Source organism: Poromitra crassiceps (assembly GCF_964638095.1).
Source record: "Poromitra crassiceps genome assembly, chromosome: 17".
In the NCBI taxonomy this organism is placed as follows: domain Eukaryota; kingdom Metazoa; phylum Chordata; class Actinopteri; order Beryciformes; family Melamphaidae; genus Poromitra; species Poromitra crassiceps.
This window is the reverse complement of record NC_139635.1, coordinates 3253561-3374678: the sequence shown is the minus strand read 5'-3', so window position 1 is coordinate 3374678 and position 121118 is coordinate 3253561. Positions and strand designations below refer to the sequence as shown.

At 44.3% G+C, this 121118-nt stretch overlaps 2 protein-coding genes across 3 annotated transcripts in view; one reads left to right on the top strand and one right to left on the bottom strand.

Moving 5' to 3' along the window:
* Positions 1–17176: 17176 nt before the first annotated feature.
* Positions 17177–90527, top strand: xkr4 (XK related 4; the record flags this gene model as incomplete). Of its 2 annotated transcripts, none has more annotated exons than XM_083653504.1 (5): positions 17177–17667; positions 18630–18707; positions 73584–73783; positions 80261–80615; positions 89927–90527. In XM_083653504.1, the coding sequence occupies 5 exons, from the start codon at positions 17177–17179 to the stop codon at positions 90525–90527; spliced, it is 1725 nt and encodes a 574-aa protein (XP_083509630.1). The 2 variants fall into 2 exon arrangements, with proteins under 2 accessions (XP_083509630.1, XP_083509629.1); XM_083653503.1 differs by having other exon boundaries at positions 17177–17718; positions 18579–18707.
* A 13870-nt stretch (positions 90528–104397) lies between these two features.
* Positions 104398–121118, bottom strand: part of tmem68 (transmembrane protein 68) — a 32648-nt gene continuing 15927 nt past the window's right edge. Inside the window, exons 4-9 of the mRNA XM_083653408.1 lie at positions 120442–120541; positions 119349–119516; positions 118205–118398; positions 117225–117285; positions 109333–109472; positions 104398–106911 (exon numbers count right to left, since the gene is read on the bottom strand). Of these exons, the coding sequence (XP_083509534.1) occupies positions 106765–106911; positions 109333–109472; positions 117225–117285; positions 118205–118398; positions 119349–119516; positions 120442–120541 (810 nt within the window). The 3' untranslated portion in view covers positions 104398–106764. The remainder of the gene's footprint in view (positions 106912–109332; positions 109473–117224; positions 117286–118204; positions 118399–119348; positions 119517–120441; positions 120542–121118) is intronic.

Sequence of the window (121118 nt, the reverse complement as noted above, 5' to 3'; positions counted from 1 at the left end):
CCCGGAGAAAACCCACACGAATTATGGTGAGAACATGCAAACTCCACACAGAAAGGACCTGGGGCGCACTGGGGTTCGAACCTGGGACCTTCTTGCTGTGAGGCAACAGTACTAACCACTGACCCACTGTGCCGTCTTTTTATTATTATTTTTTACATCCAAGACCCTTTAGTTTTTCACATCAAAAGTCAACAATGGGGCATCCGGGTAGTGTAGCAGTTCAATCAGGAGAGACTAGACCAGTGAATGAATAAAATAGTATTTATTACAATAGCTAATGATGAATGATGCATTACAGAAAATCTGATGAGAATTAGGTATGGTTAATAGTCTCTGGCACTTAGACACCACAAGGAGATAATGAGATAGAGCTGCATCAGAATGAGCAGCAGCCATGTCCCCCTGTAGACTCTAGATCATTGGTTCTCAAATGGGGGTCCGGGACCCCCAGGGGTCCGTGGCACTTTGCAAGGGGGTCCGCGGAAGGTTTTCAGGAAAATAAAAATATTAACTTTTTGTGTGTGCAAAAGCTTCATAGTTCAACGAAAATATGTCATGCTTTAAATTTAAAATGGTTCATGGATTACATTCTAATCTAACAAACCTATCAATTTAAAAGTCAAGCACGTTACCGTGGAAACAATTAAGCTTAGCCCAAATTCACAAATCAGAATGAGGGGGTCCCCGGTATATTTTCTATCTTGTAAGGGGTCCTTGGCTGAAAAACATTTGAGAAGAGAGATGGTGAAGCCTCTCACTCTTCAGACTGAAGAATCTGATGGGTCTGCGAAAACTGGGTGGAGAAGGGGAGGTGGAGAGTGCGAGCATATTTAAGGACAACAGCCATGTGATTGGCTTACAATGGGGGGTGAAATGTGATAGGCTTACAATGGACATGTGTGGGGTGAGATGTGATGTGACGCTATGCTATTGGATAAAAGAGACCAGGCGGCAAACAGCTGATCAGTCAATGAAGCCCGGAAGTTGACAGTGTTATTTTGAGCGTGTGAGCAGATTTGAATTCATGGAGTGAACTGAGGAAGCGTGCGTAAAGTGCAGATTATAGTCTTCCTGACTGAACCTCCATTAAAACTTCATTAGATTGCCTGCCTACCAACACGAGGATCGCAGGTTCGCGATTGGGCGTCCATAAAGGCACGATTGGCTGTGTCTGCGGGTGTGAAGCCGGATTAGGGGTATGTTTCCTGGTCGCTACACTAGCGCCTCCTCTGGTCGGGGCGGAAGGGAACTGGTGGGAATAGCGTGATCCTCCCACATGCTACGTTCTGCCAGTGAAGCTCCCCGCTGTCACGTGATGAGAAGCGGCTGGCAACTGCGCATGTCGGAGGAAGCTTGGTGAAGACCAGCCTAACCACCCACTCCACCACATCCTCCCTCCTAGTGAGAACGAAAGGACTGGCCGTGTTCTGCGCAAAGGCAATCATGGCTTTGCCAAAAACCAGAATAAATAGACTGAGAAACTCCACCATCTCTTGATTGTATGTGGATGTTAGGGTTTGTTTTAATAATGCACAATCATGTATAATGTGTATTTTTTATTGTCTTATTTCAAGTGTACATTCTGCATAATTCAATCTTGTATTGCAAGTCAGAATGATTAAACTCCAACTCAACTCAAATGGTGCTAGTCTACGGCTCTCCCCAGATCGGCAGAGGGTGGAGCAGCAACCGGGGCAGCAGGGGGAAATTGGCCAAGTACAATTGGGGAGAAAATTAGGGGGAACTCAGGAAAAAAGTCAACCATGCTGAGTTCATTCATAACAATATCTAAAGTATGCTGACGTCAGGTAGTACTATCTAATCTCTACCCCATTTCAACCAGTAATGACAGCTGTCAATCAATCTTCATGGCTAGGATAAATTTGAGCAGGCAACATGGCTGCCTACATGTGCAGAATTTTCTAACCCATAAATGTTGATATACTTGGCCAATATGTATGTAACATACAAAATCAAATTAACGGTACACCCTTCATGTAGAATGCAAAAGAACATGTAACTGGCTCGTTAACTCGCATTCCAGGAATATTGTTATAGCAGGCAGCCACCACTCTCCCTCAAGCTGTGTTCACACCGAGATATTTATTTTTCGCTCTGTCGCTCGATTCAACCCTTTGGAATCGCTCTGTCGCTGTGTTTAAATCGCTCATCAACAGACACACGAATTGACGGACATCTGGGGGCTATAACGTTACGCAATGTCATGATGTTTGTCCACTACGAGCCACCGTAGTTGTTTACAAGCTAAGCCTATCAGCGTGCTCCTAACGCGAGCTCTATACCGGACCGGTAGTACAGACTTCACTTCATGTCAGCTGTCAGCCTGTCAATCAGCTGTCAATGCGGTTTTTTGCCACACAATAAACCGGCAGTTTGTTCCAAGCCAGTGTGATCCTTGACTCACTCTCACACGGCAGCCAATCAGCGTTGAACAGCGAGCGACTGATGCCAGCGACATTTAGCTCGAGTTGGGATATTTCGTCTCGGGCAACGAGCGTATTTTCGCCCTATCGCTCTGTCTCTGTCTCTGTCGCCAAGCGATTTTTCTCCCGGGCGAATATACGCTCAATCGCTCGTTTGCATTGACTTTGTATGTAAACTCGATGCCAGTGAAAAACTTGAATAGGACGGTGTGAACGCAGCTTCAGGGAGAAGGAGGCTGTCCGCCCAGAGGCAGCCAACCGCCCAGTCCTCTGGTCTGGAGCTTGCGTAATGAGGCAGCCAGCGCACTCCACAGGGCTGTATTTACATTATACTGTGTTTGTACATGAATTGTTATTGACAGTGTTGGGCAAGTTACTTTCAAAATGTAATATACTACATATTACTAGTTACTTTCATTTGAATGTAATACGTTCCTTTACAATATTACTGTCTGTAGAGTAACTTGTTGCTTATTACTACTTTTGCATTACTTTCACCAAAATAACAGCAGCAGCATAATGACATCGGAATATCCCGTGTAAACCATCCAAAATTCAAAATGTTATAATTCTCCTTTGTTATTGTCATCTATTAATAGTGGTTATTTGCATAAAAACACACAATTTGATTAGGAAATTATTGTACCTTTATTTAAATATGTGCTTTGATAAAAACAAAATGTAACTCGATTTGTAACTTTTGTTACTTGACAAAAGTAACTGGTATAATATTACTGAAATCCTATTGGTAATAAGTTATATTACTGAGTTACTGCTAAAAGTATATATATATATATTACAGTTACCCCAACACTGGTTATTGAAACGTGACCAGTAGGTTTCAGATTTGTCAATTAAAATACATTATTTTGCGGTGCGGACTGCTCTCTCGCACTGCTCCGATCGAGGCACAGATCACTCGCCTGCAGCATGGGCGCCGGAAGCAGGGGGACATGGGGACATTTTGTCCCCCTAAAAATGTGGTCCCCCGACAACATTTTTTTTTTAATTAAATACAATTTTTTTCCCCTAAAAAATTGGAGGGGGCAATGGGCATGATGCTTAGAGCCCACTTTACACTGTTTACACAGCCTGTGATGCTTGTTAAAGCCGTGATCGTTGTGGGATTATTACACCTGAGAGACAGACAGACCCGGACTCTGTACTGCACTCACTAATGCACTTTAGGATGGCTTGAATGTGTTGTCATTGGCTGCTGCTATAATGGTATAGTATACGGTTAGTTTTATTTTATTTTTGTGTTGAGATGACAAGTTTTGCACTGTGTTTCGAAGTGATAATAATAATAATAATAATAAGTTCAGTGTTTCTGCCTGTGTTGCTGTCTGTTGTAGTGTAATTGTAAAACGACCTAAAGGGAGAGCAGGTCACCAAGTGAGTGAGAAAAGGAGAAAATACTGAATAATGACATCACTACAGTATAATCCTTATGTTAATTTAAAATTAGATATTCCTCTAAATATGGTTAAAAATCATCCAAACGTCCAAAAAAACGTCAATTTTTTCTTCCTGCTTTTGTCCCCCTAATTGCAAACTCGTTTCGGCGCCACTGGGCTGCAGTGCTCACATTCAGTCATTGTGATGTGATGTGAAGTTATACTTACTGCCACTAGGGGCACTGCGTGAGCAGCACTGCTGTTACGCTACAGTTAAGAGATGGTACACACAGAAGAAGACTGTTCTGAGTTGTTTGAGCTAATGCCAGAAGCAGCACGTTTATATCTGTGTGACTACTCAGCCTTAATAAAGAGTCAAGTTAATATCATGATCCATTTGGAGTTCATGACAGTCATTCAGTCAACTCTACTATGTATCCCACTGGCCTTGGGGGCAGAACAGTCTGCATGGGCACCTGCCTGACAAATCCTGGCACTTGAATGCTGTGTAGGGTGTGTTCTGCCCCCAAGACAGTGGGATCCATAATCACGCGTCAATGCCAGTCCATAGTCCCAGACACGCCCACTTTCCAACGGTCAAATCAAACATCGCTACCCTGTTTCAGTCGGAATACGACACGATAAAGAATCACAGACCCTGAGATCCCATTTCAGCACACCTTTACAAATAGTGTTAGTTGCCTAACATTAACCAAGTAGTGTTAGTTGCATAACCTTAACCAAGTAGCGTTAGTTGCCTAACCTTAACCAAGTAGTGTTAGTTGCCTAACCTTAACCAAGTAGTGTTAGTTGCCTAATCTTAACCAAGTAGCGTTAGTTGCCTAACCTTAACCAAGTAGTGTTAGTTGCCTAACCTTAACCAAGTAGTGCTAGTTGCCTAACCTTAACCAAGTAGTGTTAGTTGCCTAACCTTAACCAAGTAGCGTTAGTTGCCTAACATTAACCAAGTAGTGTGATTTGCCTAACCTTAACCAAGTAGTGTTAGTTGCATAACCTTAACCAAGTAGTGTTATTTGCCTAACCTTAACCAAGTAGTGCTAGTTGCCTAACCTTAACCAAGTAGTGTTAGTTGCCTAACATTAACCAAGTAGTGTTAGTTGCATAACCTTAACCAAGTAGTGTTAGTTGCCTAACATTAACCAAGTAGTGTTAGTTGCCTAACAATAACCAAGTAGTGTTAGTTGCCTAACAATAACCAAGTAGTGTTAGCTGCCTAACATTAACCAAGTAGTGTTAGTTGCCTAACATTAACCAAGTAGTGTTAGTTGCCTAACATTAACCAAGTAGTGTTAGTTGCCTAACAATAACCAAGTAGTGTTAGTTGCCTAACAATAACCAAGTAGTGTTAGTTGCCTAACATTAACCAAGTAGTGTTAGTTGCCTAACCTTAACCAAGTAGTGTTAGTTGCATAACCTTAAGCAATAGTGTTAGTTGCCTAACATTAACCAAGTAGTGTTAGTTGCCTAACCTTAACCAAGTAGTGTTAGTTGCATAACCTTAAGCAATAGTGTTAGTTGCCTAACATTAACCAAGTAGTGTTAGTTGCCTAACCTTAACCAAGTAGTGTTAGTTGCCTAACATTAACCAAGTAGTGTGATTTGCCTAACCTTAACCAAGTAGTGTTAGTTGCATAACCTTAACCAAGTAGTGTTATTTGCCTAACCTTAACCAAGTAGTGCTAGTTGCCTAACCTTAACCAAGTAGTGTTAGTTGCATAACCTTAACCAAGTAGTGTTAGTTGCCTAACATTAACCAAGTAGTGTTAGTTGCCTAACAATAACCAAGTAGTGTTAGTTGCCTAACAATAACCAAGTAGTGTTAGCTGCCTAACATTAACCAAGTAGTGTTAGTTGCCTAACATTAACCAAGTAGTGTTAGTTGCCTAACATTAACCAAGTAGTGTTAGTTGCCTAACAATAACCAAGTAGTGTTAGTTGCCTAACAATAACCAAGTAGTGTTAGTTGCCTAACATTAACCAAGTAGTGTTAGTTGCCTAACCTTAAGCAATAGTGTTAGTTGCCTAACATTAACCAAGTAGTGTTAGTTGCCTAACCTTAACCAAGTAGTGTTAGTTGCATAACCTTAAGCAATAGTGTTAGTTGCCTAACATTAACCAAGTAGTGTTAGTTGCCTAACCTTAACCAAGTAGTGTTAGTTGCATAACCTTAAGCAATAGTGTTAGTTGCCTAACCTTAACCAAGTAGTGTTAGTTGCCTAACCTTAACCAAGTAGTGTTAGTTGCATAACCTTAAGGTTATGCAACTAACACTACTTAAGTAGTGTTAGTTGCATAACCTTAAGCAATAGTGTTAGTTGCCTAACATTAACCAAGTAGTGTTAGTTGCCTAACCTTAACCAAGTAGTGTTAGTTGCATAACCTTAAGCAATAGTGTTAGTTGCCTAACATTAACCAAGTAGTGTTAGTTGCCTAACCTTAACCAAGTAGTGTTAGTTGCATAACCTTAAGCAATAGTGTTAGTTGCCTAACCTTAACCAAGTAGTGTTAGTTGCCTAACCTTAACCAAGTTGTTTATTTTATTTGCACGACATTTCAAATTAACCAACATTTGTTTTCTAATTTACGTTGAGATTCAACAACTTTAGAGGAACTACAACGTTTTGCGATGTGGACCAACATGGCTATCACAATTGTTTTGGAGATGGCGTTGCTCTGTCTGTCTGCCTGTCTGTGTCTCTGACAGCAACGGCATGTCCGTTCTCACCAGTCTATTTCTGTTTTTTTTATCTCACAATGTGGAGGGTGTGTGTGCGCGTAGTGTGTGTGTGTGTGTGTGTGTGTGTGTGTGTGTGTGTGTGTGTGTTGCTGATACCAGTCTCTCTCCATTAACATTCCACTGTGTTGAAGTGATTGCCCATGACGCTCTACACACACACACACACACACACACACACACACACACACACACACACACACACACACACACACACACACACACACACACACACACACACACACACACACACACACACACACACCTCCCTCCTCCTCCTGGCTACTGAATGCTGAATAAGGAAGAGTAAAGAAAGCTCAGAAAAAAGGAAAAGATGTACAGTTGCTTGACCCCACGGTATAACTGCATCAACAGCATGCACTGCTGTCTCAACGGGCTAAAAGACAGGCTGATCGCTGTGCTTCTACTCTCAACATGTAAAGTTTTACAATCCTAAACTCCATCACATCCAGTACACTCAATTAAAGTACAAAAATGTTCTGAATACATTATAACATGCATCTGCTGACATTGCCCATCCAGGCGACTGGTTCGCCACGGTTGATCTAAAACAGGGGTTCCCAAACTGTTCCGTCCAACCAAACCAAATTTCCCAGGGACCACTTCTACTGCGTATACCCCCCCCCCCCCCAAAAAAAAGAATTAGCTGGTTCAACCATGTAATAGCAGCAGAAAGGCTAAATGACAATAAGGCTATAATAGCTGGTTCAAAAACGGACACACACATACATTAGGCTGTGACAAAGAGGACTTAAAAAGGAACTTATTGTTAGGCAATAAGTTGTGTTATTTAGCTATCTTCCTGACAAGCTAGCATGACATGGTTGGTACAAATCGTTTCCTTAGGTCTTCTACTTTCATATGATACCAGAAACTCCACTCTTAAAACTGAGCCTGCTGCAGCCTCTGAAAGACAATGTTCAAAATTGTGATATTTACCAAATATCACGATATTTGGGCACAGTAAAAAAAAAACCTGCCTACCGCTGACCCGGGAGCATACCGTCATGTTTTTACGCCCCCAAATGCGCTTTACGCTGAAGAGGCGTGGCGCAATGCCAGAATAGGCCAATATGGGCGTTTCAGCCTTAAATACCAGCCTAAAGCGATCTTCCCAACGGGCGTTAACACTTTTCAAAACCAGGCCTTATTCAGTGCGCCGGGGTCGGGGATGCAACCACGGCGTTATCCTATTTTGCGGACATGCCTTTCCAAAGCAACTCTCATTTGTGTCTGCATGCTTGTCTGATACAGACTTCTCCCCCTCTCTCTCTCTCTCTCTCTCTCTCTCTCTCTCTCTCTCTCTCTCTCTCTCTCTCTCTCTCTCTCTCTCACACTCACTCACTCACTCACTCACTCTCACTCACTCACTCACTCTCTCTCTCTCTCTCTCCCTCACTCACTCTCTCCCTCTCACTCTCAATCACTCTATCAAAATAATAAGTCGTTATCATGATAAAACAGTCATAAAAATAATAAATAAACATGTGTCCGTTCTCGGCTTCCGTACCCCAACCCCCGTGTGTGTGTGTGTGTGTGTGTGTGTGTGTGTGTGTGTGTGTGTGTGTGTGTGTGTGTGTGTGTGTGTGTGTGTGTGTGTGTGTGTGTGTGTGTGTGTGTGTGTGTGTGTGTGTGTGTGTGTGTGTGTGTGTGTGTGTGTGTAGAGCTGTCGTCCTCGAATCAGAAGGTTCAGAGTTCAACCCCAGCAGTGTGTTGAAGGTGTCCTTGAGAAAGACACTGAACCCCCAACCGCTCCAGTGGAGCCGCTCCAGCACAGCAGATCAGACTGTGGTTGTACTGGTCAGCTTCCTTGTGTGAATGTGTGTGTGGATGTGAACAGGGCTCTCAGTGAGACTCCCCCTGGTTAAATAAAGGTTTAAAAGGGACAATGTTGTACTTGGGGTGCCTTCACGTGTCATTACATGACTTTTTTCTGAGCTGTGCTGCTTTTTACATATTTACTGTGTAGTTTTCAGGTTGTATATTTAGCAAATGACAAAGTGTGATGACGTTTAACAGGACATGCAAGTTGTGCATTTATTGCATGATGGAGGGGGACACAGCTTTTGATGTTTTGACTTTTAACACACTTTTTTTTTCATTTATTTTAACATTACATGAACAAGACAGATGAACAGGCTCAGACACAAGACAAGAAAAGAAAAAAAACATACATACGTTATCAGCATTGAACATTATAACCTGATGCTACCAGCCCTCTAATAGGTGTCTATGTGCTTGTAAGAGACATTGTGCATGGAATCCCAAGCAAGGGGTCCATAGGAAACCAGCCGGGCGAGTCACCCGCCACCCCCAACATCAGTCATCATTCTTAACCACATCAAAATAGGCCAAAAACAGGTCCCATATAATCGAGAATCTTTCAAGCAAGTTGGCTCTCAGGAACCTGAGTCTCTCCATCTGTATAACAGAGATCATGTCCATCAGCCATACCCGAAACGAAGGTGAACAGGAGGACCTCCATTCCTTCAGAATGAGTCTTTTGGCGACAGTTGCCCCTTGTGTTAGGGATTGTTGCACAGCTGTAGGAAAGTTCAGAGAGGACTCCGAACATCCGAAGATGGCGAGTTCCGCCTCCGGTTGCAATGTTATCTTGTAGGCCTTAGAGCAGGGATACTCAACTTGCTTTGCCCGGGGGCCATTTTGCAAAATGACAGCAGGCCAGGGACCAGTTAATAAACAAATATTTAAAAAGATTCTGTAGCGTTTTGTAGGTTTTTAGGGTGCCAACCGGAGTTTAGTCTCACAATTGTGTGCAGACTTAGTTAGGTTAAGTTACTTAAAGGAGGACTTACCCCCTAGATATGTATCAGAACAGTGATTTGAAAATACCTATGGAAAAAACCAAGAAATGACATATGCTCTTGTCTATATTATACTCAACAATACATTATATTCAAGTCAGGATTTTTTTTCGGAAATCGACGCCATTACAGTTTGCCCACCGCCTCGAAAATAATTTATTTGAAAGCTGCAATATCTTTATAAATATCAACAACTAGCCAATGCTGGTGGCCTGTATGGAAACAGCGTTGCTTAAAATGGTTGAAAGTTATATCAATTTGGTAATTCAGTGGCGAACTAGAAATTTAATTATTTTTCTCCATGTGTGTGTATGTGGCGTCTGTATCTATCGCTAAGAGCAAAGTGAGGCGAGGCTCGTTACCGCAGCACACCGCACAATAGGACAAACCCCCCGCTCTGGGGTAACACAATGCGAGATTTCTCCACGTCATTCCCTCGTCCAACTTGCCATGAAGTCCCTTTTTAATTTTCGTTTATGGGCTTTTAGTGATTCTTGTTAAAAGTTACTGCAGCGCAGGGCAGTGTCAGACCTCCATTGTGAAGAGCTCCGCCCGCGCGTCCCCGCTGCCCGCTCTAAAAGGCAGGGTGCCTACGAGCTGCTGCCTGGCCGGCAGAAAGTGCTCCAGACTCGGTGTGATAATCCTGTAACAGCATTTGAGCTTATTCAGGTAAGATATTAATAATGTAATGACACATTCAGCAATAAACTGTCTACAATGAAGACATATGTCAAATATGACAACGTGGTGTTCAGTGTTTTAAGAGCACAGGGTTTTTCTAGCCTACCTACTTGCCTGATCACAAGGCAGTGAGTCCACGTGGAGGAGGAGCACACACACACAGACAGAGAGAGTGTGCTGTGCTGCTCACCCCCCCCCCCCCCCCCCAGTCCCCAGTCGCTCTGCTGACTTCATTTCCTGAAAAGTTGGCGTTGCTTGTACACAGTGACGATATTATAGTAGCCGATTTGTTTAGAGCAGCTTTGTCACGTTGTCACGTCGTAGTATAGCGTTATATTTTACATGTGCGCTAAACTGCGATGAGATTTGTTTGCGGAAGGATGAAAGTGAGGCTCTCACTTTGGTGCTGGGCTCTCGGAGCTGATTGCTGCAAACACACAATTATACCCCTCCCTCCATCCGGGCAGAGCGTCAGTGCAGCAGCTCTGTGTCCCCAGCGAAAAGGGGCACAGAAGACCACCAGTCGTCCTTGAGAGGATTCCAGCATCCGTTGTCTCTCAACCTAATTATATGGAATTCTGGACAAAATCATATCTAGGCTATAAAAAATAAAAAATAAGATTTACATGAGACAAAATCTCATCATAGGGCCCCTTAGTATGAAAAAGGTTGGGAATGATTTACTTGCTATGCCATGTCCTTCCTTTTATGATTATAGTGGCGTTTATTGATAGTATTGTGTTACATAGGAGTTGGTAGGAAAATAACAGGCGATTGTAATAAATTAACAGGTCAAGTGACATCATGGGAATAGGCTTGGAGTTGTGAGGAGCCGAAAGGGTACAGGGGGGGTAGGGGAGTAACTATCTTGAAATCCCATAGTCTTTGGGGACAACTTGACGTCAGGTTGTACCAAATCTCCCATTCATTTGCGGGCAAAAAAAAAAGCAGTGTTCCACCCTTAGAGGGCGCTTATGCCAGTTATGCTCCTGAAAAATGATACAAATGGCAGAATGGCAACAGTTTGGTCACAAATGTGGAAATTTTGACCAGCATTCTTCACACATCACCCCCAAAGTCATATATATTGGTTAAAAGCTGAAAAAAAGCGTTTTGGAGGTAAGTTCTCCTTTACAGTAAGTACATATACTGTAACTGCCTGGGCGGTGCTGCAGTATGTCTGACGAGGAATCAGCGGCGAGCAGACGGCCATATTTGACAATTTATCTGGAGCTTAGTCAAACTTTATTTATCATTAGTTTTCCATTGTGAATTAGAAAATGGTCGGGGGGCCACTCTGCACTCTATCGCGGGCTGCAAGTTGAGTATCACTGCCATAGGCTGTGACTTAATAGAGAGGCACAGGAATGAGTATACTTCCGGACTGGAAGTATACTTCCGGGTTCGTCAGGCAAAAAGTGAATGTGGTTTAGAATGGGGATTTCACTTAAATGCATAAAATAAGGTCTGTGGTGAACAAAAGATTATGGGAATGTGAATTTGGGTTCAGCATGATAATCTTCACAAACGTGAATAACTCTTATGACTTTTGGAACGTAAATTAAAAAAAATAGCGTGATTTTTATAAAACGTTTCAAAAGGCTTTTTTTTTTTTACATGTGCAGGGGGAGGGCAGAGAGAAAATAATCTAAATGTCAGGGAGGGCAGTTGATTTTTTTTAATATGACATATTATAAATATTGGACAGTCTCTTACAGCTGGACTGTCTCATTTGCCTTCCTTCCCTTTGAAAAACAGCTCGCTCGAGACAGCTCCCAGGGTGTGTTCAACTCAAACCACTGTTTTTCAGTTACATTATGTACGTGTTGTGTAGCAAATAATTTCATATTAATAGAGTTGATTTATCCCAACTCTATTTTTTGGAGGAAATAATAATTACATTTATTTATTGAAATTAAATTCTATTTGAATGTCCTTCCCCCCAACAACGATTGAAAAAAGCGAAAAGTAGCACATCCGTCAATTAATTAGATCTTTTTGGTTGATCCGATTAATCACACGCACATGCACACACACACACACACACACACACACACACACACACACACACACACACACACACACACACACACACACACACACACACACACACACACACACACACACACACACACGCACGCACACACACACACAGTAGGTTATTATACTTGGATATTCGGGGGGATGTGTCCTTTAGCAGCTCATCCTGTTATGTTATATCTTTGCTTTTGTCATGACACTATAGAAAAGGTAACACAAATTACATGGAATAACAATTGCCACGATTTTGCATCACGTCTCCTTCCATGGCTGTACCGCATCTAGCCACAACCCAGGTATGCTTGCCCCACTTTGTAACTTGTTTTGAGCTACTTAATTAATTATCTTCTATTTTATAAACAAGTTTCCCTTTGATCAAATTGGACATGCACGCACACACCTTTATACTGAAGTGACATTTTCAAACATTATGTATTACTGTATCAGTATCTGTATTACAAGTTAATGTTATGAAGTAAATGTCATGAAATGCAATTACATGCTTTGACCAATAGGGGGACTCATAAGCTCATAGGCAACCTTGTCCTGACAGTCAGAGAGAGAGAGAGAGAGAGAGAGAGAGAGAGAGAGAGAGAGAGAGTCAGTCAGTCAGTCAGTCAGTAGCCAACATGACAGTAGCTGTTTCTCAATGTTACGCTTCCTTCCTCAGCAGGATGGGTACAGAGGGCATGCAGGCAAGAGTTCTTCCTTGCTGACTAGACTAGGAAGGACACCCATCCTGCCGAGGAAGGAACCCCATTGAGAAACCGCGACTGTCCCTCATGTTGTGCAGTTAATAAACTGAAGACTGTGTCTGTGGCATACATCAGCAAATATGTGAAGATATGACAGTTGAACATACAAATATAATACAAAAAAAAAGTATTATTAAAGAGTAGGCCAATCAAATACTTAAAGTTGACAGAAACATAAATACTCAAGTAAAGTGCATATAGCCAGAAAAAAAATACTTAAGTATTATTACTTTGTTACATTGCCACAGTGCACAAGAGTCCAACACAATGTCAAATGAAAGCTGATAATCCACAGATTCCAATGGTATTGTTAGTCTGATCACTCTATGACCAAAACTCACTGAACTAGCAGCCAAAGAAAAGCACTTACACTTACTGCCGTGGCGGCAATAGTGCCCCTGGAAACAGGCAACATCTATGTCTTTGGCAGATCTGGGCAGTTTGCTGTCTTGGACCATAGGTGTGTCAGCAGCACCGGTTCTGGTTCTGTGTCCTGAAGCAGCTGACTGACATTGGAGGTGTGGAGTCCTCTCACATGATATTGGCTGCGTCTTTCATTGGCTTGAGTGCATCCCACGGACCTGCAGTTGGAAGGTATGTTTTTATCGGGTACAGGGCACAATGTGCAATGTTGTTATTATTATTATTATTATTATTATTATTATTATTATTATTATTATTAATAATAATAATCATTAATAATAATAATAATATTATTATTACGTTTTAGCTGCGACAAATTTTTGTTGCCTGTTTGAACCATCGACATAAATAAAGATGGACGCCACTTGAGGTCCCGTTTAGTGAAGCCGCTGCATGTCAGATCGCCGCCATGGTGGCTGAATCCAGTATAGGTCACAAGGCCCGCCTCCCCATGTTAGTGGATGGGAAAATGACAACCGAAATATTCACAGTAAACGTCAGATACTTTTTTTCCAAAGGTGATTTGTATCATTTTAGATAGTCATTATCATGCTAATGCCTGTGCAAGTGGACATTTTTCTGATGTAGTTATTTGACATATAAAAATGGATAAAAATGGATGATTGACAGCTGTGGCAGCCAGTCTCAAGCCGTCATTGGCTGGACAGGCTCTTCACATTATAGATCTATTGTAGGGTGACCAGACGTCCCCGATTTTCGGGGACAGTCCCCGATTTTGGTGCTCTGTCCCCGGCTGGAGCTGTCCCCGAAAATATCCCCGATTTTGGCCACAAAGTAAAATAATAATACTGGCAAGAAACTCAATAACAGAGCATTTGCGGCACCACAAAAGCCTGTCGTTAACTTGTGCACGTTGTCACGTTGTGCAAAGTGCTGCCTGTGTGTGACAGAGTAGATCACAGAGTAGATGTTTTCCCTCTGCCCGTGGTTTTCCCAGGACCCAGCCGCCCGCAACTGAAGCCCCAGAGGTGGCGAACGAGAGGCTGCTTGCTGCTTTTGCTACCGTCCTTGTTTACTGGACCCCATTCAGCGGGTTATCCATCCCAGTTGTTTTGAATAATTAAAAGTACAGTAAAACTACCTGGTAAGTAAGTGCAGTAACTAACTCAAAAAGTTTTTGCAGAGAAGTCAGTAACGTTTGTATGTACACCAAACTCGATTGAAAAAAATGTCAATTTTTAACATGATCATTGTTATCTAGTCATTACTGTTCCCTAAATTGGCCTTCAGCCATCAAAACTTTGAGAACCCCTGGTTTAAATTAACACAATTATGGTCATATTTATCTCTAGATTACAATTTTAATCATTAAAATTGCCTTTTAGTATTAACATGATTTTTTTTAATTATTTTGTCAGCATTTGTAGGCTATGGTCATGTGGCCATTGAATACTTGAAACTGGTGAGTGACACCCTAAACTCAAGGAAAGTGTTTACTGAGGTAATAAATCAAGTGAGAATTAGGGTCAATTTCTCATAGACCAAACCCTAACCCTAACCCTCTGTACTGTACAATCAAACCCTAACCCTAACCCTCTGTACTGTACAATCAAACCCTAACCCTAACCCTCTGTACTGTACAATCAAACCCTAACCCTAACCCTCTGTACTGTACAATCAGACTTATTTTTGGAGCCAGTGAAGTTGCCCCCAGCTGGGGATTAGAAAGAAAGCAGCATTAAAAGCACTTGTACATTGTCTTCACTTCTCAGACCTGGAGGTTGCCCCTTGGTTGAGGGTCAGATAGTTGAAGCTTTGCCACTACTCTAATGTTTTTGTTTTGTGGAAATAAATGATCCACCAGTTGGTGAGGTCAAAGAGAGAAGTTGTCCCTCTCTATGTTCCTGCCACTCTACACATTACACCAGTATTTCACATTAATTACCTAAGCCACCATAGTCTAATTTGTGGTCAAATGTGCCAGATAACTAGTAACCATTGTAAACTGTTGGGCTTCGGGTACTCACAACACGATGAAATATGAATCCAAAATGCACATAATTGGTCTTTTTGGAAGGAAAGAGGTAGCCGGCACTACTTTCCAAACATGGCCACCGACCTCTTTTAATTCCAAAAAGACAGATTATGTGCATTTTGGATTAACATTTCATCGTGTGGTGAGTACCCAAAGCACAACATGTATTTTGGTGCCGTGAGATGTGTGTTTTGGCAGATTTTTAACAGCTTAGCCTCCATTCTATGGCGATACTTACTAACTTCACGACTGTAGCTCACTGTAAACTGAGAGGACAGTGCCGGTAAGGCATGGTGTATCTTGGTTATGTGGGGGGGATGTGGCAAATGAGCTAAACTTCCAAAACAGTGGTGTATCCCTTTAAGATAATTCTGCATGAATGGGGGTGAATTAATGAAGTGAATGAAAATGTAAGGTTATTTTAAGGAATTACTGTTTTGTAGAGCTGTGTTCATTGCACTTTTTTAATATGCTCTTGAAATTGTTCATCAAGATTCAAGATTCATTTTAACAGCCAGCAATCATATTACAAACGAGGAATTTGTCTTTGTGCAGCGCAGTGGTCACAATAGACCCTTCTCACGGTGGCCATTTTGTGTCGAAAAGGCAGGGTAAACACAGGTGCAAGCAAAACACTAATGAGGGTTTCCAACTTCCATGATTGGAATTTGGAAACCCTCATTAGTGTTTTGCTTGCACCTGTGTTTACCCTGCCTTTTCGACACAACATGGCCCCCGTGAAAAGGGTCTATAGCAGAAGATGGAGCAAACAGGAAAAAAAATATGAATCACAAAGTGCAAATTAAAAGTGACATATAATGGGGGGGGGGGGGGGGGTAATGTTGAGTACATGTATCTGTTTCTTGGCGGACATTGTTCATGTTTTGGTACAGTATGAAGTGTTAGAAAGCTGTTCAGATCAGTCCAGAAGCTGAGCAGAGGAACTGTCCAAGGTGCTGAAACACTCACTCACCAGCCACACATGAAGCCGGGCTACAGGACTTTAGCTCGGGTTATTTCTAGCCCGAATTAGGCTACAGGAAAGACTGCACGGTGACAGGGCTATTTTGAGGTCAATCCTTTGTTTTGTTTTTATTATGAAGGGTAGTTTTGACTCTGGACTGTAACATGGCTCAGTAATAGACGTGTGTGTGTGTGTGTGTGTGTGTGTGTGTGTGTGTGTGTGTGTGTGTGTGTGTGTGTGTGTGTGAGAGAGAGAGAGAGAGAGAGAGAGAGAGAGAGAGAGAGAGAGAGAGAGAGAGAGCGAGAGAGAGAGAGATGATGTCATGCTTTTCAGTTGTCTGTGCCATGGGAGAGGCAGATGGCTGCAGCCTGCCTCCTTTTCTTTCTCGCCTTATTTCCATCCACGTTTGCAGCCTCGGGCTTCACCCAAGCGGGATCCAGAGCACAGCGGCTCCGGCAGGGCTGCACTCGGGCAGGTGGAAGACACAAACCGGCGCCCCGCGGTAGAGGAGAGAGCAGAAACAGCTTCCTGTCGGCTGGATGTAGCCAGGCCAGCGGAGCATCAACCGAGCGAGCTGCCTCATCACAGACAAGAGTTCCGGACCAAAACACAGCGCAGCCAGCAGCGCTTTAACCTGCCTGCTGCTCTGCCTTCATGTTGTGTTATGAGCAGGCGGCGCTACAGAGGAGCTAGCCCTGCCCAGAGAGGAGGAGGAGGAGAGAGGCGCAGAGGGGTGTCGACGCTTGGAGAGAGGAGGCAGGGGTAGCGGGGAGGCGAGGAGAGAGGAGAAAGGAGAGAAGAGGAGAGGAGAGGGGAAAGGAGGAGAGGAGGGAGGCTAGAGGAGGAATAACACATTGATATTACAGCTGACAACAATGGCGGCTAAGTCGGACGGGGTGCTGAAGATGAAGAAGAGCGACGTGGCCTTCACGCCGCTGCAGAACTCGGAGCTGGGTGGCTCGGTGCAGGGGCTTGGGGCCGCGCAGGGCGCCGGGGAGGCCGGGGACTTGGCCAACGGGGGTTCGGTGCGCTGCTGCGGCTCCGGCGCTCTGCCGTGCCGCCTGGGCAGAGACAGGGAGCAGCAGAGCTACACGCTGTGGGACGGCCTGTGGATAGTGGCCGCGGTGGCCGTGTACGTAGCAGACGTGGGCACCGACGTGTGGCTGTCGGCGGACTACTACCTCCGCCGGGAATACTGGTGGTTCGGCCTGACGCTGTTCTTTGTGGTGCTGGGCTCCTTCTCCGTGCAGCTCTTCAGCTTCCGCTGGTTCGTCCATGACTTCAGCCTGAGCAGCGAGCCTGACGGCCCGGGCCCGGCCGACACATGCTGCAGCACGGACGGCAACACGCTGCTGAGCGGCGAGGGGCCGCCGGCCACCCCGCAGAGACACACCGCCAGCAGGGACAGCACCAACCAGTATGTCCTCCTCCTGTCTATTAGTATTATATCTTAAGAAACGAGCCTTGATGTTGTCCATCTAGGTCTTATCTGCCTGTGTGTGTGTGTGTGTGTGTGTGTGTGTGTGTGTGTGTGTGTGTGTGTGTGTGTGTGTGTATGACTGTGTGTGTGTGAGACTGTGTGTGAGACTGTGTGTGTGTCTGTGTCTGTGTATGTGTATGTGTATGTATATGCATGTATGTATGTATGTATGTATGTATGTATGTATGCATGTTTGTATGTATGTATGTATGTATGTAGAGCACGTACGAGCATGTATGTAGAGTATGTATGTAAAGCACCTTGAATTGCCTTTGTGTATGAAAGGTGCTATATAAATAAAATTTGACTTGACTTGACTTGACTTGATGTATCTATGTATGTATGTATGTATGTATGTATGTATGTATGTATGTATGTATGTATGTGTGTGTATATGCATGCATGCATGTATGTATGTACTATGTATGTATGTGCATGCATGTATATGTATGTACAGTATGTAGGCTATGTATGAATGAATGGTGTGTGTGTGTGTGTGTGTGTGTGCGCGTGTGCGTGTGTGTGTGCGCGTGCGTGCGTGCGTGTGTGTGTGTGTGTGTGTATGTGTGTCTGTGTGAGATATGTGATATTTTTTTTGCATTTTCTCTGTTGTCTGCTATAGTATTTTATAGACGTTTAACTAATCCATTTTAGGTTGCCTTTTGCCTTTTGACAACAGCTGTAAATTAGCCATGTAGGCTAAAGCTGCCCCCTTTACTGTTACTGTCACAGTGACAGTTTATGAATGGGGGGACTGTGTCCACGACATTATAAACTAATACATTCTAATTCAACAGCACCACCGAGTCAGGAGCCGGGCCCAGCCAGGCCGGGCCGGGCCGGGCCAGGAGGTCGGCCTCTTACTCGCTCTGCCTCTGCTTCAGCCAGGCCCTCATACACATCCTGCAGCTGGGACAGATATGGAGGTAGGATACTGGGGCAACCAGGGTGTGTGTGTGCGTGTGTGTGTGTGTGTGTGTGTGCGTGCGTGTGTGTGTGTGTGTGTGTGTGTGTGTGTGTGTGTAAACAAATGAACAGAGGAGTGCTCTGGGAGCAGTAGGCACCGTTGGCACTGTGTTGGACTCTGATGGGTGCCAGCTCGTACAGCATGGCCACCAGCTGCCATCTTTTAGCCTGCCTCGCCCCACAGGGCCAGACACACATGATAGGCTACCCCCCCCCCCCCCCCCCCCCACCTTCCAGAGGTGGTTTGTGGGGACAGGGGCGATGCTTTCCGTCTTGTGTCGTCAGCATTAGCAGGGCAGTCACTCCTGGTCACTACTTACGGACAAAATGGTGCTGTGCAGAATGGTGCTGGTGGTGAGATTGACCCTGTTTTTGCAATGGGAAGGAGCTTTAAAGATACATTGAATAGCTCAGAGCAGGGCTTTTCAGGGTTTTCAAAGTTTGGGAGACTGAGCCTCCCTACAGAGAACATATGGAGAGCTGCGCCTCCCCTGCACTTGGCTCACGCCCCCCAGGGGAGGCGCGCCTCACAATTTGAAAACCGCTGGCTCAGAGGTTTTGAAAGTGGGAGGCGGGGCTCCAAGCGGTTTCAGGAGAGGCTCGGTGAATGGAAGTGAAAAAAAAATTGTTATCAAAAGGAGACCACATAGAATGCCTTCAGACAGACCTTTTTTCTGCATTTGGTGTAGGCTGAAGTATGTTTGGTGTAGGCTGAAGTATGTTTGGTGTAGACTGAAGTATGTTTGGTGTAGGCTGAAGTATGTTTGGTGTAGACTGAAGTATGTTTGGTGTAGGCTGAAGTATGTTTGGTGTAGGCTGAAGTATGTTTGGTGTAGGCTGAAGTATGTTTGGTGTGGGCTGAAGTATGTTTGGTGTAGGCTGAAGTATGTTTGGTGTAGGCTGAAGTATGTTTGGTGTAGGCTGAAGTATGTTTGGTGTGGGCTGAAGTATGTTTGGTGTAGGTTGAAGTATGTTTGGTGTAGGCTGAAGTATGTTTGGTGTGGGCTGAAGTATGTTTGGTGTAGGCTGAAGTATGTTTGGTGTAGGCTGAAGTATGTTTGGTGTAGGCTGAAGTATGTTTGGTGTAGGCTGAAGTATGTTTGGTGTAGGCTGAAGTATGTTTGGTGTAGGCTGAAGTATGTTTGGTGTGGGCTGAAGTATGTTTGGTGTAGGTTGAAGTAGGGCTGTGCGATTAATCGATTTTGAATCGTAATCGAATTAATTAGTTAGGACGATGTTAAAAAAATGAAAATCGTAAAATCGATTTACACTTTAACTAGGGTAATTACGTTATGCGGGGCGGCTCTCTCTCATGTACGCATGCTGCTACTTGTCCATTCTCCCCGCTGTAAAGTCTCTCTAGAGGCTGTGATACTGGTTACTAAAGACAGCAGTGCAATGGACTTATTTCCACACCTCCGACCAAAAAGCACAGAGTGAGCACTGAGCGCAGCTTGTTTCACTGCGGGCTGTAGCCTACAAGATAACGATTGCCACAACACACTCACGCGTGCACACGAACACAGACGTTATCACCGGACGATGAAACGTTGCCTTTACAGTTCACATAATAACAAAACAACACGTGAGGGCACCGAGTACTGATAGATTGGCTGTATTCATGGCTGCAACTTAGCAGCCTCAGCTGACTCACCTGTCCCTGTGTGTCTGAATTTCCCCCTAAACGCTATCGCAGTTCCCCGCATACCTGTTGTGACTTTGTGTTATTCTAGTACAGATATAACTCCGAGCACGGGTGGTCGCTTAGACACTGCTAATATAATTATGTCACGGAGGAACACGCAAATCCACCAGTGTCAAGTTAGCAAGCAACAGCCAGGAAGTTAGGGATAGCAGCGGCACGCTAAAACAGGAAGTTGGGTTGTTCTGCATTCAGAGTAAAAGCGTAAATTGTCAATTATGGAAAAAAGGGGGAAAAGGGCTCTGCAGGGCAACAAATGTTTAGAGAAGTATAATAGTAGGCCTATAAGAAATTGAAATCGAAAATCGAGTTTTGAGAGAAAAAATCGTCAATTTTAGTTTTAGGCAAAATCGCACAGCCCTAGGCTGAAGTATGTTTGGTGTAGGCTGAAGTATGTTTGGTGTAGGCTGAAGTATGTTTGGTGTAGTCTGAAGTATGTTTGGTGTGGACTGAAGTATGTTTGGTGTGGGCTGAAGTATGTTTGGTGTAGGCTGTAGTATGTTTGGTGTAGGCTGAAGTATGTTTGGTGTAGGCTGAAGTATGTTTGGTGTAGGCTGAAGTATGTCAAACAGCAATATCAGGCTGTCTTGGCTCAATTGTTGAGTCTCTATGGGGTCAAATAACATAATCATTAATCATAGTATGGCTGCAACTAACGATTATTTTCATTATCGATTAATCTGTAGATTATTTTCTCGATTAATCGATTACTTGTTTGGTCTATAAAATGTCAGTGAAAAATTTTCGATCAGTGTTTCCCAAAGCCCAAGATGACGTCCTCTAATGTCTTGTTTCGTCCACAACCCAAAGATATTCAGTTTACTGTCATACAGGAGTAAAGAAACCAGAAAATATTCACATTTAAGAAGCTGGAATCAGAGAATTTTGAACTTTTTTTCTTAAAAAATTACCCAAATCGATTAATCGATTATCAAAATAGTTGTCGATTATTTTTCTGTCGATCGACTACTCGATTAATCGATTAATCGTTGTAGCTCTAAATCATAGGCATCCAGGAATTGAGCGAGGGGGGCTAATTTTTCCAAGCTTTGTCTGCGGGAGGCACACAGTCTCAGACTTTGAAAAGCCCTGGCAATAGCTTCATGGGTGGGGTCAGGAATTTCAACCATAGACGAGGTATAATACATTAGATTAGATTAAATTAGATTAGGCTGGTTTTATACGGTGAAACTTTGACGCAACTTCAGTTGGTTGAAACGTAGGTGATAGGTGGAATGATATTAAGGTTTGAATGTGCAATACAGAGTACAGACACAAATTTAACAGTTTCAACTTCTTATTCTCTTCTGATTGGATCTCTTCCCAATTCGTCCCTCCCTATCATTTTCATTTAGTTTTTATTTGTTGATGAAAATGACAATTTCTTCATAGTTTTTTGTCATCACAACTTTGTTTTTATTTAGTTAGCATCTAGCTTTCATCAGTGAAAATAGGCAGTCGATGAATGTTTTTAGTCGTAGTTTTTGTCACTACTAGGACTCCTATTTGATCATGATATCTTCAGGCATTGTTGTGGATTGGCTGGATGGATTGTTTGGAGTAAGCGATACAGAGATCACTTTCTGCAGTGTGATGCCACTACTCAACCTTTTCACACGCGGGTGTAAGTGAGAAGTTTGGAGTTTCCAGGCTTATGAAAACACTATAGAGCATTGCTGTCATTGTTGTTGTGGATAATGTGAAAATCAATTGCTGCCTTCAGAAAAATATCACCATTTAGGTCATTGCTGCTGCATTAGGACTGTCTGCCATAGTAGTGTCTTCCTGTCTGTCTGTCTGTCTGTCTGTCTGTCTGTCTGTCTGTCTGTCTGTCTGTCTGTCTGTCTGTCTGTCTGTCTGTGTGTCTGTCTGTGTGTCTGTCTGTCTGTCTGTCTGTCTGTCTGTCTGTCTGTCTGTCTGTCTGTCTGTCAGTGCTGCTGTATTATGACTGCCATAGTAGTGTCTTTCTGTGTCTGTCTGTCTGTGTGTCTGTCTGTCTGTCTGTCTGTCTGTCAGTGCTGCTGTATTAGGAGTGCCATAGTACTTCATACAATCCATTAATAAACAAATGGTATCTAGGGATGTGCTGGTATGAGTTTTTGATGTTATGATAACCTTGTACAAAATTAACACGGTTTCACGGTATTGCAGACTAGTGTTGTCATGATAGCAAACATTTTTACTTTGATACTGTTTACTATCACGATACTTCATACTGATACAATACTCAATACTGATTCAATACTCAATACCTAATAAATCAGAAACACAATAAAAAAAAATACATGAAATATATTAAAAATAAAGAAATAAAACAATTTGAAATACATTTTTCTTTAAAAAAAACTTTGACGGAATTTCATCAAATTTGCCTCAAACATCGACTTAGACTCAAGGATGATCTGATTAGATTTTGGTGGTCAAAGGTCAAAGATCAAGGTCACTGTGACCTCTCGAACGGCATTTTCAAGCTTAACGCGATATCTCAGGAACGCCTTGATGGAATTTCATCAAATTTGCCTCAAATATCGACTTGGACTCAAGCATGAACTGATTCGATTTTGGTGGTCAAAGGCCAAGGTCACTGTGACCTCTCGAACGCCATTTTCAAGCTTATTGCCAAGCAACAAACAAAAATATGTTTGCGAATAATTACAGTATATTCTTTGCTAGCTCTCTCGGGCCACATAAAATGGGGTGTCGGGTAGGGCTGCACAATTAATCGTATTTTCATCGTCATCGACATGCGCAATAAACACATCGCAAAGACTGCCTGAAACGCAATGAATAACAAAAGTGGTTTTATTTACATGCGTCATGCATTCCCACTCAGCATCTGATCATTTTGTCTTGTGTTGTAAATCCAGCGTACACCTTTCCCTTACAACAGTGCGCATCACCCCTCTGCCAAAGCTCAAACACGCTGTGTGTAGTTTCAGCTAGAGTCAGTGTGTATTTCATTTCTTTATTCAGGGGGGCATAGGCTATGTTTGGGGTCTATGTTAGTATTATTAAAGCAGAAAGACATAGGAACTGTATAGCTAATATGCATACTTTAATATTTGTTTATTTATCGCAAGTCGTATCATCATCACTATATTGAACAATGTTATCGCACATCGCAGGTTTTCCTCATATCGTGCAGGCCTAGTGTCGGGCCGGATTTGGCCCCCGGGCCTTGAGTTTGACACATGTGCTCTGAAGAATCCGCTTGTCTCTTCATGCCAAGTGTAACATTATGCACTCAGTAGGGGTGTCACAATATATCGTCCCACGAAATTTCGCGATAGTAAAACGTCACGATATGTATCGTTGAGATGAAATCTCATATCGAGAGAATTTTTTTTTTTTTTTTTTCCAAAAATAGACTAAGAAACGTCTTTGTTTGTTGAAGTTCAATGTGTGGAAAGTAGTTCAGTTGAACAAGTCTCTGAAGAGACACATGAGAAGTTATACAGGAGAGAAACCATTCAATTGAGTTTCTGGCAAAACTGTTTACTTGACAGGAAAAACTGAAGATGCATAAAAAATAGATTAAGAAAAGTCTTGTTGTTTGAGTTTGAAGAAAAACTGAAGATGCATAATGAGAATTTATACTGCTGAGAAACCTTTTAGTTCAAAGTAAATCTAAGTGACGGTGTAACTCATTCTATTTCAAGATAAGCCTTATCTCCAATCTCATGTTTTTTCTAGTTGTTATTGTAATAACAATTTCCCACAACAGCATGTTTTGTATTTGTGCATTTCAAATAAAATACTACTTTTCCAGTCATATATTGTCATTATTCAAGTTTAAAAAAATATTGTTAAAATCGTATCGTATCGTATCGTTATCGTGAACCCAGTATCGTGATACGTATCGTATCGTGAACTGAGTGTATCGTGACACCCCTAGCACTCAGTCCAAAAAAACAACAGCTAGTTTACAATGTCCGGGTACGTGACGTAACTCTGCAAGCTCTATTCACCAATATGTTCCAACACAGGGGTCAGCCAGTTACTTCCTATTGTGTTTACACTTCCTGTGACAGACAGTACAGTACTAGAACAGTACTAGAACAGGAAGTCATAACACAACTGGGTCAAGTGGGCGGGGCTACATAAGGTTAATAGTGTTGCCAGATGATGACTCACCAAGCCCCCAGGAATAGCGCTGGGCTGTGAAGCCATTTGAACATGGTGGCGAAGCTCTGTATTGCAAGTCACGTGACGCCATGCAGCCCAGAAAGGAAAATTCCCATCCACTTGCATGGGGACCCCGGCAGCTGTTAAACCCAGGGGAATTTTTTCCGGGTGTCACTCAAAGTATAAAACGACTCTTTTAATTATCAACAAATTTTTTATGGGGCATTTTTTCTTCAGAAGCCACTAATACGGGTGTATTTTCTTCTTTTAATACACTCCATGGGTGGGAGGGGTGGGAGACATCATGGAACATGTCATGGCACACATCGCGCACTTCGCCTTGGGCCGCATGGTCAGGAAGTAATCAGGAAGTAAAACCAGGAAGAAAACCCCCCCATGATGGCTTCATGCGCCAGTGAGCAACCTCCGTCCGAATGCATGGGTGGGCGTGGCACGTCCCCTATGCAGTTCTTTTAATACATCCATGTGACTCACTAGGAACTGTCCTATGACTGGTGCTGGGCATTGAAGCAGTTTTACCTGGCGTTAATCCAGCAGCAAGTGGTGTTGTCCAGAGGCAAAGCGTAATGTATGGGGCTATTGAATTTCTAATAAAACTATCAATACATTATTAATGGCATTGAACCTCAGCAGTCATCTTTCTCTTCATTAGCTAATGTGCAGTAGTTTAATGAGCTATTAATGGACATGCAGGTCTTCCCCTCGTAGAGATGTCAGGATGGGGATGGACATTTGAATACATTTCCATAAGCAAAATTCGGGAAAATGCCTATCATAGTATGGAAGCCCTGTGGAAGAGAGCCTATAGGATGAGTCTGGGGGCGGGTTATTATGGTTCAGTATTTCCTACAGACAGAGGGAGTTGACAAGTTGCTACGCTAATAAATAGTTGATCAGTTCACAGTAGGGATGTTCGATATTGGCTTTTTTACCGATATCCGATATCCGATAATGTCCAACTCTTAATTTCCGATACCGATATCAACCGATATCAACCGATACCGATATAAGCGGGCTTTTTTTCCACCAAAATTTCACGTAACAAGTTCCATAATGTAGCTTAATGTAGCTGAAGAGTTTAATATATAATATGCATGTTGTGTTAAAGTTGTAAGTGTTAGAGAAGCGAGCTTGTGACCAGAAGGTCGTCGGTTCAATCCCCGGGACCGGCAGGATAAATCTGGGTGGGGAAAGTGAAAAGGCAGCGCTTGCCCCTCCCTCATTACCACCACTGAGGTGCCCTTGAGCAAGGCCCTTGACCCCAACCGCTCCAGTGGAGCTGCTCAGTGGCCAACAGATCAGACTGTGGTTGTACTGGTCAGCTTCCAGGTATGAATGTGTGTGTGAATGTGAACAGGGCACTCCTGAAAAAGAGAGCATTGCTCTCAGTGAGACTCCCCCTGTATAAAAAAAAAAAAAAAAAAAAAAAAAAAAAAAATCGGCATGAAAACCGATACCGATATTTTCCGATATCGATTTTTTTATGCTAATATCGGCCGATAATATCGGTAGGCCGATAATATCGGACATCCCTAGTTCACAGTTTATCTCACGCTGCTTCTTTGAATATACGACAACAATTTTAGATGTTGAACACGTTATCATTGACAAACCCACTTTTATTACAGAACGTTAGATGTGGAACAGGCAGGTGGCTACTTGTAGCTCAGCTGAGAGGAGTCAGACACACAGGCGTTTCACGAACACAAACAACTAGGGGTGCACCGATCACGTTTTTTGCCACCGATCACCGATTGCCGATCGCCTATGAGAAATATCTGCCCAACCGATCACTGATCCGATCACCGATCACCGATTAAATACACACACACGGAATAGTGAATTAACACATTTATTAACAGGCTGGAAAAAAGCAATTGGCTGTTTACTCATGGGCTAAACGTTATTAAAATAACCTTATACAGCCTGGGAACATTAGCTCTAGTTGCATTATTGCAATGCAAAGAAATGTAAAAAGAAAATTATAAATAAGTTCAAAATTCAAATAAAAGACAATATGCCTTGGAACATTGGCTTGCAGAGATGTTGCATAGCAATTATGCAAAGTAACTACTGTTTAAAGAAATACAAATTAAATAGGTTAACCAATCTATATGGTGTATTCAAATAAAGCCAAACTCAAACCCTTCCAAATAAAATAAAATATAAGGCAATATATGCCTCAGATTTTGAGCTTGCAGAATTATTTCAAATAGCCTAACAATAATATCCGCCCTGCTGTTCAGGATATAGGCTAAACAATGACTTCTAAACAGAAAAACATGGCACTTGCAATATAGCCTATTCATAGCTTTCAAGGGGCGTTACCTGCTGCCGGGAACGCCCACCTGACGGTCAAAAAAAAAACTTGTTCATTCTGCTGCCCGCCGAGTCGACTAGTTTCTCACGCTGTTTGTTTTAGAGCTGCACGCTTTGCATATTAAGGACACGTCAATTGACACGCAGCCGCCCCGTTAAGTACTGTTTGAGCGGACGACAGCCCAGGCATCACTTTTTAGCAATAGTCTCACTAATCCCACAGTGGTTTACCTGCTTTTGAGATCTGCAAAAAATAGTTTGCTTCTGTCTCACCCGTTCTCCCTCTCTCTTCACACGCGACGAGGGCTGGGCTCCACAACATTATAAAAACGAGTCCGCACTCCGCACGCAGTCTCTTGTTGTGAAACAATTTCTCCGAACTGCCATGTGTTGGACAGTAACGTTAACGATAGTTCGGTTTGTTTGAAGTGCCCAAAACGTGTAGTTTGTTTAGATATCGTTCTTTTTCAACGCTTGATAGATGGTCTAAATATTCCTGACTGGAAACTGGTGGAAAAAAGACCGCTTTTTGCTGCAGCTGCGTCTGGAGTGTTCAGCGCCATTGATGTTTTGAGTTTTGACCGCCAGAAGGGGCGTTCCTTGTACTTACATAACGCCCCTTGAAAGCTATGAATAGTCTACTCTACATTATGCCTACTTGCTTGTTCAGCATGGTCGGGAGGTTTTTTTTCACAAAGAGCAGCATCTCTGCATTTATAGACAAGAGTCTGTTTCTGTGCTCATTCACGATGTTTGATGCAGCGCTGAACAAGCGCTCACCCTCCACGCTTGTGCAGGGTGCCGACAGGTACGCTCTTGCGACTTTGGCGAGGGCAGGAAAGCGATCCTGGTTGGTCTTCCAATATGCCAGGGGCTGTGCTGTCATGGAGATGGTTGGCTCAAGAGAGGTACAGAGCGAGCTGTGCCTGCGCCGCCGCCGCGTTATCATCACGATGGGCTTGAGGCTCTGGGCTTGCTTCTTCCATGATCTCACCAAGCATCGACGAGATGGAACCGGCTCGTGGCACCTTCTCGGCTGGCTCATCTGTGTCTGACTCGGCTGAAGCTGTGGGTGCTTGGTCGGGGTCGGGGTCTGGTTCCGCCAGCAGATCCAACAGCTGTCCCTTGACTTCTGCCTTCACTTGGCTGGAATATAATCTGTCCTTGTATCTTTTATTTGAAGCAAAGAAAACATCACATTAATTTAGCAGCCTATGTTGTTATTTTAAACCAGCATAGAATAGGCAAAGGAGACTATTTTATACTATAGCCTAATCTTAAATAGGCCTAAACTGATAGCCTATCTTTTATTTGAAGCAAAGAAAACATCAAATTAATTTAGTAGCCTATGTGGTGATTTAGACCTCCATAGAATAGGCAGAGGAGACTATTTTATACTATAGCCTAATCTTAAATAGGCCTAAACTGATAGCCTATCTTTTATTTGAAGCAAAGAAAACATCAAATTAATTTAGTAGCCTATGTGGTGATTTAGACCTCCATAGAATAGGCAAAGAAGACTATTTATGTAGCCTAATCTTAAATAGGCCTAAACGGAATAGTAGCCTAATCTACTAATCCAATACATTAATTTAGTAGCCTATGGCGTTCATTTAGACGTTTATTTATTATATTTGGCTGATTTATTCTATACATATCTTTGCTGATTATTCTACAAATGTTTTTCTCACCTTGGGTCCATTATAGTTGCCAAACTGTAGAGAGGATCTTTTTCTATGTCGGCAAATCTGCGGGTGACAGCTTCCAGCAGTGTGGCTTTTGATGTCTTCACGCCATGATCCGAGGGGACGTCTTTGCCCAGGACACGTTTCAAAGCCATCACAGAAGGGATGGCATCAGCGGCAGTTGTGGAGACTTTGCTTATTTTCTGTGTGAGTTCTTCAAACGGTTCCAGTATGGATATTATGTTTTCCATCAGTCCCCACTGGTTTGCAGTGAAGGAGGCAGGTAGCTCAAAGTCGGCTGCATAAGCACTCAACGCCCGTTTTTGTTCGAGCAGGCTTTGCAGCATGTAATAGCTGCTGTTCCACCTGGTGGCGACGTCTTGCTGCAACCTTTTGGGAGTCTGTTGGAGATCTTTCTGCACATTTTGAAGTCTGGAATATGCCAGGGGAGAGTGTTTAAAGTGGCCCACGATGCGTCTCCCTATAGCTAGGATGTCACCTATGCTGCGCTGTGACAGCACTCCTTCATTTACAGCAAGCTGCAGCGTGTGGGCCATGCATCCCAAACTTTTCCAGCCTGCATCTTGCATGGCTGTTTCGGGCATTATCTCGGAGTATGACATGCACCTTTTCTTTCGGGATATTCCATGTCTGGAACATGTTCTCAAATGCCGTTACCAGCGCTGCAGCAGTGTGAGAGCCAGAGAACTCTTGTGAATGGAGGATCACATTACGCAGTTGGAAGTCTGCATCAATCCACTGGGCTGTCAAACTCAGCATTGACATGGGGCTGACATCGGAGCTCCAGATGTCACTTGTAAAGCTGAATGAGGAAACGTTTTCCTTCAGAATGTCATCAATGTGTTTGTACACTGCCTGGTAGAGCTCGGGGAGGGTAACATCGGTAAAATACCTGCGACTTGGGAGGGTGTAGCGTGGCTCAATATGGGCGAGCAGCCGTCTGAATCCGATGTCTTCAACCACGCTAAATGGCTGGTCATCCAGCCCTATGAATTCCATAATTCTTCTTGTGATGGCCTTGGCCTTCCCACTATCACGGCTATATGCGTTGGTGCTCTCTAAAGTGGGTTGTGTCAGCAGCCGCTGTGGTGTTTTTTCTGCTTTCTTTTTCTCATTCTCTGCGGTCTGTTTAACAAACTCGCCATGCTGCGCTGCGTGACGGGTCTTCAGGTGGCGTATTAAATTTGTCGTGTTGAAACTTTTCACCTGGCTTCCTCCACGAGGTATTTTTTCCTTGCACACATCACATACAGCAAGTGAGGCATCAGTCTCACACACTGTGTAGAATTGCCACACCGCAGACATGTTTTGAGGCGAGTAAACTCCGCTGAGAGAAAGGGCTGAGCTCCACGTGTTTTACTTGCTGAGAACTGGGGTGTGCAGCTGTGCGCATGTGTAGCTACTTGCTGAGAAGGGGTGCGCGCATGTGTTTTTTTTGCACCAATTGACTCTGCGGATCGGCTATGCGATCGGCAACATTAAAGGAATATCGGAAACAGCAGATCACATATTTGAGGTCCAAATCGGCCGATACAGATTGCGTTCCGATCGATCGGTGCACCCCTACAAACAACGTTATGATCGCCGCATGGTGAAACGTGTTTGGAACATGTTATCACAACAAAACAGCATGTGGGACCAATGAACAGCTTCTCGCTGTGTAATTACTAGGGCTGCCACTTTTCATTCAAAATTCGAATTTAACTTCGAATGTGGGGGAGGAGGGGCATATTTGCCATTTTCGATTTTTTATTTTTTTTATTTTTTTATTATTATTATTATTATTATTTTTTTTATTAACCAAAATTAACCAACTGCTGCTTGCTGGTAATGTTAATCCCATGTCAGAAAAAGTCTCCAGATTTGTCGCGTTAGTCTCTTCTGAGAAAGATTGTCTCCAGGGTCTGAAAAGTTGTCTCGAGTTGGATGCAGCCAAGTTTGTGAGGCAGTGTTGTGATTGTGAGCGTCCAAGCTAACACAGCAGCGGAGAGGAGCTGACTGACTGGACCATGACAGCTGAGGATTTTTTTTTACATTCTTTTAATATTTTATATTATATATATTTATACGATGTAACCGGCAGGCGCGGACTGCATAATCGGGCACGTCGGGCCGATGCCCTGTGGCCTCGCCTGCAAATCTTTTTTTTTTTATTATTAACACATTGAGTGCCAGCCATGTTTTCATTCCTGTAGGTAAGTTGTGCCAGGGGTGTTTTTGACGATTCTGGCTCATTTTAGAACAGCCGAGGATTCTTTTCTGTTAAGAATTCATGAACACCAATCATCTAAAAATAACTAATAGAATGTGTGCTTTCTCTGTCTAAAAGAGTTAGTTTGCAGAGTTAGTAGTTATGTAGATATTAGCCGTTGAGTACAGCATGGTTTCAGCGTCTGGAAATTTATTCAGAGATAAATGGCTTTTTGTGAAACAGTCACTTTAACCATTCATTTTTGGCATCAGTAAGACCGTCAGACATTCTAAACAATAGTTTTGAACAGTAATTTCCTCCATAACAACAGGAAACACCCCTCTCATTCAAACTCCTCCCTCCGTGTGTCTTCTCCTCCTTCCTCCTGGCTCTAACAGCGGGCGTGTCAGAAGCGCGTTGCTGCTGCCTGCCTGCCTGTCTGCGTGCCTGCCTGCCTGCTTGCCTGCGTGCGGGGACGAGTCTGAAATGGATTACTGTAAAATCGCCTCGCCATTTCCTTGAATGGCTTGCTCCCGCGGTGTGTGTGTGTGTGTGTGTGTGTGTGTGTGTGTGTGTGTGTGTTCGCGCGTTGCTCCGCGGCTCTGGGGGGAGGGGATCTCTGTCCGTTCTGTGTGTGTGTCTCCGGGCTTCTGACTGTAAAATCGCCAAGCCATTTCCGCGGGAGGCGGCTGCTTTTGGTCCACGGGTCCCGTGGCTGTGGCTTCTCTCTGTCTCTGTCGCCACTTAGTGGTCGGTAAAATAGATTACACACATGCTCTTGCTCCAATAGTTATCTCGAAGATGTAAAAGGGGTTGATTGATGTCCCACCGTCAAAAAAAAAAAATGTTTATGTAAGACGAGTAAACTCGGCTCTGGCACTCAAGCGTTGGATTATGTAAGACGAGTAAACTCGGCTCTGGCACTTAACGTGTTAACACGTTCACTGCCAATGACGTGTTTTTACGTCAAACAAAATCCAACCGTTCACTGCCAATGACGTGTTTTTACGTAAAAAAAAATCGATTTTGTTTTTTTGACGGTGGGATGTGCATCTAACCCTTTTACATCTCTTATATAAGTATTGGACGTGTACAACGTGTACAACCCATTCCACCGACCCACTAAGTGGCGACAGTGCTTTCCTGACTAGAGGAAGGCAAGTAAAAAAGCAGTGTGACGAAGCCATTCTCATGAAAATGGATTGGCGAAAACGCTTTCGTTTTCGCGCTGATTGCTGGCAGTGCGGGATTGCAAATTTGCATAATAGATTACGGGTGGAACACACTTTGAAACACGCAGCATAAATATGACCAGAATCGCAAAAGCTTCATCAAAGCTCTCAACCAAAACTCCAAGAAGCGAGCGAGTCCATCCAGACTTCCTCAAAGAGCGGCCGCGCAGACAGGCACAGCAGCAGCAAAGCAGTGAGACTGGTGACAAGCTTGTGACACGGCCGCTGCAGCCAAGAAGAACGCCCACGGAGGGAGGAGTTGGAAGCAGAGGGGGGTTTCCTGCTGTTATGGAGGAAATTACTGTTCAAAACTATTGTTTAGATGTCTGACGTCTTACTGATGCCAAAAGTGAATGGTTAAAGTGACTGTTCTATCGAATTTCACAAAAAGCCGTTTATCTCAGAATCATTTTTCTGACGCTGAAACCATGCTGTATTCAACTGCTAATGCTTACATAACTACTAACTCTACAAACTAACTCTTTTAGACAGAGAAAGCACACATTCTATTAGTTCTTTTGAGATATTGTGTGTTCACAAAATCTTAGCAGAAAAGAATCCTCGGGTCTTGAAAGATGAGCCAGAATCCTCAAAAAAACCCTCTGGCAGAACCTACCTACAGTAAAAAAAAAATGGCTGGCAGTGAATGTGTTAACCAAAAAAACTTTGAATATATTCAAACATTTTGTGGGCAAATCGAAGTTCATTCAAACTTTATTTTGGGAAAAAGTGACAGCCCTAGTAAGTACGTCAGCAGCCTTGCTCTGTCTGAGTTACCCGTGTCTGTCTGTGTGTTGTTAGGCCAGCGTTAGGTAGGAATGGGACAGTAGGATTATTGTCGGTTTTGCTGGTTAACGTTAAATCAAACCGGTTTAAGCTTGTACACCGGACCGGACCGGCAAAACCGGAACTCGACCCATGCCTAGCGGCCACTGCCACGGCTGAGCCCTGGCCATCACTCGTTCACTGGAGTGAGTCGGCATTGATGCCGCCGCATTCTTGCGCCAACGCGTGAGCATCGGAGTGGGGGACCCACGGCGGGAGGGGTTCGGAGGTGTGGGTTCGGGCCACGTAACCATTTCGACACCTGCCCCCCAAAATGCCTGTGCACGCCACTGCATGCAAACAGGAAGTCATGCGTAATTCTTAAACAGTCGATGCAAGCGCTACCAAATGTCACCAACATATTTGGGATGGATCCTAAAGTGTGACAGACCACATTTAATCGTCCATCAGGCCAACCATTGAATAACCACTATTTTACAACCATATTTACGCAGCATTTTTCAGTTATTACATCATCTTTGTATCACAGAAATGTTATACTTGTAGCTGTTGTCACAAGGCGTGATACACAAAAGAAATTGACGGCAAGTCACACAAAAAGGAAGGGAGACATATTTCATAAAAGCTTGACACTAGTGTTTTTGGGGGGCTTAACAAGCCTTGAAATATGATTTTAAAAACATGACAATAGCTAGAGCCATATGAAATCTGTTTTATTTTCCCCCAAATTCCATTACATTTTTTCCCAAATTCAGTTTTTTCCGTTTTAATTGATCTGAATTTTCTGTGTTTTGCTTTTTATGCTCATTTTACCATCAGAAATGGTGTCTAACATGTGGGGATGAATAAATGTCCACAATTGAATAAGATATAACAATCAATTTACACAACAATGCACTATTTGTAACAAGTGATTCAAGTGAGAAATACAGTAGATCACTGTAGAAAACATTCTATATAATTTTTATGTTTGTAAAGTCCTTTTAAGCTTCTCATTGTGTGCTTCAAGAAAGAAAAAACAACTGTGAACAAAACATTCACTTCAAACATCAGAAAATGCTTCAAATACTATTTTATTTTGAAAGTCATAACAGGAAGTGGTGGTGTTTAGCTTTGCTAACTTGACATGGGTCAATGTGAGTCTACTAGAGAAAGAAGAAATTGTGTCACAATTCAGCCACAAATGAAACTTTTCCAGATTCATCATGTGCAAAAGTCGATATTTCGTCTTTCATTCCCTGTTGCCATCTATACTACGGTCGGAAGGCTTTGACTAGGAAAGCAAATAACATCAACAACAATGATAACTGCGTCTACAAAGTATTTAAACAGTCAAGTGAGTGATCGAGACCGTCTGCAAGTAGTTAACCTTATGCTAACGTTTTAAACGAACAACATAACAGAATTAAATAGAATAGTGAGGTCTAATGAGGCAGAATCATTCACAGCTGACATCTAACGCTAACGTTATAGGCTACTTCACGCACACTTCAGACAGGGTTATTGACATGTCCATATTATTGTCTCTGCACGTTGTCACCGTTTGCTGGAATGCTTGGAATGCGCTTGTTAATGCGCTCGTTAACTATAGTTACGTTACTGCAGAGTCCACTGTATAAGCGCAGGCAGCTGCGTGTGTGGAAGAGAGGGAGAGAGTGTGTGTGACGTCACCTTATTAATATTATATATTGAGTTTCAGCCCAATTATGGCAAATTCTGCAGTAATCCACGTTTTACAGTAGATTACATTTTTATTGGTCAATTCCGTGATTCCGTCCGCGATTCTGTTAACGTGGATTTCATATGGCTCTACAATAGCTCAAGGTATCAATACAGTATAATTCGGTAAAACATTGAATCTCCATGAAGCCAGCTGATTGGGAATGATAAGGAAAAAATACAATATTTTCCAATACAAGAATGAATGACAGAATAAATATTGAGCAGGTTGCTTTGTAAACGTTCTTTTGAAGCAAAAATAGTTCTTTCCCTCTGTTTCTCTTCAGGTTTCTCTCATTGTCCGTTTTACTTTTACCCGAGAAAAATGATAAAGTGGTCAGAAAATCGATAGTGTGGAGAGAGAGGATTTATAATAAAAGTCTTAATCTAGAGTAGTTTTCTAGGCCACGGTGTGTATATGTCTACGTATGTGTTTCTGTGTGAGTGCGTGTCACTGTGCTCTACTTTGCTGCTGCCTTGTCACATTAATCTTCTGTTCTGCTGGTGGCCTATTTGTTTAGATTTACAGCTCCAGATCAGGGCTTCAGCCTTAGAGATGTTCCACTACTGAAGATCAGGGCTTCACCCTTAGAGATGTTCCACTACTGAAGATCAGGGCTTCAGCCTTAGAGATGTTCCACTACTGAAGATCAGGGCTTCAGCCTTAGAGATGGTCCACTACTGAAGATCAGGGCTTCAGCCTTAGAGATGTTCCACTACTGAAGATCAGGGCTTCAGCCTTAGAGATGGTCCACTACTGAAGATCAGAGCTTCAGCCTTAGAGATGTTCCACTACTGAAGATCAGGGCTTCAGCATTAGAGATGGTCCACTACTGAAGATCAGAGCTTCAACCTTAGAGATGTTCCACTACTGAAGATCAGGACTTCAGCCTTAGAGATGTTCCACTACTGAAGATCAGGGCTTCAGCATTAGAGATGGTCCACTACTGAAGATCAGGGCTTCAGCCTTAGAGATGGTCCACTACTGAAGATCAGGGCTTCAGGCTTAGAGATGGTCCACTACTGAAGATCAGGGCTTCAGCATTAGAGATGGTCCACTACTGAAGATCAGGGCTTCAGCCTTAGAGATGTTCCACGACTGAAGATCAGGGCTTCAGCCTTAGAGATGGTCCACTACTGAAGATCAGAGCTTCAGCCTTAGAGATGGTCCACTACTGAAGATCAGGGCTTCAGCCTTAGAGATGTTCCACTACTGAAGATCAGAGCTTCAGCCTTAGAGATGGTCCACTACTGAAGATCAGAGCTTCAGCCTTAGAGATGGTCCACTACTGAAGATCAGAGCTTCAGCCTTAGAGATGTTCCACTACTGAAGATCAGGGCTTCAGCCTTAGAGATGGTCCACTACTGAAGATCAGAGCTTCAGCCTTAGAGATGGTCCACTACTGAAGATCAGGGGCCCTATCTTCCGACAGGCGATATCCCCTATTATCGCTTGTGCACTTTTTTGCCTGTGCCTTAAAGCAGGGAAGATTGCAGTCCGCTGTCCAGGTGTTATGCCGAGTTTTTGCACCCCAGCGCCGGCAGAATCCCCACCTCACGGGAGCATAATTGTAATGATTTATACAGAAATGTAACTGTTTAAAAGTGATATACTTGTCTGGTAGATGTGACCTCCCTGATTTCTAAGTTAAAACAGCCCCGAAATATGTTGGGGATGCAATTCTCGGTGGGGATGGGGAAACGATCACGGCATGTGTCGCAGCCGCAAATTTGAGCCGTGCCAAAATCATCTGCGCCCCAAAATGCCTGCGCAAACGGGATTTGAGCGGTCTTAAGTACCAGAATTATTCACGGGTGTGGCCAGGCAATGCTGGGCATTATGTCAATCAAAACCAATCAGATTCCCGTCTCGCAATGGCTGTTTGCGCGAGGAATGCAATATGCTGTAATTCTCTCCATGCATAATAGAGTGTACTCACTCGTGCGAGGACAGAGAGAGCTTATTGACAGATCGTCTGTGGTGCCAACGACCCTCCAGGTTATGAAGGTAAATAGCTTATGTCCATTGTCCAACAAGTTTTCTCAATTAATTTCCCTCTTTGCGATGTGATAAAAGTTTCTCAGTGAGTTATAGTTGATTGCTTGCCTCACTGAATTATCTGCTAATACCCAATTTTAGCAGCGAAATTTGATGTCCTGGCGTGGCAACTGGCAAGGCTGAGCGTAATGACATATCCAAAAGGAATTTTACTTTGCACTGCGCTGCGCTGCACGGAGATTACGGTGCGCTCCCGGCGCAGCGAGGTATTTGCGAGGTCCTTTTCAAAGCTCTTAGCGCAAAGTAATTGCGCGCTGCTGACGATAGGATAATGCCATCTATCCCCACATTTTAGCGCTGAAACGCCTGCTTTGGCATGTGGCACGCCTATGCCCAGTACAATTATAACAGGCATGCACTTGTGCCCGCCCCCAATTTGCATTGCGCACGGCGTTAAACGAGCGCAAATGCTAAATTAGCGCTTTTGGGAAGATAGGGCCCCAGGGCTTCAGCCTTAGAGATAAACACGATTAAACACGATTTCAGACGGAAGCCCGTCTTTATTGTCACACAAACACTACAATACATGCATGCGGCCACAACACACACTCATGCTGACGGTGGCCGGTGAAATATGTCCTCTGCATTTGACCCATCCAGGCTTGTCCTTTCCTCCAGGGGGCAGGCCAGGAGCAGTGGTCGATTTTTCTTTCCAGCGCCCGGGGACCAACTTCAGATGTTGTCGTCACTGGTCGGATGACAATCTTCTGCATGTTTTTAGTGGGGGGTTATGTACGGAGGAACCCCCTGGGGGGTACGGGGAGAACATGCAAACTCCACACAGAAAGGCCCTTTCAACGAGATAGCCCACCAGGGCAGTAGGCACTGAAGATATGGGCGGGTCACAACTCCAGCGCCCACAGCGTCCCAGGCGAGAATCGAACTCAGGACCTTCTAGCTGTGAGGCGACAGCGCTACTGACTGCGCCACCGTACCCCCAAAGACGTGGAGATGCCGGGGATTGAACCCGGGGCCTCATACGCCTGCTTTGGCATGTGGCACGCCTATGCCCAGTACAATTATAACAGGCATGCACTTGTGCCCGCCCCCAATTTGCATTGCGCACGGCGTTAAATGAGCGCAAATGCTAAATTAGCGCTTTTGGGAAGATAGGGCCCCAGGGCTTCAGCCTTAGAGATAAACACGATTAAACACGATTTCAGACGATTTCACTACTGAAGATAAGAGCTTCAACCTTGCAGATGTTCCAATACTGAAGATCAGAGCTTCAGCCTTACAGATGTTCCAATACTGAAGATCTGTGCCCGGTTGCATAAACTACCTTAAGTTTCAAACTTCAAAGCACATCCCTTAGGCCAGTGTTTCCCCTACCACTCTACAGGCCTGGCGGGCCCGCCAGGCCAACAGCGCCCCCGCCAGGCCAGAAAAAAGCAAAAAACAAACAAAAAATAAATAAATATATATATATATATATATATATATTCCACCCCCCCCTGCTCTCCCCAAAATTTCAATAAACCTTTATGGCATGTTATTACAATACAACAATACTGGTGTTGACAGTGGACAGTAATAGAAGATGCCAAATCATTCAAAAAGATTTAAGCATTAAGCATTAACATTTAAGCATTTTGCTTTTAGGAGCATTGTGCCAGCGTGCAGCGCTATTCCAAAACGTGTCAACGTGTGTCGTTGCCTGGGAAACGCACATCCCATAATACAACTGTTCGCATCGCATCCCATAATAGTATGATGATACTTAGGATGCCATTGCCAACATAGATGTGAACAGGTTAGCTAAAAGTTTAGCGTCGCCAGCGAGGGCCCCCACCGTTGCGGTCGGGGTACGTTTTGAAATCCCTCCAGGCCTGAACATTTTTCTAGGGGAAACACTGCTTAGGCAATATATTTCCCTAAGGTGAGGGATTCACTTAGGAGCGTTGCATAAAGCCGCTTAGGTTTTCTCCTTGCCTAAGTGTTTAGATTAAGGCTTTTATAGTTACTGTCAGAATACGGCACAGAGCACTTCAGTTGCCACGGTTACACTTCACTCTTCCGACTGCTCGTGCTCAACACAACACACAAACACATGTTAGAGGAGTCTCTTGCCCTTCAGCCCCTCCACAGAGGGAGATCGCTGCTCTCAGGACAAAATGAACGCTAGTTGGGAAGATAGCTTTAGGCTGGTATTTAAGGCCGAAACGCCCATTCTGGCCTATCCTGGCACTGCGCCACGCCTCTTCAGCGTAAAGCGCATTTCGGGGGGGAAAAACATGACGCTATCTTCTAGGGGTGGGAATCGCTGAGTAGCTCACGATACGATATCGTCACGATACTTGGCCCTCGATAACGATATATCACGATACTGCGATACTGCGATACTGCGATATATTGGAAGACGATACATCACGATACCTGTGTAACAAGTGAAAAAAATACCTCTGAAGGCAAAAAATCATGTATTATGCATTTATTAGCAGAATTGACATGAACTCTCTGAGTTCACTCACTCACTCATACCATTTTCGATACCACGGAGGAAAAGTTACACATTAAGTCTTTTTATTATTACTATTAAAACAAGAAAACCTATATAACCTACCTACCTACCTATATAATTTCTAAAAGTAGATATTAATGATCAAACATTTCCATTCATGTAGCCTACAGTAGTTATGTTTTTGTTTAAACTACAAACATAAATAAAGTCAACTTGAAACTATGTTTCAACTACCACACACAGCATAATATTTTAGCCTGTTTATTAAAAAATAAATAAAAATAATAATAATTAATAAACATATCGATACTTGGCGCCAGTGTATCGATAACGTATCGCGGGTGGAAATATCGCGATAACGTGGGTATCGATATTTTGTCCCACCCCTACTATCTTCCCGAGTCACAGGTAGGCAGGCGCAAAGCGTGTTTTTTTGCGTTTAATGCCAGTTTAGCGCCTAAGGCCAGAGGGAAGATAGAGCCCCTAATATCTGTCGCCAAAGATGTCATATCCGTCGCTAAAGATGTCATATCTGTCGCTAAAGACGTCATATCCGTCGCTAAAGACGTCATATCCGTCGCTAAAGACATCATATCCGTCGCTAAAGACGTCATATCCGTCGCTAAAGACGTCATATCCGTCGCTAAAGACGTCATATCCGTCGCTAAAGACGTCATATCTGTCGCTAAAGACGTCATATCTGTCGCTAAAGACGTCATATCTGTCGCTAAAGACGTCATATCTGTCGCTAAAGACGTCATATCCGTCGATAAAGATGTCATATCTGTCGCTAAAGACATCATATCTGTCACTAAAGACATCATATCTGTCGATAAAGATGTCATATCTGTCGCTAAAGACATCATATCCGTCGCTAAAGACATCATATCTGTCACTAAAGACGTCATATCTGCCACTAAAGTAAAGACATCATATCTGTCACTAAAGACGTCATATCCGCCACTAAAGACGTCATATCTGTCGATAAAGATGTCATATCTGTCGATAAAGATGTCATATCTGTCGCTAAAGACGTCATATCTGTCACTAAAGACATCATATCCGTCGGTAAAGACGTCATATCTGTCACTAAAGACGTCATATCCGTCGCTAAAGACGTCATATCCGTTGCTAAAGATGTCTGTCAAGAGACGGTTTCAAAAGTGTCAAGAGACCAAACATAAATTGGGCTTCAGTAGCCACTAGGGATGCACCGATATCAAAATTCTGGGCCGATACCGATACCGATATTTGAAATAAACAATCTGTCCGATACCGATATATACCGATATCGATTGTTTGACAGGGAAGCCAAGAAATCTTCATTATATTAAATGAGAAATAAGTAACTCAACTGTTTTGAAGTCTTTCAGTCCAGTTTCACACAATATCTTTGACTTTGAACACAAAATCAATCATACAAATGTAATTATGAAACAACCAATCTTTAATATAACCTTGCTGTCACATGAGTTTTTTTTACATTAACCTTAAAGATGTTAACATCTTACAGTGCAACATCTAACAGTACTGTGTAGTACTTTAAGCCCAACAAAAAATATTTTGCTGCCTTAAACATTTGATTTTTCCACACAGAACGTGACCTTGGTGGTATTACCTTTTTCTTTTGTCAAAACTTGACTAGTGCCATGAAGTTCATGAACCTATTCAATGGGTGATTGATTGTTGACACTTATTTTTTGAAAAATAAAAAAAATAAAAAATAAAAAGATTTCTGACTGAGTCTTCAATTCAAAACAATACTTATCTCCATTTGACTCAATAGATGCTGAACTGAACATGGGAATAATATTTAACAAAAGACAGAGAGACAGACACAGACAGACAGACAGACAGACAGACAGACAGACAGACAGACAGACAGACACACAGACAGGCAGACAGACAGGCAGACAGAGAGACAGACAGACAGACAGACAGACAGACAGACAGAGAGACAGACAGACAGACAGACAGACAGACACAGACAGACAGACAGACAGACAGACAGACAGACAGACAGAGATACATCAATACCTCAACTTTATACATTATGATCGGAACAATCAAGATGTAATTTGCTACAACAGTAATTAATTTACTTTCTGTCCATACTCCAGAGCGAGACTGCCCTCTTGTGGAACAAGCTGGACTTGAATGGGGCATCTTGCGTAAACACATTGAGGCTTTTAGTAGGAAAACCACCCTGCGGGCCTCCTCTTCTCAATATCAAAGATGAAATAAATTGAAAAATAAATAAAATCACATCTGTTCACAGGCCTGTTCTTCTTTATAAAACAAACAAATGCCTCTTACTAAGAAAACTAGAAAAGCCTTAGTGGACCTCATATATAGTGCAAATGGATTACATAGTAGGCCTTCTTAATAAAATAAATTTGAAAACAAAATAAAAACCTTCCCTGCATATAGTATGGCTGAATATTAAAATTAAATAAATAAGAAAATCAAGTCTCACAGGCCTCTTCTTTATGAAACAAAAACACTTCCTTTACTATGAAAACTCAAAAGCCTTCCTGGTATATAGCTTATAGTGGGCGGAATAGCACTGCAGCATAAATAATAAAATAAATCTAATCACACAGGCCTCTTCTTATGAAACAAAAAGTTTCCCTCTTTTAGGAAAAGCCTTCTAGCTTATAGTAGGCCTAATAGCAGCATAAATAATACAATAAAATAAATATAATCACAAAGAAGAGGCCTGTGTGATTAATTATTTTTCATGAAACAAAAAGTGTCCTTTTACTATAGCCTAAAATTAAACCACGGATATGGCCGGGTAGGCCTACCTCATTAGGCTACTTCTTAGTGAGATGCATGTTCTTCTTGACAAACATGAGCATCTCCACCTTGTCACAGTTCAGTCTATTTCTCTTCTCATCCAAGATGTGAGAGGCACAGCTGAACAGCCGCTCACTGTCGGTGGAGGCGCACGGAGCACACAGGTATTTGCGTGCCATTTGTGCCAGTGCGGGAAAACGCAGGTGATTCTCTCTCCAATATCCGAGTGCATTCTCTTTTCTGGGAATGGGGGCCTCTACAAAGAAAACGTCCAGTTGCTGTGATGCTGCCCTGCGTCTTGGCGTTTCTGTTTCTGGTCGCTCTTCCTCCAGAATCTCATCAAACATGTCATGCAGAGTGGACTGTTCCCCATCAGCTCGTGCCCTCTTGCTCTGTCGATCATCACCATCTCTCTCTCCGACACCCGCTCTCTCTCCACCGTGCGTCCTGGGCACATCTCCAGCGTCAGGCGTCTCCAGGAGCGCGTCAAGTGTGGCTCGTACGCGCTGCTTGTCATCAAAGTAGCGGTCCTTGTATCTGGGATCGAGTGACGTTGCGATGCAGTACAGGGGCTCATACTCGATTCGGCTGAAGCGTGTATCTATAGCCTCTAATAAGGTGGTTTTGGTAGTTTTAACACCATGATCTGTGTCAACCTCCTTGCTTAATAGACGTCTCAGGGCTCTCACCGAGGGGATAACGTCAGCCGCCGATGCCTCTGCACTGCTGATTTCTCTTGTCAGTACTTCAAACGGGGAGAGAAGTGTGACAACGTTTTCCATTAATCCCCACTGATGGACAGTGAGAGTTGCAGGGAGCTCGTATTCTGCGGCATATTGTGCAATTGCGCGCTTTTGCTCCAAAAGGCTCTCCAGCATATAAAATGTGCTGTTCCAGCGAGTGGAAACATCTTGCTGCAGCCGTTTGTGTTTCATCTGAAGCTGGCTCTGCGCATCCTGCAGGCGTGAGTAGGCAAGGGGTGAATGTTTAAAGTGTCCAACTATTTTTCGGCCAATCTTCACCACATCCGCGATGCTCCGCTGGCTCAGGACGCCGTCATGCACAGCCAGCTGCAGCGTGTGTGCCATGCAGCCAAAGCTGGCCAGCCTACTGTCTCGCATAGCTTTATCCATGTTTCTGGCGTTGTCTCTTACGACAACATGCACTTTGGATTTGTCGATATTCCACGTTTCAAACATGCTGTCAAACGCACTCGAGATAGCAGGTGCGTTATGGGACCCGGAGAATTCTTGGGAGTGTAACACGGCTTTCACCAAGTTAAAGTCCTTGTCAATCCACTGTGCCGTGAGGCTAAGCATGCTCACAGGGCTAGCATCCGAACTCCATATATCAGTCGTAAAACTGATTGCAGGTATGTCACCAGCCAGCAGCTCATGAATGTGTTTTGCAACAACGTTGTAGAGTTCAGGGAGACACACGTCTGCGAAATGGCGCCGACTGGGCAGTGTGTAACGAGGCTCCAGGTGGTCCATTAAGCTTCGGAAACCCACGTCTGCCACAACGGAGAAAGGTTGATCATCTAACGCGATGAACTCCATCACTTTCTTAGTGATCCCCTTTGCTTTGGTGCTGTCCGCGGGGTATTGTTTCCCCTTCTCAAAAGCTGCGGCTATTGTCTGTGTCGACCCAGCATTGCTGCCGCTGGTGCTGGTGGCTTGTTTCCTTGCGTCGAGTTCAGCTCTCCTTTTTCTGTCAGCTGCGAGGTATGCATTATACTCGTCAACATGTCTATTTTTTAAATGTCCGCTGAGATTTGTTGTGTTGAAATTCTTGACACTAGTCCCTCCTCTGGAAATGTCAAGGCCACAGGTCCTACAAACTGCAAAACGCGGGTCTTTATCTGAGATCTGGAAAAACTGCCAGACGCAGGACATTTTGTTTCTCTTTGAAAACCACACACTGGGGCAAATGGCACCGCCTACTTCTTCAAGTGAACCAGAGTGTTTGATATGTGGGTTGTGTCAATCAGTGGCTGCTGTAGGGTAGCCAGGCAGAAATTAGGTGGCGCAACCTGACAAAACTGATGTTCTAAACATCGGCCACTGCAATCGGTGAACATGGGCCTTTTTCACCGATGGCCGATTGCAGTCAACAAGGCCCATATCGGCCAATGCCGATGTGCGACCGATACATCGGTGCATCCCTAGTAGCCACTAACACAGAAACTTCTTGTGCTTCTTGCCCTAAAACTCTCTGCATCTTACGCACACACACACACGCGCACACGCGCACACACGCACGCGCACACGCACACGCACACGCACACGCACACGCACACGCACACACACACACACACACACACATACACACACGTTAATGCCCCCACCCCAGATTTAATTTTCAAATCCTTTATTGACAATGGAACTTCATTTCACAGCCCATTAGCCTGCTGCTAAATTAGCCTGCTGCTAAATGACTGCGAAGCACTGGGGATATTTCAGAGAGAGAGAGAAAGAGAGAATCAAAATGAATGAGAGAGACTGATGGAGAGAGAGTTTGAAATGTAGGCCACAGAGTGAAAAGTAAGAATAAATTCACTTTATTAAATCCATTCTTGCTTCAGGTCTGTGAGAAATGCTGTTTGTCTGAGTTGGATTACCAGGGGCTGCTTGTCTTTGTGCTATGAGGGGAGGTTGTCCGTGTTAAGGCATTATCTGATGGAATGTAGAAATTAGGGATGGGGCCGATTCGATCCAATATCGGTATCGGGTGCCGATTTGGCACTAATTCACGGATTGGATCGGATCGGAATTGATTTTTTTTTTTTTTTTTTTTTTGCAATTCCAGCGCGGGCCGCACAGGGGGCCTGGCCGTAATTTGCCCATGTATAATAGTATCGTTCTTTGCCTTGTATATTTTCTTAATTTTGTCTGCTTTTTGCAAGGTATTCACCTTATGTATGTTAGGATGACGTCATCATTCCTACTTTGACGTCGTCATTCCTACTATGATGTCATCGATCACTGATGATGTCATGATTCATAAGTGTCTTTCATGCCTTTCGCTGGTGATGTCATAACACAGGTGATGTCATATTCGGATCTATAAGGGCCTGTTCCTGCAGGTCCGCTCTAGTGATTCATAAGCTAAACTTAGGTCACGTCAATCTCTGCAACCGTTCCCCAACCTCGAACAAGTGCAGACTCAGCTATCAAGTTCCACAACACCCCAGCTTCTCAAGACTTCACTTACCAAGTTTGCCTTGGCCATCAACTACCCGCGAATAGATCCACATGTCTAACACCGCTCCTGACAGTATGAATCACTCAGAAATGGATTTAGCGGGCAAATTTCTCCCCCCGATCAATGGGGAGGACCATGAGGCGCAAGATCTGCAAGATCTGCAACAGGGGGTCCAACAAGGGTTTGGAGCAATACTTAAGCTGATTGCCGACCAGGAAAAAGCAATCCAGACTCTGGCTTCCAAGGCCGATGATCGGTACACCCTCCTGGTTAGCACAATCCAGAATGTGGCTTCCATTGCCGATGATCGGCACGCCCTCCTGGTTAGCACAACCCAGGCTCTGGCTTCCCTTGCCGAGGATCGGTACGCCCATCTGGTTAGCCGGCTAGATCGTCTCGACGGACTAAACCCTCCTGAGGGTGTCATTCTGCAGCCTTCCGCTCCTCCTGCCCCAGCTTCCGAGGGCACTGTCGTCCCGGAGGTTTCCAGACCTGCTACCCCCCCAGCCACTGCGGCCGTTGCTTCTAGCCCTGCCTCTCGGTCGCCTCCAGCTGCTAAGCGCATATTCTGGGCGGGAATTCGCGTCATCCCAGAGCAGGGGCAGCCACATTTGAGCCCCAGCAGCCATCTGTACCGTGATCTGACCGGCAGGGTTCGCATCACACCAGAGGAGAGGCAGCGCCGTTTGGACACCCGGAGCTGCCTGTACTGTGGTCGAGCCGGGCATTACCTCTCCTCCTGCTCCCGGCGTCCAGTAAGTGGTCCCACCGCTCGCCGGCCCGTGGTACTCTCAGTGGATCAAGACTCTACGTGTCCAGCCCCGAAATCTGTACGGTTGGGCAGCGTTCCCTGCAGGACCCAGGAGTGGCAGTGTGTCTCCAAGAGGGTTAAGGAGTTGGAGAGGACTGTCGATCGTCTCATTGGGAAGTTCAATCACTGCCTGCAGATCAGCTCCGTCCCCCCGCAGGGGGCCCCCGAGTCTGCTGGCCCTGAGGCACAACCTGTGGACCTTCCCCTCGCCGAGTCTGAACCCGTACCTCAGCAGCAGCCAATTCCAGTTCTTGACCCACACGTAGGTTCCAGCTTGATGCTGGGAGGTCCCCGTAGTGTCGTCAGCCCTCGGTCAAGAGCAAGAGCAAAGAAGAGGCGTTTAAAGGAGGAGACGGTGGGTGTCCTCCCCAAACTACAGGTCGGGAGGGCAGGCCTCGCTGAGTCAGATCCCCCTGTGGCTCTGCCTTCGGAGACGGCGGCATTTGACCCTTTTGATGGTCTCCAGCCTCCCATGTTTGGATCGTGCCCCGGGGGATGGCCGGCTCCAGAGGATCCACCGGAGCCGGTAGAAGTTCTGTCTACATATCGGTCTATCTATGGCTTCGATATCCAGTATTAGGGAGGAGCACCTCCACTGTCCTACACCCCCTTTGGGGTCTGACCACCTGCATCTAACCACCTGCTGAAGAGCACCTCACTCTCCTACACCCCCTTTGGGGTCTAACCACCTGCGTCTAACCACCTGCTGAAGAGCACCTCCACCAGAACCTGCGGATTTTCTGTCTCCCAGATGCCATCCTTGATGGCCTCATTGGACGCCAGGTGGCGTCCGTTGAGGGGAGGGTACTGTTAGGATGACGTCATCATTCCTACTTTGACGTCGTCATTCCTACTATGATGTCATCGATCACTGATGATGTCATGATTCATAAGTGTCTTTCATGCCTTTCGCTGGTGATGTCATAACACAGGTGATGTCATATTCGGATCTATAAGGGCCTGTTCCTGCAGGTCCGCTCTAGTGATTCATAAGCTAAACTTAGGTCACGTCAATCTCTGCAACCGTTCCCCAACCTCGAACAAGTGCAGACTCAGCTATCAAGTTCCACAACACCCCAGCTTCTCAAGACTTCACTTACCAAGTTTGCCTTGGCCATCAACTACCCGCGAATAGATCCACATGTCTAACACCGCTCCTGACAGTGTAGCCACGCCCATTTGACCCGGTTGTGTGGCCGTATCAAAACTTCCGGCTAAAAATAATAATAAAATTAAATAAAGAATGGCTGCGCTGCTCCAATATCATCTAACTCTGAATTAACTAATAATTTAGCCAATTGTATGTAACATACCAAATAAAAGCAAACGGCAATGTCTAAGAATGCAACGGCATGTAACTGGCTCGTTAAGTCTCGCATTCCAGGGAATTACGTTAACGTCTGCGTCAATAAGACCTATTGACGTTAGTGGCTCGTGCTGCCTCGGAGGAGAGACAACTATCTGAAGCTTTCTTTGTTGGAGTCCAGGTATGTTTTACAAGAAAGTGCTCGTCATTGTCGACGATAACGTTATCTGACCTGGCTAACAGTGGATACTCGCTTGCTTGCTGTGTACCGGCTCAAAGTAGTAGGCTACGTTCCTTATTTTACCCCTTCACTGTCCGCTCCAAAAACAACTCTCTTATTTTGCGCAGTGACCGCCGGAAGTGTTAAAAGGACCCAGAAGAATTTGGCCCATTGTAAGGTCTGAACATAAGGTGAATATTATAAAAAAAATCTTTAATTGGTCAAATCTTTGCCTATACTGTATATTCAAGAAAAATATTGGTATCGGCATAATATTGGTATCGGCAGATATCCAAATTCATATTTTTACATATATAAATATTATAAATATAATAATATCCTCATATCCTCTCAATCAAATTTGCTGTTCTACGATACTCAAATATGAACCGATAACACTTGAGTGAGTTCTTTTGCAAAATATCCACTAACTCAAAGTTCACTTTGACCTCTCTGAGGTCCTGCAGCAGCTGCCTTCTGTCTGCCTCATATTTCTGACAGTGTAGCATTACATGTTCACGTTTTTCTTCTTGCCCACACTCACATCTACCTGTATTGTTTTCCTATAATGACTAGGGGTGCCGCAAAATAATCGATTAATCGATTAGTCGTCGACACACTCACTAGTCGGAGTGAAAATTACTAATCGACAATTATTTTACTATTTTATTTTTATTTTTTGCGTCTTTCACCGTCAGTCATCCATGCGCTAGTAGAATTCCCAGGGTCACTGAAGGCAACTGCCCCTCCGCCCCCCTCCCCGCACACAGAGGACAGGAGTTGAGAAGTACACAAAGGAGGAGCAACAATGGCCACGCGACAGAAAACTAGCAAAGTTTGGCAATACTTTGATGAAGAAAGAGACAACAAGGTTGTGTGTCGGCTATGTTCTCTCAAGCTTGCATATAACCACTCTACCACTGCAATGAGGACCCACCTTCAGAACAAGCATCTCGACGTAAACTTGCGTGGAGGAGATGATGCAGGCAGACCAGTATCACAGCTTTTACTGCAGAACCCCGCAGACGATGTGACCCTCGCCGGTCCGAAACGATCACACAACTCCTCGCTGAGATGACTGCCCGCGATATGCTACCACTGTGCTTTGTCGAGGGCGAAGGCTTTCGCAAGTTGATGAACTTTGTCGAGCCCGCATACACCGTGCCGGGGCGCACCTTGATAACATCCAGAGTGGAGGTGAGCCATGGCAAAATGACTGAGTACATTAAACAGCAGTTAGAGGAGGCACAGTGTGTGGCAATAACGTCAGACATCTGGACGTCCATTGCAACAGAAGCATACGTGACAATAACCTGTCATTTCATCAACGAACGTGGACAGCTCTGTAGCTGTGTTCTACAAACCCGCCCCATGGAGGACAGGCATAGCGGTGAAAATCTGGCAGCACACCTGCGAGAAGCAGTCAGTGACTGGAAACTGGAAGAGAAAGTCGTTGCCTGTGTGCACGATAATGCAAATAAATACATGTAATAATTGCATGTTGAATGTTTTGACATAGATTAAATTATGGTCAATTTAGATGGCGTCCTGATTATTATTATTATTAATTTTTTTTATTATTAATTTAATTTTTTTTTAAATTAATTTTTAATTTTTTTTTTTTTTTTTTTTTTTTTTTTTTGCTTATAGACTAATCGACTAATCGTCTTCAGAATTTAAGGGTAATCGACAGGAAAACTAATCGATAAAGGCATCCCTAATAATGACTAGTGAACTGTTTCAGCACTTTTTACTGCATTGATTCTGTGTTGTTGGTTACTGACATTCATAGACCATTTTTTTGTTTGTAAACAACGATTACGTTTTATGCTTATATTAACCCAGTGGCACTCATATTCTGGTTTATTTCAAGAAAAACATTTTGGCTATTGGAAATTCCAATTGGCTGGTAACTTTAAAATCTAGCAGCCATATTGGCTGGTGATCAAAAAAGTGAATTTCAAGCCCTGCAGGGAGAACAGGGGGTGACATGGGAGTGAGTGAGAAAAGGAGCAAATATATGATTATTAACTCATTGGCTGCCAGCCATTTCTGGAAAACGGATGCTCCCAGGGCCAGCCCTTTCAGAGCGTTTTCAGTGATTTCTCAAGACCCACAGAATATTGTGTGATATTACTATGTAAACACCGAACACGCCCAAAGAACGATGAGACTCTCTTGTATCATCAGCAAAAAAAAGTTTATTTATATCATTTTCCGTTCTTTAGTTATCAGCAGTAGAAGATAGGTTGGTTTCACCAAAAACAGATGTTTCAAACTAGAACCTGAGATAATGAGCCTTTTGTGAAATGAAGCATTTCAAGCACATCACTGACTCTGAAGCTAATATTGTCTGATGTAGTGACACCTCAAATATCTGAAGAGTAATTTCCTTCAATAAAACAGCAAAAACAAAGGAATTTTTTATGGCAAAATAATATTTTTTAGCTGCAACCAGCAGCGCTGGCCCCTGCGTGCGCAGACCCTACACCTTCTTGCTGGTCTTGATTTACTGCTGGTGGGCATCAGGTATTCTAGCTTGTGTTTGCCAATCTGTCCATCGAGCCTGCTGTCTGGGTCGGTGTTGTATGGTGCCCTGCGTGCCCCACCCCCCTCAACTGCAAACATTACATTACATTACATTACGTCATTTGGCAGACGCTTTTATCCAAAGCGACTTACAATAACACATTTTTCTGTCTGCAATAGAACAATCAACTATGGAGCACAGTCTATGACAACTACAGCTTCTGAAGGAACAGTGGTACAAGTTTAGGTTAGTGGTACAAGGTTGGTTAGGGTTTTTTTTTTTTTTTTTTTTTTTTTTTTTTTATATAAGGAAAGAGAGAGACGAGGTTAGATCAAGAAGGGCCCAGATGGAGCCTGAAAAGGTGTGTCTTTAGTCTTTTCCGAAAGATCGGCAGTGATTCAGCAGTCCTGACCGAAGGTGGAAGCTCGTTCCACCATTGAGGTGCCAGGGACGAGAAGAGTCGAGATCGGGATGAGCGACTTTTGAGCCCCCGTAGCGAAGGAGGGGCCAGGGCGACCTGCACTGGTGGAGGAGCGAAGGGAGCGGTGAGAGGTTTGGAACCTGACCATGGATTGCAGGTACCGGGGAGCTGTCTGGTGAACTGCCCTGTAGGCCAGTACCAGTGTCTTGAATTTGATGCGGGCCGAGATGGGAAGCCAGTGGAGCTCCTGGAAGAGGGGAGTGACGTGAGAGAATTTGGGTTGGTTGAATATCAGACGGGCTGCAGCGTTCTGAATGAGCTGGAGCGGTCGGATGTCGGTGGCAGGTAGGCCGGCCAGAAGCACGTTGCAGTAGTCCAGGCGGGAGGAGACAAGAGACTGGACCAGGAGTTGAGTCGCTTCTCTTGTGAGAAAGGGACGGATTTTGCGGATGTTGTAGAGAGAGAACCTACAGGAGCGTGCTGTAGCAGCTATGTTGGCAGAGCAAGACAGCTGGTTGTCAAGGATCACCCCGAGGTTCTTGGCTGTTTGGGAGGGGAGTACAGTGGTGTTGTCAATGGAGATGGAGAGATCTGCAAGAGGGCAGTCTTTTCCTGGGAGGAAGAGTAGCTCGGTCTTACCAAGGTTGAGCTTGAGGTGGTGGGCAGACATCCAGTCGCCAATGTCTTTGAGGCATGCAGAGATGCGAGCCTCGATTTGAGTGTCAGAGGGGGGGAAAGAAAGGAAAAGCTGGGTGTCATCAGCATAGCAGTGATAAGAAAAGCCATGAGAAGAGATCACATAGGCAAGAGATCTGATATAGAGAAGGAAAAGTAAGGGGCCCAGGACTGAGCCCTGGGGGACACCGGTGGTAAGAGGACAGGATCTGGAGAGGGACCCTCTCCATGAGACCTGGTATGAGCGGTTAGAGAGGTAAGAAGCAAACTCCTCCTCCGTGGGAGTGTCTCTGGTGGTTCTCTGCTGCACGAATTTTCTGCTGCACGTTTCGAAGTGCGCTGCACCCAGCGTATATTTTCACAGCGCTCCGCCGTTTTTGTGCGTCGGCTCCCAGCGCTTCCAGCTGAGAATAATTTAACTTTTCAGAAAGACGCTGGTGTCGGGTGCTCCTTTTCTGGCAACTAATCATATGGAGAAACTATCGCAACAGAGACAGAAAGGCTCAATTGTGGGAGCAGATTGGCTGCTGTTCACAGCTAACGTTACAGCATGCATCGGTTTCCGTTTCCCCACGGCTTCTTCTACTCTTTTTTCTCATCTTTCTCTAATCCGGAGAGCACTGTCGCCACCTAATGGGTCCGTAAAATAGCTTATACACCTTCAAAATCCCCCATACTTTTACAGGAGATGCATCAGGCTTTGATCCACGTCCCACCGTCAAAAAACGCAATTGACGTCTTTAGACGTCAATGGCACTCTACGTTACTATTTGAATTGACGTCTTTAGACGTCAATGGCACTCAATGAGTTAAGACTGAAAAATGACATCACAACAGTCTAATCCAAATGTTAATTTAAAATGAGATATTCCTATGATCTGGCTTCAAACGTCCAAAATCTTTAGCCGGTGACCGAATAAATCCCCCCCAAAGTGTATAAATCCCCCCAAAATCTATAAATCCCCCCTATCTGAAGAACATAAGGGGGGAATTCCCCCCTAGTTTGCAAAGTGAATTTCAGGCCCTGGTAACATCCGAAATAAAACGTAATTAAAAGTAATGTCTTAATTTAATGTAGAATGCAAAGGACATGTAACTGGCTCCTTAAACTCGCATTCCAGGAATTATCGTATTTACCGCGCCTCTTTACCGTGGCTAGCACTCTTGGAAACGGTAGTCCGCACGGAGGTAGCCATCTGCCCGCTTCTATGTGGATCCCACTCATGTAGAGGCAGAACCAGTGGGGCAACAGAATTAGGGAATGTATGAGGCCAGTCCTGAAATTCCATCAATTCGAAAGTCCGCAGGGGGGCGCACGTCAGGTCCGGAAGTGACGACACGTACATTGGCTCCAATGTAAAAATGAGCCGACTTCTCTCTCGTTCTGTGTCTTAAATAAACATTTTCCGAATGAGCTTATGGTCTGAATAAACAATTTCAAGTCTTTTTCATGCTCTCCTGGGCTCCGTTTTCTAAATTATGGTCCCATTTCGAGTAAAAGAGCCGATAAAAATTGTAACTTTGGGGGCGGGATTTTCCTTGATTGACACCAGCCACAGGAAACCAGATGATCCCAACCAGTTGCCAAAGCAGGCTAGCTAGCTAGCTAGCAACGTAGCCAGTAAAATACCAATAACAGCGTTACCTTTATGATCTTTTAATGATTTTAGTAGACACACGTACAGAAACAGTATAGATCCCCGTTATGAGGTATGTTGATCAAAAGAACACCTAAACGCTATATCGAAATCGGGTTTTAGTGGACGGGCAGCGACCATACAGCCGGCTTAATAATGGCAGCGACCATACAAATTGGGGCTTCAGAGCTGATCTGCGGCTAACTAGCTAGCAACGTAGCCAGAGATTAAAAGTAAAGGTCTGTTGATCAAAAGAACACCTAACGCTATATCGTTATGTAATGTGACTTGTGACATTAACACATTTCAATAAATATAACGTTTTTTCACATTTGAATGCTGCTGGTCGTTTGTTTAATGCTGTATATATTGGACATTTAAAGCTGATACACAATTGTGTTGAGGTAATTCCGCAAAGCTCAGTTAAAAATATAACGTGTAACACCAATGGAAGGATGGGTAGCATTAGCTAACGTCATCCAGGCTATAAACGTAAGGCTATTATAGTTATGAAACGCTGATTCACACGTTACAATAATATGACATAATATGAGCCAGTTACCCTAGCTAGAGAGAGTAATTTCAGACCACCAGATATCACCATATTTCATTTCAATAAATATAAAGCATTCGTTGATTGAAGCAGACTCAGACTGCTGGTCGGTTAAGTTTCTCCGTCGTCCTGTCCTCTGGTCCAATCTTCGGTTCATAGTTTGTGTTCACTCGACATCAACAATCTTATACATGATAATATACAACAAGGCTATCCAGGGCTCGACGTTAACTTTTAAAAGTGGTTGCCGGAGGGGCAACCTGGCAAGAGCTTTTGGTTGCCCGAATAAAAATATGGTTGCCCAAATAAAAATATGGTTGCCATTTTTAGTCGCCTTATATTTTGAGTAATTAAGATACTATGCAGTCATAAGCCGGCTTAATAATGACGATGTGACAGAAAAGTAAGTATAATAGTCTATAGTATATAGTATAATAGGCCTATTCAGTGCGCGCAGCGGGTGTAGTAGTAGTAATAATGATAATAATAATAATAATAATAATACATTTGTGTAATTTCATTCACAAATTCAAGGTTTAGTAACACCCTTAACAGTCACTGTGGGATTGAAGGACACCTTTTGAAATGTGTCTCTCTGGTGTTAGAAGACCACCATATTGACTGAATGTTTCTGTATTAGAAGAATAACTAACTGAATGTTTCTGTGTTAGAAGAATAATGCCATATTAACTGAATGTCTCTCTGTTAGAACAACACCATAATGTAGGCCAGTGGTTCCCAAATGGTGTGCCTACTAGGCACACTGGTGGCTTAGGACAAGTCCAGGTGTGCCTTGGGATTTTGCATTATTGCAATTGCAAATTGTAAAACTATACAAAAAGTGGGTGTGTTGCTGCTTTGATGTAGTAATTTTGCAAAGTTTCAAATGAATTCCTAGAGTAATATATTTTGTCAAATTTTATTTGACATTAGTAAATAAAAATCATTTAGAGTGATAAGAGTAATAGAGGCTATTTTGCAAAGATAGACTTAGGCTATATATAGTAGGTGTGCCTTGAGATTCTGTAGTGCCATTTGGTGTGCCTTGGACACGAAAAGTTTGGAAACCACTGATGTAGGCTATCTCTATGTATCTCTTAATACAATATTTCTCTTTACACTCTTTACAAATTATATGTACATTGCAATCTTCACTACATCCTGTGATATCAGTCATTGTTTGTGACAGGTTATTTATTTTGTTGTGAAACATTACAGTCACTCAAAGGCCACACGCGCGTGGTTTACCGACGGCTCCTGAAGGCATCATGTGCAGGACTGGAGAGGATGCAGCTGCAAGTGTTTGTCTGCTCTCAACTCCCTGGATCTCGCTTTAATCTTCATAACAGCGGCTCATTACCCGCTGTACACAACATGCACTAGTTCTGCAGAAGCACTCGCGGGTCTCTCCTCCTTTTACAGACTCTCTCACTAATCTCACCGCTGTTTACATGCTTTTCAGACTAGAACTAGCTAACACGCTAGTTATACTTAGCTTAGCTGTTAGCTATAGCTCTCTCCCTCTCAGTAAGATGTTCATGTTCATGTATATTTGCTGGAGGGGGAGAAATCTCCCGCTAGTGTTGATGTCCAGTGTGATGGCAGAGACACTGGGAAATGTGCGTTTGTTGCGTCGCGTGTAACGTTAATTAGACAAGGAATCCCGTGGCAGAGACACTGGGAAATGTGCGTTTGTTGCGTCGCGTGTAACGTTAATTAGACGAGGAATCCTGTGGCAGAGACACTGGGAAATGTGCGTTTGTTGCGTCGCATGTAACGTTAATTAGACAAGGAATCCCGTTAATCACCTGTCCGAGTCAGTACTCGTTAAACACACCGCACGTGCAGCATGCATCAAGTAGGTTCCGACTGGTAATTAGTAACATCGGTCCGATTGTAACAGCAATAAAATATCACATATATGTCACTCACAACAAGTATTAAAACATATTTATTTGGTGTATATTTTGCTGTTTGTTGCTGTACATATTTTTTTGCATGTTAAAACGTGGTTGCCCCTGGGGCAACCAAAGGCCAAGAAATGGTTGCCCAATTTTTTTTTGGGTTGCCCGGGGCAACCGGGCAGCCGTTAACACATTGAGTGCCACAGCGCTTCAGTAAAATTGTCTGGAGCCTGTGCCAGATTCACTTCCATTCAGTTGAAAACAGCTATAGAATTTTTTCTATTAGGGCTATATTGACAGGGCTGGACTCTAATGAAACATTGAACACTCCTGTTTCTTCCAAAGAAGAAATTTTGTTTCTAGACAGTTCCATTATGAAATGACAGCCTCTGAAAGAAGTGCACTTTCAAGGGTTTTCTGCTGTTTTTTTTTACTTTTCAAGATATAGTCACTTTTATGAATACTTTTTGCACTCTAATTTCGAGCACATTCACTGACTCTGGCTGGTGTTTTCTGATGTAGTGACATGGTGTGGTTCTGTGCAGCCTGCGTGCCCCACCCCCCTCCCCCCCCCCCCCCCCCCCCCCACCTCTGAGCTGCGGGCTCCTCCCCACACGCACACAGTCTGTTTTCTCACAGACTCCGTTTTTGCCCCGGACGGATCCCAGCGCAACAAGGAAATGCCAAACGCGACTGAACGAAAAGGTTTGGCCGTTCGGCTTCGGGTGCTGGCTTTCTGGCAGGGAATCGTGTGGAGAAACTATATGCAGATAGATAGAAGCAGAAGAGCTCAGTTGTGGGCGCGGATGCAGCCGAGCCAACTGTCCGCTGCAGACAGAGCAATCTATATGGCTCTGGCTGCAGCATGCATCGGTTTCCCCTTTGATCACGTCTTTCCCTGCTTTCTCCTGCACAAAGTAAAGGATCTGAGGTGGGTGGCGCAACTCCTGTGTCGATGTTTAAGGTGGCGCCGTGTGATCCCTTGAAGGGATTCATGCTCACTGGCTAGGTACGACCTTAAACAGCAGAATTATGGAATAATATGAATTATGATTTTAGGACGTCCACAGACGTCCTTGGCACTCCTCGTTACTTTTTTTTATGACGTCCACAGACGTCCTTGGCACTCAATGTGTTAATGTCGAGCCCTGCTATCTTTGTTGACAATTTTTATTGACAAAAGCATTAAAACAAGCAAATATAACAATATTCTCCGGTCACTGGCAGATACTAGCTACAATTGTTCAAAGCAAATCTCTCATGTCAGCATTTGGCTTGTGTGTCATTGCAATTTCCTATGTTGAAACAACTGATCAGCAGTAACGTGTAGTTTAGCGTTAATCTCAGGAGAACAGAATATTATAGCTTTTAGGGTTGTCCCGATCCGATCACGTGATCGGAAATCGGGGCCGATCACGTGATTTTCAACTGATCCGGAATCGGGGGGAAGAGATCGGATTTTTATGTATAAAAACAATGATAACAACGTCACAAAACAAATATGGCAATTCTCACATTTCAGTCATCCAAATAAACAATCTGTCATTTATTTTATCATTGCAATTTGTCATATTCATCGTAAACACGAGCCCTCTTGCGCAGCAACACAAGCAGTTTTAACTTTAGTAGTGAGCATTGATAAGAAGCGACAACTAATCTATTGCAACAGCGCACAAGAGATCGGCCATTTTGGGGCGCAACAAACCTCTGTGCTATTGTCCTGTTGTCTGCGGCGCCAAAATGGCCACGGTTCTATTGTCAATTGTCGCTTCTTTCCTTCCATACTCTTTGTTTAGTGTTCGACTAGCGACACATCAGAACGCGATAAAACATTCAAAAACACATGTCCAACCATAATAACTAGATGGTCGCACAGTGGCTAAAACAGAAACAAGACGTAACGTTAGTTAGGGATCATGATTAAACTCACCTAGGAGTCGGACTAGGAAGAAAAGCCAGAAGTGTTCTGCACTGCCTGCCTGCATCAGTAAAGTTGCCATAATGAACATGTCTTTTTGTTGTCTGCATTCCGTCTGTCTTGTGAATAAAATCTGTCGTTCCTCCATGTTGTCAGATGAAGTGGCCGGACTGCACTCGTCTCACAGATAAAGTTTCAATCATTTTAATCCACGCAGACTGTCCTCAGTGACTCTCCATGTTGTGTCACTTGTAAACAGAGCTGCACCCCGCCCCCATCTAGCAAGCATGCTTAATTCTATTGATGTGGCTCATTGGCCAAAACTCGAAACAATAGCAGACAGCCAGTGAAACGCCGCATGCAAATTAATACCAGCCCAGAGATAGCCAGAGAAGTCAGTGGGTCCCAAACATTTCTGGCTTCAGTACCCCCTTTCCCTGATTTCTGAATCAAAGTACCCCCTTTACCATAAGCTGTAAAGATATTTTATTTTGTTTACTTGGTTTAAAACCAATGCTGCACTAACTGAGTTGTGGTTGTGATAAAAGAGCCGTACAAAGATGTCATATTGGTTGGTTAAAATAAAAACACTTAAACACTTAGAAGAAAGGGGGGAAAAAGCATCCAAGTTGTCCCAACTTGTTGTCCCAACTATTTCTGCAATGCATTGCAGAAATATCGGATCGGGACTCGGTATCGGCAGATACTCAAAATCATATGACTCGGACTCGGACTTGGGGGCAAAAAAAGGTGATCGGGACATCCCTAATAGCTTTGATCTTCACAAATCATGATCCTCTGTTGTGTGTCCCATCAAGTCAAGTCAAGTCAAGTCAAGTTTATTTATATAGCCCTAATTCACAAGCATGTCTCAGAGGGCTTCACAGAAAGTATGTCTAGCTGATTCTAGCTAACACACAGTAACAAGAATATACAGAATAAAGATAACATTTGAACATTTGAAGAAAGCAGGAGAGTGGAGGAGGGAGGGAGAGGGAGGAGGGAGGAGAGGGGGGAGGTGGGGAGAAAATAGGAAATGTGGAGGAGGAGAGAACAGAGGAGGAGAGATGAGGGTGCAGGGGAGGGAGAGCCAGGGTAGGGGTATGGTCTAGGGTTGGGGGAGGGGAGGGAGTAGGATACGGGCCCGGATTAGGGCGAGGGTGGGGAGAAATGGGAAATGTGGAGGAGGAGAGAACAGAGAAGGAGAGGTGGGAGGGTGCAGGGGAGGGAGAGCAGGGGGAATGTGAGAGGGAGGAGAGGGCAGAGAGGAGGAGAGAACAGAGAAGGAGAGGTGGGAGGGCGCAGGGGAAGGAGAGCAGCGGGAATGTGAGAGAGGGGAGAGGACAGAGAGGAGGAGAGAACAGAGAAGGAGAGGTGGAAGGGTACAGGGGAGGTAGGGGGAGGAGAGGGAGTAGGATACGGGCCCGGATTAGGGCGAGGGGGAGGAGAAAATGGGAAATGTGGAGGAGGAGAGAACAGAGAAGGAGAGGTGGGAGGGTGCAGGGGAAGGAGAGCAGGGGGAATGTGAGAGAGGGGGGAGGACAGAGAGGAGGAGGGAGGCAGAGAAGGAGAGGTGGGAGGGTGCAGGGGAAGGAGAGCAGGGGGAATGTGAGAGAAGGGAGAGCAGGAAGTGGCAAGGATTCAGGAAAATAGGGGAGAAGAGGAGAAGGAGCAGAGGGGGGGAGAAGGAGGAGAGAGCAGGAGAAGGGAGGGGGGGGCGGTGGGATGTGGGGGAGGAAAGAGCATGGAAAGAGAGGAGAACAAGAAGGGGGAAGAAGGGAAGAAGCGGGGGAAGGGGGAAAGAGAGAGGGGGGGGGGGGGGAGAAGATCAGACAACTGACTACTCTAAGCATTAACCAGAGCTAACTGGGACATAGTATCTAGCTAATCTACAGCCTAATCTGGCCTATCCTACCCTGCTCTAGTCTGATTTTAGCCTGAACACTAACAGGTCAGCCTTAGGCTGTAGCTAATCTATCGCCTACCTAAGCTGTTCTAAACCAACCGGCAGCCCTCGACCAGTGATGAAGAGCACCGATGCCCCCCGACCCGGCCCCCGCCCACATAAGGCGTGGGAGGGAAGGCCAGGCCGGGACACAGCGGCACCCCCTCACCCCCAGTGAACGCAAGAAAACCTTTCCACCATATGGTGGCAATCCACACATGGATCGCCACATGGATTGCCCCAGTGACTTGGCTGAGGAGGAACCTTGTGAGGTCGTTGTGCTAGGGGCCCACCGCTGCGGCCCGGGCGGACCCAGCCCCCACGCGACCCGCCCCCCCAGCCCCCAGCCACCAGCATAGTGACTGAGAGCGTGAGAGCAGGCCACGCGGGGGACGGGCCCACCCAGGCCACAGCAGCGGACCCCCATCTGGGGACTCCCCTCCGAGACAGGCCGAAAGATGCCGGGCTAAACCATGCACAGAGTTTCCGATAATGAAACTCTGTGAATGGTTTATTATGGAAATAAAATTTACAAGAGAACAGAAAATTGAAAATGTAAAAAAGAGTCCAACAGAAGGGATATAAAAATGTAATTTTTAAATTATCCTAAGATCAGGGAAGGGAGTTGAAAATCTAAAAAGTAGAGTCCAAAAAGAAATAGAAAATGCAGTCTTTAAGTGTTCGTAGGTTTAGAGAATACTAGTTAATTAGCTAGGTGAAAAAAGGGGTAACAAGATTGGGAGTTCCATGAGGATGATCTGAGGAATCCATGAGTCCGCGTTGGTGACATGGATTAAGAGGAGGGGAGGATAGGAGTCGGAGGTGATGATTAAGAGGAGGGGAGGATAGGAGTTGGAGGTGATGATGAGGCGGCGGGGGGGGGGGGGGGGGGGGGCTGGGGGGGTGCCCCCCCCCTTCCCTTAGGCAAGCAGGTGACCAGGATGATGAGGATAGGGGTCGGTGATGGTGATGAGCCCGGGGTGTCAGACAGTAGAAGGAGTAGTGGGTAGATGGCCTAGAGTGACGACAGGTGGCTAGGGCGATGACGGCCGGACCTAGGGCTGCAGCGGTGGGGTGTACGTCAGGCCAATGAAGGACACCTGAGGGGGAGAGAGAGAAGAGAGCGGGGGAATCTGCGCAGAGGTGGAACTAACTCTATAGACAACAATAAAATTAGGTCAAATCAAAATTTATTAGGATTATTTAGGATGACTAATATTATACTGCTAATTCAGGTCTAGGTAGTCTAGGTCTAAGTTTAGACTGATACAGCTGGCTTGTGATAGCCCGCTCAGCAGTTCAGGACTAGGTTTATTCACCAGCTAAAATCTATCTGAGCTACTGGATCGGCTGATGCCATATTATTAAATTAGGTCAAGTCTAAGTTTATACTGATACTGCTGGCTTGAGATAGCCCGCTCAGCAGTTCAGGACTAAGTTTATTCACCAGCTATTTGATTTTATATCTGAGCTACTGGGTCGGCTGATGCCATATTATTAAATTAGGTCAAGTCTAAGTTTATACTGATACTGCTGGCTTGAGATAGCCCGCTCAGCAGTTCAGGACTAAGTTTATTCATCAGCTATTTGATTTTATATCCGAGCTACTGGATCGGCTGATGCCATATTATTATATTAGGTCAAATCTAAGTTTATATTGATCACTGGTACTGGACGGCGGCTACCCCTGGAAGAAACGAATTAGACCCTGTTAATCACTGTATAACGTTAACGTTTGCTTACCCAACTGTACGTGCGATTGGTAAATACTGTAAATGCAGAGGTGGATAAACTATCCAGAGGAGTTGAACCCCCTTGTTCCCCCTCATCTAACGTTAGCTAGATAGGCTATATAACGCTATAGCTGGTAGATCATATGAGTATGCTTTGAGTCTGCCTCATCTCAAAGAGGTAACCTAGGTAAACAGAACTGCGTTTGTTTTCTGTGTACGTCCGAATCTGTGCAGCATGCAATACTAACGTTGTATAAGGTTAACTTATGCTACTCTAGTCTAACGTCCTCCTGTAATGACAAATGGACATGTAGCTAGCGTTAATGTCATGCTATGCAATTAGCGTTACGTTAGAAAATAAGATTACCTCGATTTTGTGGAAGATGCAAGCGGCAGGCTGGTGACGCCGCGCGAGGTCTGGAGGAAATAATACTCTGGTTTTTCTTCGGGCTATTGTATTCACTGTGAGAGCAATGGAGCAAGGCTAGCAATAGCAACTAACGTTAGCAACATTTGTTAGCCAAGCTAACGGCTAGCAGGGAAAATAACATGAACAAGATGGATGCCGTGGCAGAGGAAACCCTCCCCCGAGTCCCGTCCACGGTCACTCCCTTTCCTGTTTTCCCGGCTCCAGGTTTGAACAGATTTCCCACAATGCAACAGGAAAATCCATTCATCCAATCAAACGAAATCAAACAATATCGGGAAGTGAGCTTCATTTTGCCGTGTCAAAACATATAGCTAAGGTGGTCCATATATTGTACTGTCCATGGGCAGAACACACGGAATCCCACTCCATTTGAGGGCAGAACAATACAAGCGCCAGGATCCAGAACGGTCAAATCAAATCATCCACACGCTATGTCCCGCTTCTCTGCACTGTTTCAGTGAGAGCAATGTTTGTTTCCACTCTGATACCCGTTTCATGTCGTCTTTAACCACCCACCACCATACGCTAACTCTGTCAACCATACACCATACACCAGCACACCTTAACTCTGTTAACTACAGCAATTCACTCATCATTCTGACCTACAGCTCAGGAGAATATTTCTAATATCTGTACCCAGAAAACATTACTGATGTATGGCCAAGTTATTGGACCAAATAGCGGAGAAAATAAATTATAATTATTTCCAGCAATATAATAAATAATAATGGTGACATTAATTTTGCTGGGTCCCCACTGGAAATCCTGTGTAGGTCCCCAGGCCACACTTTTGCACCTCCTTCAGTAATGTCCTTGTTTTTGTGTTATTTTCTGACTGACATTTTGTTGACATTTTAAAATGTGGAGACTGAAGAGGACAATCTAAGCACAGCAGACTGAGAGGCTCGAGGCTTTTTGAGGAGCATGAGGAAAAGCCTGGCTGTTGTCTCCTGGAATAACCTCACCATCTGCAACCAAACTCCCGACCAAGTCAACCTTCTTGCCCAATGTCATGTCAGAGAGGGCGTGCATCAGTAGATCTTCAACTGTCGGCTTCTGATATATTGTATATGATGCTGACCTTTGCGCAAGGGCACGTCCGCAAATGCATAGATATTTTGGGCCTGTGAAGTCCGGTAACTGGAATAACTTTAGGCTTTTTCTAGCCTTGTTATATAGTGTATATTGTTATAGTTAGTTTCTTTTTTTTATTGTTTTAGCCTATATGTGTAAATAAATAAATAAATATAGAAACAAACCTTGTCATGTATTGGCGGCGGCTGTAGCTCAGGAGGTAGAGCAGGTCGTCCACTAATCGCTTTGGATGAAAGAGGTCGATGGTTCAATTCCTGCCTCCTCCGTTCTGCATGTCGAAGTGTCCTTGGGCAAGATACTGAACCCCAAATTGCTCCCGATGGTGTGCCAGCACCCTGCGGGGTAGCCTGCCACCATCGGTGTGTGAATGTCTGTGTGAATGGGTGAGTGTTCCTACTGATTGTAAAGCGCTTTGGATAAAGGCACTATATAAATGCGGGGCATTTACCATTTACCATATATATTGAGACATCATTTGCATATAGCCAGGTCTTCAATGTCCCTCCATGATGATCTGTGGTTGACAGGTCTTCAATGTCCCTCCATGATGATCTGTGGTTGACACCTCTGTAACATTTACTATTTGTTTTGGAAAAGGCCATTTACATTTCTCATTTGATTGGTGGACTGGATTTTTATTATAAATGCAGTGCAACCGCTTCTATAAACGACTTTGTGTGTAGGAGCACGATATGTTACTTCTTCTTCTTCTAATGGCTTTCCGGCAGACTGGATGCCTTGTGGCACATTGCTGCCTCTCACAGTTGGGGAGATTCTTCTTCTCCTCACTCAGGTCCAATAGTCTGAGTTTGCGCAAACGCATCCCTCAGTATTTTACCTATTTCTGTTCCAGATACATCCACCTCATCCAGGAACCTCTTAGCAGCGCCAAGCACAATCTCAATCCTCTCCGTCTTCCCACTCAAACCAGCAGCACAGTTCATATCCACGGCAATGAAGGTCAGGAATTGCTTCTTGTCCATGCAGATCATGTTACTCTGACTAGTTCCGTCCTTTTTCCTCTCGGGTTCCTTACATACTTCCACCCTTTCTTCGTTCCTTTCCCTTCCCCACCTCTTAGCAGCCTCAGCATATATGACCCCCGTTCTTCTCTGATCTTGTTCACTTCCCTTTCCTTCTTTCTTTGTGCTGAGCAGACCCCGCATCATTTTTTTTACCTTTATTTATACAGGGGGAGTCTCACTGAGAGCAATGCTCTCTTTTTCAGGAGTGCCCTGTTCACATTCACACACACATTCATACCTGGAAGCTGACCAGTACAACCACAGTCTGATCTGCTGGCCACTGATCAGCTCCACTGGGACAGGTTACAGTAGCTCGCTCACAGAACACAACATAGCATAAAATAAACAGTAGTAAAATGCGATAGTAAGCAAAAATACGCAAAATAAGTAGAATACGTCTAAAGTAAGCAAAATAAGTAGAGTAAGTATACATTACGCGACAATTACCGTTATTGCACACTGGACTTATATTAAGTCGGCTTGCCCTATACGTTACACGTGGCTCAGCCAGGCACAGTTAACCTATCGGCTGGCTCAGTCTCAGGGAGACTGAGCGTCTCCGAGGTGCTCTTTTAAGAGAGGCATTAAATAGACCAATGGCCACAGGCAGGAATGATTTCCTGTGCCTCTCTGTATTGCATCTAGGTGGAATCAGTCAGAGTGTGCGGGGGGCGTGTGCGGGGGGCAGGCGAGGAGTGGGGTGCCGTGCGGTGTGGAGGAGGAGAGCATGAGAGGCAGGAATTGGCAATGCCCAAAACGCGCGCACAGCTCTCCACTCTCCATACGCCCAACACTGTTCTCCACTCTCCATACGCCCAACACTGTTCTCCACTCTCCATATGCCCAACACTGTTCTCCACTCTCCATACGCCCAACACTGTTCTCCACTCTCCATATGCCCAACACTGTTCTCCACTCTCCATACGCCCAACACTGTTCTCCACTACTTCATAACGCACATGTGTCACTACAAAGTTCCCCATGCATTCTGACGCATTCAGGCGATAATGTGGGGTGGCAATGTGCCAAAACATGAGCGCTTGCCTTGTTACATCGCCCGAAAGCCTCAAAATAGTGGTCGCACCAACGTTAAACCATGGATGATTACAAGTGGCATTCAAGTCATATCTGACTAGTTTTCAATGTATTAATCCTCACAAACTTTAGGCTATATGTCTCGAATATATACATGTAATGAAACACTATCACACCCTCTTGCAATTTCACATAGCCTACAAGACAGACAGGTCGGGAAGAAAAGAAACCATTCAAGCAATAAGGAGATTAACAGCGACACACACACACACACACACACACACACACACACACACACACACACACACACACACACACACACACACACACACACACACCAAGCACTGTTAAGCACACGCACTCATTTCAGCACCTTATAGGACATGATGCAGCCACAGACACATTGAGATCAAAGATCAAACGTTTAACCAACATACACTACAGCTCATAATCAGCAGCAGCGTTGCTCAATGCTCTTTCTCAAGCCACAAACGCAGAGGAAGCATTAATTTACGCGCCGCAATTGATGCCAGTCAATTTCTGCTCCTATAGCGCACTGACAGGCATCAGATACTAAATAGCTATAGGCTACCAACAGCACAGAAGCATCAGTATTTTGGGGAAAAGGTCACTTACACCAGGGGTGTCAGACTCATATTAGGTAGAGGGCCGGATTTGTTCAACTGAGACCTCATGGGGGCCGGATTTTTTTTTTTACTAAAATCAATTCGACTCATTTACCCATTTACTTCACAAAATAAATACTGCTCTTTCCATTTCTCTTGAAACTGCCTGCATTCCGTGTCAACCTTTCTCTTTTTCGACAGCATCTTGTTCAGGGGCGGACTGGGATCATAATTCAGGCCGGGTATTAGATACCAAGCAGGCCAGGCCGATACGGGCCGACGCGCGTGCCGGCGTCCGAAAAATTTGGGCCGTTTAAAGCTCAATTTGGGCCGTTTGAAGCCAGATTTGGGCCGTTTGAAGCCCAATTTGGGTCGTTTAAAGCCAGATTTGGGCCGTTTGAAGCCCGATTTGGGCCGTTTAAAGCCCAATTTGGGCCGTTTGAAGCCCAATTTGGGCCATGTCCAATTTTACAATGAGATGCACCCACTTTAACCCTGAATAAAGTAATAAAACCACTAGTAAACCAGTAGGCGGCGCCTGGCCTGCTGTTCAGTGAGTGGCCTGACTGCGGGCACATTTTTTTTTTTTTTTTGCAGGCCAGGCCAGGCCCGACGTGCCCGATTATGCAGTCCGCGCCTGATCTTGTTGATTCTTTTGTTTTTTGGTAGGTAGCTGAATGCGCGATTCAATTCCAGCGTGGCATCATGACGGCTTTGTTTACACCTGATGACCTACTGACATACTTCCTTGTAGTGCAGGTTAATTAACTTATGAATGAACTCTTAGCTTGCTTATTAGCCACACGTAGTTCATGATAATGGGGTGCGAATTTAATAATAATATATATATATATATATATATATATATATATATATATATATATATATTATATTCCAAAACATCTCGCGGGCCGGATGAAACCTGGGGCCGTATCTCTGACATCCCTGACTTACACACTTTATATGTAGGCAGGCACAATGACTGATGAATAAAAAGTTGTTAGTAGTGTTGAGCCCCTGTCAGTCGAGGCTCTAAGCATCCTACAGTACCTGTCTGTCCTGCAGAGTGGAGGGAATAAAGCAGCACTGCGCGGAGGATGAGAAAATTAAGCATTCCCGTCTGTCTAAACTTTTGCTGATCTAATCTCATCATGGCATGCAGGGAAATATATTTTGTAGCCGACAAGAAGAGCATTCTCACTTTGTTCACAGCTTTGCTATAGTGTAGCATTATATTTTACATGCTTGCTATATTTAAACTGCTGTGAGATTTGTTTGTGGAGCATAGAGACAGACACAGGGATAAAGGGAAAAAGTGGCTGCAGAGAGAGAGAGGGGATCATGGTTGTATGGCTGAGAGAGCTAAGAGCGTGTCTAGTGCCTCTATAGTGTTCGGCCGTTTAAAACAACAGGTGGACTTCAAAACACCAGCATCAGTGCGTTTGGCAACTGCGCTGACATCTTGACAGGCATAGGCGCCGGAAGCGGGGGGGGCAAGGGGACATTTTGCCCCCCTAAATATGAGAGATAGTGGGGGAAAAAGAGAAGAATCCGCAGCCAGCGAGCGAGCAACCCAATCCCCCCCGCCCGCACCCGCCCGACTCGCTGCTCGGCTTTCTTCAGCAGCCTACTACTAATACTTCTTCTGGGGATGAAGTTACAGAGAGCCCACTTTACACTGTTTACACAGCCTGTGATGCTTGTTAAAGCCGTGATGGTTGTGGGATTATTACACCTGAGAGACAGACAGACCCGGAGAGAACTCGACTTACTATTGCCGTGGAGCTGTCTCTCCCTCCCTGCTCTCTCACCGACATCTCCACGTAGTAGAGAGAGCAGCAGAGGCGAGCCGGTTAGCAGCAGAGACAGAGACAGTCATCTCATCTCCACCGGTCACCCCGGGGGGGTTTACTGCAGTAGGAACATTGGAGATAACTTGCTCTGATAACTGAGAGCTAAACCAAATGGGTGTTTTGTCTGTCTGGGATACACTTCCTCAGTACTTATTTAAGTTCCGTTTGATTTATTTTTCTTTACGATGCCACACCCTTACTGCACTCAGTAATGCACTTTAGGATGGCTTTAGGATGACAAAGAGTATTGAAGGCAAGATACGAAGCTTATCTTGTTGTTTTTTTACAACAGCGCTCCCGCCTTGATGTTGCAGTGGAACCACTGAGGGGAACAACTCAGTCGTCAGTTCTTATCGATTTAAGTTATTTGGTGCAGAATTGTCGAAGTTGCGATTTATAACTGAATCCTGGACATGCAGAGTTGGTGTTTGGGCTGTCTTGGGCTACACTCTGAGCATACTGGGGGCAGCAGCTCAGCTTGAGGGAGGCTTTGGAGGGAATTATTGTAGCCTACATGAAACATGAAAGCTGGAACATCCCCACCCCCCACTAACTACTTAAGACAACTTAAAAATACATTGTGAATATTTGCCATTGTTCTCTTGTTTTAATAATAATTTAAAAAAGACTCTTAATGAGTAACTTTTCCTCCGTGGTATCGAAAATGGTATGAGTGAGTGAGTGAACTCTGAGTGAGTTCATGTCAATTCTGCTAATAAATACATAATACCTGCTTCTTGTCTTTTAGGGGTATTTTTTTCTCTTCAGTTACACAGATATCGTGATGTATCGTAGGTTAAATGTCTTCCAATATATCGATTATCGCAGAATCGCTGTATCGTGATAATATCGTTATCGAGGGCCAAGTATCGTGACCATATCGTATCGTGAGTTACTCCCCGATTCCCACCCCTATAGTGATAATAATAATAATAATAAGTTCAGTGTTTCTGCCTGTGTTGCTGTCTGTTGTAGTGTAATTGTAAAACGACCTAAAGGGAGAGCAGGTCACCAAGTGAGTGAGAAAAGGAGAAAATACTGAATAATGACATCACTACAGTATAATCCTAATGTTAATTTTAAATTAGATATTCCTCTAAATATGGTTAAAAATCATCCAAACGTAAAAAAAAGACTTGCTTCCTGCTTTTGCCCCCCTAATTGCAAACTCATTCCGGCGCCACTGTTGACAGGACCTACAGTACATGCAGTAAGCAGTAGGCATATCAATTCTCTCTCTCTCGCTCCCCCCATTTCCACGTGGGCGCCGGAGCACCTACAGATTCAGCGCCTATTAGGCCTGCATGATATGAGGAAAATCTGCGATGTGCGATAACATTGTTCAATATAGCGATGACGATACGACTTGCGATAAATAAACAAATATTGAAGTATGCATATTAGCTATACAGTTCCTATGTCTTTCTGCTTTTTATAATGCTAACATATTCCCCAAACATAGCCTATACCCACTGAATAAATAAATGAAATACACACTGTCTCTAGCTGAATCTACACACAGCGTGTTTGAGCTTTGGCAGAGGGGCGGAGCGCTCTGTTGCAAGGGAAAGGTGTACGCTGGATTTACAACACAAGACAAAATGATCAGATGCTGAGTGGGAATGCATGATGCATGTAAATAAAACCACTTTTGTTATTCATTGCGTTTCAGGCAGTCTTTGCGATGTGTTTATTGTGCATGTTCATACATTATTGCGATGACGATGAAAATACGATTAATTGTGCAGCCCTAGCGCCTATGCCCCTCACAGTGTAGGCACTTTGCTTGCTCCTTCTTTACATTGCACATTTCTACCTTACCGTCAGTCCACTTAACTACTAGGGGTGGGAATCACCAGATGCCCACGATACGATACTAAAACGATAGTATTGCGATATCGCCGATATTTCGATATATTGCGATTTCTTACTTTTTCAACTGCAAATGATGTCCCCAAAGGAAAACTTTGTCAACATCTGGTTTATATAAGAACAATTTTCCAGTCTGTACATCTGACTTCAACCATTTTATTGCAGCAACATTGTCAAGTAGACAGACCAACAACTTTCATAAAGTCATGTCATAGTTGCATGCACCTGACAAACTGAACTGTTTGTTACAGTCTACTTACAGTCCACCTTAACTGGATGTGTGTGTGGACTAACTGTACTTAGGTAGTTTTTGAACAATGCACAACTTCACTTCACTTGCACAAAACATCTTGTGCAGCCCATTCAGTAACTGGGGAATTTGTAAATGACTGTTATGACAAAACTGTTACGTTTAAAACAAAATGAAAATATGCTACCGTTTGTTTACTGCTGGCCTTGGAACTAAAATTTATAGTAGCCCGGTGGCCTCGCATGGCCTGCAATTTTTTTTTTTTTTTTTTGCAATATCGTTACTTGCGTCCAAATATCGATACAATATCGTCAGGCAAAATATCGCGATACTATGGTGTATCGATTCCCCCCCCCACCCCTATTAACTACCTCACAGTCAGTCTTCCCACATCTCCTACATAATGTTGCTTGTAGTAACACAGCAGCCACATGCCCAAACTCCTGACAGCAGAAGCACCTCAGAGGAGCGCTCTCAAAGGGCCTCACTCTGTGGGGGAGATTTGGAGGTCAGTGTCTGGTACGTTGAATGGCGAAGATTTTGTGATGTCACTTGGGCAATTGTGTGTGTGTGTGTGTGTGTGTGTGTGTGTGTGTATGTGTGTGTGTGTGTGTTGAATGCATTTGCCCAATTGTGATGTCACTCAAGCAACTGGGATCTGTGAGTGAAAATGAATTGAAGGATTGTAAATGAATTGATTGCTGATCATTATTGTCTGTGTTCAGTGTTACTGAGTGGCCCTTTTCACGTGAAAGCTCTCTCTGATGATCTATTTGGGTGAGTCAGCGTGAGTGTTCTTGTGAGGAAGGTAGCTGATAGCATTGTGGCTGTAGCTCAGGAGGTAGAGCGTTTTGTCCACTAATCGCTTTGGATAAAAGAGGTCGGTGGTTCAATTCCCGTCTCCTCCAGTCTGCATATCGAAGTGTCCTTGGGCAAGATACTGAACCCCAAATTGCTCCTGATGGTGTGCCAGCACTAGGGCTGTGGCGATTCACTTATCTCCCGATTCGATACTATCACGATTCTTGGGTGCCGATTCGATTTATATTGCGATTCTTAAGTATTGCGATTCTACGATTATTGTGATTCGATATTACGATTTATTGCGATTTTTGTTTCTTTTTTTGTTTTATTTTTTTCAGTTTGTTTGCTTTTTTACTCTAGAACATGGGAAAAGTTGAATCATACACTTCTAGAGACTGTATATTATATCATGAGTAGGGCTGGGTGATATAGTTAAAAACAGGGGCGGACTGGGATCATAATTCAGGCCGGGCATTAGATACCAAGCAGGCCAGGAGGATGGGCCGACGCGCGTGAAATTTGTCCGTTTGAAGCCCTGGCCTGCTGTTCAGTGAGTGGCCTGACTGCGGGCACAATTTTTTTTTTTTTTTTTTTTTTTGCGATTATCGATTCTGGAATAAAAGATCGATTCAAAAAATCGTGACATTAAAAATCGCGATACTTAAGTGAATCGATTTTTTCCCCCACCCCTAGCCAGCACCCTGCGTGGCAGCCTACCGCCATCGGTGTATGAGTGGGTGAATGTACCTACTGATTGTGAAGCGCTTTGGATAAAAGCGCTATATAAATGCAGGCCATTTACCATTTACCATTGTGTCTATTGTACTGTGGGAAGTAAGCAAGGTCATCCTGACAGCTGGAGAGCAACAGGTTGGGAGGAGGAACGGCTCTCTTCAAAAACTCAGAGATAGATGTGTTGCTCACTCCTTCGAACAGTAGTGTGACTCTGTATACAGATGAACCACTTGTTTGAATAAATCCTCCTATGTTCATTTTCAATGAGCGACTGATTTATTGATCTAACAAAGCACCGTATTATTGCTTCGACAGACTTTATCATCATCATCATCATCATCATCATCATCATACATAAAATTGCCAAAGTGGGCTCTATCTGTCTGTCTAGGATTTCGGTCATGTTTTTGGTCCCACATTGAGAGATCGTTGATGATTTTGGTCAGTACTGATGTCACTGATGATGTCACAATGTCACCTGAGCACTCGATGATGTCATCAGTGATGGTCAATCGCGCAATTGTGATGTCACTGATGATGTCACAATGTCTATGACATCATCAGTGATGTCACTCGAGCAATTGTGATGTCATCATATCTATGACATCATCAGTGATGTTACTCGAGCACTCAACAAATCTACAAATAAACTGGAAGTAGGGATGTCGACATTTAACCGTTTAACCGCCGAGAACATCTTCGATCGGTTAAGCATGTCGGCTAAACGGACAATGTGCATGTTAATTTGCATACAACAGTGTTGCCAATCTGGCAATTTTCTTCCTACTTTGTGGGAAGCAATGTTAACTCATTGAGTGCCAATGACGACGCCTGTCGTCAAAGTAATTAGTAACGTAGAGTGCCAAAGACGATAGCTGTCGTCAATTGCCTTTTTTGACGGTGGGACGTGGATCAAAGCCTTATGTATGTCCTGTACAAATATTGTAGCTATTGAAGCTGTATAACCTATTTTACGGACTCATCAGGTGGCGACAGTGCTCTCCAGATTAGAGAAATGTCCGGAATACAGCCTGAAAAAGCCCTGTGATCACAGAGAAAACCGCTCATGCTGCAGCCCAGAGCCATGTAGATTGCTCTGGCTGCAGCTGACGGTGCCTGCGAAACAGCAGTCAATCCGCGCACACAACTGAGCTCCTCTGCCTCTGTCTGTCTGTCTGCATAGTTTCTTCACACGATTAGTCGCCAGAAAGGCAGCACCCGACGCCGAAGTGCCAAACCTTTCCCTGCAGTCCAGGTTGACATTTCCTTGTCGCGCTGCCTGGGAGGCGGCGCACAAAAAGCACTCCGAAAATAGACGCTGGGTGCGTGAGGCTGTGTGTTACTAGTGTGGGGAGGAGTTTGCAGCTGAGGGGAGAGGGGGGTGGGGCACGCAGGGCAGCACACAACTACACCACGTCACTACATCAGAAAATATTAGCTAGAGTCAGTGAATGTGCTTGAAATGCTTCATTTCACAAAAGGCTGATTATCTCAGCTTCTAGATGGAAATGCCTGTTTTTGCTGTTTTTGACCTATCTTCTCCGGCTGATAACTACAGAACGGAAAATGGTATCAATAAACTTTTTTTTGCTGATGATACAATAGAGTCTCCTTGTTCTTTTTGCGTGTTTGGTGTTTACATAGTAATATCACACAATATTCTGTGGGCCTCGAGAAATCACTGAAAACGCTCTGAAACTCTGGCACTGGTCCGTTCTCCAAAAGTGGCTGGCACTCAATGAGTTAACATAAGTATAAATAAATAAATAAATAAAGCTTGATTTGGCAATAAATATATGGTTGATGTAGATTTTCTTTCATACCTACTTGTTGTCTGATGTCTGATCGAAAGCAGCCGCGTCAGCGCACACACAGCGCTCCACACATGCAGCTTGTACACCACACACCCCCGCCCCCCTCTGCTCCTCTCTGCTTTGACCGAGACAAGTGAATGGGACGGGAGAAACAAAAGAAAGGAACATGTCGTTGTTGGACTATTTCATCCAGAAAGGCGACAAAGTACGATGCAAATTGTGCGATGCTGCTTTGAGTGCCAGGCAGTGGAAAACATTTCTCCCCTGATGCCCCGTGCAGACTACAGCGACATGGGATACCTGGCGACGCGAACGCGATCCAATACAAATTAATGGCAGCAGCGACAAACGTCGCTGCAGTCTGCAGGCAGGCAGTGGGAAACTGCATTTCTTCAGTCCATACTTTCAACCTCACCTCCTCCCCACTGACCATCAGCATAGGAGTGCCCCAGCGGTGCGCCTCCAGCCCCTTCTGGTATGACCTCTACACCCACGACTGCGTGGCGACTGAAGTTTGCAGACGACACAGCAGTCGTGGGGCTGATCTCTAGGAGCGACGAGATGGCCTACAGAGAGGAGGTGGGGGCCCTGGAACAATGGTGCCAGGACAACCACCTCTCTCTGAACGTCTCCAAGACCAAGGAGATCATTGTAGACTACAGGAGGGGGGGGGGGAGCGCACCCCCCCCCCAATCACCATCAACGGCACAGTGGTGGAAAGGGTGGACAGCTTCAAGTACCTGGGAGTCAACATCCACCAGGACCTGACATGGGCCGGCCACACCGCCACTGTTGTCAAAAAGGCCCAACAGCGACTACACGGACTCAGGCGCCTGAAGAAATTCGGGCTAAGGCCAAAAATCCTTATTCTACAAAGGCACCATTGGAAGCCTGCTGACTGGCTGCTTCACCACCTGGTACGGGAACTGTACCACCATGGACCGCAGGGCGCTAAGAAGAGTGAGGCGCGCGGCCCAGCACGTAACAGGAGATGAGTTGCCAGAACTGCAGGAACTATATAACCAGCGGTGCCTCAGGAGGTCCCTGAAGATCATCAAAGACACAAACCACCCCCACAACAGCCTGTTCTCCCTGTTACCCTCAGGGAGGAGATACAGGGTCCCAAAAGCACGCACAAATCGCTGACTGACATGGCATATTTGGTCGCAGCTATTGAAAATTCACGCTTATTTCTTTCTTTCTCCTGCAGGTGTTTTGTCACTGTGTATTCTGCCTTTGGAAGACCTAAGCACAAATAACACATTAGCAATTAGCATTAGCAAATCATGTTCATTTGGACATTATCGTTGCTTTTCCCAGGTATTTCCACACCATCTACCTGGGCGTTCGGAGTCGTGGGAGCAGCGAGACGGAGCGCTGGCGCTACTACTGGAGGATGGTGTACGAGTTCGCTGACGTCAGCATGCTGCACCTGCTGGCCACCTTCCTGGAGAGTGCCCCCCAGCTAGTGCTGCAACTCTGCATCATCATCCAGACACACAAGCTACAGGCCGTGCAAGGTAATACACACACACACACACATACACACACACACACACACACACACACCACACACACACACACACACCACACACACACACACACACACACACACACCCCTCACACACACGCACACACACACACACACACACACACACACACACACACCCCTCACACACGCACACGCACACACACACACACACACACCCCTCACACACACACACACACACACACACACACACACACACACACACACCCCTCACACACACACACACACACACACACCCCTCACACACGCACACACGCACACACACACCACACACACACACACACACACACACACACCCCTCACACACACACACACACACACACACACACACACACACACCCCTCACACACGCACACACACACACACACACACACACACACACACACACACCCCTCACACACGCACACACACACACACACACACCCCTCACACACACACACACACACACACACCCACACACACAGAGCGCCCCCCTGCAACTCTGCATCATCATCCAGACACACAAGTACTTGATCAAGATGGCGTACGGCATCGTCGAGTAAGACGGAGGAATGGAGTTACACTGTTTGTCCACCTCTGACTCGTTCCTGTGCCAAGTCCCACACATTGTATTGTCTCTTAGTTATTTTAGTGTCGGCGTGAGACTTTTCTTTTTTCAAGAGCGGTGAATTCTCTGGTTCAGAGCACTGCAATCTCTTCCTCTTCCACGTTAACGTTAGCCTGGACTGCTAGCTGTAGCCCCTTAGCTCAGTAGCTAGGAGCTGCTAGCAGGGAGCTGTCAGCAAACAGCTTCATTCATAATCCTACGTCTACAGCAGCGTTTCTCAACTGGTGGGTCGCGACCCAAAGGTGGGTCGCGGGGCCGTTTTGATTGGGTCGCGGACATTGGCCAATTTTTTTTTTTTTTTTTTTCCATATTTCATTTGAGTTAAATTCAGATTATTGAAACTGGATTACTTGTTTAACAAGCTGAAGCATATGCTCTGCCTGTAATTCAAGAGAAGTCTGCCTTTTCATTTCATATTTAATTTTAGTTCAATTCAGATGATTGAAACTGGATTAGCATGGCCCCAGTTTAATTAAAAGTTATGACCAGTTTAACTAAAAAGCATATGTGATTCCTTTTTATTTCATATTAGTTAAATTCAGACTACTGAAACTGGATTAGCATGACCAGGTTAACTTGTTTTATTATTATTATTATTATTATTATTATTATTATTATTATTATTATTATTATTATTATTATTATTAACTTGTTTAAAAACATATAGGCATGTAATTCAAGATAAGTCTGCCTTTTATTTCATATTTCATACAGTTCAAATAAGACTTTCTGAGCATGACCAGTTTGACTTGTTTAAATTTAAAAACATATAGGCCTGTAATTCAAGTCTGCCTTATTTCAATTGGTTTTTAGCCCTAGTTGCACTTCTGTTGCACTTTTTTGTTCATTTGAGGTTTATAACAGTGCATGAAGGCATTGTGTATTAAATTAATGCGCTATTTTTTGTGCAATAAATTTGAGTGGTTTAAAAAAAAATCTGAAATTTGGGTCGCGACTTCATGACAAGTAAAATAGTGGGTCCTGAGGCTAAATCAGTTGAGAACCACTGGTCTACAGGATACATCTCTTCTTTTAAGAGCTCTGCACCCTCTATGATATTGACCTGGCTCTCCGGAGTTGACCACTGCTTGGACTAGAGAGAGGGGAGAGAGACTGAGGGGGAGAGAGAGAGGGAGACATTGCGCGCACGCCAATAGGGCAGGCGGGGCCACGCAGCAGCCGAGCTGCGGGCGAGCTGCATATGCGAGCTGCAGGCCCAGCTCAGCGAGCTGCACGGCAGGCGACCCTAGGAATTTAGCGCGTGAGATGCCTAGTTTTTCTAAAAAAGAGAAGATCCAGGGTGATTCATAACACGTTTGGGGCTCTAGCACCCAATGCCCATACCAGGCCTAACCACGCCCAGGCATAGACGCTACACTACCCAGACACTGGTATTCTCCTCTGCCTCGTACGTACGCACGCACACACACACACACACACACACACACACACACACACACGCGCGCGCGTGCGCATGTCCGTCCGTACGCACACACACACACACACACACACACGCGCGCGCGCGCGTGCGCATGTCCGTCCGTAGGCGCACACACACACACACACACACACACACACACACACACACACACACACACACACACACACACACAGAGACAGACAGACAGACACACACACACACACACACACACACACACACACACACACACACACACACACACACACCCTATCTCCTCTGCCTCCCTTCATTACACAGAGCAGCACAGTGCCTATAGCAGCCCTGCAAGCACTGCCATGGCCTACATACAGACACTCACTGTCTCTCACACACACACACACACACACACACACACACACACACACACAGACACACACACACACACACACACACACACACACAGACACACACACACAGACAGACACAGACACACACACACGCACAGACACCCACACCACACACACACACACACACACACACACACACACACACACACACACACACACACACACACACACACACACACACACACACGCAGACTAGGGCTGTCACTTCTTCCCAAAATAAAGTTCGAACGAACTTCGAATTGCCCGCAAAATGTTCGAATATATTCAAAGTTTTTTTTTTTTTGCAGGGCACCGGGCATCGGCACGACGTGCCCGATTATGCAGTCCGCGCCTGCCGGTTACATCGTATAAATATATATAATATAAAATATTAAAAGAATATAAAAACAAAATCCTCAGCTGTCCTCATGGTCCAGTCAGTCAGCTCCTCTCCGCTGCTGTGTTAGCTTGGACGCTCACAATCACAACACTGCCTCACAAACTTGGCTGCATCCAACTCGAGACAACTTTTCAGACCCTGGAGACAATCTTTCTCAGAAGAGACTAAAGCGACAAATCTGGAGACTTTTTCTGACATGGGATTAACATTACCAGCAAGCAGCAGTTGGTTAATTTTGGTTAATTAAAAAAAATAATAATAATAATAATAATAATAAAATAATAATAATAATACGAAGTTCGCACATGGCAAATTACATTCGAATATGCCCCTCCTCCCCCACATTCGAAGTTAAATTCGAATTTAGAATAAAAATTGACAGCCCTAACGCAGACACACACAGAGAAGCAGACACACACACACACACACACACACACACACACACACACACACACACACACAGACACATACACGCAGACACACACAGCGAAGCAGACACACACACACACACGCACAGACACACACAGATGCACACACGTATTGAGGTATTATTGGAGCGAAATAACTGCACACCTGTGACAGTGACTTTGTAGTTGTAGAAAATAGTCACACACATGTAGCAGTAAATTTGGTCCCAGAGAAAAATACTTTAGGACTTGCAGACTTCTCTCTCCCACAAACCCAACACAACAGTTACACCTTCTCAAATTTTTCATTGCAGGTGCACAAATTCTATTCTTCTAATCACAAATCAAGAAACACATACGCTTGCATTTTTGCACCAGTTGCTGCATTGAATACGTTGCAAAACACATTCACACTTCGAGAAGATTAAAATGAAGATTAAAATGCGCTATTTGACTGTCTGTGCCACATTAAACCATTACCACAACAAATGCTTGATTTTTTTTCATTAGAAAGCGTTTATTTTTACATCTACAAGCAGAAAAAAATACATTAACAAAACGAGAAGACAAGTTGAATCCTCCAGCCATCTAAACAAAAACATTCCTCCGATAGGCTATACTGCAGGGGTGCCCAAACTTTTTTGACCCAAGATCTACTTTTCAAGTAGCCAGCCTCCCGAGATCTACCAGTCCAGTTTCAACATCGCAAACGCACACACATCGATGCATCTTAAATCGATGCCTCACTTTTTCCCCCAATACATGATTTATTTTTTCTCACTTTACAATACAATTGCATTGTATTATGATCCATAATTAAAATAAACAACTGCATGTACTTCCATTATATTTTATTTTATTATAAAAAAAAAAAAAAAATCCCCCCCCCCCCTCAATGCCATGCGATCTACCACACTACCTTCGCGATCGACCCGGTGTCTTGCAGGGCTCCACAACATTATAAAAACGAGTCCGCACTCCGCACGCAGTCTCTTGTTGTGAAACAATTTATCCGAACTGCCATGTGTTGGACAGTATAGACTAACGTTAATTGATACTTTTCAATCGTCAATTCGACCGCTTCATGTCTGCAGTTAGTTTTGTAACACGGTAAAAACTACTGTTTCATCATTGAGTGCGAGCGTATGCATGCGTGTGCATGATGAACATGCACTGCAGAGAGGGAGGGAGAGAGTTAGACCGAATGAGACAGTGAAGGAAAAGTAGGCTAATGACAGCACACACGGAGTTAACAAAACTATAGAACATGTATGAGCTGATTGTTTCGCTGGGTGTGTTAATCATTCTGAAATGGTCACAGAGCACATCTGAGCTGTGTGCTCAGACAGGAGCAGCAGAGGGGCGGGGCAGTCAGTGCGCTCACTTCACTGTGGCTGCAGCAGGTGTTCAGCTGTGTGTGTGCTTCGCTGCGGAATGCGTTTGATCAGACATCAGGTAGATAAAATCAACATTAACCATGTGTTTATTTCCAAATCTAGCTTGATTAACACTTGCCCCATCGTTTAATATACTTATGTTACATTGCTGACCACGAAGGGGTGGGGGGGGATCGCCACATTGGCAACACTGTTATATGCAAATTAACATGGAAATTGACCGTTTAACCGACATGCTTAACCGACCAAAGACGTTCTCGACGGTTAACCGGTTAACGGTTAACCGTCGACATCCCTAGTTACATGAACCCTTTTGACCAATCAAAGGAGTTCGTTTTGGCACCTGTCCCTTGGCGCTGATTCTCAAATGTTTTCTTTATGTAGGCATTACAGGTGGTATTTATGTACAATATGGAGTGACAGCTTGGAATAGATATAACATTTCTAAAGTTTCTACATTTCACTGTGGGTGTGTCGGGCAGGCAGAGCAAGTCGGACAACTTTTCTAACCATCATGCAACGGGCTAAGCAAGTCGCAAAATCTGCACAGAATTTGCGACGTAACTAGATAGATAGGTAGATAGGTAGATAGATTAGATAGATAGATAGATAGATAGATAGATAGATAGATAGATGAGTACTTTATTTATCCCCGAAGGGAAATTCTTGCATAACAGCAGCAGTAAACAATGACAGTAACATAACATACTTATATCAAAAACACATAAAGAAAAACACACAGGCAGGTGTCAGTGAAACAATTATAGATATATAGTATATACATACTATATAATACAGTACTGTCCACTTGTATTATATAATATAATATAATATAATACTATTATTACTATCATTACAAGTACACATGTGGTAACTAATGTTACCGTGCTTATTTTCATAGTGCAGTGTGCAAAACAAAAATCTGAATTTACTCATTTACTCAGTGTACATTTAAAAGTACTCCAGTAGAATATAACTTAAATTATAGCTGCTGCGCATCAATGGGTCGTGGCCGGGCAAGTCTCAAGGCTTTGAGCTATGACATCACAATTGCTCGAGTGACATCAGTGATGGCATCACAATTGTTTGAGTGACTGATGACATCACAAATACAACCTAATTGCCCTAGGTAATTAAGGCAATTAGGCTATACACGGGGGCAGAATTAAACGTTTTGATGCACTGTGGGCTAAATTTTTGACCAATCAAAATCTGTTTGATACTTTTGTGTAGGACAGTCTAACGATGTAGATGCTGAAGTTTGGTGTCGTTTGAAGAAAACATGTGGGAGGAGTAGGGTTTAATTAGTTTTACAGTTTTTGCAGTTGTACGGTCTTTAGACTTCATAATTGGCCATAGGTTGCATTATACAAAGTTTCCCCTCATTTAGGCGCACATTTCGGTGAAAGTTGCAAAGCCGTAGCACGTATGCCTGATTTGTTATGAATTTTCAAAGTTTGAAACTTTAGACGGTCGCTGTAGTGCCACCGTTAGGACTATTGGCCCCAAATTTGCATCAAAGACGTTTGGCATGGGACTGGACCTTTGTGCAAAGTTTGGTTAGTTTTCATGCATGGGAAGTCAAACTTCCTGGGAGAAGAATAATAATACAGGCAAATACAATAAGTGGCCCTGCCGCTTCGCTGGCCCGGCCACTAAGACAGTATAGCATTATAAATAATTTAAAAGTACAAATCCTCGAAAAACTACTCAAGTACTTGTTCTTGAGTACTTGACTTGTACTTGAGTACTTTCTGCTGCATACAGTCGCAACAAGATGTCTCAAAGTCTTCATGATGTGGCATTGAAATCAAACATGGCTCTGGTATTGTCTTTGTGTGTCTGTCTGTAGGCATGACAGCAGCAGCCTCCCTTGTATCTCTGGCCTGGGCTTTGGCCTCCTACCAGAAAGCCTTGCGAGACTCTCGGGACGACAAGAAGCCCATCAGCTACTTGGCCGTGATCCTCCAGTTCTGCTGGCACTTCTTCACCATCGCGGCCAGGGTCATCACCTTCGCCCTGTTCGCCTCCGTGTTCCAGCTCTACTTTGGCATCTTCATCGTGCTGCACTGGTGCGTCATGACCTTCTGGATCGTCCACTGCCAGACCGACTTCTGCATCAGCAAGTGGGAGGAGATTGTGTTTGACATGGTGGTGGGTATCATCTACATCTTCTCCTGGTTCAACGTCAAGGAGGGTCGCACAAGGTGAGGAGGGTGCTCAACTCAGTTCACTTCAATTCTGTTCTGTTCCACTCTATTTTATTCTGTAGGCTACATTACATATTTTATTGTATCTTCATTACATTACCCTTTTTGTGTTTGTTTGTGTCTGTTTTAGTGATTCGTTGTTTCAAAATTTTCAAAGATTTCCAGATTCTTAAATTCTTGAAGGATTCTTGAATTGAATGTCTTTGTGATCCTTAATATTTGTATTAATATATTTATATTTAGACAGTTGGGCCCATGTATACTTTCAACAATGCCTTGGGCATTAATCAGAAAATATGTTTTTCTTAAAGCTACGGGGAACTTTTAACGGTTTCTGAAACAGTCTAATGGGGCTTTTTCACTTACACCTTTAACTCATTGAGTGCCAGCAACTTTTGGAGAACGGACGCTCCCAGTGCCAGAGTTTTCAGAGCGTTTTCAGTGATTTCTCGAGGCCCACAGAATATTGTGTGATATTACTATGTAAACACCGAACATGCACAAAGAACGAGCTGGCTCTATTGTATCATCAGCAAAAAAAAGTTTATTGATACCATTTTCCGTTCTTTAGTTATGAGCCGGAGAAGATAGGTCGTTTTGAGCAAATACAGGCGTTTCAAATTATTAGCTGAGATATTCCGCCTTTTGTGAAATGAAGCATTTCAAGCACATTCACTGAGTCTGAAGATAATATTTTCTGATGTAGTGACGTGGTGTAGTTGTGTGATGCCCTGCGTGCCCCACCCCGCTCTCCCCCCCTCCCCCCCTCAGCTGCAAACTCCTCCCCACACGAACACACAGCCAACACGCACCCACTCTATTTTCGGAGGGCTCCGTTTTTGTTCCCAGCGCGATACGGAAATGCCAAGCCGGACTGCAGGGAAAGGTTTGGCCCTTCGGCGTCGGGTGCTGCCTTTCTGGCGGCTAATCTTGTGGATAAACTATGCAGACAGACAGACAGAGGCAGAGGAGCTCAGTTGTGTGCGCAGATTGACTGCTGTGCGCAGCCAACGTCAGTTGCAGACAGAGCAATCTATATGGCTCTGGCTGCAGCATGCATCGGTTTCTCTTTGATCACGGCTTTTTCCAGCTGTTTTCCGGACCTCTCTCTAATCTGGAGAGCACTGTCGCCACCTAATGAGTCCGTAAAATAGGTTATACACCTTCAATAGCTCCCATATTTGTACAGGAGATGCCTGAGGCTTTCATCCACGTCCCACCGTCAAAAAACGCATTTGACGTCGATCGACGTCCTTGGCACTCTACGTCACTATTTACTTTGACGTCGATCGACGTCCTTGGCACTCAATGAGTTAACCTCGCCAAGCCATGCCATACCGCCTCGATTTCGGTTTCCATTAAAAAAAACTATATGCCGAGCCGCGCTCAAGACGGACCTACTCTGGAGTTTGGCCAAAGCGTGCCGGACCCACCTCCAGGCGAGCTGCCCTACCACTAGTATTCTGGCAGCAACATTTTGTACAAGCTAGGGCTGAAACTAACAATTACATTCATTATGGATTAATCTGTTGATTATTTTCTCAATGAATCGATTAGTTGTTTGGTCTATAAAATGTCACAAAATGGTGAAAATGTCGATCACTTTTTCCTCAAAGCCCAAAATGACGTCCTCAAATGTCTTAATTTGTCCTGACTGAGCAACAGTCCACGACCCAAAGATAATCAGTTTACTGTCATAGAAGACTAAGGACCCTATCGTCGTACGGCGCTATTGTTTGCGCTGCGTTTGCGCGCCTCTTATTGCTATCTTCCCAGCGTCTTAAACTATCGTCTGCGCTGGGATGACACAGGTGTAGGCTTGGCCCAGGCGTGTCGGTGGGCCTCTAGCCTATCATGTGTCTCGCGCAAGTGTCATTTAGCCATGTGGGGAAGATACCGTCGGTATGTGCCGAGTGCAAAGAGAGGTTTGGGCGTTGCCCGTTCCAAAATAGGCGTTCCAGCGCAATGTGTTAGAAAAATGGGCCTTGGGTGCTCTCAGCAAATAGCTGGTCTTAGCGCAAACAACCCCACTACGCCAGGCATACGCCTGAGCGCACACAGTATTCTCCGTGCAGTGCAGGAAATCCTTGCTTGGATACATTTACTCTCCTCGCGCCTGCACACACTCTTCTCTCCTCAGAATGCCATGTTGATTTTCAACTATAGCCTACATTGCAGAAAAAACACACCTTGATTTAAAAATGAGAATTTGTTGGTCATGGTTTTATTAGGCTACATAATTCCCGAACATACAGGTTTGTGGTGTGAGGTAACAGTAGATTGCTTTTAAGAAATTTGTGACGGTGTTGTGCCAAGCTGCCTCTCCCCACCCTGGCCGGCCCAAAACACCCAGGGCACCGACCGGTAGTGTCCGGCCAGTACAGTAACCTCTTTCCCTGCAATTGCACGCATGCAAGACCAGCTTCTCCACAGCGCGGATGGCGTGACCACAGTCAATGCCTTAACCAGAGTGGACAATTCTGACACAGGCTATTGAAATAGGCTAGAAGTAAAATCTCACACATTCCTACCCTATTAAAGAAACAAATATTTTTAGATGTTATAACCTATATGAACGAAACGTCTAATTACAGTAAGCGCACGCTTTGGAACATCACTGCGTAATTGCGCGGCGGCCCTCTCTCTCTTCCCTCTCTTGTTCTCTCCCCCCCTCTCTCTCTCTCGCTCTGTCTCTCTCTCTCACCCTCTCTTTTCTCTCTGTTTCTCTGCTTGCTCTCAGCAAGAAAGAAGCTGGTGACGTGATGGCGGTGATGCTGTGGCTTTTAAGGGGAGTGATCTCACCTTGTGAATCCTTTATGGGCATAAACACGCCTATGGAGGTTTGCGCCGAGATGACGTGAAGCAGCAGCCCGACACGCCCACAATTAGGGCTTTGCGCTATTCCAGCGCAAAACGGGCGCTAACGCAAAATTACCGCCGTTGCGAAGATAGGGCCCTTAGGGCTCTATCTTCCCTCCCAACCCACCCTCCAAAACCTCCATAGGTGTGTTTATGCCCATAACAAGATTCACAAGGTGAGATCACTCCCCTTAAAAGCCACAGCATCACCGCCATCACGTCTGTGACAGCAGCTTCTTTGTTGCTCAGTGCAAGCAGAGTGAGAGAGTGAGAGAGAGAGAGAGAGAGAGAGAGAGAGAGAGAGGGAAAACAGAGAGGGAGATAGTCAGAGAGAGAGAGAGAGAGGTGAGAGAGCGAGAGAATTGGAGGATGAACCAGTTCGGATTCGTAACGAAAATTGATGCTTTTGTAATTAGTAATTAGTAATTAGTAATTAATCGTTTCGCTCATATAGGCTATAACATACACATTTAAACGTTTCTTTAATAGGGTATGGATGTGTGAGATTTTAATTCTAGCCTATTTCAATAGCCTATACCAGAATTGTCCACTCGGGTTAAGCTATTGTTGCATGGTGCAATTGCAGGGAGAGAGGTTACTGTATAGCCTACTGGCCGGTGTTGTGTCAAAAAGTGATTTGCTGCCAGAAACTGATTTCGATCTGCGGGACCGCGCACAGCGCTGCCTCAGTGCCTCTACTGACCCACCCGGCCTGCCTACCCGGCCCAGCTCACACCTTCTCCGGGGAGACGCCCCTCCAGGACACGGCACACTAGCCGAACACTTAAAAGCACCTCTCCCCACGCTACACACAGACTCCCGGCCCGCCAGACCCTCGTTCCCCCGGTAATCCAATTCAAAACGCAAATCACTTGTGTTCACAGTCACATCACATCACAGTGTTTTTTTTCTGCAGTGTAGGTTAGTTGAAAATCAACGTGGCATTCTGAGGAGGGAAGTGTGTTCGCGCGCGAGCCGTGCGTAATGGGCCTATCCAAGCGAGGATTTCCTGCACTGCGCGGAGAATACTGTCTGCGCTCAGGCGTATGCCTGGCGGCTGGCGTAGAGTTTTTTTTTGCGCTAAGACCTGCTATTTGGTGGTGTTAAAATTGAGAGCACCCAAGGCCCTTTTTTTCTAACACATTGCGCTGCAACGCCTATTTTGGCACGGGGAACGCCCAAACCTCTGTTTACGCTCAGAACATCGCGACGGTATCTTCGCCAGAGCGCAAAATGACACTTGCGGGAGGGAGATGATAGGCTAGACCCCCACAGACACGCCTGGGCCACGCCTACACCTGTCTCTGCGCTTAGATCCCAGCACAAAACTGGATGGTGGAGGCAGACGATAGCTTAAGACGCAGGGAAGATAGCAATGAGAGGCCCGCAAACGGCAGCGCAAAGAATAGCGCCGTACGAAGAAAGGGGCCGTGTCATCAGGAAGCGTTTTCTTCAGGTCAGAGTGCTTCGGAAATCATGTCCATCATGTTGCTGTGATGATGAGCAGCGCTCCTCTCCAAAAGTTGAGCTTTTCTCTGCTTGAGGCGCCCAGAGCGCTGCGCCCCAAAACACTAGCCGTCGAGAGCACTTAAAGGCCAGGTGCATGCTGGGAAGAGCAGTGTTCCTAGCGCGTCCTTACCATCAAGAATGAATTGCAGAAAGGCAGCTCAAATAAACGCTTCCAGTCGACACAGCCCCTGAAGAAACCAGAAAATATTTACATTTAACACATTCACTGCCAGCCATTTTTTTTTTACTGTAGGTAGCTTCTGCCAGAGCGTTTTTTTGAGGATTCTGGCTCATCTTTCAAGACCCGAGGATTCTTTTCTGCTAAGATTTTGTGAACACAAAATATCTCAAAAGAACTAATATAATGTGTGCTTTCTCTGTCTAAAAGAGTTAGTTTGTAGAGTTAGTAGTTATGTAGGCATTAGCACTTGAATACAGCATGGTTTCAGCGTCTGAAAATTTAAGCTGAGATAAATAGCTTTTTGTGAAATTCGATAGAACAGTCACTTTAACCATTCATTTTTGGCATCAGTAAGACGTCAGACATCTAAACAATAGTTTTGAACAGTAATTTCCTCCATAACAGCAGGAAACCCCCCTCTACTTCAAACTCCTCCCTCCGTGTGTGTTTTTCTTGGCTGCAGCGGGCGTGTCACAAGCTCGTTTCTGCTGCTGCTTTGCTCCTGTCTGCTGGCGGCCGCTGGGCAAGTCTGGATGGGCTCGCTCGTTTCTTGGGGTTTCGGTTGAGAAACCCCAAGAAACGGGGTTTCTTTTGCGATTCTGGTCTTATTTATGCTGCGTGTTTCAAAGTGTGTTGCACCCATAATCTATTATGCAAATTTGCAATCCCCCACCGCCAGCAATCAGCGCGAAAGCGAAAGCGTTTTCGCCAATCCATTTTACAGTATGAGAATGGTTTCATTGCGCGTTCCCCTGCAGTTTTGGCTCGGCTTTTTCTAGAATGGAGAGCACTGTCGCCACTTAGTGGGTCGGTGGAATGGGTTGTACACGTTCGGTGGCTTCAATATTTATATAAGAGATGTAAAAGGGTTAGATCAACGTCCCACCGTCAAATTTTTTTTTTTTTTTTTTTTTTACGTATTAACTCATTCTCTGCCAAAGACGTACTCGGACGTACTTTTTACAATGGCGTTCTGTGCCAAAGACGTACTCGGACGTACTTTCATGTTTTGGCTGTTTACATTCCATCAGACACTTTCCCAGCCTGTGACATTGTTTCAGGTCAAATTGATAAAAGGAACCCGCTAACACAAGCATGGCGCCGCCTCCGAAATCACATGATCAAAAAAAAAAAAAAAAACCCCATGGGAAAAGTTAAGTTTTCCCTGTGGGAGTTGTTTGAAAGAGACCGAGAGAGACAGAGTTGTTTGAAAGAGATCGAGAGAGAAAGAGTTGTTTGAAAGAGATCGAGAGAGAAAGAGACCGAGACAGAGACATACCGACAGAGAGAGACAGTGAAAGTAGTAAGTAAGTAAGCAGTAGTAAGTAGTAGTTTAGAAATCTATTTAGCAGTAGCAGATGAAGAGAGGCGGTCGCCGCGGTGGCTGGCTTGCCCGATGGCGTGCCCGCAGCCGCAGCGGCTCTGTTGGGCGTCCTCAGGCAGATTCCCTGCCTGGGCCCAGTTCCAGCACGCATCCCGGTCCACGCCAGCGGACAATCGAAGAGACCATGGGGCTGCTGACCCTGCCCAGGGTCCAGATGGAGCCTGTGGTCGAAACAGAGTCAGACCCAGAGTTCTCGGATGGCGACGATGGCGAGGAAGACGCGGGCGTTTCTTTTGTTGTTGCTCCACGACGGAGCGCCAGGGGGACGAAGGCTCGGCAGGTCGCCGAGAGCCCATACAGTTCACAGCGTTCTGATCCGTCTGACACAGATGAATCCGAGGAGGAATGGGTGCCACTTCGAGTGAGCGATGACACTGGTAAGAACTATTTTTTCTATCGCGTTTGAGATGAAATGATCACACACAGCCGTCTGTGTAAACTTAGCGACTCGACTAGCTCTGTGTTGTGCAACGTTATGCAGAAGGTATGTTATTGTGATCGATCGCCATTTGGGTGCCTGCAGCTGCCTGTGTGTTCCTGTGTGTGTGTGTGTGATTCCTGTGTGTGTGTGTGTGTGAGAGAGAGAGAGAGAGAGAGAGAGAGAGAGAGAGAGAGAGAGAGAGAGAGAGAGAGAGAAAGAAAATAAGGGTTTCATTTGGTTCCATTTGTTTATGCTTTTATCAAGCTAAGCTAAAAATCCACATGGCAACTGTAAAAGTAAATTATTTATTTGATTTTGTGCACATATTTATCATACTTTGATATTTTGTGTTTTCAGACTCTGAGTCGATGGAGGCGCAGTCCAGTCCTAGTCCCAGTCCTGTGTGTAGTCCTACACCACCAGTTAGCAGTAGAAAGCCAGGTAAGGACAAAAAGTTTCTCATCACACTTACCACATACAACAAAAATATGTTATTGTATTGTAAATACATGTATTGTAATATATGTATTTTATGAAATGTATTTTATGGTAAATATGTATTTCTATTCTATAATTTACAGGTCGCCCACATGGAAAGGGACGTGGCAAGCCAGATCCTCCTGTCTGGCATACTATGGAGGAAGAGGCTTGGGTGCCAGAGGACATTCCATTCACCACCATTCCAGGCCCGCTCAACGGTGCTGCCGCTCTTGAATCAGACCAACCTGTGGACTTCGTGCAGTTGATCTTGACAGATGAGCTGCTCCAGCATCTTGTAATGCAAACTAATATCTATGCTGAGCAGATCATCAGCCAGGTCACAGACAAGCCAGAGTCCAGGGTGAACGAATGGACGCCTCTCTCAGTGACTGAACTCAAAAGCTTCCTGGGCCTTCTTTTCCTGACCGGCATAATCCGTAAGCCAGAACTGGGCATGTATTGGTCCACTGACGAGGTTTACACCACCCACTATTTCGGAAAGACCATGTCTCGAAATAGGTTCCAACTTATTCTGAGGTTCTTCCATTTTACTGACAATACTGTAGCAAACCCAGGTGACAGATTGTTCAAGGTCCGTCCAGTCTTGGACTATCTGGTAAATAAGTTCCAGGAACTGTACCAGCCAGATGAGAACATTTCAATTGACGAAGGCACCCTCATGTGGCGCGGAAGGCTGAGTTTCAAGGTTTACAACCCGCAAAAACCGATCCGCTATGGGATCAAATCATATATACTTTGTGACTCAGCAACTGGATTCTGTTTCAGTCTCCGTCCGTACTCAGGGGATCATGTAGCCTTGGCTGACACTGTTGTAAGTCTCCTTGGTAGACTAGAGGGTCAGGGCTACAGGCTGTTCATGGATAATTTCTATAACAGTGTGAAATTATGTGATCAGCTGCTTGATTTGAAAACCCATGTGTGTGGGACACTGCGAAAAAACCGAGGTGAACCAGCAGCCATTCACTCGGCTTCAAATTTAGACCTGCAGAGTGGGGAGAGAATGGCCTTTCACAATAAAAGGGTAATGGTGTTGGCCTGGAGGGACACAAATGTGGTGAGGATGGTGTCCACGTTTCACCACAACGACATGGGCACAGCAGTGGTGGTCTAGGGTCCAGAGGGCTAGAGTCCCCAAGCCGGTTAGTGTTATTGATTACAACCGCAACATGAATGGGGTCGACAAATTGGACCAAAACCTGTCGTACCACTCATTCATAAGAAAGTCCTACAAGTGGACAAACAAATTTGTCTTGTATATGTTTCAAATTTGCCTGTTCAATTCATTTGTCCTCTACAAGGCAAAGAATCCCCAGGGGAGCTGCAAAACCATGCTCTCCTTCATGGATAGCATTATCAAGGCCTGGACCTCCCCCACACTGCGTGCACCGAGGGCACCATATACTGACCCACAGACCCGGCTGTCTGGCAACCTGGCTAGCCATGCCCCAGTGAAGGTTCCCAGCACCGGCCGAAAGAAAACAAAAGCAGCTAGGAAATGCAAGGTTTGTGCCGGGAATAAGAAGCGCCGTGAGACCACATTCATGTGCGGTGCCTGTGGTGTCGCCTTATGCAGGAACCCATGTTTTGCTATCTACCACGGCTGGCCAGACTATACCAACTGATTATTTTTTTATTTGAAAAGCACTATTGAGATTATTTGAACTGGTTTATTTTATGTCATGTTATGAAAAGCACTGAGACAATGTAAACTGTGATACCACTTGGCAGTAAAAGTCAGTAAAAACTTTTTTTTATTTTTTATTTTTTTGGGAAAAAATAAATAAATAAATAAATAAATACTGTATATGTATATATATGTATATGTCTGATGTGTCACTGAGGCAAAAAATAAAAGGCTCAAAAGAGAGTTCTGCATGAAACGGTGTCGTTCACTAAAAACCTCTTTTTCTCCTCTTTCTGTTACAAAGGAGGGCATTTTCAGTGAAAACAAGCTAACTTCCACTGCTTGTAACTAAACAAGGAAACATGGTCGAGTTTCAGTTTTTTACAAGGGGTAAGAAGAGAGTCTCTGCTTTATTGTGAGATATGTTGTGTAATTTTATTCCTAGCACAGAATATTCTGTGGGTCCTGGAAGATCAGGAAATATGCTCAAAATCCTGGCACTGGGAGCACACAGACCGAAATGACCCTGGCAGAGAATGAGTTAACACGTCATTGGCAGTCAACCGTTGGATTTTTTTTGACGTATCAACACGTCATTGGCAGTGAACGTGTTAAGGAATGAGAATTTTTTATTTGATTTTTTATTACAAATTAGTAAATGATTAATCAATTACAAAATATAGTTGCAGATTAATTTTCTGTCGATTGACTAATCGATTAATCGACTAATGTTTGCAGCTCTAGTACAAGCTGAAGGTTTTGGTGGCATTTATGATTAGGCTTGTCATCTGGATTATCTGGTTTGATCGTCTATTGTATCTTTGTGCAGGTACCGTCTGTTCATCTACTACGTGTTGATCCTGGTGGAGAATGCTGCTCTGAGTGCGTTGTGGTACCTCTACCGCCCCCTTAAGGCCACCGACTCCTTCGCCGTGCCCGCCCTCTGCGTCATCTTCAGCAGCTTCCTGACCGGCGTGGTCTTCATGCTCATGTACTACGCCTTTTTCCACCCCAACGGGCCTCGCTTCCCCAGCTCGCCCAGCGGCCACCCCCTCGACCTGGACCCCACTGCTCAGTTCTCCACGCTGCCATCTGAGGGCGCCACTAACTCGCTGCGCTCTAACCGCGGTGGTACCACAACCCTGGAGCGTGACATGGGGAAGTACTCGGAGCGGGATGGCTGCATGCCGGTGTTTCAGGTTCGAGCCCCGGTGCCGTCCACGCCGTCGTCCCGTGCTCCACGCCTGGACGAGACCGTCATCAAGATAGACCTCTGTAGGAACCGCTACCCAGCCTGGGAGCGCCACGTCCTGGACCGCAGTATACGCAAGGCCATCCTGGCCATAGATTGCTCCCCCAACCCCCCACGGCTGCAGTACAAAGACGATGCTCTGGTGCAGGAACGGTTGGAGTATGAGACCACGTTATAGTCCCGTCCTGCTGCAGATCCTTTATGGGAATGGAAACGGGCTGGGACAGGTGCAGTTGTCGGAGAGCCATCCTCCTATCAGATGAACAGCAACAGGGACTGTGGCAATAAGACTTTGTTACTATCAACACTCTCCTTCTCTCGTCTCTCATTCTCACCTTCTCCTTCTTCTTGGTGACACAACTGACCCAAGAGTATTCAGCCCTGTTGCTGATGATCAGGGGAGAGAATTAGCACATGTCCAGGTGATGGATGGCTGTGTAAAGGGTAATGCTCAGTGCTGTTGTTTTTACTTCTGCTTGTCAGGGAGAATCCTGTGTGATAAGAACTAAGTGCACATCGACCGAATGCTTCAAAAGTTTGCAGTGGGGTGTCACACTGCTTTGTTGAGGAGCATTTGTGAAGGTTGGAGGAGTGAAGCACAAAACAAGCACACTCAAGGCTCTGATAGCTACGCATATACTGTCCAGTTGAGGCTGTACTGGTATGGGCAGCACCTGACATGAATTCCACATCAGAAATTGCACCTAAACTTGACCAACACCTGGATTTACATGCAGTACTTCCTTTTCCTGGGAGCCAGAGTAGCTTCAAATGCTTAGAGATCCACCTGTTCCACAGAGAGAATCATCTGGAAAAGCTGCTTTACATCATACATGATTGAGTCTGTCATAACTTTGTGTCTGTGGCTGGCCTGCTAATGTTTTCCAATGATGTGACCAATAGCAGCCACAGAGTAAGAGTGGGCAGGAGGGGGGGGGGGGGGGGTACTGCCATCACAATCAGCACTATAATGCTCTGTCACGTTCTCCTAGTGCCAAAAGGTTCCAGTCATAGATGGCTGGGTAGTAGGATCAATGTTTCTCTAGTCTAGACGTTTTCAAAGCTAGTCATATTTCTCTTGGACAATTCTAATCTCAATGAAAAGCATTCAAGCTAAAGGTCAGGTAGGAAGTGAACTACATGAGGACAGTGGTCAAAGTAGCGACCCAGTCATCTTGCTGTGTCTGGAGAAAGCAAACAAACCTGGAGAGGAGGATATAAAAGGAAGGAAGGAAGGAAGGGACAAAAGATGGACAGAACACAAGCTCAAGGTCTTTTTATCTGGGAACCAGAAAAACACAACGCCAAGAAACCGCTTCCTGGCAGCTCAACTCGACTATTAACAGTCCAGCCTCGTCCGCACGGACACACATCACTGCTCGTCTAGGGAGGAGCGAGGAGGAGCAGGACGAGCAGAGAGCGATGGACAGTGTGAAGGAGCGATGGAGACGAGAGGAGAGACAAGAGGAGAGGAGAACACTGACAAGCAGTCATCTCAGCCAAACCACCAGGATTGTACAGTACTATGATAACACATGCAGTTTCTTTTTTACTTTAGAGATGATGTGAGTGGACTGAATCATTGTAAGTCTGTGTTTTTTGTGGTTGAGTGGGTAAGAGGTGTGTGTGTGTGTGTGTGTGTGTGTGTGTGTGTGTGTGTGTGTGTGTGTGTGTGTGTGTGTGTGTGTGGTGGAAAGAGGAGAAGAAGCTCAGGAGGGCCTATATTTGAATACTAGAATCAGCTGTGCTATAATTATCCATCGACTAGGTTTACATGGCCTGCAATAATCCTACTATTGACCTTAAAGGGATGCTTGTGATTTTTGTAACACTAGCCCTGTTTGCTACATGTACTTACCAAGCTTGCACAGACAGGAGCGCGACCCCATTGACCTTGTATTGGTTTGTGGCTAACTATCTGGAGCTAGTAGGAGGCACAGCATGGATTGTGCTGAGAAAGGAATCTACCAATCAACATCATCATTGGTAAGTAAGCAAATAGGGCTAGATTTCCCTCAGTCCCCCCCACGCCATGTTTACATGTCTACAGTGCACTTCAATGGACAGCACGGTTGCTCAGATGTTAGCGCATCTGCCTCACAGCAAGGAGGTCCCGGGTTCAAACCCTGGTCCGTCCCAGGTGCTTTCTGTGTGGAGTTTACATGTTCTCCCCATGTTCGTGTGGGTTTTCTCCAGGTGCTCCGGTTTCCTCCCACCATCAAATACATGTATGTTAGGATTAATACTCCTGTTTGTCAGTGTGAGGCACTGGCAATTCTAACTGGATTTCCAAGGGACAGCAGTTGAAAATTAGCCATCTGGCTAATAATGGCACATTTACAGTAATATTCACTTTACACTTTACAATAAGGTAGACACCATTTACAGTAGTTACTAGGGAACTAATCAGGAACCAACTGTTAGTTATTGATTAGTTAATGATTAGTTAAAGTCAGTTTGTGGGTACTAGATTATCAGGCCGCTACGCGGCCTTCAAATCTAGTTTGCTGGGACTCTGGCCTGTTATTGTGTTGTGTGTGTACTGTAAGGTATCAGTAGGTGGTGCTATGCCGAATTGCACAAAAGTCTGGACTGAACTCCATCAGGTCCCTCTAAGCGCACTCCCCGAGGTTGAAGTCGATCCAACGAATGGTTCTCGAGATAGACCACTTTTTTGCATTGCCAGTAGGTGGTGCTATGCCTAATCCTACGAAATTCTGCACTGCAATCTATCAGGTCAACATCGGAAGAACAGTTCTCGAGGTAAACCGTTTTTTGTGTTTGCCAGTAGGTGGCGCAATGCCGAATAGCACAGAATTCGGCACTGAAATCTGGCAGGTCCCCTTAAGTGTCGAGATAAACCACTTTTTGTGTTTGCCGAATTGTATGTAATCATTAGTTATTAGTTAAATTCAGTTTGTCAGTACAATAGTTAATCATTAGTTAATCATTTGTGAGTATAGTAGTTACAGTAATCATTAGTTAATCAGTTAATGATTAGTTGGGCAGTTCCTGAGTAGAGTAGTTAATCATTAGTTAATGGTTAGTTAATGGTCAGTTTGTTAGTTAATCATTACTTAATTATTAGCTTCAATTAGTTACTCTTTCTGTGTACCCTAATGTAAAGTGAAACATCATACGGAGTAGTTAACGAGTACTGAATCATTACTTATACCTAACAAATAAATTCAAGAGTTGTTCCGGGTGAGTGTTTCAAGGTTGTTAGGGTTGTTAGTCAGGTTCCCAACCAACTGAACTAACCAGACTGTTGAATCAGGTCATTCTGTAGAGCCATACTATGGATCTGTAGAGGCGGCAGAGACCAAGTATTATAGTTTTGAAGGTATGTTCTACCCAAATACTACTATCTGTTCAAGTACTTATAGTTTTGAAGATATATTCCACCCAAATACTACTTTCTGTACAAATACTTACCATTTCAAAGCTATATTCTACGCAAATACAACTTTCTGTTCAAGTATTTCTCGTTTCAAAGGTATATTCCACCCAAATACGACTTTTTGTCGAAGTCCTTATAGTTTTGAAGGTATATTCCACCCAAATACTATTTCATGTCCAAGTACTTAGGTATAGTCCAGCCAAATACTACTTCTGTCTAAGTACCTATGGTTTTAAAGGACAGAATGTACCTTCAAAACTATACATACTTGGACAGAGAGTAGTATTTGGGTGGAATATACTTTAAAAACTATAAGTACTGGGTCAGAAAGTAGTATTTGGGTAGAACATACCTTCAAATCTTGAATCCTTTTTCTCCGGCTCTACAGATCCATAGTATGGCTCTACCGACTAACCTGATTCAACAGTCTGGTTAGCTCAGTTGGTAGAGAACTAACAACCTCGGGCTGTGGGTTCGAATTTCACTTAATTTTTATTTATTTGTATAGGGACAGATACACGTACATACCTGTACATATAACATTTACTAAAACATTGGATGTCCTGTATCACACCATTTATAGCCAAGGGCTAATTTGCAATGCCCGTCCCTAGATGTTACTAAAAGCACCAGTTAAAAGCAAAGTACAGTAAAATACATTAAAATAAATACAATAAACATAAGATTGATGTCATAGACTCCGAAAATTGGTTAATCAAACAGTCGATACATCAAAAAACAACATAACAGTCATACATGGGAACATTGGTAATTACTCTTCAGGAACTGCTTTAGAATGGTTTTGAAATGCTCTCAGCTACGTTCCTGTTTAATGTGTGTGGGCAGTGAGTTCCACATTTGAACGCCCCGTACAGAGAGGGCTGTTTGTCCTCGGGTGGTTCTTCAGAGCGGCACTTTGCACGAATGCCCCAGAGGTTTACCATGTCGCAGAGGACCCGACATTTATTGGTTTTTACATTTGCAAAACCAATAAAGTCATCAAAACTTAGAATATTTAGTTTTTAGATTACTCTGCAGTGGTGAAACCTAATTGGTTTCCTGTCAAGAATTTTTATTGCGCGATTGTATAGCATCTTAAGAGGTCTGGTGAATCTCACCCGGAACAACTCTTGAATTTATTTGTTAGGGTTAAGTAATGATTAACTCATTAACTACTCTGACTGATGTTTCACCCTACATTAGGGTACACCAAAAGAGTAACTAATGGACAGGTAATAATTAAGTAATGATTCAGTACTCATGAACTACTCAGTACGATGCACCACTTTACAATAGGGTACACAAAAAGAGTAACTAATGGACAGGTAATAATTAAGTAATGATTCAGTACTCATGAACTACTCAGTACGATGCACCACTTTACAATAGGGTACACAAAAAGAGTAACTAATAGACAGGTAATAATTAAGTAATGATTCAGTACTCATGAACTACTCAGTACGATGCACCACTTTACAATAGGGTACACAAAAAGAGTAACTAATAGACAGGTAATAATTAAGTAATGATTAAGTACTCAGGATCTATTCACTATGATGCATCACTTTAAAATAGGGTACACAAAAAGAGTAACTAATGGACAGGTAATTATTAAGTAATGATTAACTACTCTACTCAGGAACTGACCAACTAATCATTAATTAATGATAATTAACTACTATACTCACAAACTGAATTTAACTAATCATTAACCAATTATTAACTAATGATTAATATACTCACAAACTGAAACTAATAATGAATCATTAACTAATAGTTATTTCCTCATTCGTTCCTCATTCGTTTCCTAATACTGTACATTGTATACCTTATTGTAAAGTGTTACCAAATGTTCATTAATGTGCATTGTCCCTCAAATAAATCAATCAAATAAAAACAATAATGAGACTAAGATCAGAATACTCTTAATTCAACTACTGTATTGCTCCATTACTCCGACTATCACGGCTTCAGGTTAAGGTAATCAGAACATGCTGTTTGCAGTGTCTTATTAATAGAGTATTGTCTTAACCGGGTTAATATCGGAATATCGCAGTCCATGTAAACATAGTCATTAAAGAGATAGCTCGACATTTTTGCCTGTAGTCTTTGGTGCGTCTTCGCCAAACACTTGTCACCTTTTGGGAAAAGGGTTTCTGCAGTTTTCCTTCAACTAGTTTAGCATTTGTTGGCATCTCTCATTGAAAACAAAAGATGTCCACAAACTACAAATAGTTAGCTTGTTTGCTTGCCATTAGTGGTGCAAAATGGTTCATGGTTACTTGAAGTGTACAGTAATGGCAACTTGAAAATTGTATGAAAACTATCTGTGCACTGTGCAATGAAGAAGAAAAGACTACAATCAAATGTCCAGTTATCCCTTTAAGGTGAAATACATGTGTATGAGAACATAACTATTGTGCATCCCCAATACAACACGTGTATGAGAACAGAACTATTGTGCATCCCCAACACAACATGACGAGATCTACTGTACCATCTACACATAGCAACACTACCCTCCATCCCCCACACCCCCACCCAACAGGGTGACTACAAGGATTCTCCCTTTCTCTCAGAGCTAGAGCCTCTAGGAATTACCATACACATAGCATCATATAAAAAAACATGGTGTCCTTGACATTGTAAATCTACACAAATGAAATTTCCAAGTTATTGTACCTTTTTTTAGGTCACAAGGCCAACACAATTTTTTTTTTTTTTTTTTTTTTTAAAGATGACAGAAACATGCAAACAAGTAATGTGATAATCTACGTAACTGTAAAGCTACATTCAGACAGACTCCAGTGGCCGCTACATGTAGTGCAGCTCGTAGTACGGCTATGGCCAAATTCAGACACAATCCGTCGAGACGTATAGTAGTCCGGCTGTAGCCCGTCGGGGTGGACGACCCCCCCTTTCTGGGGGGGAGGGGGGGGGGGCAATGCAGAGCACCGAAGTCTGTCTGAATCCAGCCTAATCCTTTCCAACCTGCTAAACCAAAGCAGACCCATGTGTACTACATGTAAGCTGTTCTGAACTCATCAGGTGTTTGAATTGTGTTGGAGGAAGTTACATTGTACACAATGGCCTCCAAGGTTTGCAACGGCAGTTTGAAAAGGCTGTTGGGGAAGAGTTATGCTCAATGGAAGATGTCTGCTCGTTCTGCCTAATATGATGTGCCTGTCACAATGAGTGCTTTTACATGCACATGTCTTCTAGTTAACAGCTCATTTCCCCAATCAAGGCCTTATCAGGACAAGCTGTTTATACATCTTATTATCCCAGTTACAAAGATCCCTGTATACATGACTAACCATAGCTTTCCCAAATTACATACATATACAAATTACATACACATTGGCATCTAGACAGACAGTAGTACAACGGACATTTCAGCACAAAGCTTTGCCTTTTGTTCAGTGTGGCCTTTTTTATTTTTTTTTATAATATTGGTATATCCCAGCTATCATTTGTGGGTTTCACATAATTGAGATATGCGCCTATGTGGGATAATTATATGAGACAGGATATGTTGTTTACATGCTCAGAAATGTAATACCGGAGTATCCTGAATGATGTGTGAGTATTTGTGTGCATAAACAGACTCACTGTGTTCAGGGTTCTCCGTTTTGATTACGTTTCAAGTCTGCTGCTTAAGTTAATTTTATTTAAATTATTTAAAACGTAGTTTATATATTGAACCACAAAACATACAGTTTCGATACATATTTTTTTATAATTTTATTTGCCTTTTTGCCGCCACAGTACTCTGTGTTTGTGTTCGTTCTCACCTGTTCTGTGGTGTGTTTTACGCAACAATCTGAAATATGAATGGTGCGTGTGTCATTATAGTTTCAGGAGACTAAAAAAGAGCTTGTGGATCGGTCCCATACTCGCAATGCATCAGAGAAATGACCAGATCTTGGTTGCCTGTTGAGTACTGTATGTCTCCACCATGTTGAGTACTGTATGTCTCCACCATGTTGAGTACTGTATGTATCCACCATGTTGAGTACTGTATGTCTCCACCATGTTGAGTACAGTATGTCTCCACCATGTTGAGTACAGTATGTCTCCACCATGTTGAGTACTGTATGTCTCCACCATGTTGAGTACAGTATGTCTCCACCATGTTGAGTACTGTATGTCTCCACCATGTTGAGTACTGTATGTCTCCACCATGTTGAGTACTGTATGTCTCCACCATGTTGAGTACAGTATGTCTCCACCATGTTGAGTACTGTATGTCTCCACCATGTTGAGTACTGCATGTCTCCACCATGTTGAGTACTGTATGTCTCCACCATGTTGAGTACAGTATGTCTCCACCATGTTGAGTACAGTATGTCTCCACCATGTTGAGTACTGTATGTCTCCACCATGTTGAGTACTGTATGTCTCCACCATGTTGAGTACTGTATGTCTCCACCATGTTGAGTACAGTATGTCTCCACCATGTTGAGTACTGTATGTCTCCACCATGTTGAGTACAGTATGTCTCCACCATGACGACTCACTTGTTTTTGTTTTGTTGTATTCCCATTTTTTTCTTTGTCAGAACATGTTGCTTAGTGGCTGCTCCAATTGTTTACATACAATTTTATTTTTTTATTGGTCTGTTTTAGAAAGATGTATGGTTTTTCCCTTCTGTTTTGACAGACAAGGGGACATGCCTCAGAAACCAAAATGGCAGCACATCCACATCCAAACAGCACAGACATGAAAAGACCACATCTAAACACAAACAGCCATGAGAAGACCACATTCAAACAGCACAGACACGAGAAGACTACATCCAAACAGCACAGACATGAAAAGACTACATCCAAACAGCACAGACATGAGAAGACCACATCCAAACAGCACAGACATGAGAAGACCACATCCAAACAGCACAGACATGAGAAGACCACATCCAAACAGCACAGACACGAGAAGACCACATCCAAACAGCACAGACATGAGAAGACTACATCCAAACAGCACAGACACGAGAAGACCACATCCAAACAGCACAATCATGAGAAGACTACATCCAAACAGCACAGACATGAGAAGACTACATCCAAACAGCACAGACACGAGAAGACCACATCCAAACAGCACAGTCATGAGAAGACTACATCCAAACAGCACAGACATGAAAAGACTACATCCAAACAGCACAGACATGAGAAGACTACATCCAAACAGCACAGACATGAAAAGACTACATCCAAACAGCACAGACATGAGAAGACCACCTACAAACAGCACAGACACGAGAAGACCACATCCAAACAGCACAGACATGAGAAGACCACATCCAAACAGCACAGACATGAGAAGACCACATCCAAACAGCACAATCATGAGAAGACTACATCCAAACAGCACAGACATGAGAAGACTACATCCAAACAGCACAGACATGAGAAGACTACATCCAAACAGCACAGACATGAGAAGACCACATCCAAACAGCACAGACATGAGAAGACCACCTACAAACAGCACAGACATGAGAAGACCACATCCATCCAGACAGCACAGAGTTCAATCCACATCTTTATTATTGCCTGTGTAGTCCCAGCACAACACATTCTCTAAGTCAGAGGCACAAAACTCAAGTACAGAACACTTGATCTTTTTCTCCAACACTCTAAATCTCTGCAGCTTTCTCAACAATTGGAGTGAATGGTGACCAACTTCCAAACGTAAAAAAGAAAAAGAAAAAATATAGCTGCAAGCGGCCACGACAGGGGTTCAAACCTTTTCTGAATGGCACTGATCTCATGAAAAAGTGAAAGTAGTTCTGAGGACACAGTCCAAATATATCCCTTGGTATAAGTTTTGTGATCATTGAACAAACAGGTGGTAGTGAATTGAAAAACTTGAAAGCTTATCTTATCTGTATATATATGTATGCAAAATGTACATGTGAAAAAAGAACATTCCTCTTTTTGAGTTCTGACTGTGAAGGCTGTCTTTAGAGGTTTGATGCCGCCATGATGGCTGTTACTATGACGATGTACTACAGAGTAAAAAAAATAGTGTGGTGTACATGTGGTGTATTAAAAAAAAGACAAAAACACGTTAGACAAAAAATATATTGGTCTTTGCAGTAAGTTGCATTGTGTGATGAAAGTCTGAAGTGCTAAAATGCATTAAATAGGAAAAAGTACATTTTATTGTAAAAATGAACTGAGTGAAAAACATGATCAACATGACATTTTTGTATATATATTGGATTTTTGTAAATTTTTATTTGAATCTAATGCAACACAAAGTACCAAAATTCATTTAATAAAGTACACTGTGGTCATTTTTCCAGCCTCAAGGTCTGATATTTTAATTACACTAGAAATCTGAATTCCTTAGTCTCGCTGGCCAGCCTCCTCTCCCTTCCGTCCGAGGAGTCTAGCGCCGCAAGTCTCCATAGTGGGATTGCAATGGGCGGCGCTTAGCGGCAGTGCCCTTGGAAAATAGTTAGCAACGAGCTAGCGTGTAGGTTTCTGCCGTTAGCTTGCTAGCTAGTTAGCGTTGTTTTCACTGAGGCGGCAGGGCACTATTTACAGCGACACACCCCCGGGGAGGAGGGAGCGGAAGCCGCTCTGACATGGTCGGAGCCAATGACAGAGTTTGTAATAAGGCTCGGCTGCCGTGTGGCCTCGCCTGCACAATTGGCATGCGCACTGCCCAACTTCGTTTCACTGATGACATCACTCACTGATGACATCACAATTGCTCGTCTTCTTTTTGGTGTTTTATGGCCGTTGGCATTCTTAACACATTAAGTGCCAGAGACGACCTAACTCGTCTTACATAATCCAGCGCTTAAGTGCCAAGGACGAGCTAACTCGTCTTACATAAACATTTTTTTTTTTTGACGGTGGGACATCAATCAACCCCTTTTACATCTTCGAGATAACTATTTGGAGCAAGAGCATGTGTGTAATCTATTTTACCGACCACTAAGTGGCGACAGATACAGAGAGAAGCCACAGCCACGGGACCCGTACAGCCGCCTCCCGCGGAAATGGCTTGGCGATTTTACAGTCAGGAGCCCGGAGACACACACACAGAACGGACAGAGATCCCCTCCCCCCCAGAGCCGCGGAGCAACGCGCGAACACACACACACACACACACACACACACACACACACACACACCGCGGGAGCAAGCCATTCAAGGAAATGGCTTGGCGATTTTACAGTAATCCATTTCAGACTCGTCCCCGCACGCAGGCAAGCAGGCAGGCAGGCACGCAGACAGACAGGCAGGCAGCACAACGCGCTTCTGACACGCCCGCTGTTAGGAGGAAGGAGGAGAAGACACACGGAGGGAGGAGTTTGAATGAGAGGGGTGTTTCCTGTTGTTATGGAGGAAATTACTGTTCAAAACTATTGTTTAGAATGTCTGACGGTCTTACTGATGCCAAAAATGAATGGTTAAAGTGACTGTTTCACAAAAAGCCATTTATCTCTGAATAAATTTCCAGACGCTGAAACCATGCTGTACTCAACGGCTAATATCTACATAACTACTAACTCTGCAAACTAACTCTTTTAGACAGAGAAAGCACACATTCTATTAGTTATTTTTAGATGATTGGTGTTCATGAATTCTTAACAGAAAAGAATCCTCGGCTGTTCTAAAATGAGCCAGAATCGTCAAAAACACCCCTGGCACAACTTACCTACAGGAATGAAAACATGGCTGGCATTCAATGTGTTAATGTTGCATTACCGAGTTTTCAACTGACATCACTGATGATGTCATAGACATGTATCACAATCACTCGAGTGACATCACTGAACATGTCATAGACATTGTGACATCAGTGACATCACAATGTGGGACAATACTTGAATTTATTTATTTATTGTATTTAACCTTTATTTAACCAGGCAAATCAATTAAGAAGAAATTCTTATTTACAATGACAGCCTGGCCTTGAAACGGACACAGAGCCCACTTCCTTTTATATGATGATGATGATGATTCTGGAATTTCCTTTTAATAGAAGTTTCGTGCGCTCGATTTCTAGGGTGGAGACTCACTATGTGGGATTTATGACATCACTGATGATGTCACAATGTTCAAATGAGTGACATCATCAGTGATGTCATAACTCTTTCTCAACTTACCTATTGTGATGTTTTCATTGTGACATCATCGGTGATGTCAAATCAATTGTGACATAATCAGTGACGTCAATCAAGACGAGTGACATCATCAGTGATGTCATAACACTCTCTTCTAATGGCTTTCCGGCACACAAATTCCAGACTTGGGGGTGTGCCCCCTCATCAATGTCCCTCCCACCGGCCGCCTCGCTCTCCTATTCAACCTCTGTGTTTCCGGACCTCTTTACCCTTGTGCAGCACACCGAACTCCTTCACGGCTCGGCGGCTGTCCTAGAGTCCTCCGTGTGAAACACCCTCCTGATCTTCCTTGACAAGCTTGATATAACACTCTCTAGAGCGTACTTTATCCATTATGACATCACCAATGTCACAAAATTGTGACAAGACACCGCAAATCGTGACTCACTGATGATGTCACAATTGATTTATGACACAATGGGAACATCGAGCAGGGAGGGAGGACCTCCTATGGGAGAGCGAGGCAGCCGGAGGGAGGAACATTGAGGAGGGGGCAGACCCCCCAAGTCTGGAATTTGTGTAACTAGTGCAATACCCGTGCGGTATAGGCTATAATAGCCTTATAGCCTTGACTGATGACATCACTGATGACATCATCCCACGATGATGACATCATCAAGTGCTTTAGTGACATCACTGATGATGACATTTTGATTATCAGTGATGCAAAGTTGTCTGCACACAATTGCCCAACTTTGCATCACTGATGACATCACTCACTGATGACATTACAATGAGTGTGCGCAGACATACATACATCCAGACACTCCTGGAATTATAGATAGAATCAATGTCATCAGTGATGTAAAGTTGTATGTCTGCGCACATTTGTTCAACTTTGCATCACTGACAGACAGACATACATACCGACATATACAGACACTCCTGGAATTAGATATTCTGTGAGGAGGCCGCAATGCAGCAAAGCCATTAGAAGAAGAAAAGGTGACCAAAATCGTGAACAATTGATTTATGACATCATCGATGATGTCACTGATGTCACAATGAAAACGTGATGAACAGGTTATTGTGTACTGTCCCTGCTCAAATAAACAATAAAGATAAAGATAAATCGAGGCACGCATCTCTGCATGACTCAAAGACATTGGTGACAAGACATTGGTCACTTATCATCTCCTGCCTGGACTACTGCAACGTGCTTCTGGCCGGCCTACCTGCCGCTGACATCCGACCGCTTCAGCTCATTCAGAACGCTGCAGCCCATCTGGTATTCAACCAACCCAAATTCTCTCATGTCACTCCCCTCTTCCGGTACCTTCACTGGCTTCCCATCTCGGCACGCATCAAATTCAAGACACTGGTTCTGGCCTACAGGGCAGTACACCAGACTCTGTACCTACAATCAATGGTCAGGCTCCAAATCTCTCACCGTTCCCTCCGCTCCGCCACCACTGCAGGATGCCTTGCCTCCCCTCTGCTACGGGGGCTCAAAAGTCGCTCATCCCGTTCGCGACTCTTCTCGTCCCTGGCACCTCAATGGAGGAACAAGCTTCCACCTTCGGTCAGAACGGCCGAATCAATGCCGATCTTTCAGCAAAGACTAAAGACACACCTTTTCAGGCTCCATCTGGGCCCTTCTTGAACATCTTTCTCTCGCTCTCTAAAAAAAAAAAAAAAAACTTTACCACTATTCCTTCAGAAGTTGTAGCTGTCATAGACTGTTGCATAGTTGATTTCTCTATTGCTGACAAACATGTGTTATTGTAAGTCGCTTTGGATAAAAGCGTCTGCCAAATGACGCAATGTAATGTAATATCTCATCTCACATATATCTGAAAACTCACTGTAAAGTTTTGCAGACATTCGTTTAGTTTTAGACAGTTATCAAGAGTTGATTTTAAGTTAAATTTCTCTGGGGGGGGGGGGGGGGGTGTCAACATTGAATGACTGACAGGTCGTAGCACTAATGAGAGAGTGGTTCATTTTCAAAAGTCAACAGTCAGGTTGGGTGTGCGCGCGCCTGATCACTAAATCAATAAATCATCTGATCACTAAACTCGTTACTGATTGGTGCCTCCCAGGATTTCGGGGAAACCAATCTCTGCCCAGGATTCCAACAGCAGTTTAGAGGTAGAAGTGTCCCAGACCCAGAGAGAGATCTGCAGCATGCAGTAACGTAGTGTGTCAGACCCAGAGAGAGCTCTGCAGCATGCAGTAATGTAGTGTAAGAACTCTCATGGGTCTGGTTTTGAGAGTAGTGGAACGAGGCATCCCAAACACTGTGAACACCTAAACTGCATGAGATTAGCATGAAGTGGGCATGTCTGTAAAGGGGAGACTTGTGGGCAGCCTACCCATAGAACCCATTCATTTAGATATCTTGACCATATCCATTCTCTCTCTCTCTCTCTCTCTCTCTCTATCAATGAACCACCAACAGAAGTAACCTAAAAAATTTAAGCAACAGCAAGAATGAGTTAACATGAGAATTCATAATAAAATATATTTATTTAGAGATTACCTCACTGTCCTGAATCACAATGGTTTGCAGGTGGACCTCAAATTTTAAAAGTGCAAAGAGTTTAAATATATACAGTACATCATTTTACAATACACATCAGATAATTTCAAAATGAACCACATTAATAAGGGGGGGGGAGGCAACCATTTCACAAAAGCACATTATCCAGTTAAATTTAAAAAAATTACGTTTGACCAAAAACATGTTCTCTGACACAGTTGGGCCTTACAAAGGCTTGTTTAAAAGATAAAGAGAGAAAAAAAACGGAATTGGCAGTGATACTTCAAAGTCAAATTGTGCAAAATCATTTGTGGAATCAGAATATTTACACATGCAAATATAGACACACACAAACACCGCTCTATATCTTCAAACCAGACTTTTGGCTTCGATAAACACAAGTTGCATTTCTCCCGTACATGACAGAAGACAACACTGCTGAATGTGTTGTTTTTGCTGCAAAATAAAGACAAATGGCTTCAAAAGCTGCTTTTCCACCAGAGAAGAAAAATATATATAAATATGACATACTGTAGGTCTATTCGTTTTCGTTTTATTTTTAGGATTGAACTTGTAATTGTAATTAAACTTATAATAATATAATGCTAATTAAATCCTACATATTGTATCTTTAAACTCAGAATTCTGAGAAAAGTCATAATAAAGTCAGAACCCAGAATATTGACTTTTTTTTCATGACCACCATTATTACTATTGTCAGGGTTAGACCAATTTAATTTATTGATATATCTGACAGATATTGGCCTTTGATTCAATATTGGAAATCAGTCAGCTCTGGTTCCTCCCTGGCCACAGCTATAGACAAAGGGCCCTATCGCCGTACAGGCGCTATCGCTTACGCACCGGTTTGCGCGCCTTAACGCGTGCCTATCTTCCCTGCCTCTTAAGGCAGGGACGATAGGCTCGTTTAGCACCCTCAATGCGGCGCTAAACGAGCGCAAATGCAAAATTACCACTTTTGCAATGATAGGGCCCCAGGTCTGTAAAACCCTCAATGAACATTTTAATTATTGAGTTAATTATAAATCAAATTAATAAAAAAAAAAAATTAAAAGTTAGTTTCGGGAACCATCCTACAAAATCATTCCCAGGGTAGTACATAAACAGTTTTTGCTTATTGATACAGTATAATCAGTGACATCTATTTTAACTCTACAGTTACTAAATCATATTGTGTGATCCTAGTGGATGATTTGTAGTGTGGATGAGATAGTGGAGGGAGTTACACAGCCGTTGACAGAGAGAGTTGGTTATACACTATAAAGCCCCTTGCCTGTAGCTAAGAACTACTGCCTGCAAAAATGTGAGAATGCCTTTGAAAGTGGGCCAACCATGAGCATCTTTAGCCCAGGTTCTGCTCTCCCTGATCTGGATGGAAGCCCTCACATTGCAGGGGTGACAACAGAGTATAGACCTTATTCGATAACCCCGGACGGCGCCATATTGTTGACAAACCGCAGCCGTAACGTAGTCTGGCCGAGCGTATATCAACAGTTATGCCCTCGTCAAAGAGAAGTGATAAAAAAATAAGTTTGGTCGGAGGGGCGGACCCCTATAAAAAACTGCCTTAGAGTAAATATAACTCATTATATTGCCAGGTATAACGTACCGGACATTTATAACTACCTTGTGAATACAGTATTGGCATACACGTCTCAGGAGCTGAAGGCTTTCAAATCCCTTGAGTCCTATAACTATTTCATCTGTGGCAATTGGTCTGACATTTTTACTTTTGTGCCACGACATCATCATCGTCATCAAACATTGTCGTGACAAAAAAAGGTAAATAAGCTTAACGTTAAATGTTTGTTTGATCTGACGCTTGCTTGCATGAGCCCAATGTTTGCTACTAATGTTAGCCTCTAGTCTCTTTCCCTTCAGGTTTGTGGACAGTAGCTAACACCCGGGCTTTTATTGCTGCTATTACTACAGCCGTGTATTATTACACAGCACACTATCGCTGTTGTGAAACAGCTCCTGACACAGTAAAAACCGCATTAAATAGGCTAGTAAGTAACGTTGGCTAGCGTCCTAAGCTATGACAGCTGTCAGTCACTTTTAAACAGCGCGCTGCGGAATGTCAACAATATGGCGGCGGTACGTGCGTACGTGAGTTACGTCAGTCGAATAAGGTCTATAATAGCTAAGGATAAATGCTGGGTTATGCCCCTCTGTGCTTTTCTCCTGTGATGTCACTGGTCTCTCTCCTGTGATGGTCACTGGTCTCTCTCATATGATGGTCATTGGTCTCTCTACTGTGGCAGGTCACTGGTATTTATCCTGTGGGGGGCTCTGGTCTCTCTCCTGTGATGTCACTGGTCTCTCTCCTGTGATGTCACTTGTCTCTCTCCTGTGATGGGTCACTGGTCTTTGTGTTTGGTATGTCTTTCTCCCATGATGGGTGACTGGTCTTTGTGTCTGGTGTGGAAGCGCTCCAGCAGGGCTCGCAGGACGTTCCCTGGGATCTGCTGATGCTGGTCGATCAGAGCTTGGACAGCCAGCTGCACCTGCAGACCAAAGAACAGAAATGTAGTCTGCAACACAGTGTATGTTGCAACATAGTGTATTTTGCACACAATTTAACTTACTCTGATAACATTTACAAAAGCTGCACTCTGGTCCAATCTCAAGGCGGTTATAAGAGTGATTTACGGTAGTTTGATTTGGTTGCACGTTCTTAGCAAGCTCTGGTTGAAATGGAAGTGAATTAGTGAATCATGAAATTCTTTGAGGGATTGTCTGAAGAGTAGTATGTGTCATTAGGTACAACTAGAAGGTATATGTACTATGGTCAGTTACGGTCAGGGGTTATGGTCAGGGTTGAAGGCACTACTGCTCCTACTGGAACAATTCAATAATATACTTTTTTTTTTACATCAACACTCCCACTAATACACATTTTTTGTTACCCAGGAAAGCAGTGGTAGCAGCAGCAGCAACTTTTACACACACTCTCAACCCGTTAAGTCACTCTGCTTATATATCAGACGATTCATAAACGTCTCTGCAATCCTCAATTCTTAATGGATTTCTTATGTTTAAATGGCCCTGTAATCTATGGATTGAGGCAGTAAATGCGGCTCTGTCAACCACGCTTCTATCACTGAAATGCAAGTGTCGGGTCTTACAGTCTATGCCCGCTGGTTTACCATAAATAAAAGCCACAGCACGCTGAGAGAGAAGGTGGAGCCTACCCGATCGGACTGTTGTCACCCATAGATTCAGTTCGTCATCAGCTGAACAACTAGGCTATATCTAGTTGCTTGACTGGTTTTGACACATGAGGACAGAGAAATTTCCAATGACAACTTCAGTGGATTTTCTAATTTTGTTACATAATGCGTCACTTATTACATTTTTAACCAGAAAAAAGTGCAACCCCCGTATTATGTAATAATTTGCGCAATATGTAATACATGTATTACAAAATGCGTCAAACGTTATTACATATTGCGTTCAGGCGATTTATTACGTATTGCGCATATTATTACATAATGCGTCGTTATTACATATTGAAAGTGAGGTTTTATTACATTTTGCGATTTTATTACATAATGTGCAGTTATTACATAATGCGTCGTTACAGGCCTAGTGGTGAGTTTCTATCGAGGAAACGTGGCCATGGAGGGTCACCAGGGCCCAAGCCAGAGGAGAGGCAGCTCAACCTCATCAAGGTGGCTCCCTGCTGACGGATAGTGGGGTTAGCATAGACCTGGCAGGTACAGTCTTCCCTCAGCTGGATAGATCTGGGTGCCCCTTGTGGTCAGGCGGAGGAAGTTGAGGAGCCAGTAGGATAGGAAAAGAGCCCCTACAGGAGTTGGAGAACCAACCCTAATCCTAATGGAATATCTTAGTTACAACTATATTGAGCTAACAAGGGGTAGCTTTGTGTTTATATGTGTGGTTTGGTTTGTGTGGAGTTTGGGAACTCACAATCTCTATTTCAAGTTAGCTTGCTAGGTCAGCACTAACCTCGCGTCACCAGGCACAGTCCTCTCACAACACTTCAGGGGAGAGGTGACCACGTGATCATTTAAGCCCAATTTATGCTTTGTCTGCCAACACTTTTGAAACGGTCGCTGACAGAAATGAGGACTTGAGTCGACACTTTCAAGTGTCAGCGAGCAGTGTCTGCTACCTAGTGAAATGTCTAGTGTCGCTGACTACGTCATAGTATCGCACAAGTCTGATTGGCTATATAGACGGGCACGCGCTTGACTTCCTTGTTTTGGTTTTCACTCGATTGAAATGAATGAACGTGTCCCTGCTATTTTTATCAGCCTGTCCTTGATGTATGACTTCGTGAAAAATCACAAAGAACATCGTGACCAATTTCCCAGAGAGAGAGGATGTGAGGTGTGTGGTTGTGCGTCGTTTATATGCGGCTGCAGCCAAGTACGTTACATCTTGCCTCCGACGTGGTTTCACTTTGATTCACATTCCATTCCATTCCCTCTCTTCTCTTGGCTGTCTGCACTATAGCGTTCGACTGTCACGTGACCGTTGAACCGAGGCGAACGTTCACTGAAGTATAAATGCAACACCATGAGCGACACTTTCTAATAAGTATAAATTAAGCTTTAGGAGACTTGCTAGTACCATTTGTTAGAATTGGCGGAGCCTGCGGTGACATATCTCTATAATGGACCATCTCTGACAATATCGTGAATCAAAGTAACAGTTGAGAACACACTATATAGTCTATTTCACTATATACACTACACACTATATAGTCCACTATTTATGTGATAGAGAACACTTTCGAACAGGGCTTATGCCTGCAAAAAGACAAGATGGTGATGGTCAAAATGGCAAACTTGAGGCTTCAAAACGGTGAGTCCAGAAACCAATAGGTGACCTCACAGTGGCTATGTCAATATTTGTATACAGTCTATTTGACAGCTGGGCTGGGACATTGCTTTGCTTACTTTGTCTGCCAGCTCCGCAGCATTGAGGTTGGGGTCATAGGGGATGGGGTCTCCCAGGTAGGTGCGGAACTTCACTGGGAATCCACCGTAGACAGGAACTACAGGCGAACGGAAGTTCTCATAGGCCCACCGGAAAAACTCTGGAAAGCGTCAGAGAGAGGCGGGGAGAGGGAGAGAGAGAGGAGAGATGTGAAAGGGAGGAGGGATAAAGAAATGCAAAGATAACAAGAGAGTGTGAGAGCAAAATGATTGATTGACTGCTTATTGATTGGTTGTTGATCATTATTGACTCTGTTTAATAATGATCTATAGCTGACACTCATAGCCGACATCTCAGACACTCATTTTGAGTGTCTGAGAGGAGTCTCTTCCTCTCCTGAGAGCTGTTTGGAATGTCGAAGGCCATTCCACCTGGAGAGGAGATAACATTGTGTTTTGTCTCTCCGGTACATAGAAGGTTGTGTTTTGACTTATTGTAAAGATCAGGGTCCTGTTGTGTCTGTCTTGAGAAACATCCGATGGAATTGTACCAGCCACCGGAGGGGGGCTGGAGTTGGGTATAATTTGACCCGCAATGCTGCTAATCTGGGCACAATCACTTTGATATTGTGACGCTCTGTACAGAGGGAAGCTTCTGATGGTGGAATAAACAAATCCTCCTTATTCATTTTAAACGAGCAACTCATTTATTGATGAATCAACAAGGCATTTAATTTATTTTTAGCCATCACAAGAGGACTCAAATGAAGATGTAGACAGAGACAGTGAGTATGTTGACTCTGAATAAGACACTGCCATGTAAACAGCACGTTCTGATGACCTTTGTCTATAAAATCGGCAATAGAAGTCGTTCACCCTGCTGGCCAGTTGGGGGTCGTCCATTGATGCCGGATTTTAGTTTGTGCATTGTTTCAGTTCTTGCCACACAAAGGCAGGGTCTTTGTCTGTGGCTTGCTGATGGAAGCATTGGGAGTATTGATGTGTACAGCCTTGTTGAATCTGTATTTGCAAATTTCTTTTACTTTATTTTTTACATCCTTTTTTAAGAGAAAATACACACGGCAAACAACAACAACAACAACAACTAAAAAAAAGGTCAGGAGAGGTCACAACCTATGATATGATGCAACGGTTACACAATATAATGTTACAGTGGGCCAACTAATGTAGTTGTATCCATGTAAGGTAGGGTATTTGCAAAAGTCACTCCCTATGGATCAGGAAAAGGGTCCATTTACTCCAAAGAGTTTCCCCATTGTCTTTTAACAGATTTACAATATTTATAAACATCTCCACCCACCGGGGGGCAATGCTTCTGGAGCCAACATGTTGTGATGGCTTTCTTTCCGGCCGCCATAAAGATCTTCAGGAGGTATAATTCACTTCTATCCATATCCTTTGGAATAAGTCCAAGATATAACGTGGGGAAGGACATGCAGACACCAAAACCCAGTGTTTTGTTGACTATTTTTGACACCTCTTCCCAGAATGTCTTGATATGGGGGCAAGTCCAGAATATATGTGCGTGATCCACCATTGTTGTCCCACACCTCCAACACGGTAGTCCCCATTTGATTGGATTTCTGCTTTGGGGTGATGAAGAAGCGAATAATGTTCTTCCAGCAAAAGTCTCTCCAGGTTAAAGAGTTTGTGGAAGAGAGTTAGGGTCTCCCAGACATCACTCCACATCTCTTCTGTTATATCAATTTGCATTTTCTTTTTGTATTTGCACTTTTTGATGCTGTATGCTTCCGGTCCTGAACCTCCTTCTCCTTTCTGAGCTTCTTGAGTTCAGCTGTGAACCAGATTTCGTTGTTGTATGCTAACAACCAATAAATAAGCAATCAATCAATCATTTTTCACTCACAGTATCTTACTGTGGAGCGCGTGGAATACAGTTGTTGGGAACACAGAAGCTGATATATGAAGTGACTGTGTCCGTGTATTCATCCAGGCTATTAGTTGCAGTTTTGAATAAATTCCAGTCTGTTGAATCGAGGCATGCATGCAATTACAGCTTCATTAGTCCACTTCTTTGAGGTCCTCTTTACAGGTTTAGCGAGTTTTAGTTGCTGCCTGTACGTGGGAATGAGATGTAACATGGCGTGGTCCGAGTGGCCGAATGGAGCGCGGGGGACAGCGCGATATGCATTGTTTATTATTGTGTAACAGTGGTCTAGTGTGTTTTCCACTCTGGTCGGGCATTTGATCATTTGGCGGCACCATGCTTTATGTATTTGGGGAGTTTGTGTGTTAATTTCCCTTGGTTGAAGTCACCAAGGACGATAACAAAAGAGTCCGGATTCTTTCTCTCCACATGTAGTATTTGATCGGCGAGCAAGCGTTGCATTTCATGCACGTTAACTTGTGGTGGAGCGTATACGCCGACCAGAATGAATGAAGAGCATTCCTGTGGGGAGTAGAAGGGTTTACAGTTTATTATAAAATGATTCCAGAGTGGGGGAACAGTGCTGTAGGATCACGGACACGTCTGTACACCAGCCAATGTTGATATAGAAACTAGGGCTGTGGCGATTCACTTATCTCCCGATTCGATACTATCACGATTCTTGGGTGCCGATTCGATTTATATTGCGATTCTTAAGTATTGCGATTCTACGATTATTGCGATTCGATATTACGATTTATTGCGATTTTTGTTTATTTGCTTCTTTTCTTTTTTCAGTTTGTTTGCTTTTTTACACTAGATTAGAACATGGGAAAAGTTGAATCATACACTAGAGACTGTATATTATATATCATGAGTAGGGCTGGGCGATATAGTTAAAAACAGGGGCAGACTGGGATCATAATTCAGGCCGGGCATTAGATACCAAGCAGGCCAGGCCGATACGGGCCGACGCGCGTGAAATTTGGGCCGTTTGAAGCCCAATTTGGGCCGTTTGAAGCCAGATTTGGGCCGTTTGAAGTCCAATTTTACAATGAGATGCACCCACTTTAACCCTGAAGTGTAATTATTACTTCAGACTAACTAATAAAGTAATAAAACCACTAGTAAACCAGTAGGCGGCGCCTGGCCTGCTGTTCAGTGAGTGGCCTGATTATCGATTATGGAATAAAAGATCGATTCAAAAAATCGTGACATTAAAAATCGCGATACTTAGGTGAATCGATTTTTTCCCCCACCCCTAATAGAAACACAAACCTCCGCCCTTACTTTTACCGGAGAGAGCCGGGTCGCGGTCCGCTCTGACCAGCTGGAAGCCGTCTAGTTGTAACGCGGACTCCGGGGTTTGGTCATTCAGGCACGTCTACACAAAACACAAGGCAGATGATGAAGAGAGGTCCATGTTCGTTCCCATCAGTAGTTGGAGTTCGTCCAGTTTATTTCCCAGTGAGTGGACATTTGAGAGCAATATTCTGGGCAGTGGCGTTCGGTGCAGAAGTCGCCGAAGCACTCCTCCTCTTCTTCCCCGTCTTCGTGCCCAGGTGAGCCCTCCTTTGGCCAAAATGCTCAGTATTTCCAGCGAAGGCACAAGGAAATTTGGAACTAAATCCCGGGAGTAGTTTCCCTGGTGTTAAAGAGTTCTTCTCTTGTGTAGGAGCACCGGGTGCTATCGCAAAACTAATTAACAAACAAAACAAAAAAGACTGCTGCGGAGCAAAAGACCGAGGCGTACGTGGAGAGCGCCATCTTCCTCCGATCGCGTTGAGCTACAGATGGCTAACAAGTTGCTAAGGGCTAAGTTGAATGACTTGGAGGGCCGCTCGCGCAGGCTAAATATAAGAATCGTTGGTGTAAAGGAGGGAGAGGAGGATGGTCAGCTCACGGCCTATGTTTCATGTCTGATTCCAGAGCTGCAGACAATTTTGACAAGCCTGTTAAAGTTGACAGAGCCCACCGCAGCCTGAGACCCAAGCCTGCTGCATGTGAGCAGCCACGTGTCATCATTGCAAAGCTCCACCATGACCAAGACCTGGCTATGATTCTCCACCTCAGCTAACAGAAAGCACCACTTCATCACCAAGGGGGCAGAGTGTAGATATTTCCAGACTACGCAGCCGAGGTGGCCGCGCAGCGACAGACCTTCAACAAGGTGAGAAAGACGCTGACCGACGCTGGAGGCAAGTGCACGCTACGCTTCCCTGCCAAGCTTCATGTTGAATACAACGCTGTGGTCAAGGTCTACGACACTCCAGATGATGCGGACTGGTTTGCAAAATCCTTGGCTCGCAAAAGCCGATTGGCAAATCAGAAATTATGTTCGATCCAAGATTCATACCTTTGAAGCGCTCCCAAATGAACATGCTTTTTTCAATGTTTTGCTGAGCCCTCCTCACTCCAAGCATCTCATCTCTAGATTTGTGTGTCTGTTTGACAACTGCACCATGGCCTCTACTGAGAGGATTAGAGAAGCATGGCAGGGGGAACTTGGTATTGATTCATCTGACATTATATGAGAAAGGAGTCTGTCGGTTGTACAACTCTGCTCAGTTAATAGCGGACACCAGCTGATCCAATTTAAAGCTGCATTCAGCAATGTTTTTGTGTTAAAATAAGTGTTAAATGGCTGAACGTCCCTACAGCTGTGCAACAGTCTCTCACACAGGGGGCAACTGTTGCCGAGAAACTCATCCTAAAGGAATGAAAGTCCCCCTCTTCACCCTCTTTTCAATTGTGGCTGATGGATATGACCTCTGTTATACGGATGGAGAGACTTAGGTTTCCTGAGGACCAACATAGTTAAGAAATGTCCGGCTATTTGGGACCGGTTTCTAGCCTACCTCATTGGGGTTGGGGGTGACGGGTGACTCGCCTGGCTGGTGTTACGATCAGTAGGCAGTAATTGCCTCAACTAATTTCTAATGAAATTATGATATTTACCTATGTATTTCTGGCCATCTGTTTGTTGATTGATGCTGAATTATTTAAGAGACATGTGTGACTGTCTCTTTAAGAGGCCTGTTGTCTCCTGAAGTAGTGTTCCCGGTTTGGAGAGGAAAGGTGTGTGGGCAGGTGTGGAGCTCACACACAGGGACAGTGAATCTCACAGGAAGGACGATCTCACATGGAGGACAGTGATTCACAGAGAGGATGGATTAGCTAGCAGGACTTGGACATTTTATCGTTAATATTTCCAGTCCTGCCTTTTGGTGGGGGGCAACTGACCGTGTGAGTGAGGCCTGGATGGCTCTCACACCTCAACACGACAGAGCTGGCCAAGAGAGGGTTCAAGCTAGAGCCGGCACGGTGAAGCAGCTGACTTCGGATGGTGCCAGACAGCCTGCACCAAGGGAGAGGTAATTCAGCGAGCTCAACAGTCAAATGGCCTACTCTTCATGTAATCTTTATCAATTCATGTTACAAATGGTCAATGGTAATATTATACCCCTAGACACGAGTTTATTTGAAAAGTTCGATTTTTATTGTCACTCCGTAGTACAAGTATCACGTGTGAAATTATTGTGCTGTAGACTCCGTTACAACATAGTGCAAAAAATAAAAAATATAAATATAAAAACAAGAGGCAACAAGCAATAAAGCAGTAGACACGCCACAGACAGTGGCGTATTCACTGCACATATGTGCAAATGGCATGAACATACTTTAAACATAATTAAACATAATAACATTCTGTTAGGTGAAAGTAGCATAATTAAACATACTATTGAACATTAGTCATACATGATGGTAGCAGCTGCAGTGCGGTACAGTACGGCTACTACACTATTTGTATATGTTAAGGAGTCTCGTGGCCTGCGAGAAGAAACTGTCCCTCAAGCGATTTGTGCGTGCTCTTGGGACCCTGTATCTCCTCCCTGAGGGTAGCAGGGAGAACAGACTGTTGTGGGGGTGGTTTGTGTCTTTGATGATCTTCAGGGACCTCCTGAGGCACCGCTGGTTGTACAGATCTTGCAGTTCTGGCAGCTCACATCCTGTTACGTGCTGGGCCGCGCGCCTCACCCTTCTTAGCGCCCTGCGGTCCATGGTGGTGCAGTTCCCGTACCAGGTGGTGAAGCAACCAGTCAGCAGGCTTTCAATGGTGCCTCTGTAGAAGTCCCTGAGGATTTTTGGCCTTAGCCCGAATTTCTTCAGGCGCCTGAGTCCGTGTAGTCGCTGTTGGGCCTTTTTGACAACAGTGGCGGTATGGTTGGCCCATGTCAGGTCCTGGTGGATATTGACTCCCAGGTACTTTCCACTGTCCGCTGTCCACCCTTTCCACCACTGTGCCGTTGATGGTGATTGGGGGGTGTGCGCCCCCCCCTTCTGTAGTCTACAATGATCTCCTTTGTCTTGGAGATGTTCAGAGAGAGGTGGTTGTCCTGACACCATTGTTCCAGGGCCTCCACCTCCTTTCTGTAGGCCGTCTCGTCACTCCTGGAGATCAGCCCCACGACTGCTGTGTCGTCTGCAAACTTCACGATGGTGTTCGAAGTTTGAGTCGCCACGCAGTCGTGGGTGTAGAGGTCATACCAGAAGGGGCTGGAGACGCACCCCTGTGGCGCTCCTATGCTGATGGTCAGTGGGGAGGAGGTGAGGTTGCCCACTCTCACCACCTGGCGGCGGTCTGTTAGAAAGTCCAGGATCCAGTCACACATTGCATTGCTTAGTCCCAGGTCCGTGAGTTTGCTTACCAGCCTGGAGGGTACTATGGTGTTGAATGCTGAGCTGTAGTCCACGAACAGCATTCTCACATAGGTGTCCTTCCCCTCCAGGTGGGAGAGGGCGGTGTGGAGCACGTGTGCTACTGCATCTGCTGTGCTCCTGTTGGGGTGGTATGCAAATTGTAGCGGGTCGTGGTCCGGGGGGAGTGTGGGGCGGATCTGTGATATAACCAGCTTTTTGAAGCATTTGCTGGCTATGGGCGTGAGGGCTATTGGGCGCCAGTCGTTGAGGCTGGTCACTTTCTGTTGAGGCTGGTCACTTTCTCATGGACCCCTTGCGTTATTTTGTTATTTTAGTTATTTTGAGACCAGATCTTTGCAAGTTGAATAGCCTGTTTGGTGAAAAGCAATGTCAGCAACCTAAAAATATTTTTTGTTTTTTTAAATTTCCACACGTCAGAATTTACGCCAAACTTTTGTAGAGGAACCTGGCTGCAGACTAACACAAAATGCAGCACTCATAAAAGTAAGTTTCAACATTTCTCATCCTGCAAGTCAGAAGGAAAAGCAACTGAAATCAATCAGTTGTGTGAGTGTGCATGACTTTATGTTAATGAAAATAATCCTCGAGGCTCCTTGTTCAAAATCTCAGTCGTCATCATGGAAATGTTCCAAAACCTATATAGAATGGCTGCTGTCTTTACCGAAGAAGTGGACTGTTTCCACACCTAATTACAGAGCTGATTGAACATCAGCATATAAATAGGTGCCAATTAACTACCCAGAAAGAGAAGCACAACAGGTGTATGGAATAATCTCCTTTGCTGTGGTCTCTTCTGCTGCCCCTTCTGTAGTTTGCCATGTGCATACTTTAGTAAGAATTACATCTTCAAGTTGCAATTGTGGATTTCAAGCAGTGTTGTAGTCAAGTCACTATATCTCAAGTCCCCAGTGTTCCGTGTCCGAGTCACCAAAGAAGAGTCCGAGTCAAGTCCTTATTACCTGAGTCTGAGTCCAGAGTTACTGAACATGAGCGTGAATAGGTGGAACACATGTGCCTGCTGCCCTAGTAACAAACTGAATAATGCCATGGTACAATATAGCTATCAATACTTTATGCTAAATTATTAGGGCGTATTATGAAAGAAAGAAAATGTCTTTATCAATTAAAAAGTCCAAGTCCTCGTCTCCAACTTCCGCGTCTGAATGCATGAATGCTCGAGTCCAAGTCCGAGTACAAGTCGAGTCATGAGTCCTGGACTCGAGTCCTACAACACTGATTTCAAGGCCTCAATGCCGTTTTGAATGGGTTATTCCACACTTACTGAGCGTTCCCAGAGATCTGAAGCCTTCCCGCAGGTTTTGAGTAAACATTGGAATTATTGGCTGAAAGAGAGAGAAACCAAGAGAAAGGGGAGATTAGAGAGGTTGCAGAATCAGAAGTCGGAGAACAAAGTATGAGAGGTACTCCATTTGGGAAGGGGGCCTGACAGACAAAGGTCAAACCAAATCCTGGATTGTGACACTTAAAAGAGACTCACAAATCCTGACACTCATTTAGTTGAGGGTGAGGCTTTGAAAATCAAACCGTGGACGTTTTTGTTACGAATTCAATTATATAAACTAGAACGACCACACCGCGGATTTATGCCTCCGCCATTAGTTCATTCTTGAGTCCAAATCGCCATTTGAGGCAAATTGGAAGAAATTCCGTCAAGGCGCTCCTGAGATGTTGCGTTACAGAGCTTGGAAATTGGGTGTGTGAGGTCACAGTGACCTGGAACTTTGACCTTTAACCATCAAAATCTAATCAGTTCATCATTGAGTCCAAGTCGATGTTTGAGGCAAATTTGATGAAACTCCGTCAAGGCATTCCTGAGATATCACGTTAACAAGCTTGAAAATGGCGTTCGAGAGGTCACAGTGACCTTGACCACGAAAATCTAATCAGTTCATGTGTGAGTCCAAGTCGATGTTTGAGGCAAATTTGATTAAATTCCGTCAAGGCATTCCTGAGATATCGCGTTAACAAGCTTGAAAATGGCATTTGAGAGGTCACAGTGACCTTGACCTTTGACCACCAAAATCTAATCAGATCATCCTTGAGCCTAAGTGGATGTTTAAGGCAAATTTGATGAAATTCCGTCAAGGTGTTCTTCAGACATCGCGTTAACGAACATCGGACGGACGGACGGACATACGTATGGACGGACAACCCGGATCCTCCCGCCTGGCTATTGCCGGCGGAGGCATAAAAAGGCTCCAAAATGAGAAGTGACGGTAGACTGCATTAACAACAACGTACCACTTGAGAGTCAATGGCGACCTGGGCAAAGCCTTTGCGTTTGCCCCATATAAGTGGATAGGTCTCATCGCTGAACAGCGCCTCCCGGACTCCTCCTGGAGAAATGCCCAGCAGGTGACCGTTCTTCAGAGCTCGCACACACTCCTCCTGAGGACCGTGGATCACACTGAACACCTCCAGCAATAACTTAAAACCTACAGACACAGGGACAGGGCAGGACAGGAAAAGGAGAGTTTGAAGATAAGTATACAACTAGAAATGACCACACGAGATAAACCATTTTCTGTGTTGCCAGTCGGTGGCGCTATGACTATGCGCGCGTCCAAAATTGGGCACCGCACACCGTCGGCTTCCCTGCATATATTCACCTTCCAGTATGTAGAAGAGAGTCTGGCTTGAGAGACTAACAGGAAGTGTAAACACAATCGGAGGTTCTAGGGTGGAGAGTCTGAAGATGATGCGCCATGGGCACACTTTTTTGGGTGGTGTGACCCAACTCATGCCGAAATTCGGCACTGCACTCTGTCGGGTCCCCAGCAGCACACCCCTCAAGTTTGAAGTTGATCGGACAAACGGTTCTCCAGATACTGTACATGAAAGCCATATTCTGATTGGTTGAACTGCAGAAAATTGGACACTGCACTTTCCTGGGTCCTCAGCAGCACCAAGTTTGAAGTTGATTGGACGAACGGGGCCGCGAGATAAACCATTTTTTGTGTTGCCAGTCGGTGGCACTATGACTATGCGCGTGTCCAAAATTGGGCACCGCACACCGTCGGTTTCCCCACATATATTCACCTTATGTAGAAGAGACAGTGTGGCTTGAGAGACTAACAGGAAGTGTAAACACAATCGGAAGTTCTGATTGTGTTTACACTTCCTGTGACTCATAAACCTAGTCATATGTGAGTTAAACTACGTTTGACCAGGTGAGATAGACTAGTTTGAGCAGGTAAAACAGCTGGCGTTTTGAACAGGAAGTCGTGACACAATGGGTCAAGTGGTCGGGGCTACATAAGGTGAATATAAGTATGTGCATCTGCGTGTGTGTGTGTGTGTGTGTGTGTGTACATCTACGGATGTGTATGAATGCATACAGTATTACAGTATGTAATGTATGTATATGTAGTGTATGTGCAAGTACCTGGAACCTTGAAGAGGAAGTGGTCAGCTATAGAGTGGCAGGTTCGTCCCTTCTCGATGATCACTTTGGCCAAGAGGTAGTAGTAGTCAATGGGGATAGCTCCATGGTAGTACACTATCAATGCTGCTCCTTTGTCGGGGATCTTTTCCATACCATGGATTTCATAGCCTGGTACAGTTAAAATAGTAGGTGCATAAAACAATTTAACAACTAATTTCAGTGGTTCCCAACCTTAGGGTCGTGACCCTAAGTGGGGTTGCCTGGAATTCAAATAGGGTCGCCTGAATTATTATTATTATTAATTTTTACACAACAATTTAAAACTACTGAAGATGATTAGGGTCACTTGCAATCTTTTTTTTTAGTTCTGAGTTTAAAGGGATAATCTCTAAGATTTCAGACTTTTCCCCGTAAGATCCAGGAAGTCCGGGACTTCCGCCTTCCATGCTACTTCCAGACTCATTCCTGCAGTGCTCTATACGTCTGTATGTAAATAAGGCAAACAGTAAATAAGGCAAACAATGGGGGGGGCTATGAAATAGCAATAAAATAGAATAAATAATCAAAATAACACCACTTGTCAGTGGAAGGTTCAGTCAGGGCAGGTTGTGCAGCAGCAATGTGCAGATGGCTGTACCACAGATTTATTGCACTCAGTCAAATCACTATTCACCACGTAGAAGAGTGGAGGTCTGAAAACAACAAGGAGCTGCAGGAGCTGTGTTTTTGATGGTTTTGAGACTAGTAACAGTGTTTGGCGGCATATAGGCACTACGGCCTAGTTCCATTTCATCTTCATGCTCAACCCTAGTAGAAACAGCATACCACCCACCACTAGCTGGAATGATACAAGCTCTTTAATTTGAGCCTGGAAGAATGACTGAAATGAACTCAAATGAAATTGAATCCTGATAACCTTGATACATGAACAGGGGTAAAGTGGATGCCAAATAATGCTTCCAACACTACTACACAGACACTAACAGCAGCAACACCTAATGTCTTACCATGCCATATGGCACCATGTCCAGAGAATAGCCAGTGTCTTACCATGCCATATGGCACCATGTACAGAGAATAGCCAGTGTCTTACCATGCCATATGGCACCATGTCCATCCCAGATAATAGCCAGGGTCTTTCTGGCTCCATCCCACACGTTGGTACGGTACGCCTCCCTCAGCTGGTTCTTCCTCTGTTGGAGGAAAAGATCAGGGAAGCAAAGGTCTGCAAAAAGTATCCATAGATTTCCCATTTATTCCAAATAAAACTCCCCTGGAAGGTCATTTGCTTGATACACTAGTCTCCTCCACTAGGGGGCTGGTATCCTCCATAACACTAACTAGAAACCTACCAATTTACAACAGGCTGTCTAGTAAACACAAGTGGGAGACAGACCTAGAATGTAATGATGATGACGCCGATTGGCAAAATATCTTGGAAAGGTCTCAGGCTGTGTTTCCACCATAGCGTTTTTTCCCCTTTCCTCATTAAAAGTAACGGGAGGCGGCCGCAAGGTGCGCAAAAAGGCCGCAGCTCCAGAAAAGCGCTGCAGCCAGAGTTTTTCTTTCCGTCAGAGCAGCGCACTTTCAAAAGAAATGTTAAAAGCACCGGGTGACGTCAACCGCTTTTTCCAGCAAACATATTGCAATGACGGAAACGCACTGAGCTATCAGGAGGTGACATTATCATCTGTTTTTCTCCTGACAAAAAGCGCTCCAGGCAATGCTTTTCCCATTCCAACAAAACGCAGATAGCCAGTGTTCGCACGC